The 144,179-nt window shown below is 37.6% G+C and overlaps 1 protein-coding gene across 2 annotated transcripts; it reads right to left on the bottom strand.

Moving 5' to 3' along the window:
- Positions 1–37,939: 37,939 nt before the first annotated feature.
- PRRG1 (proline rich and Gla domain 1) lies at positions 37,940–122,260 on the bottom strand. 2 transcript variants are annotated; one of them, XM_036017070.1, is made up of 5 exons: positions 105,136–105,146; positions 94,721–94,729; positions 87,146–87,196; positions 66,371–66,531; positions 37,940–42,127 (listed from the first exon to the last, which is right to left on the bottom strand). In XM_036017070.1, the coding sequence occupies exons 3-5, from the start codon at positions 87,153–87,155 to the stop codon at positions 41,642–41,644; spliced, it is 657 nt and encodes a 218-aa protein (XP_035872963.1). In that variant the 5' UTR covers positions 87,156–87,196; positions 94,721–94,729; positions 105,136–105,146; the 3' UTR covers positions 37,940–41,641. The 2 variants fall into 2 exon arrangements, with proteins under 2 accessions (XP_035872963.1, XP_028378855.1); XM_028523054.2 differs by lacking the exons at positions 94,721–94,729; positions 105,136–105,146 and adding an exon at positions 122,128–122,260.
- Positions 122,261–144,179: the final 21,919 nt, after the last annotated feature.

Genomic DNA, 144,179 nt, shown 5'->3' with positions numbered 1-144,179 from the left:
TTTTCCACATCTATTGATATGATCATGTGATTTTTGTCTTTCCTTTTGTTTATGTGATGTATTGCGTTTATTGATTTGTGAATGTTGTGCCATCCTCGGATCCCTGGCATGAATCCATGTGGTCATGGTGTATGATCTTTTTAATATATTGCTGGATGCAGTTTGCCAATATTTCATTGAGGATTTTAGAGTCTATGTTCATCAGCGATATTGGCCTGTCAGTTTCTTTCTTTGTTGCATTTTTATCTGGTTTTGGAATTAGGATGATGCTGGCTTCATTACAAAAGTTTGGGAGTCTTCGCTCTTCTTGGAGTTTTTGGAATAGCCTGAGAAGAATAGGGGATAGCTATTCCTTAAATGTTTTGTAAAATTGTCCTGTGTAACCATACAGTCCAGGGCTTTGTGTGCCAGGAGTTTTTGATTACTGCTCTTTGATTTCAACAGCTGTTATTGATCTTTTCAAGCTTTCTGCTTCTTCTTCATTCAGTTTTGAAAGATTATATTTCTAGAAATTTGTCCATTCCATCCTGGTTTTCAAATTTTGGGGGCATGTGGTTCTTTGTAGTAATTTCTTACAACCCTTTGTATCTCTGTGGTATCAATTGTAATCTCTCCTCTTTCATTTCTGACTTTGTATATTTGGGTCCTCTCTATTATTTTCTTTTTTTTTATTTTTTTAAATATTTTATTTATTTATTTTTAGAGAGGGAAGGGAGGGAGATAGAGAGAGAGAGAGAGAAACATCAATGTGCGGTTGCTGGGGGTTATGGCCTGCAACCCAGGAATGTACCCTGGCTGGGAATCGAACCTGGGACACTTTGGTCCCCAGCCCGCGCTCAATCCACTGAGCTACGCCAGCCAGGGCCTTATTTTCTTGATGAGTCTGCTTAAAGGCTTGTTGATTTTGTTTATCTTTTCAAAGAACCAGCTCCAGGATTTATTGATCCTTTGGATTGTTGTTTTATTCTCTATGTCATTTAATTCTGCTCTGATTTTGGTTATTTCTTTCCTTCTACTTGCTCTTGGCTGTCTTTGTTTTTTCTCTTCCAGTTCTTGTAGATGTAGGGTTATTTTTTTTTATTTGAAATGTTTCTATCTTTTCTAGGTAGGTCTGTATCACTATGAACTTCCCTCTCAGGACTGTATTCACTGTGTCCCATAAATTTTGGACTGTTGTGAGTTCATTTTCATTTTTTTCCAGAAACTTTTGGAATTTTTCCTTGATCTCACTCTTAACCCACTCATTGTTTAATAGCATGCTATTCAATCTCCATGAGTTTGAGTATTTTGGAGTTAGTTTCCTTGAGGTTGGTTTCTAGTTTCAATCCCCTGTGGTCTCAGAAAATGCTTGATATGATTTCAATTTTCTTGAATTTGTTGAGGCTTGTTTTGTGTCCTATCATGTGGTCTATCTTTGAAAATGTTCCATGTGCATTTGAAAAGAATGTGTATTTTGCTTCTTTGGGATGAAAGGTTCCATATATACCAGTTAAGTCCCTTTGATCTAGGACAATGTTCAATGCCACAATATCCTTGCTTATATTTTGTTGGGAATATCTACACACTTTTAATAGTGGGGTGTTAAAATCCCCTTCTGTAAATGTGTCGTTGTCAATATCTTTCTTGGAAGTCCTCCAAGATTTTCCTTATATACTTGGGTGCTCCTATGTTGGGTGCATATATGTTTACAATGTTTATGTCTTCTTGACAGATTCTTCCCTTGAGTATTATGAAGTGTCTTTCAGTGTCTCTTTTCATGGTTTTTGTTTTGAAGTCTATTTTGTCTGTTATAAGTATTGCTACCCCAGCTTTTTTCCCCTCTCCATTTGGTTGGAATACTTTTTTCCCAACCCTTCACTTTCAGTGTGTGTAGGTCTCTTTTTCTGAGGAGGGTCTTTTGTAGGCAGTATATGTGCAGATTATGTTTTCTTATCCATTCAGCTACCCTATGTCTTTTGACTGGAGCATTTAATCCATTAACATTTAAGGTTATTATTGATAGGTATTTATTCATTTTCTCTTTTTGTAGCTGTGTTCCTCTCTCTCTCCCTCCCTCTCTCTCTCTCTCTCTCTCTCTCTCTCTCTCTCTCTCTCTCTCTCTCTCTCTTTTTTTCCTTCCTCTTTTTATAGCAACACCTTTAGCATATCTTGCAGTGCAGGTTTGGTGGAGATGTATTCTTTCAGCTTTCTTTTGTCTGGGAAACTCCTTATTTCACCTTCCATTTTAATTGAGAGTCTCGATGGGTCGAGTAGCCTTGGTTGCAGGCCTTTGCTTTTCATTACTTGGAATATTTTTTGCCATTTTCTCCTGGACTGCAGTGTGTCTGTTGAGAAATCTGCTGCTATCCTTATTGGAGCTCCCTTGTGTGTTACTTCTGGTTTCTCCCTTGCTTCTTTTAAAATTCTCTCTTTGTCTTTAAAACTTGGCATTTTAATTATGATGTGTCTTGGACTTTGCCTCTTTGAGTTCATCTTGACTGGGACCCTCTGTGTTTCCTGAACTTGAGTGACTTTTCCCCTCTCCACATTTAGGAAGTTTACTGTCATTATTTTTTCAAACAGGGTTTCTATCCCTTGCTCCTTTTCTTCTCCTTCTGATATTCCTATGATTCAAATGTTGTTGCGTTTCATGTTGTCTTGGAGTTCCCTTAAGCTATCTTCATATTTTTTCAGTCTTTTTTTTTAATACAACTGCTCTACCTGGGTGTTTCTTTCCACCTTGTCTTCCAGTTCACTAATTTGGTCCTCTGCCTCATCCAGCCTGTTTATAATTCCTTCTAGTGTGTTTTTTATTTCAGAAATTGTATTCTTCATTTCTTCCTGTTTTTTTTTTATGGTTTCTACTTTCTTTTTCATACTTTTGTAGTTCCCACTCAGTTCCTTGTAGTTGTTTGTGAGTTCCTTGAGCATCCCTATCACCATTCTTTTGAATTCTATATCTGATAGTTTGCTTGCCTCCATTTCATTTAGCTCTTTTATTGGGGAGTATTCCATTCCTTTTGATTGCAGTTTTTTTCTTTTTCTCCCCATTTTAGGTGACTCTTTTTGTTTTTGTTTTGTTTTGTTTTGTTTTCTGTGATTCCTGATGCTCTGCTTTGCTAGCTGTCTTTGTAGGGTAAACTTCTGTGATAGGAGTTCTATAGGATTCAGTGGTGTGGTCTCTTTGATCTTCTTGTCTGGATGTTCTAGGGTTGCTCTTTCTTCTGTCTTCTGTCTTCTTTAGGTCTGCTGGCCTTCCTGTCTGGTGTGGGCAGAGGGGGGCTGGGCTTCATTTTTTTCCTTTCTTGTGGTTTTGAGAGGATGGAAGTGTTGGGGACTGCCCTGCCTGGTCTCAGGAAGCTGTAACTCCCCATAACTAAGGCTGAGTGAGAGACCTCCAGACCAGGAGCCACTAAGGAGATAAAACTTATTTCCCTGGCATGAACGCTGCCTGTTCTGTGCCTGACCTCCTAAGCTTGATCAGTTAGCCAATGACAGGTAAGATTTCCCATGGAGGGAATCGCCTAAGACAGGCATGATCATGAGGAGGCTTCTTGGAAGAGACTCAGAGCTGTGGAAATGAAGGGGTGATCGATATCAACCTCTGCCCCCTTGGCTTTGTCAAAGCCTGAGTCCTTGTTCTTAGAAATGAGAAATCCAAGTCTCCTGGCTGCCTTTGTCTCCTCTGTTGACTCAGGCCTGCGGAAATAGCAGGGGCAGTGCAGCCCAGACCAGAAATGGCGGAACCCCGGGGTAATCAGGCCTGGGACATAGAATATGCAAGATCCTGTGAGATCCATTTGCTAGAGGATGTTATTAAATTAGAATATGAAGGCACAGACAGGAAACCTAAACTAGCCCTTTGAGCCATATGTTAAGTCTCCAAGCTCTGCCCAGAATCACAACGGGGGTTCTGTCTGCACCTTTGTAAGTCACCTACTTCTTTTGATCTTTTCTGCCAGACTGTGAATCCACAAACTAAGTCTGTATTCTCAATAAAAATCTGCTTGGGAATGGAGACGGGGCGCTTCCCACTAGAGAGAATGGCCGTTCTGTTCCTACTTCCCCACAGGACCTGGTTGTCTCTTTGTATGTTTTTCTCATGTTTCAACAAGCCATCCGCAGCATTCTGTGCTCACTGCAGGCTGGTGAGCACGCATCACGGGAGCTAGGTCTGGGCTGCAATATTCATAGGTGCCCATCCTCCAGCCCAGGTCTTCAGAGTGCTGTTGGGCCCCCACTGTCCATCTGAGCCAGGTGGGTGCCTTTAATCCATCTCATTCTGCCTGTGAAGTGCCCTGACTAGGAACAACTCACATCCCACCTCCTCCCTCTTTGCTGGCCTGGGTGCTACTCACTCTCAAAGTCCCTTCAGGGTAATTTAGTTTCCCTGTTAAATTAAGTCTCTCTGGGAACTGCTATCCCTCTGAGCCCCTGCTGCCCCACTTTGGTCAGTCTGTGAGGCTTCCTGATTTGGAGCAAATCATGCCCCTCCTCCTCCCTCTTTGCTGGTCCAGCTGCTTCACAAGTGTTCCTTAAACAGGCTGAGAGCCTTTTTTTTTTTTAGTAAATTCCTATTGTTTGTGTCAGGTTCTTAACAAGTGCCTGGCTTTTCACCTAGCCTAACTCTTTGACCAGTCTGGAGACTATCTGGATCAGAATCCCTTGTGGCCCAAATCTCCCTTCTCCAGGTGTCACCTGGCTCCCAAGTTTCTCTGGTAATGTCCTAGCCAACAGCCACAGTCCCAGCAGGGGAACACTGCCTGTGTCCATCTCCCACTGCATCTTTATTCCCTGCAGGGACTTTAAACATCCAGGTCTCTCCTGGTGCAGAGCTGCCTTCCCTGCTCTAGTAGGGGAGGGAGCTGTGGAATTACAAATGCTGATCCAGCTCTCCTCCAAAGCTCCTGCAGCAGCCACTGAACCTGGTGGCAGGTGCCAGTCAGGGGACCATGGCAGCCTTTGTCCCTGTGCTGGTCTCAGGGATCTTACCATCCTTACCATCTGTTTTTCAACACCCTCTACAATTTTGGCCTCCAAACTTCATATAAGCTAGAGTCCATTGGCTGTTCACTCTGTTCTTTAGAAGATCAGCTAGGTGTTCCAGTTGGGTGCAAAGGCAAGTGGGTTCAGCTCCCACCTACCTTGCTGCCATCTTCTGACCAGACTTTTTGATGTTTATTTTTTATGAGGAGAAATTCTGGAGACTCATTTCAGAAATTGAGGGGGGTGAGTGAATGAAGACCAAAAAAAAAAAAAAAAAAAAAAAAAGGACCCTTTTCCTGCAATCTCTGGCCTCCTGGTATCAAGACACCAGGACAACATCAAAGCCTGTGAATGAGATTTTTGAAGTTGCTTGTTAGACAGATTTACTGTGGTAAAATTGCTTAAGATAATTCCCCCAAACCAATAGTTTCACATCTAGTTCCTTTACTAAGGTGGTTCCCCTGAATAGAATTGTAACATGGAATGACAGTAGCCAGAATTAGATTACTCTCAGTTATAAATAGATAATGACTTAGTCATTGCAAGGTGGTGTCTGGTAAAGTCAATTTTCATGTTCTAATTCATTTCAGTAAATACTTTACCAAAATTTTTGTCAAAGAAGAAGAGCTTACCTTTATGTAGTTTCCAAGGCTCTATTACCATGAAATCTAGTAAGCTACAAAGAGTAACATGACCCTGTATTATACATGCAAAGGAAAACCTACCTCTTAGGTACAAGTTATTTAGTTCTTTACAGGATATGTTAAATTAGTTTCTTTTATGAAGTAGCATGTAGTAGGCAGATTAAGGGCCCCCCAAAGATATCTACACCTAATCCCTGGAATTTGTGAATATGTTACCTTACATGACAAAAGGGATTTTTTCATATGTGATTGAATTAAAAGTTTTGCAATGGGGAGATTATTATGGGTTATATATGTGTGTCAAATCTAATCCTATGGGTCCTTAACAGGGGAGAAATTTTCCCAGTTATGGTCAGAGAAAGATGTGACTGTGGAAGAATAATTATAGAAATGGGGCACTGTTGACTTTGAACATTGAGGAAGAAGGCTAAGAGCCAAGGAATGTGGGAAGCCTCTAGAAACTAGAAAAGACAACCAATTTTATGCTGGAATCTCCAGAAGGAAGTAAATCCTGCCTACACCTTAATTTTAGTCCAGTGTATACCTGTGTTGGATTTATTACCTACAGAACTATAAGATAAATGTTCTTTTAAACCAGTAAGTTTGTGGTAATTTGTTACAGCAGCAATAAAAAACTAATCTCTAAAGGATAGTTTTAAGGGAATTAAGAATTCATTAAAACAAGAATGTCTTTTATAATTGAACAAGACAGAGGTTCAGCTGCCTGCTGCAGTGAAAGCCAAAATTGTCAGGCAGGTGCTGGTATGCCACGTGAGCAAATGTCTTGTGATATAGTCTTTCCTATAAATCGGCCCTTGATCCCCACTCAGGTTGTCTGACCTAAGCCTTAAGAACCAAAAGTACCAGGCCACCTATATGGCCACCAGCCAGAAGCTGACACTAGCACTAAGGAATAACAGTGAGTCAACACAGGTGACTTTGCTATTCACTCACCTTTTTTTAATGCAGATTCAACCCAAATCCATACTAACCTAATAACAATAATAATCACTCAGAAACAATCAGCAATAATATCACACAAGGGAATTAGGGAGTAACAAACCTGAGTCCCAACAGCCCAAGTCCCAAGAATCCAAATCTGGTCCAGGTCCAGAAAGCAACCAGGGGAGGTCAGCGTCTTGGAAGAGAGTCAGAGGGACAGGATCACAGTGGAGCTCTTTCTCCCACAGTGGAACATGCAGGATGTCTCAAGGTGACTTGCTCTCTGGATGTGGAATCCATGGTCTGAAGTCCTCTGCTTTTATGCTTCTTTTGGTTATAAAGTCACATTGTTTTTGTACAATCTCTTGTAAACATGTTTTTCTCAATTTCAATAAACACATTATTTTCCTCAGTCCCAATAGGCTCATGTTGTTTACATTGCTCTCTGAGAGGGGATAAGTACATATTGTTTACCATGCTGTACTCTGCATGCTGAGGGGTTGCATCATCCTTCTGAGTCATTGCTCTTATGCCCATGCCCTAAACATGGCTTCAGGTCCTGCTCTCCACGTAGTGCAAAATGAGAGAGATTTTATTCAAGTACCACATGACCTGGGAGAATGGTCTCTTGTCTCAAAGACCATCTCCCATTCCTGCTCAAGCCCACAGTTCTTATAGGGATAGGGAGGGGAGAGCTTTTTTCCTATCCAATTATTTTGCTAGCCTTTGGCAGGCTTGGGTTCCTATCCATTCATCTTTCTAGCTTTTGATGGTGCTCAGTGTGAGAACCTCCCCACCAGCATCTTGGCCAACAGGGGAGACTTCCCAGTACTCTGTGTATGGTGACACTTTTATCTTCAGATCTCTTTAGCATAGAAAATGGGTAAGTGAAACAAATCTTTATTGTGTTGATTGTTTTTATGTGGATTTTTTTCTTTTAAATATTTATAAAGTTTAAAAAATCACACTAGAAACATTTGTGAGTATATTTATGGTATCTGTCTCTGGACTTGAAGCTCAATTCTACAATTATAGTTGATCATGCTTTGTATGGATTTCATAATTCTGAATTTGCCTATTTGCTAAAATTTATTTGTAACCCTGAAATCACTACTTGTGTCACTTCTATTGTCATTCATATGCACGCACAGAGAGGCAAACAATTTGATTTGCTGAACATGCACATTCCCACTCTACCTTTTTGATTCAGCTCTAATACTGTAAACAAGTATTCTTTTCAGTCTATTTAGCATCACATTTTTGTTGTAATTTTGTGCTTTTTGTTGGTCAATTTCAGTGTTTAAAGTGGCCCCCTAGTGTAGTGATGAAGGGCTGTTTAGTGTTCCTAGGTGCAAGGAGTTTGTAATATGCCTTACAGAGAAAATACTGTATTTTACCATGTATAATGCACACAGTTTTGCCCAAATTTTTGAGGGAAAAATAATGATGTGCATTATACATGTGTAGTACCTGAAATATCTTGTATCTGTTCTTGTGTTTTGTAATTATTTGTTACATAAAATCTCTTGTACTACACTATGTTCAAAAATAAATGCTAAAATTCCTTCATAATACAAAAAACAAGTATCTAAATATAAATAAATAAGTAAATAATTGGATGAAAATATTGAAACAAAAGATTTTTTTCCTGAAAGTTTGGGCTAAGAACGTGGGTACACATTAAACATGGGAGCACATTATACACAGCAAAACATAGTGTATGTGTCAGATAAGCTTCCTTTAGGCATGAGTTATAGTATCATTGGCTGTGAGTTCAATGTTAATGAATCAATGGTATATATTAAGTAAGATGTCTTTAAACAGAAAGGCACAGAAAACAAGGATTTGTGTGGATCGGTTCATGAAAATATTCTAATCAGAGGCTCACAAACACCTAATACTGTGTTTTCCCATATAAGCAATGGTTGAATATTCACCTGTTCAGTGGTTTTGGTGACTTTACAAAACATTACTACAAATGACAAGAATAGACTGTACTTGGCTGAATGACCTTAACCCCTCGGTGTCTTCATTTCTATATAGTAAATTTGGGATTCTAATCTTGTTTTAGGCTCCCTTCTTCCTCCTGGATCCAAATTTTCCTTCCTTTTTTGTGGAAGTAAAACATGCATACAGAAAGGTACACAATATATTAAGCTCTCAAAGTGAAATGTTCCCAACAGCCCTGAAGCCCCTGCTTTGTTCTACTTCCCACTCATCATGATCTCAAAGAGTAATCATGTTGCAGCTCGGTTTCATGGGAAACAGACTCTGACGTGGTGAATTCTCACAGGAAGTTTACTAGCAGTGATTTTTATATCAACACTGATGGAGGAGTGAAAGAACAGGATCAGACAGCAGGGAGGAGCTGGGCTGCAATGCAGTCACAACAGAGGCTTCAGCTCACCCCACAAATTACTTTGAAACTGAGATGGCCCTTTAGAATTGTCCTGAATTGGGACAAGGGAACTGGACCTTAAAAGTCTCACAGAAAACATTATTAGGTGTGGACTAACAGAAGGAAAAGAGCATAATCTTCAGAAAAAAAGTCTGTAGATTCTAAGCGTGATTAACTCCTAGAGAGGGATGACAACTGAATGCAGACAGCCAACAGCCCTGCCAGCTCTGAGAAATAAGCTTTTTAGTCCCAGAGGGAAATATAAGTGGCTCAGCAGAGTTCCCACTACAAACCATTGTCCTTCTAACAGCATGGATTAGTATGTTTTTAAACTTCATGTAAATGAAATTATACATTATTTATTTTTTCTGTGTCTGAGTTCCTTAACTCAGCATTATGTTTGTGGAATTCATCTATGTTGTAGTATGTTGAAATAGTTTATTTTCATTAATTATTTTTTGAATGTGCCACAACTTATTTGCGGGGGGGAGTGTACGTAGATTTTACATCTTTGTTTCTTCAAAAACTGTTTTTCTTTACAGAACTTTAAAAAAAATTAAGTTTTAAAATACAAGTTGTATCTATTTAAGGTGTACAACACAATACATATAAATGGTGAAATGGTAACTTCAGTGAAGCTAATTAACATATCCATCTCCTAACATAGTTTTCTTGTTTGCATGTGCATGTGTATGTGTATATCTGTGTGTGGTGAGAGCACCTATACCTACTGTCTTAGCCCATTTCCAGTATACAAGATTTTCAGCTATAGTCATCATGCATGCTCTACATTAGATCTCTAGAACTTACTCTATATAACTGTAATTTTGTACCCTTTGACCAACATCTCACCATCTCCCCCACTTCCTCACCCCTGATAACTACTGTTCTACTCTGCTTCTCTGTATTCAACTTTTTCAGACTCCACATATAAATGAGATCATGCAGTAGTGGGGCTAAGATGGTACAAGGAAAAACACCATTTAGTGCCCTTGAGTACCATTTCACTCAGAATAATGTCCTCAAGGTCCATCCATGTTGTCAAAAACAGCAGGATCTCCCTTTTTAAAGCCGTGTATGTATGGGATATATGGAATAGTATATGTATATGTATATGTATATGTATGTGTATGTATATATTCACCTATCAACAGAAACTGATTTCTTGCACTGTTATTGATATTTAGGTTGATTCCAATTTGGGAATATTAAGAATAACATTGTTGTATATATTTTTTGATGAATATATTTATACATTTCTGTTGAGCATATTGGGTATATACTTAGGGTTAGAATGTCTGGGTCATAGGGCCATAAGTCAGGAAGTTTTACTAGTTCCTCAAGTGGTCATATCAATTTATACCCCACAAGCAGTGTAAAATTATTCCATTTTCTGTAAATCATTTCCAATATTTGGTATTGCCAATCTCAGTTATTTTTAAAATGCTAATATTTTTTTCAGCCAGGAATCCTACAGTTGAAAGTGATCTAAATATTTCTGGTTTAAACACAAAGTAGAAATTGATGGAAAGAAACTAAGGTATTTCATGTAAGCCTTGGGGATCACTGAATCCAATAAAAATGCCATCATAATCTTTGTTTCCTACTGAAAATTTTGTTTCTGTTTCTCCGTGCCTGAAAGCTGAAGTCTCTCTATATACTAGATTCTTCTTCATGGTAGGAAACATGGTTTCCAATATTTTATAGGCTCAAAGCTTCAACTCCAGAGAAAATAATTCTATTCAAAACTCTCTAATTTGAACAGTCCCATGTATTAGTGTTTTAGGGTACTAAAAACAAAAACAAAACAAAAACCCATGTGTATTCCCATCTGAATTTGAAACCAATCAATAGACATAGGACTCAGATGACTAAACACTAGATTTTACATTTATATCCAAGTAGATTTCTAATATTTTGCATTACCCCAAATTAGACACACTTACAGTAGCAGACACTATGTGTTCATCAAACCCTATTCCCTTTTTCTCTTGGTCACAAAACTGGGCCTTATTGCCCAGCTTCCACTGTAGTTAGGTCAAGCCATGTTCTGTGTTGTGGCAATGGAATATGGGAAAATATGATGTATGCCACAGTCAGGCCTAGTTATTAACAAAGCCCATGTGCTGAATGGAGAAGAGGAAAATATCCAAGATTATGACATATCTACAATATAGAAGGAACCTGGGTCTTTGAATGACATATGAATAATATCTATCACCTCCACCACCCATCTGTACTGGACTTTAATAACAAAAATAATATACTTAAGCCAAAGAGATTTATATTGTTTGTTATATCAGTTACGTTACTCTGTCTAACTACCCAGTCAAATGAAGTTCTGGACAACTATAGAACCTAGACCTATGTAGTTTTATAGCATTTCCTCTTGGTGAAAATGCAGATCAAAAAAAAAAAATCTAGATAGAGCTGAATCAGTATGCTGTATTTCTTTTGCTAAGTTCATCAGTAATATATACAGTCCTGCTCCTTTTCTCCCCTCATGGAGAATGGAATAAAGAAATCCTTGAAGGACATATGAGGAATGCTGAATAAGTTTTTCCATTTTCCTCACTTCTGGAGAACAAAATCATGCTGGTCATGAGGTATCTGACTTTAAACAAAAAAGAAAAAAAGAAGGTACAAGGGGCAGGGACATTTACTGGCTGTCCCCTGAGCCAGCCCATGATGGTGAGGGAGATGTGGGTCATGTAAGAACTAGGGGCCATTCACTGGACACACATAATTGGAGTATGTATTGGTGTGGGGTAGTTCCCCTGAAAATAAGGATGTTATTCCCGAACTGGTACTGGGACTAAAAGATGGTACAAGGGACAACACTATTTCATACCATTTAGTACCCCATAATTAGAATGAATCCCATATCTATTTGTCTCCTATATCACACAGCATGCCGGGCACTTAGCATGTAATTCCCTGAGCAGTCCTTCCCTTCGGAAAAGAATATAGGCCGCCCTGACTGCTGTGGCTCAGTGGATTGGGGATTGTCCTGCAAACCAAAAAATCACTGGTTCAATTCTATTCAGGGTAGAAGCCTGGGTTGCGGGCCAGGTCCCTGACTGAGAGCATCCAAGGGGCAACCAATCCATGTTTCTCTCACACAATGATGTTTCTTTCCTTGTCTTTCTCCCTGCCTTCCTCTCTCTCTAGAAATAAATTAATAAAAATCTTTTTTTTAAAGGAAAAGATTATAGGCAAAAAGGAACAACAAATGTGGGCTCTGGCTGGAAGATTCTGGGAAGATGCCATGTCTGTAGTAAGTGCTAAATGATATGTGACAATTCTATGATCTGTAAAAATAAAATTACATTATTTGGAGAACAGTAAAAAAAAAAAAAAGAGTGGTCTCTAGAAGCAGGGGAACAGCCTGTTTGTGACATCTGTGGGGAATGGAAAATGGCTTCAGCTCCCAAATACAGACACCAAATGCCATTAAGCAGAGTTGTCTGGCAAAGCTCTCTGTGAAGCCCAGGGCTCAGGAGCCCAGCCACAGTGAGACACAGGTAGTAAAGGTGACCAGGGAGCCAATCCCTGTTCTGTCACCAGATAATAAGTGAAAGGTTTAACGAGTCCTTACCAGACTGGATGATTCCTGTATGTTACTAACCCTCCTAATGCTGTGAAATAGCTGTTGTTTTCATCACCTCTCATTTGAGGAAACTGAAGTACAGAAGATAAACTACTTGCCCAAGGTGATAGGGAAGGTGGATTAAAGTCAGGTCTGACTCTCAACTATACCCCTAGTAACCTCAGTCCCCTCTTTGATGAGGTGGGGTACAAACAGGACACTGGGTCACATAATTCCTTGAGGCCTCTCCCAGATTTTAAGTAATGTGGGAACCAGAGGTGCAGACACAACAGCAAATAGCTGTGAGAATTCTGCAACAGCACAGTACCCACCTCCCCAGCTTTCCTGGCACAGTGCTCAATTTCAAGGCTAAGTTCCTCCTACTCGATGACATACAACAATCTGTCCTTGCTCACTGTCTACTCAGAAATGAGTTAAGTAAACTTAGTGATTTTAAAAAACCACCAAGGGCCACCATTTGAAATTGAACAAAACTTCTCCTGAGTGGGCTGACAAGCCTCTGAGCATGACTGGAATGAGGGAGTGTAGGTGCTGTGTCACTCTTCAGATGGGCTGGCTACCACACCCCTCCCTCCTCTGAGTTGTTTTTGATTTACATTTGCTGTCTTTTTATGGGTGACATTTCCCAATAAAGTTGTGGTCTCTTGTTTTTTATCAATGTGGGTAATCAATAGAACAGGTACTTGGATTGCCTTTCCTCATAGAATTAAAATAAGTTGGCCAGAAAGTTATTTAGCAGCTCTCTCTCCCCCAAACTATTGTTCCTGGGTCAGTTCTCAAGATAACTATTGATATTCCTCTATGCTTATTTCCTACCAAATTGTATTCTGTGAGGTCTTATAAAGATTATCTCCCTGTTCCATCTGTGAACATTTTGGTGCACAGAAGTCCTAAATAAGTGCTTGCTTATTATATAGACCTCTTTGTCTTAACTAAAACAATACTTCTCAAATGTGAACCCTAATTCTTCACACCAGAGTTTTGAATCTGGTATGAGGAGTGAGGTTGTATGTCAGATAATTTCGAGGGTTCATGGTCTGCATTCAGTGGCCAGCAATAGACTTACACCCATTTGCTGTACTAATACACAAAGAAATGCAGATCATCACCAGTCTTTAATGCTCTCCTGACCATTATTTTATAATTGAACATGTGGGGTTTAAAACTCCAGTACCTCATTATTCTAAAACTCCTAATTCTAGAACTCCTTATTCTAGAAGGAGTTCAAACAGTTCCTCTGTCACATGTGACCAGAGATTATGACTTTCTTGTGGAGACTTCTAGTCTAGCAGTGGCCTCAGAGACCACTTCTGCTTATCACATGATCAGTTTCACCCAATGAGGAGTGTAGGAGATCTGCTACAGTGGGCAGGTGAACAGCAGAATTCTTGGTGTGGGCTGCTCTACTGTTTTCTGTGGGTTTCAGCCTATTGATAATGATGCTATTGCCTAGAAATGCTTGGGACACTCACCGGGGCTATTACTACTTGCAGTGAGCCTCCACAGACATTTCCCCTTTCAGAGTCATTGTTGTGTCTGGACTGTCCCTTGTGGTTCTTGTTACGATAGCAAGATGGACTTCAGCAACAATTATCATGGAACTTTGAGGAAAAAAAAACAGTGTATTATCTCACTTCCTGGAGGGTGTGTGATATGCTTAAGGACACACAGCAAGATTGTGGGTGGGAGGGGAGAGAGAAAACAAGCAAGAGTGTGTGCATAGGTGCCTGGGGTTCTGCCCTTAGTGGGTTCTAGGGTGGGGTTCCTAGGATTTCATGGATTCGCTCTTTATTGGTGAATTTAAAACATAGGAATGGGAATTAAAATGCATGGAGGGAAACATAAGTGGTCAAATGGTCAGTTATCTAGATTAATCGGAAATCTTTAAAACAAAGGAAACTTCAGCTGTGGGGAAGTCTGACTCTTGATCTAATCTTGTAGCTGGTAGTATGTTTATTCAAGATAGCTCTCTTTGAAGTAAATTCCTTGGCAACCAAAAGCTTAATGCCAGACACTTGTACTACAGTAGAAAAAAAATCAGATGCTTACACTACAATTAACCCTGTGATGCTAATGGTGAGAATATTAACAGCTTGTAGTATTTGTAGGCAGGGGAGGTGTGGAGTTCTCAGGTGCACATTTTGGCCTGCTGCGATGGGGAAATATGACACAGTGCTGTCCTGTAGTTGGCAGGGGACAGGGTCACAGTCTGACAGGCCTCTTGGTATAGGATAAGAGTCAGCCTGGAAGCATCTGGCAAATTCTGCAATATAATATTCCATCAGGGTAGTATATTTAGTCCATTGTTCCCAGAAAGTATTAGTTACCATTATGGCATTCTACCAAGTGGGGAGTGAGGCTGTATGAGTGAGTGCTAAGGTCTTTGACATGGTGATATGTCCCTGGGGTATCATCTCTGGTGTAGGAGGTGTAGGCATCTCTCCAGTGGTAAACTGTTACACTGAGAAAATGTTGTCTGAGATGGTATCTTCCCCAGCTGTAGGCCCGCCTGACTCAGAGATGAGGTCCTCTGGAGTGGTGGATATCCAGGGGGCAGGTTACCCTCCCATGTTGCTATTCAGTTGTGGTATTGCTCACTGGCTGGGTGAAGGCCAGCCTGATATAACTTGGAGGCTTCCCTGAGGACTGAGCTGCATATGTGATGACTGCTGGTAGTGAAATTATTAAGTGCTCTCTGGGGTTATCAAGGGGCATATTTAGTGACAGAACAGGGAACTTACCTTTTATTCTCCAAGGAGCTCATCCAAGTACATAAAGATTCTGTACTCATTTGTATACCAGGCTAAGGGAGCACTTTTGGATACTATTTAGGCATTCCTGGGACTGACTGGTGAGAACAATGGGCAAATCATGGAAGTACAGTCCCTGTAACATATGTTTTATGTATGAGCAATCATAGGTCCAGGTAGCTTGTAATAATATTTCATGTACAGAAATTGGGAGTCACATGTCACTCAGACATCACTTTCAGAGTGACCTTCGAGTATAAGGGGATTTAATTGCTTTGCCATCCAGACTTGGTGGCATGCTGACCTAAGCACTTCTTACAAGGCTCTCCAACATCCCCCAGTTTTCCATGCTGTGGTGCAATTGCAGGCTGGAGCAGTATTGTCACAGCATTGTATCTGTGTGATGGTTACACCCAAGGGGTCTACCAGTAACCCGGGCTGTTCAAAACAGTAAGAATAGCCATAACCATATAGAACATTGACATTTGAATGAGCTTAAGTCTGGTCCTTCTGAGTGAGTTATTTGTATATTGATTAACGGCTGAATGGGGTTACTCTCCTCAACAAAGAAGTAGAGAAGAGGTTACTTCATCTAGCCTAGGGTAAGGCCATGAATTGTACTTTCTCATCATACTTGCATCTCCAAATATGTTTTGTGTCTAACGAGTGCAGAGTTGTTTCCCTCTTTCAGACACCCAAAGTGTGCCACTGGCTTGTCTTGGGGTGATAATTTCTACTCCCTGTAAATTAGGAGGGGAATTTAGTTTTATTAGCCAGCTCTTATAGCCACTATACTCAGGGAGGGCAGCCAGCATGAAGGTGGCTCCTTTTGGAGAGTCCTCACCATTGTCAGGCTTTCCAAAGAAATGATCTTACACTAACTTGGTGAGCTTTTTGGCCTGATGGTCACCCAATTATGAGGGGAGCATATTGGACTATCTATGATCAGGCCACCAGTCTGAAGCAGATGGTGAGATGGTTGAAAAATCACAGAGGCAGAGGTCAAAATAAAAAGGATATGGTCTTGGATGGTAAAAGCTTGAGTATTGCCAGAGATGACCAAAAGTGGAATTTTGGGGTGGTGTCTGATAATTGTTATGAAAGCCAATGGGGGAGTGAGAATTAAGCAAGATGAGGGATTGGAGCAAGAGTTATACCCATTTGGGGGATCACTCATCTAAAAATAGTGTCTCTTTAAGAAGGCTGTTATGATGCTCAGTGAGGCCAGCCACCTGGGGGCAATAACCTAGCTGGAAGGTCCCAAGAATACAGTAGTTCCCCTTATCTGCAGTTTTGCTTTCTGAGGGTTCAGTTACCTATGGTCAACCGAGGCTTGAATCTGTTATATGGAAAATTCCAGAAATAAATATTTAATAACATAAATTGCATGCCACTCTGAGTAGTGTGATGAAATCTTGCACTGTCCAGCTCTGCCCCTCTTAGATATGAATCATCCATTTGTCCTGCATATCTACACTGTATACACTGTCCACCTGTTAGTCACTTAGGAGCTCTCTTGGTTATCAGACCTTATCATATTGACTATTGTGATATCACAGGGCTTGTGTTCAAGTAAACCTTATTTTACTTAGTATTGCCACATTTACATAACTTTTCTTACAGTATATGTTACAATTGTTCTATTTTATGATTATTTTTGTTAGTCTCTTACTATGCCTAACTTATAAATTAAACTTGGTCACAGGTATTTATATATAGGAAAAAAACATAGTATATACAGGGTTTCTGTGGTCTCAGGTGTCCGTGAGAATCTTGGAATGTATCCACCTGCAGATATGGGGAACTAGTGTATTATGTTGGAGCACCCACTGTTTAGTCTCCTGAGAGGTAAAGTAGGGACCCTAGTCAGAGTCAGTAATGTCTGGTGATCTTAAGGGAACAATAATACATTTAGTAAGGAAAACAATTACCTGCTATGAGCAGGAATTCTGGGTGGGAATCACAAAGAGGAGTCCTGTGTAAATTTGATAATTGTGACAGCAATCTGGAAACCCCAGCAGAAGGGAGCAGTGAGCTTATAAAAGTCTATCTGCCAGTGAGAGTATGGTGTTTCTCCCAGGGAATATCTCCTCTCTTGAGCCCAAGTCATTAAGGCATGAATTCCCCAATGACCTGAGGCTGTAGAGGCCCATTTTGTCAGCTAGTAGAAAAGTTTGGTACTTTAAAGGGTCTGTACTGGACAGAGTGTGGGAGGGCTTAGTGAGGGAATCTATAATATTGTTGAAAATGGCTTTTTGTTCTTAATCCCATCACTTTTTCATCCAGCCTCCAACTTCCCTCCCTTCTGACAACTGTCACTCTGTTCCATGTAGCTATGAGTCTATTTCTATTTTGTTTGTTAAATTATTTTATTAGATTCCACAGATGAGTGAAATTATATGGTACTTGTCTTTCTCTGTTGGGCTCATTTCACTTAGCAGCATATTCTCTGGGTCTATCCATGCTTTTCCAAAATGCAAAATTTCATTTTGTCTTCTTTAAGGCTGAGTAATATTCCATTGTGTAAATGTACACACACAGACAGACCTGATTTGTCACAGTTGACTATTTAATGTGCATTTTAGGAAAATAAATAGAGGTTTATGTATTCCTTATGTATTCCGCCCTGAGCCCAAAGAAAGAAAATGGCTCCTGGTGTAGAGTGGTTAGTGTAAAGGGAAATGTAATGATGATAGGAACTGGGGACTCTGCTAATTCTTTCCATATCCGGGTGCCCCAGATGTGCTTGCCTTGTATGAGTAAATTGACCCTTAGCCATTGACCAGACCGAACCACAGGGCCATTAGCAATAGCCCAGGAATCTGTGAAAATGTGGGTCTGTGATAGGCCCTGTTTCATGGCCTCTTTAAGGGCTAGGATGTAAACAGCTGCAAGTTCTACCAGTTGGACTGGGCCAAGAGTGCAACCCTTGACTACAAATATGCCAAGGCTGGGTGGAACACTGTGGCCTTCCAGTGAGCAGCACTGTGTCCACTGCTATTGGTGAAGAACACAAACTCCCTCTCCATCTCAGACAGTTGGTCCCAAGAAATTCTTCATGTAGCAGAGGAGAGGAAATCAGGGGCACCACTATCAATTCCATAAGGCTCTTGGACCAGGGACTGAGTATGGAAAGGCTGTTGATGTCAGGTTTAGCTCTCTCTTGAAGCTACTATTTCCATTTTATGAAGGAGGCATTAGTGGCCATGCCAAACTTCTTTGGGAAGGCATATCTAACCCAGGGCACTATAGGAACTTGTACACAGAGTAGTAGTGGGTGGGTGCTGGTGAAGGCCTCAGTTTCTAAAGAGCTGAATAGGATGCCAAAAGTTTTTGCTTGAGGGGAGGATATTGGGCTTTCTTTTGGGGTTGGTTCTTAGTCCAAAACCCCTTAGGAAGTCAGATACTTATGTTTGATACAGAGACTCCAGGAGCCATAGTCATGTGTGGCCAAGGACTAGACTGAGAATGTCTGGAGGGGATTCTGGGAATCCAGAATTCTGGGAAGGAGCTGGGGGAACTAAGGGTAAGGCTTGTTAGACTGCCTGCTAGGCAGCTTCCCAAGCATGGCACACGTGATATGGCTGCATGTATATGGTAAAAAATTGATGAGAAATGAGTAATGTGTTGCCTTGAGAACAGATATAGTGTGTGTTTTGTCTGTCAGAGTGTATTGAGTGGTTTAATAGTGATTAATTGATATGTGACTGTTGGGGATATTTGTTGGCCCTTAGAAGACCAGATGATGCCCCAAAACTTGACAGATGAGGCAGGGTCTTGGATCTTATGGAGGGGAGTTGCCCAGCTGCACGGGTGTAAGTAGTCTTTCAGGGTGTGCAAAGGTGCCCATACTGTTTCCTCAGAGAGGCAGTTCAGTATGTCAATATAATGTCAAAAACAGCACATTTCCAATTATAATATTTAAATCCTGGTGGCAGAGGTTATGTGCAACTGAAGGGCTGTTGAAATATCCTATTGGGAGCCCCATGCATGTAAACTGAGCCCCTTCCAAAGGGAAAGCAAGTTGGATCTGAGGTTCCTCCACAATGGGAACCAAACAGAATATAACAGAATAGGCTAATGACTGTGAAGGATACTCCTTGGGCCCATTGTATCTCCTCAGTCAGTCCTAGTATTGGTAATTGGAGCCTTATTTGGAGAAACCTGAGCATTGAGGTTCCAGTAGTCAATGGTGAAGCACCATTCATTGGTGGTTGGCTCACCACCAGCCAAATTAGGGGACTGAAAGGGGAGACTGTGGGCTTAATGACTCTAGTTTCAAGCATATCTTCAGTGACAGGGGCTATGCTTTCAGCACCCTGTTTAAGTCCGTATTAGGGAATGTTTATTATCTCAACCAGGGAAGGAGAAGTCATGAGCATCCATTTGTCATGAGAGTTCCACCAGGAAGGCCAAGAATTTGGGCTTGTTCCATGTGTCATGGCATTGTGTCATTGCATCCATTACTATAACAGGGAAAGAAAGAGCCAGAGACACCACAACTAGAGAAAGATGTTTGAGGTGCAAGGTCCCAATAGTTACAACTGAGTGGGTTTGTACACCTCTGATTGTTTTACTGGCAATGCCCTTTAGGTAGAAGGATTCCCCTTTCAGGTATTTAGAAGGATTGACTGGAATGATGATGATTTGGAACTGATGTGTAATGGAGTCAGAAAGGCTGTGCATTTATATTGTCCCAATGGACCACTAGACTGGTATAGGCATGATTGTCCTTGGCAGGTGGGAGAAATCCTGGGTAACTGCCAGTTTTCTATGGTAGGGGCTTAGGTGGCCACCAGTCCAGGAAGTTAGAGAAGGGGACAGAGGGGGGAGTGGGGACTGGCTTTGGCAGGAGGGGTTACAAGGTGGCCATTGGGAAAGAAGATGGACTGCAGAAGGGGGCTGTAGCTGGGAGAATACTAGTTTCAGGGCCTGGACTTTAGAGACTGGCTTTCCAGAGATTAAGTGGTCAAAAACCCTGAGATTTCATAACTCTCTGTAGAGTTTGTCTGTGTATTCCCATAAGGAGCAAAATTAGATTAGGGGTTTATTATGGAGTGAGTGGGAAACTGTTTCTGTTGAGAAAAATTTGTTTAAGGGGGACCTTTCTGACACAGCAGGAGTGGAGGAACATGAGTCTAAAGTAACCGGGTGTCTAGTTAGGAATTTCCTCCATGTCAAGCAACCATGTCAATGCCTTCTGGTATCTTTTGGGTGGTTTTGGCAGTCCCAATAAAATGTAGTCCTGAAATTAGGGGCAATGCCATATAAGAAGAATTCTCTGGACTCAGGGCCAAATGGGGCATCTTCAGGGTTGGCAATGAAAAGGAGTCATTTGGGACTATGGTCATAGAAATAGCAGACATATTGGACTATGCCTATTTTGCACAGCAAGAGATGGGCCTTGTTTTAATGTTTTCCAATCACTGTGAGCCTTAGCAGGAATCAGTGTGATGCAAGGATGAGCACAACATTGGACAATAAATATCCACATGAGGAGGAGGAGGGCCTTGATATGAGTATTGGTGTATTGAGGAGCCTTGACTATCCCTTCTCCCTCTTCCTCCTCACTAGAGGCCTCAAGTAACCCTGTCAGCTTTTCCCTTGGTAGCAGGTATGCCTTGTGAGGTACATTTTTGGGTCCTGCCCCACTCAAAGGGAAGCTGAGGGGGCTCAGGATCTGTGGTATCTCAGAGCAAATGGGCAGATAGCTTTAATGGATCTTTAGGAAGGTTATGGATTTTAGGGTGTTTAGACAGAGATACTGGCCAATCGAAACATTTTCACAGGAGTGAGTAATAATTCAGAGCCTGTCCTAAAAACCCACAATAGATAATTAGCTCCACTTTCTCCTTCCTGTTCAATCATTAAGAAAGGTTTGAATTTCAGTTAAGGTATAGTTTCTGATCTGTTTCTACTTCCTCATTTTACTCCTATTACCTTAATCTTTTAGGTGTTGTTACTGGAAAATTTTGTGGATGATGTCACTGTGAGCCCTCTTCTTGGGTGGTTGCTTTACCTTTCCAGGCTGTCCCAATCAATCTCTTTGGGATTGGGATCTCCCTCCACTGGTGTGATACACACACGGTCATTGGGGGCAAGCTCCTATACCTCTGGAGCATAATACTGGAGTATTGGCATATGGATATGCTGTGGCCCTGAGAAATGCCCAGGAAGCTTCCATGGGTTATTTTGCACCTAACAGGGCACTGGTACACCTCCTCCAGAATCTTAGGAGGCACTGGTACCAGATGTTCAGGACTTTAATGATATTTGTCTGTTAGTACTTTTAGCAACATTTCCATCAGAGACTGGACCCATGGTATTCCATTGGGTCAGTGGATGAGTAATGACAGCAGCAAGTGAAGTGGATGAGAGTCCATAGGCCTCTGCTGCATTCCCCCTTTCATGGTACCATTGCTTTTCTGTTGCAAGATTTCCTTAACTGGGTTAGGACACATAATCCAGGCATGACCCACTGTCACAGCATTTGCAAAGGTCTCTTGTCCTCCTTACCTATGGGAATATCCTTCCGTTCTGCCCTTAACCCAGAACCTCTCTTTGAGTGGTGACAATAGCCTTGAGATCTAGTCTTCTGTCCTTAGCTTTCCTTGGCCTTGAGGTGGTGAGGACCCTCACATACATTAAGAGTCAAATAAGGCCTTTATAATCAGTGGTGTAATCATTTTGTTAGACCATATGGCCTTGATCATGCTGCTCTAGGGAGATCATTGAATTATTATGGCAGAAGTGACATTTTGGGTTGGGTACCTTAGGCAAAACACAACAGAGGCAATGTGTGAAAGCACACAGTAATATGACAGACCTCTGCCAAGTGGTGTTCCCTTCCCAGATGGGGTTACCCATTTCTTTTTTTAAAATATATTTTATTGATTATGCTATTACAGTTCTCCCATTTTCTCCTTTTATCCCCCTCTGCCCTGCACACCCCCTCCCACCTGTATTCCTCCCACCCTTTAGTTCATGTCCATGGGTCATATGTATAAGTTCTTTGGCTTCTACATTTCCTATACTATTCTTAACCTCCTCCTGTCTATTGTCTACTTACCATTTATGCTACTTATTGTGTGTACCTTTTCTCCTTCTCTCCCCTTCCCACTCCCCCCCTGATAATCCTCCATACAATCTCCATTTCTGTGATCCTGTTCCTGTTCTAGTTGTTTGCTTAGGGTGTTTTGTTTTGTTTTGGTTTTGGTTTTAGGTTTGGTTGTTAATAACTGTGAATTTGTTGTCATTTTACTGTTCATATTTTTGATATTCTTTTTCTTAGATAAGTTCCTTTAACATTTCATATAATAAGGGCTTGGTGATGATGAACTCCTTTAACTTGACCTTATCTGAGAAGCACTTTATCTGCCCTTCCATTCTAAATGATAGCTTTGCTGGATACAGTCATCTTGGATGTAGGTCCTTGCCTTTCATGACTTAGAATACTTCTTTCCAGCCCTGTCTTGCCTGCAAGATTTCTTTTGGGAAATCAGCTGACAGTCTGATGGGAACTCCTTTGTAAGTAACTGTCTCCTTTTCTCTTGCTGCTTCTAGGATTATCTCCTTCATTTTAATCTTGGATAATGTAATTATGATGAGCTTTGGGGTATTCCTCCTTGGGTCCAACTTCTTTGGGACTCTCTGAGCTTCTGGACTTCCTGGAAGTCTATTTCCTTTGCCAGGTTGGGGAAGTTCTCCTTTATTATTTGTTCAAATAAGATTTCAATTTGTTGCTCTTCCTCTTCTTCTTCTGGCATCCCTATGATTCCAATATTGGAATGTTAAAAATTGTCCCAAAGGTTCCTAATCCTCTCCTCATTTTTTTTTGCATTCTTTCTTCATTCTGTTCTGGTTGAATGTTTATTTCTTCCTTCTGCTCCAAACTGTTGATTTGAATTCCAGTTTCCTTCCCTTCACTGTTGGTTCCCTATACATTTTCCTTTATTTCACTTTTCATAGCCATCACTTTTTCCTCTATTTTGTGACCGTATTCAACCAATTTTATGAGCATCCTGATTACCAGTGTTTTGAACTGTGCATCTGATAGTTTGACTATCTCTTCATTGTTTAGTTGAATTTTTTTCTAGAGCTTTGATCTGTTTTTTCATTTGGGCCATTTTTTTTTTTGTCTGGGCATGACTGTACATAGTAAGGGGTGGAGCCTTAGGTTTTCACCAGGGCAGGGTAACCCATGTTGCTGCATTGTGGTGCTGTATGTGGGAGACTTCCCACCTCACTTTTACCTCTCATGTCTAAGAGGTAAAAGTGCCACTTCCTCTGCTCTGTGCCAGTTTTCAGTCACTTCCCCCACTACTCACAATCAAATTGGGTCCTTCTGGTGCTGATTCCGGGGTGAATGGGTTTGTGTAGTTCTAGGACCCTGTGGATCTCTCCAATGAGAGACTAGGAGTTTCTCCCACTGCCTCCTCAGCCCCAACAGGTACTTTCAGTCAGAGGTTTGAGGCTTTAGTTCCTGGTACTGTAACCCTGGGTTACGTGGTCTATCTCACTCCCCAGTTGTTTCTCCCCATTTTTCTGCATGCAAATGTGGACCACCCAATCTACAAGCTTCAGCCTTGCCCGGTCCATCAGCTGCTGCCTTGACACATGTCCTTTCCACCTGGCTCCCCATCTCCATCCCTCCTACCAGTCTGCATGAATGTTTCTTCTTTAACTCCTTGGTTGTTGGACTTCCATACAGTTTGATTTTCTGGCAGTTCTGGTTGTTTTTTGTTTTTAAATGTGTTGTTGTCCTTCTTTTGGTTGTGCAAGGAGGCACAGTGTGTCTACCTATGACTACATGTTGTCTGGAAGTGGGTTACCCATTTCTGGTTAACCAGTTAGTAAGCCAGTGGCAGCTAAAAGGCATTCCCCTCAGTTAACTGCAAGGGCAATCATGAGATCCTGCCAACTATGCCAAGCTCAGCCTACTGATAGAGAAACTATTGGATAGAAATGCCTGGGGAAACTCACCTGGGCCTGGAGCAAACCCTCACAGACATTTCCCCTTTCAGAGTCAATGTGACTGGATAAGCCCTTGTGGTTCTTACAATTATAAGATGCAACTCAACAGCAGCCATCAGGGACCTTTGGGGGAAAGAAACAAGAGTTATTACTCACAAACCCTGAAGGATATGTGGTATGCTGGGACCACACACACACACAGATGGAGATGGAGAAAGGGGTAGAGAGTAGAGCAGAGGTAGAGGGAAAACTGGGTTTCTGCCTTATTTTTATTGGGGCCTCAGGTGGGATGCCTCAGGCTTTGCAAATGTAAAAATAATTTCCATTACAATTGACGTTCAATATTATTTTATATTAACTTCATGTGTACAGCATTATAATCAGACATTTATATAATTTACAAAGTAATCCCCCCACCTGGCACCATACATAGTTATTATAATATTATTGACTATAATTAACTCTTCATTGGTGAATTTAAAAGATAAGTGCAGGAATTGAAGCTCAGGAAGGGAAAAATCAAGTGGGCAGTCAGTTATCTAAGTCAACTGCACACCTCTAAAATAAAGGAAACTCCGGGGATAGGGCAGCCTGGTGCTGTATCTAGTCAGGCAGCTGGCAATGTGCCCATGTGAGGTAAATGTCAGACACTTGCATTACAGTAAGAAACCAACTGTCAGGTACTTATACTACATCTACATAAAAATGCCACTACATCCTCTAAGGCAGAGATTGTCACAAAAATGGTTGAGGAAACGAATGGTGTCCTTCAAATGCATAACTGTGCTATGTGATTTTTTTTTTTCAGTTTTAGTGAGATAAAATTGACTTCCATCAGTGTATAAGTTTAAGATGTACAGTATCATCATTTGACTTACTTATATTGTGAAATGATCACCACAATGAGTTTAGTTAATGTGCATTCTTTCTTATAGATACAAAAAAAGAAAAAATATTTTTTCTTTGTGATGTGAACTCTTAGAGTTTTTTCCCTTAGCACCTTTCATATATATCATACAACAATGTTAATTATAGCCATCACTTGTACATTACATCCCTGCTACTTATTTATCTTATACCTGAGAGTTTGTACCTTTTAACAACCTCCATCCAATTCTCGCTTCCCCTACAAACCACCTCTTGTAACCATACAAATGGTTTGATTTTTAGATTCCACATATAAGAAAGATCATATGGTATGTGTCATCCTCTGTCTTATTTCTGTTAGCATTGCTTTTGGGGTCCATGCATGTTGTCACAAGTGACAGGATTTCCTCCTTTTTATGACTGAATAATGTTCCATTGCATACATATACTACAACTTGTTTATCCATTCATCTGTTGATGGAAACTTAGGTTGTTTCCATCCCTTGACTATTGGAAATAATGCTGCTATGAACATAGGGTTGCAGATATATTTTCAACACATTATTTTCATTTCTTTCCATTATATTTCCAGAAGTAGAATTGCTGGGTCATATGGTAGTTCTATTTTTAATTTTTTCAGGAACTTTCATACTATTTTCTATACAGGCTATACCAATTTACAATTCCACCAACAATGTATGAGGGTCTACTTTTCTCTTCATCCTCAATGTTTGTTTTATCTCTTGTCTTTTTGATGACAGCCATTCTAACGAGGTGAGGTGGTATCTCATGGTGGTTTTGATTTGCATTTCCCTAATGATTAGTGATGTTGAGCATCTTTTCATGTACCTGTTGGCCATTCTTATAATTTTTTTAAAATGTTTATTCAGGTCCTTTGTTAGTTTACAAGGTCTGTCCAGAAGATATGAAGCCACATAATATGAAAAATAGAGACACTTATTGAAGAAGATATAAGATGCAAGAAACACTGTACACAGGACAATGATGCCTCATTCCCCTTCAAAGTAGGCACCTCAAGACCTCACATAGTTCTCTCAATCGCCATCAGCTGCCCCATTATATTTTCCTGAATCTCAGTGATGGTCTGAAATCTCTTCCCTTTCAAAGGTGATTTTCATTTTGGGAAAAGCCAGAAGTCACAGGGTGCCAAATCTGGGCTGTAGGAGGGCTGAGTGACCTGAGTGATTTGATGTTTCACAAAAAAACTCGAGACGTGATGCATGAGCATGAGTGGATGTACTGCTGTGATCAAGCTGCCAATCACCAGTTGCCCATAGCTGCAGCCTTTTCCATCATCCCAATAATTTCTGTGGAGGAATGTTCAAACTGAATGCAAAATTTGATACAGATTCATTGCTCTACTCAGTCATTTTGAATGCGAGGGCCACACAGTACACATGCTCACTCAAAGGTGTCTACTACTCCCACTCACTAGTATAGTGAAGTCATCATTGTTCATACATGTTCATTCTACTCCACTCTCCTTGGCTGCCAGGTTACATCCATGTTGCACAAACCATTCTCACCATATTAACAATGACCTGACTTTTTCTGGACAAACCTCATATAATCTCGATCATTTGTTTTTTGCGATTGTGTTGCATGAGTTCATTATATGTTTTAAATGTTAACCCCTTATCAGGACATGTTATTTGCAAATATTTTTCCCCATTCCATAGGCTGTTTGTTTTCATTGTTTCTATGGATATTAAGAAGCTTTTTAGTTTGATATAATCCCAGTTGTTTATTTTATTTTATTTTTTTGGTCACTTGTGCTTCAGGTGTCACAGTGAAAAAAATCATTGCCAAGGCCCTTATTAAGAAGTTTTTTCCTATGAAAAAATGGCTTTATTTTTTATTTAAAAAACTGTTTTATTTATTTATTTTTAGACAGGGAAAGGGAGGGAGAAACAGAGGGAGAGAAACATCAATGTGTGGTTGCCTCTAGTGCTCCCCCTACTGGGGACATGGCCTGCAACCCAGGCATGTGCCCTGACTGGGAATCAAACTAGCGACACTTTGGTTCACAGGCACACACTCAATCACTGAGCTATACCAGCCAGGGTAATTTTTTAGGTTGTTATTGTAGTAGGTTCATGGTTTATAAGCTTTTCAGTCTTTAATCCATTTCTAATTAATTTTTATGAATGATATAAAATAGGGTTCTAATTTCATTCTTTTGCATGTGACTATCTAATTTTTCCAGCACCAAGTACTGAAGAGACTCTTTTTTTCATTAAGTATTCCTGACTCCTTGTCAAATATTAGTTAACCATATATGTTTGAGTTTATTTATGGGCTCTTGATTCTGTTCCATTGATCTATATGTCTGTTTCTATGGTAGTACCATACTGTTTTGATTACTATAGCTTGAAATCAGAAAGTAAGATGTCTCCTGTTTTGTTCTTTCTCAGGATTGTTTTGGCTATTTGGGGTCTTTTGTGTTTCCATCCATATTTTAGGATTTTTTTTCCAGTTCTGTAAAAATACTGCCACTGGAATCTTGTTAGAGATTGCACTGAATTTGTAGATGGCTTTGGGTAGTATGAACATTTTAGCGGTTTTCCAACCCATAAAAACAGGAAACCTTTCCATTTATTTGCTTCTTCAATTTCTTTGATCAATACCTTATACTTTTCAGTTTCAAAATATTTTCCTTGCTGGATTAAATTTATTCCTATTTTATTCTTTTTGATGTGATTGTAAATGGAATCATTTTATTTATTTCATTTTCAGGTAATTCATTGTTAGTGTACAGAAATACTACTGTACTTTTATATATTAATTTTGCATCCTCCAACTTTACTAAAATTTTTTATTAGATAGAACTGTTTTTTGGTGGAGTCCTTAGGATTTTTCCAGATACAAAATCATGTCATCTACAAACAGGAGCAATTTTATTTCTTCTTTTCCAATTCTGATGACTTTTATTATAATTTTTGTCTGATTACACTACTAGGACTTCCAGTACTATGTTGAATAGAAGTGGTGAGAGTGGGCACCCTGGTCTTGTTCCTGATCTTAGAGGAAAGACTTCGACCTTTCACCATTGGGTATGATGTTAGCTGTGGGCTTCTCATATATGGCCTTTATTATATTGAAGTACATTTTTTCTATACCTAGTTTTTCAAGAATTTTTATCATGAACGTTGTGACTTTGTCAAATGCATTTCTGTGTCTATTGACATGATTTTCTTCCATTCTTTTAATATGATGTGTCATATTGAGTGGTTTGTATATGTTGAACCATTTTTATATCCCAGAAATGAATTAATCCCACTTGGTCATGGTGAATGACCTTTTTGATTTGCTGCTGAATACTATTTGCCAGTATTTTATTGAGAATTTCACAATTTTTTATTGATATTGGCCTGTAATTTTCTTTTCTGCTAGTGGCCTGCTGATTTAGTATCAGGGTAATGATGGCCTTGTTAAAAGGAGTTTGGGAGTATTTGCTGCTCTTCAATTTTTTGGGAAAGTTTGGGAAATATTGGTGATAATTTTTCCTTAAATATTTGATAAAATTCAACTGTGAAGCCATATGGTTCTGGGCTTTTCTTCTTTGAGAGATTTTTGATTACTGATTCAATATCCTTACTAGTAATTGGTCTGTTCAGATTTGCTTTTCTTCCTGATTCAGTCATGGTAGGCTGTATGCTTTCAAGAATGTTTCCATTTCTTTTACGTCATCCAGCTTGTTGGCATAAAGTTATTGATAGTAGCCTCTTAATCATCCTTTATATTTTTGAGGTGTCAGTTGCAATGTCTCTGATTTTATTTATAATATTGTTGATTTAGGTCCTCTCTCTTTTTTCTTTGGTCAGTCTAGCTAAAGGTTTGTCCATTATTTTTGTCTTTTCAAAGAAACAACTCTTAGTTTAGTTAATTTTTTGTATTGTTTTCTTGTCACTTAATTTCATTTACTTCTGCTATAATCTTTTTTATTTCCTTCCTCTTCTTAACTTTAGGCTCTGTTTTTCTTCTTTTTCTAGTTCTTTAATGTAGAGTGGGTTATTTATTTGAGATCTTTCTGGTTTCTTAAGGTAATTGTGGTTTTTTTTGTTTGTTTGTTTTGTTTTTGTTGGTTTTTTTTTTTTTTTTTTTTTTTTTTTTCTATGAACTTCCCTCTTAGAACTGTTTTCCTGCATTCCTTAAGTTTTGGTATTCCTTAAATTTTGGTATGTTGTGTTTCCACTCTCTTTTGTTTCAAAATACTTATCTCCCCTTTAATTTCTTCTTCAATCCATTGGTTGTTGAGGAGAGTGTTTATTTCCATGCATTCAAATTTTCCAGTTTGCCTCCTGTTACTAATTTGTAGTTATATACCATTGTGGTCAGAGAAAATACTTGGTATAATCTCAGTCTTCTTAAATTTGTGAAGACTTCTTTTGCTAAGGTTTTGTGACCAACCATATGGTGTATACTACAAAATATTTTATGCATACTTGAGAAGAATGTTCACTCTGCTGTTGTTGCATAGAATGTTCTCTATATGTGTTAGCTTCATTTGGTTTATAGGGCTGTTCAAACCTGTTGTTTCCTTATTAATTATGTCTGGATGATATATCATTGTTGAGAGTTGGGTATTAAAGTTCCCAGCTATTATTATATTGCTGTTTATTTCTCCTTTTAGGTCTATTAGTTTTTGCTTTAAATAGTTGGTTGCTCCAGTGTTGGGTGCCTAAGTATTTACAGTTGTTATATCTTTTTGATGGATTGACATCTTTACCATTATAGAATGACCTTTTTGTCTCTTTTTACCATTTTTAGTTTAAAGTCTATTTGCTCAAATATATATAGCTACTTCTGTCTTTTTTCTTGTATACCATTTGCTTGAAATATCTTTTTCCATCCCGTTACTCTCAGTCTATATATGTCTTTAAGCTAAAGTGAGTCTCTTTTAAGCAGCCTATTATTGAACCTTGTTTTTTAATCCACTCAGCCATCTTATGTATTTTGATTGTAGAATTTAATTTATGTATGTTTAAAGTAATTATTGATAGACAAGGGCACACTACTGGCATTTTCTTAATTGTTTTCTGACTGTTGTGTAGATCCATTGTCCCTTTGTTCTTAACCTGCTGTCTTTTTTGTGTGTTTTTATGTCTTTTGGTAGCAGTGTGATTTGACTTTTTAAAATTATGTTCTTTTGTGTAATTACTATAGGTTTTCTCCCTTGTGGTTACCATGAGGCTTATGTAACATAAGTTAAAGTAGAAATACCCTTCCCTAGCTGGTGTGGCTCAGGGAATTGACCACCAGCTTGCAAAAAGAGAGGTTGCTGGTTTGATTCCCAGTCAGGGCACATGCCTGGATTGCAGGCCAGATCCCCATTTGGGGGCATGTAAAAGGCAACCAATAGATGTTTCTCTCACACATCCATGTTTCTTTCCCTCTCTTTCTCCCTCCCTTTCCCTTTCTCTAAAAATAAATAAAATATTTTTAAAAATTATAATACCCTATTTTAACCTAGTAACAACTTACCTTCAACAGGATTTCTAAATTTTATACTTTTACTTCTCCCCCTCACATTTTAGGTTATTGATATTACAGTTTATATATTCTTACATTGGGTAACTAGTAACAGATTATTGTAATTGTGGTTATTATTACTATATTTGTTTATTAAAGTTTACACTAGAGTTGTAACTGAATTACACACCACCATTACCATATTATAGGATCTAACCCTGACTATATACAGGGTCTGGCAGAAGTGACACCTGCTTGAGTGTGGTTGGTAGAGTAATACTATGGGTGTAATAATTTGCAGTTTTAATTTGAACATTTAACCTAAAATGTCCTATGGTGTGCTTGAGTGTGATATTGTTATATTCAAGAATGACATGCTTATGATTTTGTAATAAAAAAGGGGCATTATTTGTGTCAGACCCTGTATTTACAATTACCACTAAATTTTACGCTACTTTCTTATTTTTAAAATGATATTAGCATCCTTTTACTTCCACTCAAAGAACTCTTTTTAGCATTTCTTATAAGACAGATCTAGTGTTGATGAACTCTCTCAGCTTCTATTTGTTCAGGAAAGTTTTTATCCTTCCTTCATTTCTGAAGGACAGCTCTGCTGTGTATAGATTTCTCAGCTAGGTTATTTTTTCTTTCAACATTCTGAATACACCATCCCATTCATGCCTGGCTTGAAACACATAAATCTGCTCACAGTCTTATGGAGATTCTCTTGTATATAACTTTTCTCTTTTCTTTGTGCTTTCAAAATTCTTTCATCTTTGACATTTGACAATTTAATTATAACACATCTCAGTGAATAGGGTTGAACCCTATTCAGATTAAAAGTATTTGGGATTTTTTAGAACTCATGGATCTGGATAGCTATCTATTTTTCTCCCCTAGTTTGAGCCTTTTACAGCCATAATGCTTGAAATATACTTTCTGGCCCTTTGTCATTCTTGCCTCCTTCTGGAATTACCATAGTGAAGACATTGTTTCTTATGATTGTGTCCCATATGTCCTATAGGCTTTATTCACTTTTTCCTTCTGACTGGGTGATTTCAAATATCCTGTCTTCTAGGCCACTGATTCTTTCTTTGGCATATTCAGTCTCCTTTTGAAGCTGTGTGTTGAATTACTCAGTTAAGTTACTATATTTTTAGCTCTATGATTTGTTTTTAAAATTGTTTCTATTTTTTTTGTTTAACTTCTCATTTGTTTATGTATTATTTTCCTAATTTTGTAGTCTGTGTGTATAGTTCACTAATCTTTAAAAGGGTTATTCTAGGCCCTGGTTTGGTAGCTCAGTTGGTTAGAGTATCATCCTGTTACACCAAGGTTGGGGGTTCAAACACTGGTTAGGGCACATATAAGAAACAACCAATGAATATATGAATAAGTAGAATAACAAATTAATGTTTCTGTCTCTCTCCCCCTTCCTCTCTCTATAATCAATAAAAAATAATAAAATGATTATTTTGAATTCTCTGACAGTTCATGGATCTCCATTTCTTTAGGGTCAGTTATCACAGCTTTATTAGTGTCCTTTGGTGGTATCATATTTATCTGATTTTTCATGATCTTTCATTCTTTATGTTAGTGTTGGTGCATTTGAGTGAGTGGTATCTTCTAGACTTTACAGGTTCGTTTTGGTAGAGAAAGTTCTTTACCAGGCAGCTCAGTTTGGATATCTGGGTGTGTCTGCTGGTAATGTCTCTGGGCAGGTGGACTTCCTGTCAGGGTGTTTTGGGGTGAGTCCACTGCCTGAGCTGTGAGGTTGGGAGGTGTGTGCCACTGACTGAGTACAGTTGAATAAGACTGCTGGCACAGTTTCCTGCCTATGTGAAAGCTGTAGGATGGGCTCCATGGTTGCCTGGGTTCTGTGGTCAGCCTTCCTATATAGCCAGGGCTGGTACTAAACAGTAGGTGGGGTTATTTATTAATATTATAGAATGACAACTCTGCAAATCAGATTCTCCATTCTCAGGCTTTGTTTTTGCTACTTGTTCTAGTTGTTTGTTTTAGTGACTTTTTAACTCACTTTGTAGCTTGTATTCTTTGTTTTGTGTGGCTACTGAAGTGTTTCTGTTATTGGAGTGATCAGCTAGTGATCAGAGTTCCTAAAAGTGAAAACCATCCCCTCCCCCAAATGGCATCCTAGCTTTTGCAGATGGTTTCTGTGTTTGGGGAAAACTTTGAACTTCTAACCAGACAATATGCAACTCTACCCTAATGGGGAACCTGAAAGTCAGACAAAGGTGGGAGTTTTGAGTCTTCTTAGATTTTGTTAGAGCATGCACCCAGCTCTGGATATGTGCTAGGCCTTCTCAATTCCTAAGACCATGTGGGAGCTTTCCAAGGTTCTTATTCTCTGTATCCCCCAGCATTTCTTCCTAAGCTTTTCAATTTGTCTATTATTTACCTCAATTGTTATTAATGGATTTAAGTATTTTCGAAAACACTCCCCAAGTAGTTGCCTCCAACTTGGAAAAGTTCCAAGTAAGGCAAAATAAAGGCAAGCCCTTTGAGCTGATACTTCAGAAAGCTAAAATGTAGGACTAAGCCACCAACCTCAATTCTTGGAATAAAGTCCATTTTGCTCCAATACTTGGAATGTGGCCTGTTTTCCAAGATGCTACTAAAAAGGAAATGGGATAAGGACAGGGTAAGTTAAAGTTTTTTTCTCTTGTCTGGTTGCTATTAGCTTCAATTTTTAGAGTTCTGATGAAGTTGATTCTGACATTTTTTGTTAGTTTTGCCAGTGTAGGGTAAATGGAGGCAGTCTGGCTTCCTCATCCAGGTGTCTGGGTAACTAAGAGAAGCAATGTTCCACAGCCTTGAATGAGCCTGATAAGTAGTGTTCTCATAGCCTTGAGACTGAGTCCAATAAACTGTTCCCATAACATTAAGTGGGCTCACACGTGCAGAATTATGCTATGTTATATAACTTTCTGGCTTGAAACTGGCTTTGTTTGCCTCTAGTACTTAAGGCAGCAGGGGCTCCCTGCTGGGTGCCACACTGGGGAGCAAGGGCCATGACATGTGTCACATAGAGGGGACAGGTGACATGCAGTGTGCCATGCAGAGACATGCAGGGGGACACACAGCTTGCAGTTTGTGTGGATCACCCAGCCTTAAATAAAGGCATATCAAGCTTCCCTATAACTCTGTTCATTTTCTTCCGTCTTCCCGAATACTGTGAACGTGTCAGGCCCTGATCAGCTGCAACACAGCCAATTTGTTGCTTTTGTGAAAGAATATGCTTTTGGAATTCCCTATGCCACTCTATTTTCATTGACATCACTCTGCTTATTTTAAAATATGATTTATGATTATATTAAAGCCATTTTCTACAAATACAAAAGGGCTGAGTATTAAAAATATAGCAAGAGGTATGGTGATGACGGAAATTATGTAAACAAAGAATCAGAACCATTGACATTGCATGGTTCTCTCTTCAAACATAATTTTAATAATGTATGCTGGTGGCCAGTATGCTGTAATTGTGAGTTAGGAACATTGGACCAAAAAAAGCATTTTTATCCTGAAGCATTCTGTCAGTGGAGGAGATTCTGTAGATTTTATTTTTTTTTTTCTTGTGGGAAGATGAGGGACTATGAACTTGGACATCAGTAGATGTCACATTACAGTGGTCTTCCAAATATATTAATCAAATTTTAATGTTTGCAAGTGGTGACTTGGACTAAGAGGGAGTGACTTGAAAGGTCACAGATAGTGAGGTTCCAAGTTTCCCATGTCTGTAGTCAACCACCGTAGTCTCATCTGTTTAATATATGTATTAGGGATATATGAAATTTTTTTGAAAATCGATTTCCATCACTAAAAACTTATAAAAATCACAACATAAGGCTGATATACATGACCATGATCTGGAGTGGAATTAATGGTTACACTAAATTAGATTAGAAGGTTTTCCCCGACTTAATCTGATTGCAAAATCCCCAGGGATAAGGGCTGTAGGCACCATTGCTTTCTAATCCTCTTAGTGTCTTACTCAAGGTAAGTACTTTGTAAATATCTATCATCTCAGCTGTGGAAGAAAATATGATCAGATAAGTCTGTGGAACCAGATTATAGTGAGTTTTGAAATCTAAAGAGTTATTAAAATTACTGTGAACAAAATGTCACAAAACAAGCAAAATATAACCAAAGACACTGAAATTGAGAACAGGCTGACAGTGACCAGAGGGGAGAGGGGAGGGAATTTCAGGGGAAAAGAGGAAGGGTTTGCAGAAACAATTATAAAGGACACATGGACAATAACATGGGTGGGGGTGGAAATGGGAGGGCAGTGGGGAGGGCTGGGATGGGGGTAAAAGGCAGAAAACTACTTGAACAATTAAAATAAAATAAAATTTTTAAAAATGTGATCATACAAAAAAAAAGTTTAGGGAAATATCAGGTGGTAAGAATTATAGCAGAAGGCAAGCATTAAGAAGACCAGATACTAGAATGCTACTGATGTTTTGGTCAATTCCTAGTCTTTAAAAAGCCCTCACTTTTAGGTATTGGATCTATCTGGGGAAAGGAATTAAAAGGGTTAAATACAATTCTTGCCCTCAAAGAGTTTCAGGTATGTACAAAGGGCTTGGTTAGAGAGAATGAGTAGGTAACTTCAAGGAGGACCAAGACACAGAAGAGCAGTTCTGGACCTTCTATCTTGAACTTTTCTGAAATACCTGAAGACTTCAAAAAAGGGAAAGAGGCAAGTCCATACGGCCACAGCCAATTGTGAAATTGTAAAAACTGAGTTATTATAGTATATGTGACAATAGTGTTATCTCTAAGGAGGGGGAATGAGGGAGACTTCATGGGGTGCTGGGAATGTCTTGATCTAGGTGTTAGGTTTCGTGGCTGTATTAACAAATATGTAATTTATATATTTTAGAAATTGCTATATATTTTATTTATTTATTTATTTATTTATTTAAATCATTGTTCAAGTAGTTTTCCCCCTTTTACTCCCAATCCAGCCCACCCACCCAACCCTCCCCTCTTCCTTCCCATTACCACCCTCCCCCTAGTTTTTGTCCATGTGTCCTTTAAATTTGTTCCTGTAAACCCTTCCCATTGTCCCCTGAAATTCCCTCTTCTCTCCCCTGTGGACACTGTCAGCCTGTACTCTATTGCAGTGTCTTTGGTTATATTTTACTTCTTTCTTTGTTTTGTTGTTTAGGTTCCTATTAAAGGTGAGATCATATGGCATTTGTCTTTCACTGCCTGGTTTATTTCACTTAGCATAATGCTTTCCAGCTCCAGCCAAGCTGTTGCCAAGGTCCTTTTTTTTTTCCCGCTACATAGGATTCCATTGTGTAAATGTACCATAGTTTTTTGATCCATTCATTTACTGATGGGCATCTAGGTTGCTTCCAGCATCTAGCTATTGTAAATTGTGCTGCTATGAACATTGGGATGCATAGGTTCTTTGGGATTGGTGTTTTAGTATTCTTAGGATAGAGTCCCAGCAGTGGAATTGCTGGGTCAAAAGGCAGATCCATTTTTAGTTTTCTGTGGAAGTTCCATACTGCTTTCCATAGAGGTTGTACCAGTCTGCAGTACCACCAACAGTGCACTAGGGACCCCTTTTCTCCACAACCTCTCAAACACTTGTTGTTTGTTGCTTTGTTTAGGATGGCCATTCTGACTGGTGTCAAGTGGTATCTCATCGTGGTTTTAATTTGCATCTCTCTGATAGCTAGCAATATTGAACATCGTTTCATGTGTCTTTGGATTTTCTGTATGTCCTCCTTGGAGAAATGTCTGTTCAAGTCCTTTGCCCATTTTTTAACTGAGTTCCTTGTCTTCTTAGAGTGCGGTCGTGTAAGTTCTTTATATATTTTGCAGATTAAACCCTTGTCTGAGGTATCATTGGCAAATATGTTTTCCCATACATTTGGTTCTCTTTTTATTTTGATACTGTTTTCTTTAGCTGTGCAGAAGCTTTTAATTTTGATGAGGTCCCATTTGTTTATTCTTTCCTTTATGTCCCTTGCTCTAGGGGACAAGTCAGTAAAAAACTTTCTGTGTGAAATATCTGAGATTTCCCTACCTATGTTCTCCTCTAGGACTTTAATGGTGTCACATTTTACATTTAAGTCTTTTATCCACCTTAAATTTATTTTTGTATAAGGTGTAAGTTGGTGCTCGAGTTTCATTTTTTTGCACGTGGCTGTCCAGTTCCCCCAACACCATTTGTTGAAGAGGCTATTTTTACTCCATTTTATGTTGCTGCCTCCTTTGTCAAATATTAATTGACCATAGAGACTTGGGTTTATTTCTGGGCTCTCTGTTCTGTTCCATTGGTCCATGTGCCTGTTTTTATGCCAGTACCAGGCTGTTTTGATTACAGTGGCCTTGTAGTATAGTTTAGTGTCAGGTATTGTGATCCCTCCTACTTTACTCTTCTTTCTCAAAATTGCAGCAGCTATTTGGGGTCATTTATGATTCCATATAAATTTTTGAAGTGTTTGTTTTATGAGAAATTGCTATATATTTTTAAAAGCACCTTGTTACATTTGTAACAACACTCTGGGGCCTGATACTTACAAAATGGATACTTAGACTTATAATTTATATTTAAAATTCCTCCTTGAATATAATAATTTAAAATTTTTATACCATAAAAATCAACTCATATTTACATTTGCTTGGTTAGTGACATATCACATTAGCTTTTACTTTTTAGGTAACTATACTTAAGAAGCTTCCCTGTGGTTACCAATGTTTCCATCTTGTGATTTCCTTTCTCATCTTCTAAATGTCAAGTGCAAGCTATTCTGCTAAGGAGGGAAAAAACAGCTCCTTGATATCTGCAGACAAACTATTTCCAGTACTTGACAAACTACACTACTGTAGAGAGTTCAGTCTATCGCTTTGGAGCAAGTGTTCCCATTTTGTGTCATACTAGTATCATTCAAAAGTAGTACAGAAAGTTATTTCTTATTGATAACACCCTGAGGTTGTCACCAGATAATTTCTGATTTCTTTACTGAGCAATAGTCCCTACATTCATAAGAAAAAAGAAAATATAATTTACCTTGTTAAAAAGGCCATAATTTGCCCTGGCTGGTGTAGCTCAGTGGATTGAGCGCGGGCTGGGAACCAAAGTGTCCCAGGTTCGATTCCCAGCCAGGGTACATTCCTGGGTTGCAGGCCAGAACCCCCAGCAACCGCACACTGATGTTTCTCTCTCTCTCTCTCCCTCTCCCTCTCCCTCTCTCTCTCCCTCCATTCCCTCTCTAAAAATAAATAAAATCTTTTTAAAAAAGGCCATAATTAATAAGACTTTATGTAGCATGTTTATTAACTAGTCATAATAAAATTAAGACATAGTAGAAGAAATCTCTTGGGTTTAAAAATAGCTTTATTTAGCATACCAAAAACATAGAAACATAAGAAAAACCTTACCTAGTATAAACATAAAAATAGTTAAATACCATAATTTAATGTAAACCAGGTGTTTCAAAATGTGAAATATTATAATAAAATACATGCTATTTACACAGAACCAAGTTAAAGCAACCTCCAGATCATCAATCTTGAAGTCCTAATTAACAATGAATCAAACACAGTATCAATATTTGTATTATTCAGTAGAAAAAAGAAATCATTTAATTTATTTTAAATGGATATAATTCATTGTGGCATTCAAAACAGGGAGGCAGATAGTGCCAGTTCCATGATTCCAGACACCACCACTGCATGTGGAGATTTAGAAACCACTCCACTGGAAGACCTATCATTAAGCCCATTCTTTATTTAAATGCAAACTGGTTGATTCAATTTAGTTACTGCTTTTAAAAGGTACTAAATATATCTGCAAAAATAAACATTTATTGAAAATGACCAAAAGTGAATGTAATATCAATCAGGTAAGAAAGGCAAAAGCATAAAAATATATATTGTTCCAGATAAGCCCCTTTAATTATAACAAATGCTAAGAAATTCAGTTTATAAAACCAGATGGGGTGGCAAAGGGTTTTTAAAAATGTAAAACCCAAAGCAAAAGCAAAAGCAAACCAAACCAAACAAACAAAGCTAAGAGAATGCTTCTTGAAGAAAGTGGTATTTTGTTTATCTTGTCATCATGATGCCAATGCTGCCAGGAGATCTAGGGCTAATGCCAGTTATCACTATGGAGTAGAGTGCTTTCTTTGATTAACCATCTAAAAAGCTATGGTCATTGATCAGTTTAAGCATTTGGTTTTTGCTTCAAGGATCAACATTCATTCGTATACTGCAATTCAGGTATCTCTAAGTAGTAGAATCAAATCTATTATCAGGAGTTTAAAATGTAAAATAAAGTTGCAAAAATGCATACTTAGTGATGTTCTATTCTGCTCCTTTGTCTAATCTTGCAATTCTCAAACTTTTGGTCTCCAGACCTCCTTATACTCTTAAAATTTATTGGGGATCTGGATGCCAAAGAGCTTTTGTTTATGAAGCTGACATCTATCCATATTTGCCACATTAGAAAATGAAACTAAAAATTGATAAAGTATTTATACATTTAAAATTAAAAAGCCCATTGCATGCTAACATAAGTAACATTTTAAAGAAAATAGCTATATTTTGCAAAGCAGAAAAAAGATCTGTGGGAAGAGGGCATTGTTTTAATTTTCAAGAATTTTGAGAGAGAGCATTAGAGTGGACAAGACAAATAATGTCTGTGTTATTGTAAAAATAGTTGTGATATCACAGATGCCCTGAAATCAGGCTCTGAAGGACTCCCAGTAGCTCATAGGCCACTCTTTGGAAAACCGCTGGTTTAATCTAAGGCCTAATATGAATGACCTAAAAAAATCTACACAAAAGAAGCCTTTTCATTTTAAAATAAACAAAAATATTCATACATACACACAGATGTCACTGTAGCAAACACTTCGACTTTCAGCTTTCACTAGAAGCCAAGATCACCATGTACTCATGGCCAAATTCAAAACAATATTGTCATTTCTGTTGAGACCAGGTCAAGATGAATTCATTTTTAGCCCATGAAAGCTAAAAAACCTATTAACTACGTACACACATTTTAGATACCTTTCTGACATTTGCTTAATCCTGTTTGTGCTGAGCTGTCTATGGTCTTTAAGTTGGGACAGCTTTGGTATAGACCAGAGAATGACAGTTTAACTAATAGCCCTCACACTTAGATTAGGAATGTGTTAGCAATTTACAGAGCAGTCTGCTCTATTTATCACTATGTGAAAATTCTGACAAATTTTAGGGAAAGAGAGGGAGAAAGTTCTCCCTCAAGCACAGTAAGAACAATGCTATGATCTTACACTTAGATGACTCTTCACATCTCACAAATAACTTTCATGCACACCATCTCATTAGATCCTTTGAAGACACTGGAGAAGGACAGGACACAATATTTTACTGCAGTTTCAGAGTTAAGGAATTTGAGGACAGATAGGGGTGTTTCCCAAAGTACCATGGCAAGTATGTTGCAAAAAGGGATTAGAATTCGTCATTTCAGTAGTGGTTTAAGATTTTCCTCAGCATTCCCTCTTCCTTTGGTTCCACAGCAAGATTGAGGGAGGGGTCAGTGGGGATGGAGATGGAGGCAGCAGTATATGACACTTCTGAAACCTGCATTCCGTGGCCTCATCCACCATTTTACCCAACACTGAGGAGGCTTGGGAGTAGCAGACACATCTCCCTGACTGATAATGAATTTTCCACCAGTACATACATTATGGAATTTCATATGAAAACAACTGTCTTACTTTTTCTTTCTGAGCTAGTTTGTGTTGGCAGTTCATTCACAGCCTGTTCACTCTGCTCCAAGGGAAAAATAAAAATCTTGCAGTTTAAAAAAATCTGATGAAAATACAAAATGAAATAGCAACAACAATGAGAGCTCTATGAAGTTATTAGAATGAGATTTATTGTGCACCTGGCACAACACACTTAGCAACCTTCCTCCACCAACTGGAGAGCAATATAAAACTCACAGTTCTTAATTTAATGGGAAACTGCCTCAATCATCTTGAGGCAAAGACTTCAGTCTATACACAAACATTAAGAAAATAATTTCAATAATTTCAACTAAATTCTTAGGTGCTTAAAGATTCTGTGGTAGTATGAGAGGGAGTAGACAGTAGAGTAAAATGCAATGAAACAGCAAGAAGAAAATAATTAGTGTCACCAAAGAGTGAGGGAGAAGTCTTTATGTATTCACTGTCGTTAATACCTATATTTACTTTAGAAATTATGATGTTGGCAGGAAATCTTTTCCACCAAGATGTTATTTCAAATAGCATGAGACATTCAAAGGTAGTAAGCAAACACTGTTTAATTGGGGGTGGGACAGTCAACAACAACAAAAATCTCTCCTACCAAACTAGCCAAATGCCACTAATGACCAATCATTTTCTTGCTATACACTATAAGCAAGCTATTGTTTACTGTGCCTTCCCTCTGTCTTTCTGAGATGTTCTGAAAATCAAGATGGACTACATGCATTTTTTTCTTTTTAAGGTAGTTGAAGAAAAAAGTTAACAAAAGCCAGTAAGAATTAGAAAACATGCTGAGTTCATCTTATTTTCAAAATTTAACAGCATACTGCTATGTATTACACACACTGGTGACCCCCCAATTTTGGTGACTAATATTCTCTTTACAGGTGATTTAGACAAAAGTTAATAGCTTTTTAAGACAGTTGCACATGTGCTGGGCCAACAAACACATATGTATATATGTATATATACATGACACACATATATATGTAGAACTGATCACATCACATGAAGACCACTGTTTTTCCCTCTTCATGTATTTCCATTAGCTAAAATGAGCACACATAAGGATTTTATAGTAGGAAACAAAACTAATGAAAATCAAATCAGAAAATGTGAAGTGGTATGCTGTCAGAGTCCAATAAAATATTCAATGCACATTTATGTAGTGGTAAAGTGCTAGAAAGTTCTTTCATTAGTATTCTAAAAATGATTATAGTAAAAAGAAGTGTGCAGTTTCATTTGATGGTGGTGACCACAGGCACCATAGCAATAGCATTGGCTGAGTTGGCATTGATGATGTCCTCATACTCTGGGGGTGGGTCTAAATGGGGTTCTGTTCCACTCCTCTGAAGGTTCACCTGGCCAGTGGCTTCCTCATAGGTTGGTGGAGGATCGCAGTTGGACAGGCGAGTAGAGACAGAATCTGAACGCCCAACTACATATTCCAAAAAGCCTGGCGACATTCCACTGCTATCAAACACTTCATCTGGTGGGGGAGGTGGAGTAATAATATTAAGATGCTGAGGGAAAGGGATGTGAGTTTCGGTCACTGTCTGTCTGCGAGTTTTATTTCTTAGGAAGCATCTCCAGATTAGGAAAATGACAAGGAGGATAATAAAGAGGCCAAAGATTAATGGAAAGGTAAGATAAAATTGAAACCAGTCACTTCCTCTGTTACTCTCTCCTTGTTGCGCTTTTGTATAGGTGTTCCAAAACTCTTTCTGAAAATAAAAGACAAAATACATTGAAAATCAGTATGATCAAAACATAAGAAATATCAAATGAAAAAATTTCTTGGTTCTGTTAACATAATGAACAAAAACCCCAAACCAGATTTATTGGTTTAAATGACCTACAGCCTACATTTTTCATGACAAACAAATTACAAATAAATCATGGTGCTCACTCTAGATCCTTTCTAAAATAGCACATGAGTCTTTTCTAAGACTTGGAGTTATTTATATTTTCAGCTATGAAATTTTATTTTTTCACTTACAGAATTTTTAAAATCTTTCAATTACAGTTGACATATTTTATTAGTTTCAGGTGCACAAAAGAGTGATTAGAAAATTATATGATTTACAAAGTGATCACCCCAATAAGTCTAGTACTGATCTGATACCATATATAGTTATTACATTATTATTGGCTATACTCCCTAGGTTGTACTTTACATACCTGTAACTATTTTAATAACTGGCAGTTTGTACTTTTTAATCTCTTCACCTTTTTCACCCACCACCCCAACCCCCTCCCATCTGTCAATCATCAATTATTTCTCTGTATCCATGGGTGTATTTGTTTTGTTTGTTCAATTATTTTGTTTTATAGATTCCACATATTAGTGAGATCATGTGGTATTTGTCTTTATCTGACTTATTTCACTTAGCATAATATCTTCTACATCCATCCATACTATCATAAATGGCAGCATTTCTCTTTTTTTAAGGGCTGAGTAACAGTCCACTGTATATGTATACCAACTCTTCTTTATCCATTCATCCATCAATAGACATTTATGATGCTTCCATATCTTGGCTGTTGTAAATGATGGTGTAATGAACATAGGTGTGCAGATATCATTTTAAGTTAGTGTTTTGGATTTCTTCAGCTAAATATGCAGAAGTGGATTTGCTACACTATATGGTAGTTCCATTCTTAATTTACTGAGGATTCTCCATACTATTTTCCATAGTGGCTATAATAATTTACATTCCCATCATCAGTGTCCTGAGGGTCCCCTTTCCTGCACATCCTCTCCAACATTTGTTGTTTCTTGTCATTTTGATGGCAGCCATTCTAACAGGTGTGAGGCGATATCACATTGTGCTTTTCATCTGCACTTCCTAGTAACTGGTGATAGTGACTATTTTTACCTGCCTGTTAGCCATATGCATGTCTTCTTCTTTGTAAATATGCCTATTCAGACCCTTTGCTTGTTTTTCAGTTGTTGAAATGCATGAGTTTTTAAAATATTTTGGATATTAACCCTTATTGGATGTATGATTTGCAAATTATCTTTTCCCATTTGCTATATTGCCTTTTCATTTTATCGATGGTTTCCTTTGCTGTGCAGAAGATTTTTAGTTTTATGTAGTCCCATTTAGTTTTGCTTTTGTTTCCTTTGCTATAGGAGTAAAATCCCAAAAATATAGCTGACACCAATGTCAAAAAGCTTATTGACTATGCTTTCTTCTGTGTATTTTATGTTTTGGGTCTTCTGTTCAAGTCAACACTATGTATTAAGTTCCGGCCAAGATGGAGGCATAGGTAGAAACCCTTTGCTTCTTTGCACAACCAAAAGGAGGATAACAACCAGTCTAAAATCAATAAACAACCAGAAGTGCCAGAAAATCAAACTGCATAGGACTCCAACAACCAAGGAATTAAAGGAACAAAGAGAACAACCAGCCCTGTAAGAACCCATGGTGAGGTGGTGGTCCGCATCAGGGTGGGGGATGGCTGAAGGCAAAACTGAGACTCTAATTGACTGTGGACTACAGCTGGTGCTGCAGTGAGAGGAAACTCCCAGTCTCACATGAGAGTTCATTGAAAAGTAGGCTAGAGGCCAGCAGGTGAGCTGCATTGTTGCCTTTCTGGCCCCTCCCCTACAGGCAGCACTGCAGTGCAGCAAACAGGGTTGCCCTGCCCTGGTGAGTACACAAGGCCCCACCCCCCTTACAATTTATCAGGTGCGCCAAGACAAAGAAATATGGCCCAAGTTAAAGAACAGAGCAAATCCTCATAAAGAGAGCTAAATGATGAGGAGATAGCCAAACTATTAGATGGAGAATTTAAAGCCTTGGTAATCAAAATGCTCATAGATCTGATTGAGCTCGGCTGCAAAGTAAAAAAAAAAAAAAAAAAAAAAAATATATATATATATATATATATATATATATACCCAAAATAAAATAAAGCAAAATATTCAGGGATCCAACAGTGACAGGAAGGAAACCAGGACTCAAAGAAATGATTTGGAACAAAAAGAAAAAAATAAACATTCAACCAGAACAGAATGAGGAAACAAGAATTTAAAAAGGTGAAGAGAGACTTACAAACCTCTGGGAAAACCTGAAATGTTCCAATATTCGAATTATAGGGGTGCCAGAAGAAGAACAAGAGCAAGAAATTGAAAACTTATTTGAACAAATAATGAAGAAAAACTTTTCCAATCTGGTAAGGGAAATAGACTTCCAGGAAGTCCAGGAAGCTCAGAGAGTCCCAGAGAAGTTGGACTGGAAGAGGAACACACCAAGGCACATCATCAAGTTACCCAAGATTAAAGACAAAGAGATAATCTTAAAAGCAGCAAGAGGAAAGGAAAGAGTTATCTACAAAGGAGTTCCCATAAGACTATTAACTGATTTCTCTAAAGAAATCTTGCAGGCAAGAAGGGGCTGGAAAGAAGTATTCCAAGTCATGGAAGGCAAGAACCTGCATCCAAGATTACTCTATCCAGCAAAGCTATCACTTAGAATGGAAAGGCAGATAAAGTGCTTCCCAGATAAGGTAAAGTTAAAGGAGTTCATCATCACCCAGCCCTTATTATATGAAATGTTAGAGGGACTTATCTAAGAAAAAGAAGATAAAAAATATGAACAGTAAAATGACAATAAACTCACAACTATCAAAAAATGAATCTAAATGAAGAGAAAAACAATGAAAACAAAAACTAAGCAAACAACTAGAACAGGAACAGAATCAAATAAATGGGCATCACATAGAGGGATTTCAGTGGGGAGAGAGAAAGGAAAATAGAGGGGAAGGGAGGAATGGGGGGAAAGGTACAGGGAAGAAGCAGCATAATTAGTAGGCATAAAATAGATGGGGAGAGATAAAAAATGGTATAGGAAACAGAACTCAACTTATGTGTACAACCCGTGGACATGAACTAAGGTGGGTGGGAATGCTGGAGGGTTGGGGGGGTTCAGGGCGGAGGGGGGATAAAGGGGAAAAATTGGGAAAACTGTAATAGCATAATCAAAAAAGACACTAAAAAAAGATGTATTAAAGAGACTTTCCTTTCTCCATTGTATGTGCTTGACTACTTTATTGTAAATTGTCCATATAAGCGTGGGTTTATTTCTGGGTTCTCAATTCTGTTCCATTGTGATCATTGCATCTGTTTTTCTGTTAATACCACACTATTTTGGTTATTGTAGCTTTGTAGTATAGTTTGAAATTAGGGAGTGTGATACCTCTGACTTTGTTCTATTTTTCAATTGCTTTGGGTATTCAAGGTCTCTTATAGTTCCATAATATTTCAGGATTTTTAAAATTCTATTTCTGTGAAAAATGCCATTGGGGTTTTAATAGGGATTGCATTGAATTTGTAGATTATGGGCATTATGGACATTTTAACAATATTAATTCTTCCAATCTATGAACACTGGTCATCTTTCTATTTCTTTGTGTCTTTGTTAATTTCTTTCAACAATCTCTTATAGTTTTCAGTGTACAGGTGTTTCACCTCCTTGGTTAAATTTATTCCTAGGGTCCTGGCTGGTGTGCCTCAGTGGGCTGAGCACCAGCCTGCAAACCAAAGGGTCACTGGTTTGATTCCCAGCCAGGGCACATGCCCTGGTTGCAGGCCAGGTCCCCAGTAGGGGGTGTGCAAGAGGCAACCACACATTGATGTTTCTCTCTCTCCTGTCCCCTCTGTCTAAAAATAAACAAAATCTTTTAAAAAAGAAAAAATGTTTCTTTAAAAAATTATTCCCAGGTATTTTACTTTTTTTTGATGCAGTTGTAAATGGGTTTAACGTCTTTCTGATTTTTCACTTTAGTGTATAGAAACACATCAGATGTTTGTATACTGATTTACCATATTAGTTTATTATTTCTAATAGTTTTTTGGTGGAGTCTTTAGGGTTTTATATACTTAAAATCATGTCATCTGCAAATAGTGACAGCTTTACTTCTTCTTTTCTAATGTGGACGCTTTTGATTTCTCTTTCTTACCTGACTGCTCTATCTTTAACTTCCAATACTATGTTGAGTAATAATGGTGACAGTTTCTTTGTTCTGTGCCTGATATTAGATGAAGAACTTTGTTTTTCACTATTAAGTATGATACTAGCTGTAGGTTTGTCATATAGAGCATTTATTTTGTTTAGGTACTTTCCTGTACACCCATTTATTGAGAATTTGTATCATAAACTGATGTTGAATTGTTCAAATGCTTTTACTGCATCTACTAAGATGATCATCTGATTTTTATACTTCATTTTGTTAAAGTGGTGTGTCACATTGATTGGTTTGCAGATGTTAAGCCATCCTTGCATTCCTGAACTAAATTCCACAAGATATTTTGTTGAGATTTTTTACATATGTGTTCATCAGGGATATTGGCCTATAATTTCGTGTGCGTGTGTTCCTTGTCTGATTTTAGTGTCAGAGTAATGTTGTTCTCCTGAAATGAATTAGGAAGCATTCCCTCCTCTACAATTTTTTGGAAGAGTTTTAGAAGGATAGGTATTAAATCTTCTTTGAATGCCTGATAGAATTCACCATTGAAGCCATGTGGTCTTGGACTGTTGTTTTGGGGGAGTTTTTTGATTACTATTTCAACTGTCAAAAGTTGTAGGATTCTAAAAATTTATCCTTTTACTTTAGATTTAAAATTTGTTGGTGTACATCTGTTTATAATAATCTCTTATGATCCTTTCCATTTCTGTGATAGTTACTGTAACTTCTCTTTCATTTCTGATTTTAGTTACTTGAGCCTTCCCTTTTTTTTCATACTGAATCTAGTTAAAAGTTTATCAACCTTATTTTTTCAGAATCATTTATATTTTCTATTGTCTTTTTGGTGCCTATTTCATTTATTTCCACTCTGGTTTTTATTATTTCTTTCCTTCTACTGACTTTGAGCTTCATTTATTCTTTTTTCTAGTTTCTTAAGATGTAAGGTTATATTGTTTACTTGAGATTTTTCTTGTTTTCTTGAGGTAGGCCTATATCATTATTAGCTTCCCTCTTGGTACTGCTTTTCCTCCATCTCATACATTGGTATTTCATAATTTCATTTTCATTTGTCTCCATATATTTTTAAATTTTCTTCTTTGATTTTTTTGTTGACCCACTAAGTTGCTTAGTAGCATGTTCTTTAATCTCCACATATATTTTTTTATTTTTCCAGTTTTCTTCTCATAGTTCATTCCTAGCTACACACTATTATGGTCAGAAAACATGCTTGAGATAATTTCATTCTTTTTAAATTTGTTGAGACTTGTTTTGTGTCCTGATATCTGGTCTATCCTTGAGAAAGTTCTGTGTGCACTTGAGAATATTGTGTATTTTGTTGCTTTTAGAGGGAATATTCTGTATATATCTATTAGGTACCTCTGTTCTAATTGCGACTTAAGGCCACCATTTCTTTGTTGACTTTGTGTCTATCAGGGGTGTCCCACATTTTGGTGTATCTGCACCACACTGGAAGAAGAAGAGCTGTCTTGGGCCACACATTAAACACATTGCAACATGTAATCACACAAAAAAGTCTCATGTTTTAAGTAAATTTATGATTTTGTGTTGGGCCACAGGTTGGACACCCCTGAAGATGATCTACACACTGATTTAAGTGGGGTTTTAAAGTCCCCCTACTATTATTGTGTTGCTATGAATTTCTTCCTTTAGGTATGTTAATAGTTGCTTTACCTACTTTGGTGGTCCTATGTTAGGTATATACATAATGATAAATATTAGGTGCTATTGATGGATTGTCCCCTTTTATCATTATATAGTGCCCACCACTGGCTCTTGTTACCATTTTTGGCTGAAGTCTGTTGACTACTGTTTGCTTGGAGTATCACCTCCCATCCCTTTGTTTTCAACCTATGCTTGACTTTAGAGCTCAGGTGAGTCTCCTGAGGCAGAATGTAATAGGGTCTTATTTTTTAATCCATCTAGCCACTCTGTGACTTTGATTGGTGAGTTTGTTCAGCTTGCCTTGAGGGTAATTATTGATATATGAGGGCTTACTCCTGTCATTTTATCTTTTGTTTCATTTGCTCTATGTCTCCATTTTTTTTTTTTTCCTTGTGTTTCTTCCTGCCATTTCAGTGTGGTGATTTTCTATGATTTTTTTTCTGTTCCCCTCATTTTCATGGTTTTTTTTTGTCTCTTCTCTAGATCTTTGTTTTGTGGTTACCATGTGTTATATATAAAATCTCCCATAGATAAAATAGCCCTTGTTCTGCTGATAAGCATCTTATATTCATTTGCCTGTGCAGCTCTGTCCTTTTCTTCCACCCCTTTTATGTTTTTTTCTTATCGAATTGTTGTGAGTTCTTTAACAACTGAAATAGCTATAATTATTTTAATGTGTTTTTCCTTTAATCTTTATGTTAAACTTTAGTGATTAACATTGTATTCTGAAGGAGCTTTGCAGTTCTCTGATTCTCCCTATCAAAGTTTTGTGTACTTTTGCTTTCCATTTCAGGTACAAGAAGTACTTTCAACATTTCTTGCAAGGCAGGTCTGGTAGTAGTGTACTCCCTCAGCTTTTGTTTGTCATAGAAAGCCTTTATTTCTCCTTCATATCGGAAGGATAACTTTGTTGGATATTCTTAGCTGGTGGTTTTAAACTTTACACAGTTTGAATATGCCACCCCCTTTGTTCCTGCCCTATAAAGTTTCTGCTGAGAAATCTGCTGATAACCTAATGGGGGTACCTTTATAGGTTACTCAGTTTTTACCCTGGCTCCCTTTAAAATTCTTATCATTGACTTTTGACAATTTTAATATAATGTGTCTTGGAAGTCTTTTTACATTGAGGTAATTAGATGTTCTGTTAGCTATTATTTCTTTAAATAAGCTCTCTGCCCTCTTTCCCCCACTCCTTCTGGGATACCCATCTTCCTTATGTTGTTTTTCCTAATGGAATCGGATACTCCTTTTCGAGTTTCTTCATATTTTTAAGATGTTAGTTCTCTCTCCCCTTCTACCTGAATCATTTCTAGATTTCTAATTTTGAGTTCCCTTATTCCCATTGCTTTCTAATTCATTGTTCATCTCATTTCTTGAGTTCTTCAGCACCATAATTTCTGTTTGGTTCATTTTCAGAGTTTTAATCTATTTGGTAAAGTAATTATTGTGTTCATTAATTTTACTCCAGAGATCATTGAACTGTCTTCTGAATTTTTTGTAGTATGTTGAGTTTCTTTATGACAACTATTTTAAGTTATCTGTCAGATTGCAAATTCCTATGACTTTAAATTTATTTTCTGGAGGATTGTCAATTTCTTTTGGTCATACCATATCACTGTAGTTTTTCATGGTGCTTGATGAATTGTTCCTCTTCCAGCACATCTGAAGTAGTGAACAGCTTTCTGAGTTGATTCTAGCTACATTTTAGAGCTAGCACTTTCCACCCAACACTGCTTTTGCCATTGGCATTGACAATGCCCTCATTGCTGCTTGTGTCTCCAAGGTTGCTGATGCTTTGCTGCTGTTGGTGTTGCAGGGTTATATGTGCCACCATTGTTCCTGGAGCCTCAGGTCATAACCACAGTTGTTACTATGGGCACCAAGGTCTTGGTTGCAGCCCCTACTGCTTGGACAGTTGAGGTTACAGGCACTGCCACCATGGGGTGGTACCTGGGTTGTGGGCACTGCCATGATTCTTAGTACCTCAAGTCACAGGTACTGCTACTGCCAAGGCTTCCAGGTTCTTAGATGCAGCCCCTACTGCTAGGAAAGGCTGAGGTTGCAGTCACCACCACTGATTGAGGTGGGAATGGATCTTAGGTGCCACCGTGGTTCCTGGAGCCTCCAGTCATGGGCTCTGCCAATGCTGTTCCTCTGGTTCCATCCCCTTCATGAGGTCCAATCTGCCCACCTTCAGATATATGATCTCTCGGGCACTCTAGTGCAGAGAATCCTGTGTTAAGCTATGGATGTCCTACTGATTGTAAGTTAAAGGCAAGAAACAAAGGAAATGACTCACTTCTCCATGATACTGACATCACTCTGGGGAATAAAATTTTTAAACATATACTTATGGAGACCTACTCAATTTTCTTTTATCTGCAGAAGGAGATTTCTCCTATCACTTCCTAATCTTTTAGATCACCATCTGCTCCCCCCCCATTTAATCTCATCCAGGAAAACGAACAAGTATATTATTTCAAATAATTATATAATTCTAACCTTAGATGAACACATTAAAAAGTGGCTCTTTTATATTACCCATACCACCTTGGAATAATTAAACATCAATAATGCACATGAAAATGATTTTATTTTCGTGGTTGGCTGCATAATTAGATTTCTCTGGTTTTTTTGACATGCTGGAAATAAAAAATATACAGACTAAAAGAATATGACCAGATTTTTCTTTTGCATGTTTAAAAAGAAAGTCTAGACCAAAAGGAATTATAAAACCAGATTTTTACTTTACCTATAGTAAATCAATCCACACTCAGTAATGAAGGTATAATTACTATTTCCACTTGCAGATGAGGAAATGAAGGCCCAGAGATGTTACCTACTAATATACTCAAGGTCATTTAATACAAAAATGTTAGAGTTGGAATTTGAACCCGAGGCCTGGCATCCAAGCCAACTAAAAAGCAATCTACCTTAATGTATAAGACATTTTGAAGCTCTCTGGCTACTTTCCTAGAAAATTCAATCTGTCATGTTAAATTTTAGTCAAAAGTGAGCTGGCTCGGTTTATAAATTAAATATTTTCAATTAAAGTAACATTAATCTGAAAGAAAGGTACTTGCTGACAGATTTCTTTGGGAACTAGACTTATGTTGTTCTTTAGGTCAGAGAATCAGATGAAAATTCACTCGAAGTCAAGATTAATATAATTGTCATAAAAAAACTCAGCTTATATCTCCATAAGCTATTTAAAGAGTTCTTTATCTTACTTAAAGCAGGCAGGCAAAAGATACTCACGAAGAGCAAATGATTCCAAGACTTAATAAAGCAGTGTTTTAGATGGAATGAAAATTTGTGTAATGAAGAAAAAATCTCATTAAAAGTTCTCAGTAATTTTAGATCAGGCTAAAATTATACAAATAATAAATGTAATCTGAGTGTTCCAGAGAGGTCTGACAACCATTTGAGAGGGAAGAACTGCAAGAGGTAGATGTTCATCACAGTAGATGAGTTTTAGAACAAAATTCAGTATGTGCAGGATTCTATCACACAACATTAGTTGCTCTTTTATAAAATGTGTCTTTCTGTTTTGAATTTTCTCACTGCCATTTATTAGAATTTGAGTGACTCAAGGCCTGAAGGAGTACATTCAGAGTAGGGCTGAGAATGTTTTACAGTCTTTGATGAACTAGCTCAGAACCTACCCTGTGGAGTTTGGAAGTGGGTAATGTGTCAAGTTGTGCTGCTGAGGAGGGCCAGCAGCATTTATACCTAGTGCTCACATGGCTTCTCCCTTCCTTGAACAAGTATCACAGGAAAGGGAAGAAAAGGCTATCAGAAATGAGGGGAGAAATAAAACCACAATCCTAACTTGAAAAGTTGCCTAATTGAGAACAAGTTGGGGAATTCCAGCAAGAGGTTGTCCAAAAATTTTAAGATTCTTTAACAGGATGGAGTTCTGGGGAAAATGACTAGAGTGACACAAGTCACTTAACATCTTTGTGTTAACATACACAGAGTAGGAATGTATAGATATAACTTCTGAGTAAACAGAAAAATAAAACATTTGTAAATTACTATATAAGAAGGAAGGCATTATTTTGATAACTGCTACTAGGGTACAGACAAGTTGCTAAGAAACAATATTTATGCTAAGTATTGTGCCAATTCAATTTAGAAAGCTATATAGCTAGGGGATGAAGAAGAGGGTATGGTTTCATGTGTTTAAAAAATAATTATGGAGACTATTGCTTTGCAAGGTGGCACACAGCTTACATAAAGTAAAGCCTCTATAATGTAGCTATAATTATTTGGAAAATGTTAAGGTTTGAATTTAGTATACTTGAGTGGAGAATTGATAGCTGTACTGGCGTAAGAGGCAGCAGCAGGATTGTCAAATCCCAAAATATCCCTCATGACCACTATTAAAAAATTGACTGCTAAAAATTCATTCTTTTAGAGTTCTGGTATAAGACAGAAACCCTGAACCTAACTCTTCCCATGGACATACTGAATCTGCAGCTACATATGGAACAAATTCCTGTGGGAAAAAAACCAAGAATTACCTGAACAATTCCTACACATTGAGTGAAAGGAAAAAAAAAAAACACATTGAAGCAGGGAGGAGAGGCTGAGACAAGATCTTGCCATAAATCAAAACCCTGGTGCAGTGACCGCCAATCAGGAGGGAACTCAAAACCATGAGCTTCTCCCTGAGGAGCGAAGGATTTGAACCCCACATCAGGCACCGCAACTTTTAAGACCTGCCTAAGAGAGATGAGCCCCTAAAACATCTAGCCTTGAAAGCCAATGGGACTCATATCCAGGAGACCCATAAAGTTACAGCAAACTGAGAAATGGTTTTAAAGGGTTCATGTGAGCAGACTGTCCTAGCACTAGAAGCCAACTGAGAGGCACCCAGACTATGTGAAAGAGGTTTACTTGCTTACCTTCATATACCGGCCAGAGGGGAAGGCATTTAATTTAACACACATACTGAAATACTGAAATACTCCGAGGAATGGAGGACAGCAGCACCATCTTTGTACTCTCCCCCTGCTTTATTTCAGCTCATTGGTCTCTCCCAGATAGCAGCTTGTATCCTAGTCTTGCATCCTGATTTTTGCAGCTGTCACCCAGTGGTCACATGGTTCTGGTGGCCAGCAGGGCTTATGCTCATAGATCCTATAGGACTGTAACCAATGAGAGAAAATGTTCTTAACCAGCTACCACTCTCAGGGCACAGCAAGACTCTACAGCAGGGGAGTCAAACTCATTTTCACCAGGGGCCACATCAGCCTCGAGGTTGTCTTCAAAGGGCAGAATGTAATTTCAACTCCTTAACAGTTAAGGAGTAGTTATAGTTATACAGTCCTGAAATTATTAGTTTGACACCCCTGCTCTACGACTGAGGTGCTAAGTCTTTCTGTGAAAAAGGCCAATTAGCTTATCTTAATAGCTGCAGCCTGAGGAGCAGGCTTCTAATTAAACACACACCTAAGGGCTGCCTGTAATCAAGCAGAGGGCAGGACATTACAAAGAAAGGAGAATTCAGTAAAATAAAAAATATAAATAAAACCAAACATAGATTCTTTGAGATTAAAAAACAGTAAACCTCTAGACACTGATCAAGAAATAGAGAAAAGACACGAATTACCACTATCAGTAATCAGAGAGAAGACATTACAATAGATCATGAAAAGGGAACAATATTGCTATGACTGACTTAAACTAATTATGATTTACCTCTAGCAATTGGGTATATTAAAACTGGGCATATTACAACTGGGTATATTATTAGAAATTGGGATTCTTTTAGTGAGAGGAGGGTAAAATGGTTTTTAAATCAGTAACCAACAGTGTCTGCCACACTGCTCATCATTAGCAACTTAGAATATATTAATTCAGGCAATCACTTTCTTTTCTTCCCAAGAATACTGGTGGTAGGGCAATCCATAAACAAACTGCAATGAGCACAGGACTTCTAGGATAATGCAAGTAACACAATGTAGCATGGTCACTGTATGCTTTAGAGGGTTGTAGCATGGTCAAAGCAAAAGCAAATAGAATGGTGTATGCTGGAACAAAGTATCTTTTTGTGGTAAACTGAGGAATACTAAAATCTCTAGTAGGTAATTACTTATCTTTGTTTTGTCTAGAGTTTGCCCTAAATTTTAATATTTTAAAATAGAAAACAGCAAAGTGGAATGTAACAGTTTTAATGAAAAACTAATATAAATTCTAGGTTTATGGGGAGTTATTATTTTTATTAGCTTACCTCATTTTAGTTATTAGTATGCACCTGGATCCTTATAATATATAAAAATGTATCTCTGTAGAACTGAAAAGTTTCATGAACTTTTCACAGAACTAATCCTTTATCATCTCCTCTACCTCTTCAGACATTATTCTAGAATTATAATGAAACCTCATCAGTTTATTTAGCCTAAAGATAGTTCTCTTGAAAATGATTTCACCATCAAACCAAACAAAATTGTCTGAAGGTTCAAAATTGTCTAAAAGTTCAGGTTGTCACTTCTCTGATAACAAGAAATCTCAGCCTACCTCTATATTTCTTCTTCATTGGCTCAATTATATGGCAAGTTCTAATAAGTTTTCTTCTCTTCAAGACATCCTGCCATATCCAAGTGAGTCATCTACATGGTATGATGCTCTTGAGTACTAGATTAGGAATCAAAAGCCAGGAGTTCCAATTCCAGTTGGAAATAGGGCACATCATTGGCCCTTTTGACACTCACAATGTTTGCCTAAAGATGGAAAGAAAATTGCCTGCTTTGCTTGTCCCAATTTGTGTTGTACCAAAGCATTTTAAAACAGTAAAAATAATGCAGCTAAGTGTGGGTGAGTACCAGCACCCAATGTTTTTATTTCAATCATAACTGGGCTTGAATAAGTACACTGTGATGTGCCTTTATAATAACTAAATAATAACCAGCATAAGAAGTCTAGAAGGAAATCGTTCTATTGTACAAACCCTGGCATAACCATCACCAGTTAAATTAGGAGAGAACTATGTTCAATGCAGAGAAAGAGGAGGGAAGACATTGAATTAGGAGACTGGGTCCCATTTTGGGCTGCACCAATCAGTAACTTGCTATGGGAAAAATGTGCAAATCAACAACTTCTCTGGGGCTGTTGTTTGCGGAAAGAAGAGCTTGACCTATTTGGTTTTTATGGACACTATCAGTTAAAAGATGAGTGGGGCCTATCCTATCAGTCTTTCTTCAACAATGAAATGGAAAGAAAAATCAGCCTTTAGTCTATTCATGATGGGCAGTGATTGGTATCAAATATTAGTTTTGGGAATGAGATAATATCTTAACATTCAAATGATAATGCTATTTTAAGTTATGACATTAGAGCAACCCTCTAAAGCATACAATTCAAGAAAAGGCAGATGTTGGGAACCGCCCTGCCTAGTTTCAGAAGCTGTAATCCCCCCACGGCTAAGGCTGAGTGAGCAACATTTGGACCATAAGCCACTAAGGAGACAAAGCTTATTTCCTGGCAGGAGCGCTGCTTCTGCTCCTTTTACTTCACCCTGCCTGGCCCCCAATGTTTGATCAGTTAGCCAAGGATGGGTAAGATTCCCCAAGGGGGAATGATCTAAGACAGGCACGATCACAGGAAGGCCCCAGGGAAGGTCTTGGGGGGCTATAGCAAAAGGGGGTGATGGACCCTCACCCCTCGGCTTTGACATAGCCTGAGTCCTCATTCTGTCTGTGAGAAGTCTCTTAATCTCTTGTCTGCCTTACTTACCCTGCCTGACTGAAGCCTGAAACAATTACAGAGGGTGGTGCAGCCCTGTGCTGGAAAGGGTAGGTTTCACGGGGTGATCAGGCCTGAGAAAGAATACATAAACTCCTGTGAAACTTGCTTTGCTAAGAACGCTCTCAACTAAATTATAAGGGTCTGAGCAGGAAATGAGTTTGTTTCCCAAAGTTTTATAGCCCTTTAGCTAATAGACCCTGACTCAGAATAAGACCTCGTAGTTCTTTGTATACTATCTATGGTATGATCCTTACTGCCTGACAATGATTAATGAGCTTTACCTGCATTCCTGTGCAAATTGAAAGTCAATAAAAACCTGTCAAGGCAAGGGTCGAGGCACTCTCCTCTTGAGAGAGTGGCCAGGCCTCTCTGAGGTGGTCTCCCCTTGAGTGAGTAGCCGTGCCGTCCCTTTTCCTCCACAGGACTCGGTAGTCCCTGTGAATGTATCTCGTCTCATCCATAATGCTGTGGACACTGTGGGCTGGTGTCCACGTCAGACAGAGCCCTCTTTGCTCTGCTGGTTGCTGTATGTGTAGTGGGAGAATAAATCTATTTCAGCTCGATGGCACCTAAGACCTAGGGCTGACTATCATAAAGTTCTAATTTCCTTTGTCATTGATTTTATTGTACCTTCAAAGTGGCTAAACTGGATTGTATTTCTACAGTTACTGGTATTCCAACTATGAGAGCCACCCATGGTCAGAAGCCTTGCCCTGGAGGGACTATGCCCTTACACTGGGGGAAAGAACCAGTGGCAGTACCAGTATTAAAGGAATCAGCAGCTACCCACTGTAAAAGAAATTGATTTCAAGTAGTGGTCCCATCCAGATGGGAATCTCTGAGGAATAGACAGGAGTAGTGACTGGTTGCTGTATTTTATCAACTATACCATGGATTGAATAGCATACTGTTTCTATGTATTAAAAAAAAAAGAAGAAAAATATGCTTTCAACCAATCCATGACATGTCAGTGATTGTAAGCTGTACCTCAACTTCAGACAACTTAAAATGTGAATAAACGATCAGAAAATCGATGAAATATGGTGATACTTATTAGGTTTTGTCATCCACGTGCCTGAATATCAAAGTAGCTACTTTTTGCCCTGGCCTGTGTGGCTCAGTTGGTTGAAGCATCATCCCATAAACCAAAGGTTGCAGGTTTAATTCCCAGTCAGAGAACATGCCTGGGTTGTGGGTTTGGTCCCTGGTATAGGCATGTGTGAGAGGCAGCTGACTGATGTCTCCCTCACATTGATGTTTCTCTCCCTTCCTCTCTCCCTCCCTTCCTCTTTCTCTAAAATCAGTAAGCATGTCCTCAGGTGAGGATTTTTTAAAAACCAGCTACTTTTTTTTTTACTATTCCTATTTATATTTTTGGTAATTTATTTGTGGCCACAGCAGTCTATGGTATTATGTACATTGATAGGAAACATTAATAAAGAAAAAAATTGGCATTTTCTGTTGGATAGTGTGTCATTTAACAACACTCTAGGCTCATCCTAGAATGGGTGCTTTCTGATTTTTTTCTTTGTTTCTTTTCCTTTTTTGGAGACATGGGTTTAGTGTATTAGGGTAAGGAATGTAATTCCTTGGGTTAACAGGTCGACAAATCCCTGTTCTCTGAATTCACAGGTAACCCCTTCCTAGCATGTTATAGGAGGCATGTGACATATTTCAGAGAACAGGGATTTTTCAGAGAAAAATAGAGTCATTAAACATTTACCAAGCAAAGTTGCTGATCCAGGGTGATCCTCAAGTCCCAATTTGAATGTGAAGGTTTTATTCTCATCAATCCTACTGACCAACTACAGCTCACTGTTGGATAATATGAACCATTTCTAACAATGGCAGTACTGTCCATAAAGTAGTCAAGCATCCCAAAGCAGCAGCACGGTGGCTGACAGGGCCACCAGGATCACTAATGCACATGATAGGTTGGCTTGTCACACTTTCATAAATTCAAAGTTACTGTTTATCCCTAAGAGTCCAAACTACTGAGGGGAGCTCCAAGAAAGCCATTTGTAGGGTACTGCCTATTCATTCCCTGAGTAGACATCCACTTAGCTCCTGATCCCCCTCATGCCCACATAAAGGGCAGGGTACATTTGAAGAAAAGTAAGGTAGAGAGTGGTATCAACAATGGAGCAGATCCTTTCCAAGGATTAAAATGAGGTGTCCAAATTTCCCATAGGTTAGATGGATACTGTGGAAAACTTCAGTCGTGTTGCTGCTACTCTGCCCCAGAGGGCTGTTTACCAGGCAAAGAGCCCCAAAAACAAGGAAGTGAGGTTTGTGTATCAGAATAGGAGCCAGATGGGGAATAAGGGAAAAGAGGCCTACACAAGTCATAACTCTTATTCCTAGAACTGTGTTGTGAGGAGGCTTCTTCTAGGACCCCTTGAACATGGTGCACCTTCCAACCAACTTGTAATTAGACCCACCAAAGAATTAGTTTACAGCCATGAAGGGGCTATAGCGATACCAGTTAAGTAAGAGACATCTGTCCCCTTTCTGTTTTCTTTTCCCCAGTCCTCAAAATACCAGAGGAGAGAAAAAATGGGAGGGGGTAAGGGATAAAGAGCAGATCATGCCTCTTTCCTCACTACATGATCCTAAGGTCAAGCTTTAGCAGAAACTGGAGGAATGGAGGAGGAAAAGGTGAGCATAAAGTAAATCCAACACTAAAGTTTTGAATGGAAGAGAGTGTATAGGTGTTTTTATGCCCAAAATGCCTGGAAAGGTATGAGATTTGCCTATTTCTAAGGAATAGAAGTTTAAACTGTCAAAGCAGAGTGGCTACACAAGGCAAAGTCTTTTAGACACATGACTCATCATCTATGTGACCTTAAACTCTAGTGCGGTACTGCAGTGGAATCCTTGGGATTTGACCAGATCCATTAGAAGAACTCTGGAAAATTAATTCTAACAGGGAGCACTGGTGAAATCTGAAATTCTGCATGTGTCTTCAGTGCAATCATGGGTAAACAGCAGCATATTTGGGAGGTGAAACAGGGCTTCACTAACTAGACAATGCTGTCCACAATATGCAGAGTTATATCAAAGCTATGTTGCAAATGATTCTACAAGTGACAAAAAATGTGCCCGTCCATCCCACAGTACTCAGTCTCTGAGAACAGGTCTGAAAAAAGTAAACTGGCAGTGGGAGAGAAAAATGGATGAGGTAACTTCAGGTCAAGGTTCACAGAATGCTGGCATGAGCAGGATAGATCCACCTGGAGCCAAGTCTACTGCTTAGGGGAATACATAGGTTAAAACTCTCCAAGTTAAGTTACTATCATAACCTGAAAAGAATAACTGAGATTACATAGGATTTATAATATACAAAAGGGCCCAACTGCCACAGAATAAAGTTCACCACTAATTTAAAAACAGTATCAATATATAATCAATAAAAATTTACTTTAAATAATCACATAATGGACAAAGTGATGCCTGCCTGTAGAAGTCAGACCTTCCTCACGTCTTCGCAGCTCAGAATACCAATTGCATAAAATAACATACTTTGGCCCTGTTTAACTTATTGTCAAAAGATCCTAAAAAGAAATAGTGAGAAAGCCTGTGGGAGCCCCAGGAAACCACCTCTATATGGATGAAGGGAAACTTCATATTTGGCCCCTCCCCTAGGAGGGTCAGGGATGGGTCTAGGGAAGAGAAGGTATGGGAAGACTTGAATGGAAATGCATCGAGTATGGCTGGGAGGTGGCCACAGTGTTGCCCCATGTTTGCCCATCCCCGTATGTCTATGCTCAGACTCAGCTCCCACCTCCCTTCCTTCCTGAATTCCCTCATCCCTCAAAGGCCAAAGTTCTGAATCAGTGGCTAGAGTACTATCAATGGATCCTGAGAAGCTAAGTGAAATGGGAATTTCTCTAACAATGACAAAGAGTCTGAGTTTCTGCCTGCAAGAGCAATGAGTAATCTCTAGGAAATTAGTGACCAACTTTTAAATACCTCAGACTGTGAGCATCTCTTGAGCATCACTATCTCTACCCAAAAGCGTTGACATGCTAGTTCCTACCAAGGGCTCAGAACAGAGATTTTCAATGTAGCTTTTGTAACATGTCCTTGTATGAAGGGGCACTGCATATCTCTTTCAACAATTTCCACAATAAACAAATTTAAATGGCGACACTTTGGAACGAGAGGTATTATCTAAAAAGGAAATCTCAGGACTAGATCTAAAATGCTTGGATATTATTAATTCAGTTTCTAAAATGCAACAGCTTGGGGTGGAGTAGAGAATTGAGTGCAAAGGGAATAAGATAAAGACTAGGGATGATGCACTGAGACAGGAAAGCCATCCATAACCCCAGAAATAGCACCTACTGAAAAGCTTTTTGAGTATTCTAATGAAGCAGTTTTAGTTAAACCACTTGCTTTACAATGTAACAAAATGTTACCTGCTGATTACCTACATTAAAATCTCCAAGACTCATCAACAAAGCAGGTTCCCTGGCTCCATAGAGATCTGTGGACCCTGGAATGTGCATTTTTTAAAATAAACTTTTCTATTCTGGAATAAATTTAGATTTATAGCAAAATTGCAAAGATACTACAGAGCATTCCCCTGTTCCCCTCATCCAGTATCTTTTAATGTTAGCATCTTACACTGGGATGGTGCATTTGTTATAATTAATGAACCAATAGTGGTCCATTGCTATTAACAACAGATGTCACTAACTAGTGGCATCTAATTCCCACTAATGACCTTTTGTTCCAGAATCCAATCCCCATTGCATTTATGGGGATTAATCATCATGTCTCTTCAGTCTCCTCTGGTCTATGACAGTTTCTTAGTCTTTTCTTCTTTTCATGGCCTGGACAGTTCTGCGGAGTCAAGTATTTTGTAGAATGTCTCTCAATTTGGATGTCTCTGGTAATTTTCCCACGATCCCCCTGAGATCACGCTATGGGGTTTGGGGGAAAAATTGCCACAGAAGTGAACTACCTTCTTATTACATGCTATATATGACTTATCACTGATGATACCAACCTTAATCACCTAGTCAAGGCAGTGTTTGCCAGTTTTCTCCACTGTAAAATTATTTTCTCCCACTTTCTATACTATATTCCAAGGGTGTCAAACTCATTTTCACTGGGGCCCACATCAGCCTCGCAGTGGTCTTCAGAGGGCTGAATATACTTTTAGGACTGTGTAAATGTAACTACTCCTTAACTAGGGGCAAGGAGCTTAGCGCTGCCACTGGGTATAAACAAGGTGCTGGGCCGTATAAAACAAGGTGGAGGGACAGATTCGGCCCTCAGGCCTTGTGTTTGCCACCTGTGCTCTATTCTTCAGAAGATCATTAAATCCAAGCTTCACTCATAAGAAACAGAGAATTAAGCTGTGCCTCCTGAGGAGAGGAAAATTTACATACATAATTTAGAATGCTTATTTACTGTAGAATTGTCTCTTCTCTTCATTCATTCATTCATTCATTCATATTCTTAGGGGCTCCTGTATTTATTGTATGCTTTGGGTTATAATCCAACACTATAATATTATAATCCAATACTTAAATTTATATTCATAAATATTATAATCCAATACTCAAATATTATACTCAATACTCAAATCCAGCTTTGGCCATTGACCATTCTTCATTTCTTTGAGCACTTCCTTCCTTTTCTGGTACTACAATATTCTCTATTTCATCTTGTATTCTTCTTGTCCCAGGTCTAGAATCAGCCATTTTCCCAAAGACTTTCAGTTTCTTTTATTGTGGAATGGTATTAGAAACCCAGATCTGGGCACTGAATGGGACTACAAAGTTTTGATAAGCAGCAAACTGATTTTTATGCCCTCTAAATTTTGAGGACAGCCATTTTGGAGAGGCAAGCACAAATAAAGTAGAAATAATTTGTAAAGGAAAATTCTGAAATTGTTTCTAAACATTATGCTGTTTTCTTCATGTTAGTTCAACAGTAAAAGTTCCCAAATGCAAAGAATCCTCATGGACCCATAGAGAAGAGAGAAAACAATGGTAGAAATAAAAAAAAAAAACATTCCAAAATAAAGTGGCTCTAGTTCAGCACCTAAAAAACTAGAACAAAATATATGTATTGAATACTTTTTCTGCTTCAGGCACTAAGCTAAGTGCACAGCCCAAACCAAATGCTGTAGGTTATAATTTCTCCCTTTAAAAAGATGCAGAAATTGAGGGTCAGAAAGGTGAAAAGTTTCACAAACAATACAGTAGTCAGTAGGTGGCAGAGCTAAGACACCAAATCAAGTCCACTCGATTCTCAAAGCAGAGGATTTTGCCAAGGCATTCTGCTAACTATGGCTTATATAAGCTTTTGTGTGTATGTCTGCTGTCCCTACCAGATCTCAACTATTGCAGGCAAGTGTCAGCTTATTCATTGTTGTATGTCCTGTGTGTGCTACATAGTAGGCACTCAGCAGATGTCTGAAAGCTGACCAAATTTCTACAAGGTAAAAATGAGAACTGCAAAGTACAATACATTTTCTCCCACTGTATAACATAATTAAATTTTTGTTCCAAATTAGATAAAAGTTTACAAAAAAACTCCAACACATTATATTGAACACAAACTTCTAAATTCACACAGTCCAGATTTAGGGATGATGAACATACATATGTATGAGTACATCTCTGTGTGATAAATTTCAGTAAACCAAAGAAAAGTAAATAAGTAGTCTTAAGAGTTGAAAGAAAATCCCAAAAGCCAATCATTTTCTTCATTGCTGGGATTAATCAAGCATGAACTTCAAAGGTGAAACTTCATGGTTCAATGCTTAACACAGAACAAGATCCTTTTTAATGTATAACAAACACTATTCTGAACTAGTTGTTTTGAAGTAGATTAAGGATCAGAATGCCACTTCTTTTACACTTAGGAGACTAAAAGCCCTTGGGCGTACCTTATTGTCAATGGTATGGATTCAATGGCATAAAGCACACTCAGATGATAGGGTTTAAACCACAAATAAGAGAAGAAACAAATAATAAAAAAACTAAATTAACTCCACATCAGCTAACTTGAGAACAAGTTTTAAATGACTTCTAATGAATTGCATGTACTTTGTGATAGGCCAATCCATTTGATCATTCCTTCATTGCTTCATCAAATATTTACTAATTCCTATTATGTGCCAGCACTGTTTCATATACTGAATACCATAGCTATGAACAAAACAGACAAGAAATGATGCTGTCATAGAGTGAACAGTTCTGGGGGGAGAGCAACAATGAACAGATACAACAAACAGATAGATGTCAGATGGTGCTAAGTACTGGAAAGAAAAAGAATTCACAGGAGGGGCAAAGGTTGCCACTTAAAGTAGAACAAATGAAAGATGGTGGCTTCTAAAGTGTTAACAAGTAGGAAGACTGAGAAGTAGCCAGTTTCTAAATATATTTTCATGTTAGAATTAACACTATTGGCAGGTGGGGTATGGGATACAAAAAAGGGAAGAGTCAGGGATGACAACAAGATTTAGGGCTTAGCAAAAAGATGGATGGACAGTTGCCACTTATTGAGATCAGGCTGTGGTAGGAGCAGATTCTGGGGAAAGGGACCCAAATCTGTCTATGTTTAGTTTGAGAACCATATACAGTTCAAAGAGTAAATGCTTAGTAGTCAGTCATACAGCTCTGCAGTTCATGGTAGTTCTCCAGGATATAAATAAATTTGGGGGTTATTAGCATTTCAAGCCCTGAGAGTAAGAAAACTCACTGGGGAATGAGTAGAGAAAGAGCAGAGTATCAAGAAATGAGGTGGTTGCTGGAGCAAGGTGTGGTGAAGAGTTTTTTTTCCTAAAATGTATGAGGATAATGAAAATGAGTCTATAGAGAGGAAAAGATGATGCTGGAGAGTGCAGAGAACTGCCTGAGCAATTGCTGAAGGAGTAGTTTCAAAGACTGCTGAAGTGCAGCACCCAGTCTCTGCAGGCAAGAAAGGATACATAGAAGCATTGAGATGCATAAAGGCCAGAGAGGTAAGCATTGAAAATATTGTTCACCTTGAGAGTCAATGATAAAACTAACTCAAGCAATGAAAGAGGTCAGTAAGGTAATAAGATATACAATTAACACAAAACCAACAGCTTGCAAAACACATGTCTGAAAATGGATTTGCATATAAAGAACTCTCAAAACTCAATAATGAAATAAAATAAGCCAATTAGAAAATAATCAAGAGTGGCTGCCAGAGATGGGAGGTGGGGGATGGAATATATGATTCCATTTATATAACATTCCACAATGGCAGAATTATAGAGGTGAGTTAACAGATTAGTGATTATCAGAGGTTAGGGATAGTGGGTGGGGGAAAGGGTGTGTGGCTATTAAGGAAGGAACTAACTATATATATAGTGTCAAAACTTACCAAACTGTGTACATGAAATATATATGGTTGATGGTATGTCAATTATAATTCAATAAGATTTTTTAAAAATCAATAGTTTACACAAAAAATAACCGGTTAGAATATATCATGGAAAAGAACATCCCATTTACAATAACAACAGAGCAATACTTAACCAACCTAAGAAATGTACAAAACCTTGAGCTCTCAAACCTAGAACTCTTTCCTCTTACTCCTGGGTCCTTCTTTATCAATTAAGAGACCAAGCCCCCTTTCTTTAAAACTTCTGCAATAAAATATTATTTCTGTAATAAAATCTGATGGCCCCCTACCACATGTGACATCCCTTGTTTAGCATCTAGTATTATTTACATGGTGCATAGGAATGGATCTTCACATAATGGATACCTGTTAATGTAACTTACAGCTGCAGAGCAGTTCTATAGAAATTATACCTCTGGTGTGTGCTTTCCTATCCCTGTTCTCCTTAAATAGCATGCAGACTAGAGTAAAGAGAGGTGAAGAGGAATATTCTCACCTCTGAGTAGGAAGAGGTGGATGAGTAGGAAGAGGAGTTCAGGTATGTCTTTTCTTTGTAGGAGACATAAAATGTTTTAAAGTAGTGTCAGCATCTATTAGCTTACTTCATACTTTCTCTCTGATTAGGCAGAGTAAGGGAATGATGTTATCTATCACTTTCCCTGAACAAAGCTTCCTGTGAAATAAATGCTTCCCCTTGCTAAGATGACAAGTCTCAGTTCAGCAGAATCCTATGGAAAGGGGACCTGCAAGACAGACCAACCTATAGGGACATGAATCTAACCTTCTTACCCACACAGTATTTTTAGTTAGATGCCACTTTCAGAGTTCTTCACAAGGGAAATTTTTAATTGCTAGCAATGTACACCATTTGTGAATACAGATTTCAAACATACATCTAAAAGGTAGGTAAATCTGGGACAGTTCTATTTTTAGTTTTTGGAGGAAATTCCATACTGTTTTCCACAGTGGCTGCACCAGTCTGTATTCCCAGCAACAGTGCACTAGGGTTCCCTTTTCTCCACATCCTCTCAAATACCTGTTTGTTCATTTGTTTATGTTGGCCATTCTGACCTGTGTGAGGTGGTATCTCATTGTGGTTTTAATTTGCATCTCTCTACTGGCTAGTGATGCTGAAAATCCTTTCATATGTCTCTGGGCCCTCTGTTTGTCCTCCTTGGAGAAGTGTCTGTTCAGGTCCTTTGCCCAATTTTTAATTGGGTTGTTTGTCTTTCTGGAGTTGAGTCAGATGAGTTCTTTATATATTTTGGAGAACAAACCGTTGTCCGAGGTATCATTGGCAAATATGTTCTCCCATACAGTTGGTTCCCTTTTTATTTTGCTGATGTTTTCTTTAGCTGTAAAGAAGTTTTTTAATTTGATGTAGTTCCATTTGTTTATTCTTTCCTTTATGTCCCTTGCTCTAGAGGACATATCAGCAAAAATACTGCTGTGTGGAATATCTGAGATTTTCCTACCTATGTTTTCCTCTAGGACTTTTATGGTATTATGACTTACAGTTAAACTTTTATCCATTTTGAGTTTATTCTGGTGTATGGTGTAAGTTTTGCTGGGGATATACCCTAAGAATCCCGAATCACCAAATCAAAAGAACTTCTGCACCCCTATGTTCACAGCAGCGCTATTTACAATAGCCAAGTGCTGGAAACAGTGTAAGTGCCAATCAGAAACTGAGTGGATCACAAAACTGTGGTACATTTACACAGTGGAATTCTATGCAGCAGAAAGAAAGAAGGAGCTCCTACCTCTTGCAACAGCATGGATGGAACTGGAGACTATTATGCTAAATGAAATAAGCCAGTTGGTGAAAGACAAATACCATATGCTCTGACCTATAAGAGGAATCTAATGGACAAAATAAATAAATGAGCAAAATAGAACCAGAGGCATGGAAATATGGAACAGACTGACAGTGGCCAGAGGGGAGGGAAGAGAGTGATAATGGTGGAAAGAAGGGGAAGGGACTAGTAAAAGGACAAGTGTGAATGACCCATGGACATGACAACAGTGTGGGATTGACTGTGGTAGGGATGGACTGGGCAGAGGAAGACAAAAGGGGAAAAATTGGGACAAATGTAATAGAATAACAATTTTTTTAAAAAGTAGGTAAATACGTGAAAAATTTTAAAAATGCTTAGTATACTTACAGTTTTTTCATTATTTTCAAAAGCTTCTCTTGCTTCTTCGAATGTGCAGACTTCTTCTTTGCATTCACGTTCAATGTTGCCCTGTCTTATTTCTTCAAAAAGTCCATTTGCTCTTGGGTAGCGTTTTAGTACTGAATTGGCTTTTTCTCCAGTGACGAAAACTAAAAAGAAATATAATAATAAGCATAAAATTATAATAGAAAAACATGTGGAAAGTTAATATACAAGATGAAAACTGCTAGATGCTCTTTAGAAAACAGAGCCAACATCCTAAACCACTTTCTGTGAGTCAGCAATGAAGTAATATTTCCATTTAGCTCCAAACCACCACATCTGCCATCTTCCTCAACCTATGAGTATGTCCTTTCAGTAGCAGTTGCCCTGGGCAGGGACAGTGACATAATTAACTATGTTACATTCAGACTTCAGCAGATCCCTGCCAACATGGGTGTTTAAATATAGTAACAATGATAACCACCACTCATAACTATTAATAAGTAGATACCTCCAGGCACTCTGCTGTTACACAGCAGCAAGCAAATCAAAACCCAGTTTCTAGACCATCAGTCTTTGTCCCTAACTACAAACAAATGAAATTCCGATTGACCAGTAATATAAATCCAGAGGACCCTTACTTGTATGAAAATGAAGAGGTGACAAAACAATGTCAAGAAATTAAGATAAATTTGGTCATAATCCATTCCAAGGAACACTAATAATAATTTTGTTCTAAATTCACTTAAGTTAAATATATTGTGACCTTGAATATATTTCAACCCCATTTCACTGTCCTTCAGAAAAAGAAAATTCTGCATGACTTATGGAGGCATTTCATATAAACATTCAAAATGTACATTTATGATACCCAATAAAATAAAAATGTGAGAGCTATATGCACAGTTATGGGGAATTGCTTTTATTTTATATACAGATTCATTTAAAACTATAGTTCAATTACATTTTTCTAAAAGTGTCATGCTGGGGGCATGATGGGGTAAAAATGGAGACAAATGTACTTGAACAACAATTAAAAATAAAAAAAAATAAAAGTGTCATGCTTCTTTGCAGAGATAAATACAATGCTACTAGAAATTAATCTCCATTAATGCAAAGAAATTAGAAAATTCCCTAATCTGATAGTCTTCTGACACAGGCAAAGGCACATTACAGATCCTTCAATGTTTTAAAAACAGACTGACAGCTGCCGGATGGGAAAGGAAGGATGGGATGAAAGATGGTAAAGGGATTAACCAAACAATATTTCTGTACAACCCATGGACAGGGACAACAATATGGGGATTGACTTAGAGAGGGAGAAGGGTGGGGCTGGGTGGAGGTGGGGAAAGGGAGAAAAAGTTGGAACAACTGTTACAGCATAAACAATAAAAAATGTAAAAGAAAACACGTACTTTGCAAAGAACATCTTGAAGTAAATGAAAAACACTAAGTGCTCTTTTTAAAAGAGCAACAAATAAAATAGAAGTAAATTTAAGGTTTACCTCATTATAGAGATGTGCCTTTCACTTTATACAAGATATGGATTTATTACTGAGGATTCTTTAAGTTTAAAGTATCCACATTGGTACCAACTAGATGGCACCTATACTAGGTTAAAAGTTATGGCCTTCCATAAGTGTTGCCTTCCTTCTGTATCTCAGAAAGGTAACCATCTATCAAAATCAATCATAAGAATGATAAAATATCATTAGAAGAAATGTTAAAAATAAAAATTATGGTAAGTGCTATGAAGGAAACTAAAATGGTACTACTGAGCTGAAGAATACCAGTGGAATTATCTAGCAGTGCTTCTCTCAGTTTAGCAGTATCAGAATTCCCTAGAGGACTTATTATCACCAAGACTGCTGGGCCCACCACCCAGAGTTTCTAATTCCATAGGTCTGGGTGGGGCCAACAAGTTGCATTTCTAATAAGTCCCCAGGTAATGTTGATGCCACTGGTCCTACTGACCACAGTTTGAGAACTACTACCTAGGAGTCTGGCTGGGTAACTGGGTAGCTAAATTGGTTAGAGTGTTGTCCCAAAAGGCCAAGGTTGTGGGTTTGATCCCTGGTCAGGGTACATACAAGAATCAACTACTGAATACATAAATACACGGAACAACAAATTGACCTCTCTCTCTCATCAATTAAAAAAACAAACATGGAGAACCACTACCCAAATGTGAGTTCCTTAGGAAACTAGTTCTGAAGGAAGTATTTAGAGAATGCTGGGATTAACATATTTAAAAAGGTATTTTACTGTATGAGTTTTGAGGTCCATAATGTATATTTAATATATATTTATAAATCTCCAGAAAAGGAACATGACACATGCATTTGTCACATTTATTTGACTATAGCACCTTTTTTAAGGGACATTACACTGAATTAACAACTACCTAGCCATTGGTCTTATTTGTGCCCTCTAAAATGACAACTCTCTCTCTCTCATATATATATTTATCTATCTATCTATCTATCTATCTATATAAAATGAGGCCAACGAACACATAAAGACAGTAACTGATTTCCCTTGGTTCTTCTATTTTCCCGAATAAACATGTCTATTCCCTTCATTTATTGGTCATATAAAATGTATAGGAGTCTTTGTGTCAGCTTTATCTCATAAAATACAGTATCCTACACTGACTGCAGTACTCTAAGTGTGGTCTGACAAGTTCAAAACAGATCAGGACTATCTGCTTCCTTGTTATAAAACACAATAGATATGTCAATGCAGTCTAAGATATCCCTGGCTTTGGGGACAGTTTTCCTGAAGATAAACCAAATAATGTATTTTGTGCTTTTAAGACAAAAAAAAAAAAAACTATCCTAAGAGAAAATAATGTTCTTATATGCTATCTACATGGAAAAAGAGAATCAAGGAATGTAGCTAACTCTTGTAACCAGAAAGCAGGCTAATTCAGGTTAAGCCACTAAAAAGTAATGTAGCAGGACACAGACCTTCTAAATCCCAGCCTATTGAAATTACCAAGGCCATCCTACAAACACCTTTGGTGTATTTCTTATACTGGGAGGCAAGATAATATATTAGTGAGAACTCTCATTAGAATAAGCTGGCAAGTAGATTTTATCTCACTTGCCAAATCTGGTCAATTAGAAGACACCACCTGGAGTAAGAATTTGAGTAATAGGAAAGATACTGTTATAGATTAGTTATGTCTGCCATATAATATGGAACAGGAAGTTCTGGCTAGTATTCACCAATCCTCATCGAAGTAATACATAAATCTAATGGATGACAACAGAATTAGGGTATTTTTAATGTGGACACAAAATAAAGGGGGAAGTAGCAGCTTGGACCTATAGGATATGATTACATTATCTATTTCTAAAACATGAGGCAATTTCCATGATGCAAGGCTTGTGTTTGGGCTTCTAAAATTAAACCAGTGATGTTTGAAACTAAAGTTCATCACTTTCCTCTGCTTCCTCCCCATCAAATTGTATCAGCCCACACAAGGTAGCTCTTTGTCCACTACACCCACCGTCTGGAACCATGTGTATGCCTTCATCAGAGATTACATGATGTGACAAGTAGTATACAAAATGTGAATGTACTTTGAAAACACAACACTGAATGTTATTCAAAATATGTACATGTATTTTTCTCATTAAAGAAAATAAAAACAAACTTAACTGTTTTTTTTTTAGACACAGTTAGGGAACATCCTTAGTAAATATGTAAAATCTAAAAGTGATACACACAGACACACCCATGAGATAAATATATTTATTCAAAAATACTACTTTTTCAAAATTTCAAAATAAATAACTGCCACCTATACTTTCTCTTCAAAACAAAAGAATAAAGATAAAATAAGATAGTTTCTCAAGGAACTCCTTAAAAATAACTGCCTTAAACCAAACTATGCAGTTGTATAATATACTTTTTAATGAGTGACAGGATACTAAAACTCCTATTTTATTGACAAAAATCTTTAGCCAAGTGAAATAATGTCCATATATTTACTGAAAAACATCAGATGATAAGGTCTAAAAATTAACAGCTGACTTGGAAAAATCTCTACTCCAATTATCTAAACAGTTTTCTCACCTTGAGTCTTATTTCAAAAAGGAGTCACTTTAAAATTGCAGATGTTTACATTTTTATTTTAAGTGAAAGAAAAATTATATTTCTTAAGACATATTTACTGAGCACAGACTATGTACAATGAGATTATGACAAGTCACAAAAATGAATAGCAGATGGCCTCTGCCCTCAAGGTTCTTCCGTGCAAGAGATAATGAACTTAAAGATAACAAAGAGCTCCACTGCAACACTGAACATGGTGTGTGCTTTTTGAGGTCAAAGGGCAGGCATATTTCTACTGGCTAAGTGTGTTTGGGGTTGAGGGAGGGACCTGGAGAAGGACCCCTAAAAAGTGTATTTGAGCTGGCCTTTTAAAGATTGGCAGGAATAGGACGAGGAAAGACATTCTAGGAAACAAAACAGTAAGAAGGCTTGAAATTGAATAAAGCAAAGGGCATAAATGAGGAACAGGGGGCTGGTCAGTAGAGCCAGAGTATAAGATTCAAAATAGAAAGAGTAGGAAATTAAACTGGAAACAGGTCAATAGGCATGTCACGGAGGCACTCAATGTTAGGGTAAGATATTTAAACTACTTGATAACATTCAAGATTCTAGACCAATTTCTCAGGTAGAATAACCCAGAAAACTATTTTATATATTGATATATAGTTTTTACCTGGCCTTTAGCCTTTCCTCCTACATTTTCTTCTCATCCTACCCCAAAACGGAGGAGGAAAGGCCAGGTAAAAGACTACTTACAATAGCTCAGGCTAAATGAAATTGGGTTCTGCCCAAGATGGAGGCATAGGTAGAAGTAGAAACCCTTTGCTTCTTCGCACAACCAAAAGGAAGATAACAACCAATCTAAAATAAATAAACAACCAGAAGTGCCAGAAAATCAAACTGCATGGAACTCCGACAACCATGGAATTAAAGCAACAGTCAAACAGAACAACCAGACCAGTAAGGCAGCAGACAAAGAGAAACCATGGCAAGGCACAGACTGTGTGGGCAGGGCTGACTTAAGGGGAAACTGAATCTTAGAGCTGGCTATGGACTATAGTGGTTGCTGTGGTGGAAGAAACTCCCAGGCTCGCACAAGAGTTTGTTGAAAAGTGGGCTAGAGACCAGCAGGTAAGCTGCATTGTTCCCTCTCTGGCCCCTCCCCCACAGCACAGCAAGGAGGGTTGCCAGCCTGAGTGAATACCTAAGGCCCAGCCCCCTTACAACCTAACAGCAACCTCAAACAAAGAAATAGGGCCAAAACAAAAGAACAGAGCAAAACCTCAGAAAGATAGCTAAGCGATGAGGAGATAGCCAACCTATCTGATGGGGAATTTAAAGCCTTGGTAATCAAAATGCTCACAGATCTGATTGAGCTTGGTCAAAAAATGAAAGAACAAATGAAAGATACCCAAAATAAAATAAAACAAAATACTCAGGGAACCAACAGTGACAGGAAGGAAACCAGGACTCAAAGCAACGATTTGGAACAAAAGGGAAAAATAAACACCCAACCAGAACAGAATGAAGAAACAAGAATTCAAAAAAATGAAGAGAAACTTTTGAACCTCTGGGACAACTTGACAAGTTTCAATATCTGAATTATAGGGGTGCCAGAAAGAGAAGAACACAATACCTTAATTATAGGGGTGCCAGAAGGAGAAAAACAACAGCAAGAAATTGAAAACTTATTTGAACAAATAATGAAGGAAAACTCTAATCTGGCAAAGGAAATAGACTTCCAGGAAGCCCAGAGAGTCCCAAAGAAGTTGGACCCAAAGAGGAAAACACTAAGGCACATCATCATTAAGTTACCCATGATTAAAGATAAAGAGAGAATCCTAAAAGCAGCAAGAGGAAAGGAGAGAGTTACCTACAAAAGAGTGCCCATCAGACTGTCAGCTGATTTCTCAAGAGAAACGTTGCAGGCAAGAAGGGGCTAGAAAGAAGTATTTGAAGTCATGAAAGGCAAGGACCTGCATCCAAGATTACTCTATCCAGCAAAGCTATCACTTAGAATGGAAGGGCAGATAAAGTGCTTCTCAGATAAGGTCAAGCTAAAAGAGTTCATCATCACCAAGCCCTTATTATATGAAATGTTAAAGGGACTTACCTAAGAAATTGAAAAAGATCAAAAATATGAACAGTAAAATGACAACAAACTCACAACTATCAACAAATGAACCTAAAAAAGTAAAAGAAAGAAAAACAATGAAAACAAAAACTAAGCAAACAACTAGAACAGGAACAGAATCAGAGAAATGGACATCACATGGAGGGTTTTTGGGGGGAGGAGGAGAGAAGAAATAGTGGGGAAAAGATACAGGGAAGAAGCAGCATAATTGGTAGGCATTACATAAGATGGAGAGAGGTCACAAATGGTATAGGAAACAGAGAACTCAAAGAACTTACATGTACAACCCATGGGCATGAACTAAGGGAGGGATGCTGGAAGCTTGAGGGTGCAGGGCAGAGAGGGGATAAAGGGGAAAAATTGGGAAAACTGTAATAGCATACTCAATAAAATATACTTAAAAAAGAAATAATAAGATCATGCATTAGAATGGTGGCAACAATAATGGAAAGAAAGGAGCAAACATGAATGATGCAGATATTGGGTGATTTCTTTGGCCACTACACCCACCATGCAACTTATTTCTCAGTGCAACCAAATCTTACCATTCTCCAGACAGGCTCTTTAATGCCCCCATAGTTTTGTACTTAATATTTCCTCTGCCTAGTGAACTCTTATTCCATTCAGATGTAACACCCTCTAAAACACCTTCCCTTCATTAGAGCTGCTATAGGCTGTCAGTGTTTACATATGCTTAAATTAGAGCAATTAATTAAACTCTATTATGATTTTTTGGTATGCCTATCTAGTTTCCCATCAAGGCTAAGTGTCTTGAAGGCAGGGCCCATGTTTTACTAATATTTTTATCCAATCTCTGTCTTTCATAACAACTAGTAAAGAACTTGGTACAGAACAGGATTCAAGAAGTACGGTATAAGTGAAAAGACAGAACGGGAGAAACTTGAAGACTGAGTGACTAGAAGCTGGGAAGCCAAGGATCATGCCTCTAATTATGAAACAGAACCATAAACCTACTATGTGATTGTGAAATAAATATGTTGCCAGCTGAGTTTCTAGTGAGAAAGCACTTGAATATCTTATTTTTAGAAAAAGAAAATATCTTTTGAAATTTGTAGAATACTTCTACTTGTGCTACCCTTAGAGCAGATATTTTTTATTCTGTAAGAGTTATTTGATTTCCCCTAATACTTGTATAGAGATAGACTAGCTGAATAGCTACTGTTTTGGGAAAAGGACATAGCCAGATGCTTTTTAGTTTGGCAAGGAACTAGCACCTTGATCCCCAAAGTGTATACCAAGCCCCCTTTCCACCAGGGTGCTGTAGCAAATTAACAGAGAATGAGCAGGATATTTCACATTTTGAAGGAAATGCACTGATGTTCAATATCTGTTGGATAACATACAAACTACTAACTTAAGATCGCTCACAGTGTGGAAGAAAAACAGCAAAATGGAGTTGGTACTGTTAAGAGAGCAATCTAAAATGGAGCCAAGAGGTCTCTGGGAAACTAAGTTAACTCACCCCCTTTTCCAGTGAAACTGAACTTTTAAACTGTGCTATACCACAGCTATATCCTGATACAGTTCCTAAAACTGGCTTTGCCTCACAGAACTCTATTAAAAAATAAAATTTTCACCTAGTAATAGACATAAGGAATTAATCATGTATAGCATAGTGTAAGTCTGCTTCCTGGTACCAATCACAGCTCTTTCAAAGCAACTTACATAATCCTTTTGAAATCACCCCTTTTCCTGCCTTTATAAACTCTGTCTCCTTCCTTCTCAGAACATTTGGGGTTTCTACCCAAAATTGTGTTTCCTGGATTGCAGTTCCTTAAAGAGACCCACAAATAAAGCTTTTGTTTGCCTTTCAATTCTTGGTCAAAATTGATGGACAAGTTTCATCATTAGATAATTCTACATTCATTTCCTTTGTGAAACTGGATTCTGTGATCTAAAAAAAAAAGTGCTGCGTGAAAAATCAATGTGGATTAGGAAATGAAGGTGGTGTCCTTTGTATCCAACATCTTCCACTGTCCAACCTGATCCCAAAGTTTGGGAAGTTGTATGGTGCCCCTCAGGCACATACATCCTTTTAGTAAGTAACTGAATGGCTATTTAAGATTGAAATAAAAATATTGTTTTCTTGAAATTTATGTAATATTATTTTTCAAATGGCTACTAAGCTATCAGGATATAAATGCTTATTGTTTGGACCTACCGTATTTTTCAGACTATAAAGATGCACATTCCCCCCCCCCAAACTTTGGGAGGAATATGGTTGTTGATGCTGTTGAGTTCTGTTTACATTTACATTGGTGAAATATTATGTTATTTATATTATTAAATATTTTACATTTTTTGCTTCAAAAATTTTTTTTCCTATTTTCCTCCTCTAAGACCTAGGTGCATCTTATGATCCGAAAAATATAGTAACTACTTAATAAATAAAACTATTAAATATTTCTTTTGGCCTATAACTGATATTAAAAAAAATCACTATGACAACTAAGAGTACTATAAACTCAGAAGATTTGAGAACCTCTGACCTAGGGATTCTGGAGACAGATGTAGTCTTGCCACTCTCTACCAAATGCATTTGGCATACCAAGCTTGAATGAACTTGGAAGTTCCTTCTTTGAGAAAGGATACTAAAATCCCTTTTGAAAGTTCAAAGTTACCAAAACCTGTCAGGTGGGTTATTTCTGTCCTGATAAGAGTTATAAATAACAGGAAAAGGGCACACTTCAGTCCTCTACACTATCACATTATATTACTCAGTTGTTGTTTACCCTCAATTAGCTACTCTGATTCCAGGAGCTTAGGGAAGAGGAGAGGAATATAAAAATGGAACAGTACCACCAAAAGCTGAAACACTTGGGAATTGGGCCTACTGTATTATGGAGTGAGCACAGGTGGGTGAAATGCTAGGTAGAAAGATGCCCTCCTCTTTTCCAAGCCCAGCTGGGGCAACCCATGCCTCAGTTATTGTAGTGATTCCTTTAGTATCTTTGGAACTGTTCTGGGTATCAAAAAGCCTGCTTTGGGCTCTCTGGTTTTGATATAAGACTATATATCAGCAACAGTGGCAAGAATATCAAGAGCAAGAGAAAATGGGGAATTTCTAGAAATGAACCTAGCATTTCATAATTTTTTCTGTAATGTGAGATTCAGGGCCTGCTCCCCTCGACTTAATATGCAGCCCTAGAGTTCTTATATTTCTCATAGAAACAGTGTTGGTCAGGGAATTCTTGTATTACCAAGGGCTGTGGTCATTCAATTTGACTAACAGATGTGATGTCTTTGATATCCCAATCTTATTAAGGGGTGCACATTAGTTATACATTTTGAAAGTGAGAAAAAGAGTTGTTAGAGCAAATAGCTATGTGAGGAAAGCAAAAACCCTAAGCTTCCCTTCTTCATCTGTAATGTTGGAATAACAGCACCAATCTCATAGTTATAAATGAGGTAATGTACACAAAGCACTTTGCTCAGGGCTTGGCAAAGAATGGATGCTTAATAAATAGACTTGTTGCCACTGTCATAATGATAGTTATTCCATGAAAGAAAAACCAGGAGATCTACCAAGCTGATGATAATAATGCACTTAGAAAATACAGAATAAAGGAGTAAGGATAAGGTTAATTTGCACTGAGCCTGTATGCTTAACTCCAAGAATGCCTGGGAGTGTGGTCCCCTTGGTCAAGTTTGAGATAAAATGTGGTAGAGCTCTACAAAGTGCTATTTAGGTCTGAAACTCCCTTAGAGACACTGTACTAGCTTGTCTATACTGTTTACTGAAAATGTATAGATTGTGGTTTGTATCTGATTTAATTGAGTATGTAGCCTACTTTCAGCTACATGATGAATGGGGTATCAAAGATTCTCAGTAAACCAGTGCCTTGCCTCCCTTGAAACCAAGGTTATCTTGCACATACCTTTGTGGTTTACAATTAGAAGACAAAGCATGTCCTCTATGACTAAAAATGGCCTTAGGAGCCATCTTTCTCCTGCTGCACTGGACCTTCAGCCATTATTAAAGACTTATGAGAGCCTCATAGGTCTTTTCAATGATCTAACATCATGCAGTAGCTACAATATACTTTGATGATTTGTAAATGTTTTGGGCATATCGTGAGATTTTAAAATTTCAGAAGTTCTTCAGAATGTAAATTAAAGCCTATTTCTGGTTCACAGTTATAAGGACTTGATACTGGTCATGTACTCCAAGGAAGCATATACTTCCATAACATATGCTTACTTTCATTAGATTCAGTTTTGGTCAGATGAATGTTAATAGGCTATCATCATTAGAATTTTAGCAATAGACTGCCAAGAAGCTGTTAAGAAGCAGGTTAAGAAATGAAATTACATATATGATAGATATATATGTTTAAAGAAGCATGAGTAGCTACAACAAAGTACACTACATAATCATTTTCTATTGATTTTTAGATTATTTGATAGTTCAGGTAGCTGTTGACAATATTTTTCATAATCACTGTAGCTATTAATGACAGTAATACATCATGCAGAAGTCAATTACTTGAATGACTTCTAAATTCATGAAATGCGAGATGACCAAAGTCATGCATTATAACTTACCTTATGTTTTACCTACAGGGGAGCCCCACCTCCCTTAGACCAATCAAGGATCAATTTATTCAACCTGCATCCACAGGCCAGGCTATGAGACTTGGAAGCTTCACTGCACATTATTGCTGAAAAGTAGAAGGGCAGGGATAGGCTGAAGTAGATCAACACATTGAGAGCAACAAGAAATGAAAGATGATTAATGGGAAGGCAAGGGAAGAGAGAAAGAGGCCCTTTGAGGGTTATTTAGAGTAGGCTTTAGCCGGCCTTACCTCCCAAAACTGAAGGCATCAATGATTATGTTCAGAATGGTGAATCAGATTCACCAAGAAAGAACAATATGATGTTCAGGATTTTGTGTAGGAAGGCAGTAAATTATATGATCTATTTTAGAACTATTCCCATAAAAATAGTTTTTAAAAAGCTCTTAAACATTTATTAAAAAGATGAGTATGAACACTGCAAAATATATTTATTCAAATGGAAAGTCTGACCCTAGACATTGTTGTATAAATGCTGGTATATCAGACCATTTATAACGAGTCCACAAGCTAACCAGGAAACTGTTTTTCCCCCCTAATGAATAAATCCCTAATATCTTTTTTAGTTGTGAATTTCTCAAAGACTGCAGAACATGCTAAGCTATCCACTTAATTGAGCCTTCTGTTTGTCACATGAAAACTGCCTTTTGAGACTGTCTTGTGGAAGTGTAAAAAAGCCAATATCCATTAACCACCTTCACCAACCCTGTATTGAGACAAATGAAATTGCAGGAAAAGAGAAGAGTGTGGTAATGGTGAAAAGGTCCTGAATTTGTACTCAGAATATGCAGATTCCTGTTCCAGCTCTGGCACTAAACTGTCTGTAGGATTCTGCATTTGTTGCTTAATTTATCTAGGCCTATGTCCTAATTTGTGAAGCTAAGGAGTTGTATATGATTTCTTAGGTCCTTTCAGTTGTAACTGTGAAGAGTTTTATAATTGCAAATATGTTTGTTCAGTGGAAGTAGTGCATCATACCAAATTCTTTTGGGATATGAATACACTATTTTCCAGGCCAAGCTACCATCATCCCCCAAACCAATAACAACAAAAAATAAACAAAAGAAAATCAATAAGGCACACTCCCCATCCAACCCAGTGCTCAGATTTATACAAAAAAAATGTTATGAAGTGTCATACTCATGATTCCTTGTTTTCTTGCTTCTAAGCCATTTTGATACTATTATTTACTCAGTTGTGCATGCATACAATGCCTTCAGGAGGTTTTTACTGAAATAAGTATAAAATAGGTACTTCTTATCACAGATTGATGGAAATAACTTTCCCTAAACAATAAAACCTCATATTCTAAAGCAACATTTCCCTTATGGAAAAAAAAAAGATGTTATTTGGATCATTCTCCTATTAGTTAGGAAGATGGGGAGAAAAAGAATATTTACCAATTGTATTTCACCACTGTAACCTATTTATGAAAAATAAAGGTTAAATTTTTTTCATAGCAGGTAGATTTATAATTCAGAATTTGTTATATGGTGGTGCTCATGTACATTACCAGGTTGTCACAAACTTATAGCTTAGTTAGAATGGCATGTAGTATGTGTTCACAGCAATTTAGGAGCTGAAACCCATTCAAGAATTCATATATTTAAAAAATATTTAAAGTTACAGGATTGAGCTAGTTGAGAAGTCTCAGGGTGTGGGAGAAGAAATAATTGTTATTAATATCTCTAACATCTTGAACCTGCTTCTTAAGGACAATCTGGTGGTTATGAACCCTACCTAAGTCTTCTTAAAAAGGATATCTTTATGCCACCGGAGGTAATGCAATGAAATGTCAGATGGTAACAGGCAGGTTTCCGGGAATAAGTGTGGAGAAAATGCCAGAAATGGATTTCTATACAAGAGAAGACAAAAGAGGTAATGTACAAAGTCAATATTCTTTTAAAAAAATAAAAACAAACCTGTCCCCCCAGGATGAGTCTTACTAACTCAATATGGTTTTTCTTAAAAGCTAAATTTTGGATCATATATTTAGATGCCTCTTGTCTAATGATTTTATGCTCTATGTAGAATAATGAGATACAGAAAGATGGTCTAATAGTTTCTCCCACAAAGAAAGATAAAAGGCCAAATTTTCTTTGACAGAGCTTTACAATTTATAACTCCTTCTTATCAAAAATAATTCTCCATGAATTGGTAGATGATGACAATCAAGTTGCTAGCAATGGCAACAACTGATTTAAATGGATGGTACTCTGATATTTGATTTATGGACTAGGGGCCATGCCTTAGCCACAAGAAACCAACAAATATGGAATTAGCAAATGGTCTGATTTGCACAAAGTTAAGCATATAATCAGGTGGAATCATGAAAAAAGAAAAATTCCAAAGATGCATATTTCTCCTGTCATTATTGCCTGAATGATATCAGCAACAATATCATTAGTCTTTGTGTTTACAGTCGTTACAGCTATAAAAATTTCTCTTTAGTTTATGGATCTTATCTACACTGATTACACCCCTGTCTGGAAATAACTATAACTAATAATCACCATTTAATGGGGGAGGAAAGCAGATAGAGAAGTCACCAAAATGAAATATAGTTTTAAATACATAATTCTATGTTATAATGAATGCTTTACAACTTGTCAACATAGATACTATGATATTATCTATGTGATAGTTAACTATAATCTAGACTGTAGGAGTGGATAATTATCTTGATAGAGAGCATACTACATTTAATAAAAAAACTACACTCCAGAAGTGGCTATTAAGATAGCATGCAAAGATAGCATTCCACTTTCTCTCCTGCCCCCAAAAGCAGAGAATATAATGGATATGAGAAATGGGAGTCTCACTGACAAATTAGTGTCTTTTAAAATTTGCATCCAAATTTCAGAAATGACTTTTCACAGGCTAGTGAAATCAATGATATTTATACATGGATTTGCTCTAGAAGTGATAGCAGAATTCAAGCTTTTGCTTGCTCTGTCTGGAGGAGAGTTGCAACGTACCAGGAGCACTTCACTTTTCCTTCCCTTGAGGTAGCTGCCTTCAGAAAAGCTAGGGATTCACTGGGTACACTGATCCATTTCAACTGCTTTGTTTCACTGACAAGACAACTGAAATCCAGAGGTTATGTTACTAATCCAAGAACACAGCTTCTTGATTATATGGTTTTCTAGAACCATATAATGCTCTTTAGACTCAACTTACTTCTATTAAAACATTGTAATATGTGAATGCCAGCTTATCTCTAAAAACTTCCCTTCTTTTATTCTAAATCAGAAGTTCTCAACCTTGGGTGATTTTGCACTCCAGGGAACACTTGGTAGTGTCTAGATACATTTTTGGTTGTCACAACTTGGAGGGGCAGGTGTGACTGGCATCTACTATGAAGAAGTCAAGGATGCTGTCAAACATCTTACAATACACAGGACCTCCCCTCATAATGAAGAATTATATGGCCCAAAATATCAACATTCACTCCTAGGTATATATACCCCCCCCAAATTGAAGAGGTATACAAACAAAAACTAGTACATCAGTGTTCGTAGCAGCACTATGTACAATAGCCACAGGGTAGAAATAATCTAAATGTCTATTAACTGATGAATGGATAATCAAAATGTGGTATATTCATACAATAGGTTATTTTTCAGCCATTAAAAGGAATAAGGTACTAACACAACATCGGTAAACCTAAAAAATATATGCTAAGTGAATAAAGACAGACACAGAAGGTCACATATTGTATTATTGCATTTATATGAAATTCAGAATAGGTAAATTCATGGAGATAGAAAGCAGACTACAGGCTGTCAGGGCCTCGAGAGAGGAAGGAATAGTGACTAACTGCTTAATAAGTATAGGATCTCCTCTAGAGGTGTTAAAAATGGTTTAGAATTAAATGAGATGCTTGCACAACATTGTGAATGTACTAAATGCTACTGAATTGTACACTTTAACACAGTTCTGTTATGTGACTTTTGCCTCAATTTAAAAAACATCAATAGCATTGAGGTAGAGAAACCATTCAAAACATATGTACTAAAGCTTATTTTGGTTTCAAATAGCTAAAAATCAGGGAAGATTGCAATCAAAGACAAAAAAAAACATCAAGTACTATAATGAGTTTTTTTTTAAGTAGCTTGACCCTTAAATAGTTCATTTCTTTTTTTCTGGTGGGAAAGACTTGCCAGGAAAAGATAATGGCTGTTGTCAGCCCCAAGCAGATTTGATATTACTGCTATAAAATTATGAAGATAAGCATATGATAAATTGGTGACATCATCTCAGCTGCAAAGGCATGAATATGTTACTGTAATAAAGATTCTCAGATTTAACACAGTCCAGAAAATGAAATAATTGTCTTTAAATGTGTGTCCGTACTTGAACGATAAATCAGGGAACTGTCAAAATTAGGTGCTATGTTATGAGATAGTCACTTTACAAGGCTTATCAGTGTGAACATCCATTATGTTTGAAAATATGGAGCTGTATACTCAGAGTTAAAGTTCAGGATTGGTCTCAACCAAATGGTAGTTTGGCAGTGAATCAAAGAGCTTAGAGATTTACTGTGGTAGCTATAAACCATTTTTCTTCCCACAAAGTCCTGATAAGTGGGGGAACATGTTTGGGTTCCTGGACTAAAGGAGCCAGGCACATTGAGGGACCCAAAGGAATTGTGCTGCTATGTTTTAATTTAAAAAACAAATAAAAAAAAAAAAGACTGTGCCTGGCAGCACTGCTACTGTTTCTCTACAGCATGGCAATATGTTAATGCATACTAGACCATCAAGGGCATGTCACCATTAAGCATGGAAAATGACGATGGAAACTGATATTTTGGATTAAGGTTTTTATAGCACTAGGATTTTTTCCTAGTCTAGGTAAAGTTATTTCCAAAGACTAAATTCTGGAAGAAGAAAAACAGAAAAAGTGCTAAGTTATCTTCATACTTTCATTTTAATTATTCTCCACAAATACATCAGCTTGCTATCATTCAGCTATTCCAGATATTATTTTCTATACAACAAAGTAAAATTAATCCTTTTGAAGATTCATGGCTAAATATCATTCCCATTTTGTAAGGAAGGAGTAGGAACATCATGTTGTTAGTTATGATTGAAACAGTATGATGAATTTCTTCCAGAAGCTGTTTTCTTAAGTTAAAGATAGTGAAATGAGCCATCAATAACTTCATTTTAAACTAGTAAATACCACAAATTGCTGATATAGAACTTAGACCATGCAATAAGAAAAATGTGTCCTGACATAGAAAAATATTCAGATGGAAAACAGGTATGTTTTAAAAATCAAATTATATTCAAACACTGAAACAAGAACAATAACCCCCAATTTTTTAGCAAGAAAACTCCCAAGAAATTGCTTTGTGGATTACTGCAACTTTTGTCATGAATATACCAGCTGCTTGGCATGGGGAGTGGGGAAATGAAAAGTTAGGCTAAAGTTTTAAATTCTCTCTGAAGATGATTAAAGATAAATACTCAAGTATATACATACACACCTGTGAAATCCTCACATTATCATCTTTGTGAAAATGTTAATTCTCTACTAAAATCTTACACATAATTTTATCTATGTATGCTGTGCTTTTTTTTTTTTTTGTAACAGCATCTCCACTTGTCATCTCATACTATTCTAGTGTTCTATGATGTATTAAACTCTTTATGTTTGTTGGGAACCACCCCATCTGGTTTCAGAGGCTGTAACCCCCCCCCCCGCCCCGCCCATGGCTAAGGCTGAGTGAGAAACATTTGGACCATAAGCCACTAAGGAGACAAAGCTTATCTCCCTGGCAGGAGTGCTGCTTCTGCTCCTTTTTCCATAACTGGCCCCCAATGCTTGATCAGTTAGCCAATGACAGGTAAGATTTCCCAAGGGGGGAATGACCTAAGACAGGCATGATCACGTGGGAGGCCCCAGGGAAGGACTTGGGGGGATGGAGAAAGGGGGTGATAGACCCTCACCCCTCAGCTTTGACAAAGCCTGAGTACTCATCCTGCCTGCGAGAAATCTCCTAATTTCTTGGCTATCTTGCCTCCTCTGCCTTACTTAATCCTGAAACAATGACAAAGGGTGGTGCAGCCATGTGCTGGAAAGGGCAGGCTCCCTGGGTGATGAGGCCTCAGAAAGAATACATAAACTCCTGTGAAACCTGCTTTGCTAAGAATGGTCTCAATTAAATGACAAAGGTCTGAGCAGGAAATGAGTTTGTTTCACAAAGTTTGGTAGCCCCTTAGCTAACAGACCCTGACTCACAATAAGCCCTCGTAGTTCTTTGTATGCTATCTATTGTATGATCCTTACTGCCTGACAATGATTAATGAACTTTACCTGTATTCCTGTGCAAATTAAGAGCCAATAAAAAACCAGGGAAGGCAAGGATCAGAGCGCTCTCCCCTAGAGAGAGTGTCCAGGCCACCCTGAGGCACCTTCCCCTTGAGAGGGTAGCCATGCTGTCCCTTTTCCTCCACAGGACTTGGTAGTCCATGTGAATGTATCTGGTCTCATCCATAATGCCTCGAACACTGCTGGCCGGTGTCTGCATCAATGTTAAGAAAAACCACAAAGGTAAAAACCTATTGATGAAGGGCAACTTTCACCTGGTAAGTGTCTTAGGCCCCTTACTTTAGGGCACCTTCCACTATGGGTTGTGTACAGCAAGCTTCTGAATTGAATTATCTTGTTATTTGCCTTGGCGACTGCCAATCTGTGCTACTGCCTTTGCAGCCAGGGACCCCCACTGCTCTGAGGATTTTGATATTCGAGGTATCTGCTACACATGTGTTTTAGCTGTTACCATAAATGGTGATGAAAATTGAGCCATTTCTCTTTGCCTACCTGCCCAGTCCCCCATGCTATGAGAAATATATAAACATCATCATAGAGCTCAGAAAATATTTTCTTCCACACCTTTCACAGCAACCTAAGTTTTGTTTTTTACATCAATGTGAGACAGAAACATCAATCAGTTGACTCCTGTATGTGCCCTGACCAGAGATTAAACCTGCAACCTAGGTATGTGCCCAGACTGGGAACTGAACCCACAACCGTTTTTGAGATATGGGATTGACACTCCAACCAACTGAGCTACCTGGCCAAAGCATAGTTCCTAAGTTTTTAATCTATTTTTATATACTACTGATGACTAGAATATTCAAAACATGGTTTATTGGAAGAAAATAAAAAGTAGTTATGACAATGGAAGAAAATAAGAAACTAGTTATGATTATGTCTGTCTTTGGCTCTCCATTCTGCCTTTGGCTATGGACTTTACACAAGACTTTCCTCTCACAACCCTCTGTTTTGTAATAAATAAAATGAAGACAATAATCTCTATTTATATCACATGGTCATCTTACAACTCAAATAAAATAATGCAGGAGAAAGATCTGTGAGTTATAAAGTGCTGTGCTTGTTAATATCAAAATAATTCTATATTTTTGATAGTGTACATTTTAATATTATCAAAATAAAATCCATATTAAATATATAATGGGATACATAAATTATATTTAGAAATTTAGATACTAACTAGTTTCATGAGCTGTAAGTGAAGCTCTTCTTACTTTCTACCTGGTGTTATTTATTTTTTTTCCACATGTTTTACTGTTGTTCAAGTACAGTTGTCTCAATTATCCCTCAACCACTCTCCCTCATCCCCACTTCCCACCCTTGATCCTAAAAAATAATTATATATTCTTAAGAATCCTAAATCCTAGCTCAGAACTCATATGTAGTAAATGGATTTCAATGCCACATACAATGGACACTGATGGTGGTCTAATAAGAAATTAAATACACAAGTCTGTTCTCATCCCAACCCCCACCATTTTTAAGACTGTCTATAATTTTTTTCATGTTAAATAAATGATTCTTCTAACACATATTTATGATTTCTTCATCCAATATCAAAGAACAAAAAAAGAAATTCACTTCAATTTTAATTTTTCACCTACACTGTATAGTTTTCCAGCTTTGTTACTTTTGTGGTCCCTTAATGAGACTAGTGCCATACCTTTGTGATATTTTCCTCTGTTGTCCCTTTGTATGACACATTGAGCTGTTTGTTAGAAGCTTTACCAAATCCAGTAAAAACTTCACTGTACATTGCCAGAAAAGAAAGAAATGAGCACACGGTAACATTTATTTTTTCACTAATAGTGTCAGCAATTAACAAGTATAATCAGGCAAACTAAGTCAAGCTTGGAGAGGAAAGGACAGAGCCTTTGAGATTCAAGATGTTAAGGGTGTTTTTAAAGTTGGTGACCACTTTATAAGCTTCTCTGTGTTTATAAAAGTAGCACTGTTTGAAGCACTTCCCTTATCTCATCTCCATGTTGGAAGCATGTCCATCTTGCAGATTACATTACCAGGCCCTGTCCTTTAGCATGGACTTTGTTAATTGTCTGACCATTTAAACAAACACGTGTTGAGGCACCTTTTAAAGTAGGCACCTAGTGATCTCCTTGCTAATGACTGATGACCATTGTAAAAATTAAGAGAAGAAATAAGAAGAATGTGTTGTCCTGTATCAGTGTACCTCTCTTCTCCAAATCCACCCCAAGCTTCAGATTAGGTGAGAACTAAACCATGATGACTTACTCTGGAAGCTTCTGTTGACAACTGACTTAGGGTTAGGACATGGCATGGATTAGTCACAAAATTTTCACAAGATTTTTTAAATTTTTAAATTTTTAAAATTTTCTAAACTATCAGATATTGGTATCTTTTCTGAAGTCTGGGAAAGAAGCACAATCCCTGGGGATAATCAGTCTTCAAGGAAAGTTCTGGCAAGAAAAAAAAAAAAAACAGGCAAAATCTGACTCAACGGTTTCAGGAAGATATTTTCCATGATTAATTCATGGCCCACCAGGGCCCATACTACAATTGGACAAAATGGCTAGAACCCAAAATACAAAAAGGCACTTTCTGTCACTTGTACAACCCTAGTCAGCCCTGCTGATCAAATAACTTCATTTTAACTATTAAAAGACAACCAATGAAGATATATTTATTCAATAAGGACAGCAATGCGCAGATACCACTGCTCATTGGTATCTGGATACCAATGGATATAAAGTATAATGGATACCACCTTCATTATACTTTATAGAGTTTTCAACACACTTTTCATGTGGATTATCACATTATGTCAACCTCACCTTCCTAGGGCTAGAAGTGCAGAATGTATTGATCCCACCTCAGATATGAACAAACAAGTTTAGGGGAGATCTAGGATTTGGTTAAGGTAGTTAAGGTAGTAGAGGCAGTAGAGGTAGAGGCCTGCAATTCTTCATGTCCATACTATTTTCACTATACTACATAACACCAAGTCTCCCTGTGAGGTCCTTTATAGCATCTGATTTTATAGTGTATATTGATTAGGATTATTTATGCAGTCACTACTGGCTGTTTTATATTAACTTTACAATGAAATGAGCTTAAATTTGTCTATTAACCACTAATCATAAATAGCCTTATGAGAAAGGAAAAACAAACAAAAGGAATTCATCTAATGGTTCTTAATGCCAGGCTTTAACATTTTAGGGGAAATCAAAACCATTTATAAATCAACCTCAAAGACAATTTTTTAATCCTGTCATTGGCTGCATGGTAGAATCATTTTGTTGTTGTTTATGTTATTATCAACAAGGCTTAGAAACCATTGGAAGCATATGGGCAACTTTGGTAAAAGTTATAAAGAAGCTGGGATTAGCACAGGTCTATTAGTATCAAGTTTGAGCCTTCTCTCCTTGTACTGGGAAATGTCCAGAAAAGAGCAGAAGAAAAAAAGACCCTTGCCAATGAACAACATGTGGTCTGTTGTTCTTTCTCTGCAAAGCTCTGCTTCAGACAAAAACTTTCTAACACTAACCAGAAATATAATTTAGGTGTCAAAAAAAAAAAACCCACCTTGGAGTTACAAATCTAATTTCCTGGATATAGTGGCTTAATGTGGAAAATTTCTAAATTATTTAAAAGTGAAGAGAAACTTACTCCTCCCCATGTTTTCTTGTGGTCCTCAGGAGATTCCTAGATGATGATTCCCTGTTAAAACACAGCACATACACACAGTCAGATTCACAGAGGCTGAGTCACTATACTACATCAAATAAGTTCTATTAAAGTTGATGAGGTCAACATTAGCATTTCATTTCAGTACATTCTAATCTTGCCCCTTTACAAAAATGTTTTCTCCATCACAAACAGATATTTAACTTCAAAGGACAGAAACACAGTATTCTGGAAGCATGAGGTTTATATGAACTTACAATGACCTTGTTTGTCTGGCATTAATTTCTACCCTTGCCAAATGAAATTCATCAAATTAGTCACATGCTTATCTGTTAGGAGAAGGCAGTGATATCAATAAAAGTTGGTGGACAAATAATGCCAAAAGGCCCAAGTTTAATAACTAGGCTACTGTGTTATTAGTTTGCCTATACCCGGCTTCTCTTCAATGTCATCCTGTGACAAATCCAATACCCTTTATAGTGTAACACTTTCCTGGTGTTAAACAGCAGTACCTCAAATCAAATTATCACTGAGGCAGAGCAGCACACAGAGTTATTACCCATAAACAGTATGAATCAATAACCATGAACTGCTGACAACAAAAACTTTGGAGAAAAAACAAACCACATATTATAAAAGCAAGCATACATGGAGGAACAGCAATATTGTTTTTAAAAGATGAAGATGCATGCACAGAAGCTATTTCATACCACAATGCTTCATTCTTACAGGTTTCAATCATAGCATGATCACACATTTATTGTTTACCTGCTAAATTCCCAATATGGAGCTAAACACCAGAAAGGCAAAATTATAAGATATAATCTATCAATCCATTCAGGAATGCATAATCTACTTAAAGCTAAACACATAGGGGAGAGTAATATCATCAAGATGGCCACATAGGTCTCCTTCATAGGCCAACTTCAGTCCCTCTCACAGGAAGACCACCAGCAACTATCCATAGAAAAGACACCACTGTGAAAATCCCACATTAGAAGGGTAAGAGGACTACATACACTCTGACCTCACTGCTCCTCCTCCACACTGACACAGTGCCACACCAAGAGGGCACCCCAAGCCTGTGATTTCTACAGTGGGGAAAAGAGAGCCTGAGGTGTACCAGTTTCCCCAGCATGTGAAACGCTTCCCAGGAGGCTCACTCAGGTCTTGCCTCATGTGAGTCACTAGAGGAATCCTCAGGGCTTTGGTAGAGGTGGATAAGGGGTGTGGAGGTTACAGCAAATACTACTCAGGTCTTGGCAGACAGCATTCCTGCTTGCAGCAGTGACTGAGCAGAGATCACAGCCAGATCTCTGTCTATCTGCAGAGCTGAGCCAGTGACCCCTCTGGCTAGGAAGTTCTGTTGGCAGTTCTGCCTGATTTGGATCCCTATCAGTGGGCTATATGGGCAGTAAAGCCTGTTCTACCACCCCGCCCAAGAAAGGAAGCAAATTCTCAGCTCCACCCAAGTGCTCAGCATAGCCTCCAGTTCTGCCCACCCAGGAGGCCTGGCCAGAGAACTAAAAGAGCCCACAGTTCCAAATGCCTCAGTGAAATCTATACCTGGATACTGTGCCACTACCTGAATCATCAGGGAATCTAAAACCATTTTTTTTCCCATCACATAGTGGCTTCCCCTCTAAATTCCATAATTATGTTAATTATATTTTCATTATCTCATTCAACCCAAATGTTATGGGATGGATGATATTTTTAAATATTTAAAGGTTTTTTTCTCCCAAGAGCTCACTTTTTTGCCTTCTTTCTTATTCATTACCTACCACCTCTCCCCAAAGTAACTAAGCCATTCTGTGCTTATTGCTTCAAATGAAAGATAAGCTTGGACAAAGAGAAAAAAAGGTTTTTAAGATAAAGAAAAAATAGTTTCTTAACTTTGCCTTCCAAGGTACTTGGGGGTAAACAAGAGGTCTTCTAGCAGAGACAATATGATTGAAGAAAATACTGAGAGCAAGGGTTCTACCTCCAATCTCACCTGCTCATTCCTCCTTCCTTGGCTAGGAAGGCTCTTCTGGGTTAAAGGGAGGAGAGAAGCTCAGTGAGGCCTAGGATAGAAGGTCCAGACATGAAGGGACCAAATTCATTCAATACAATGGGCCATTTTCACTGAGGAACATTGTTTGGATTCCCAGGAATCCCTTAGGAGTTAATTTAACATCAACAGACCTTAAGAGCAAGAATATGAACAGAACCTCTCCTGGTAGTACATAGTGAAGACTTCTCTTGGACAGTAGTCATCCTTTGCTGATGACCACCCTGCTATTAGGATGCTTATCCATGCCTGTGGCTTTATTTGGTCCCTATCCAATTTGCTCCATGTAGGTAATCCTCTTTGCAACTTCCCTGGACCGTAAGCACTGAAGAACAACAGAGCTCTGGACATTCCATGGGGGTGATGATGATGAAGGCAAGCCCTGTACTTGCAATTAGCAAGATGAGGAAAGGGGAGATAGGTACCAGTGACCACTAGCCTGATTTCCTACACCATAATGACTTTTGCATGTTTTTTTGATTTTCATACAAGTGGACGTAGTATATAATCTTGGAGCTAGCTTCTGTGGCTCAACTTCATGTCTGTGAACTTCACCTATAAGTGTTCTATGTGGTTGTAGTACATTCATTCTCACTACTAACTGTCTATTAGACATATTTTCCTATCTATTTATTCATTCTACCACTGATGGGCATTTGAGTTGTTTCCAGTTTAGGGAAAATAGTAAAATACACACCCACTACATGTATTTAGCAGCATCCTTAGTCAGTAAAACCTACTCACTCTTCCTTTGCTGTATCTGTAATACTGGGATTTTCATACTCACCGCTACGAAATCTAATCAGATTTCTTCAAGTTGATAGTAAGCTTCCCAAGGACAGGAACTATTTCAATTCTTTTGTTCTTTCATAGGATATACACTTCGTATGTATTCAAGGAATAGTTATTGTACATGTATAATCACTACTATCAAAGTGATCACTAATAGCTTTCAATGTAGAAATCCAAGTGGTACTCTGACATCTTGACTTAGAAGGTCTTGTTTTTTTTTAAGCATCCTATTTTAGGTATCTCTCAGCATATAAAATGTCCCTAAGGTATTATCCAAATAATATAGAGCCTAGCATTTAAAGCATACCTTTCCTCACCTTTAGCAAGGAGCTCAGAAGGAAGTGATACAAAAGTAGGAGTGAAAGGAAGAGGTAAGTGCTGGTAGGACATTTGAAAGCAGGGCTGTATCAACTCATAGCTTTAATATTATCAGGAGAGACTGAGAACCTAGGTTTTTAGCATAAGAACCCAGGATAATAACAACAGCAGACAATAACATGGTGCTTTCATATGTATATTAATTCCTTTAATCTTTTCAATTTTGAACTAGGTATAGGACTATCATTAGTATTAGAGGTACAGATAAATTTCACTCATAGGTGGAATCTAATGAACAAACTGAACTAGCACACAAAATAGAGACAGACTCATAGGGACAGACTCATAGAGAGCAGGATGACAGCTAAGTAGGGGTGGGGATGGTAGGGGGTGGAGGGATCAAGCAAAAAGGAAAAAGAAACCATGGAAAACAGTGTGGTGATTGCAGGGCAGGGAGGAGGGAAGTATAAGGGGACTAAATGGTAATATAAAAAATACAATGAAAAATTAAGAGAAAAGAATCTGATGCAGAGTAGTTAAGCAATTTACTCAAGATCCTACAGTTTGTAGATGGCAGAACTAAGATTCTAACCCTGGCAATCTGGTTTGCATATTCTTGACTGAGGGGAGGTGGGAGGGGGTGGGGTCTTATTCTTCTAAATGGGGTAAGAGTTCTATAATGTAAACAAAAAATGAGATTGAGTTATCTATCAGTACATGTAAGAACTTTAAAGATACTTTATATGTAAATAAAGCTTTTCAGCCATTAAAAAGGATGAGAGGAGGGATTATTATAAAGGGATAGGAGGAAACTTTTCGGACTGATAGACTACTTGTTATCTTGATTGTGATGACAATTTCATGGATGTATACATACATAAAAGTCTCTCCAACTGTACACTTTAAATATGTGCAGCATGTCAATTGTATGTCAAGTATTCCTCAATAAAGCTATATGCAAAGAAGATTAAATAGATAAAAACTCATGTAAACACACACACACACATTCATGAGGTCTCTCTGGACGAGTCCAGCCATTGTTAATATAATAAGATTGGTTTATGCAACATCAGTGTAACCTGGCAGCCAAGGAGAGTGGACTAGATGGAATTCACATGCATGAAGAATGATGACTTCACGGTACTAGCAAGTGGGGGTGGTAGATGCCATTGAGTGAGCATGTGTACTGTGTGGCCCTCACATTCAAAATGACTAAGTGAGCAGAGCAACAAATCTGTGTCAGAGTTTGCATTAGGTTTGAACATTCCTCTGTGGAAACTATTTGGATGACGCAGAAAGCCACAACTATGGGCAACTGGTGATTGGCAGGCTCATCATGATAACATACCTGCTCACGCGTCACATCTAATGCAGTTTTTGGTGAAACATCAAATCACCCAGATGACTCAACCCCACTAAAGCCCAGATTTGATGCCCTGTGACTTCTGGACTTTCCCAAAACTAAAATCAACTTTGAGAGGGAAGAGATTTCAGACTGCTGATGAAATTCAGGAAAATATGACGGGGCAGCTGATGGAGACTGGCAGAACTGTGTGAGGTCCCAAGGTACCTACTTTGAAGAGGACTAAGGTGTCATTGTCCTATGTACAATGCTTCTTGTATCTTGTATCTTCTTCAATAAATGTCTGTATTTTTCATATTACATGGCTGGAAACCTTCTCAACAGACCTTGTACAATATGTTATCTGTGGGCATTGTTTGTTTCGTTTTCTTGCTTGTGCTAATACAAGGAGCTTTCACTGAGGCTTCTGTCAACAAATAGGTGACAGAGCCACCTTGAAGCAGATCCTGCAGTCCCATTCAATGCTTCACATAATTGCAGGCTTCAGCTAACATCTTGATAGCAACCTAATGAGACCCTGAGCCAAAAGCACCCACCTTAGCTGCCCCTGGATTGCTGACTCTCAGAAACTGTGTGAAATAATAAACATTTCTTATTTTAAGTTGCTAGGTTTGGGGGTACTCTTATTTAGGAGTAGACAGATAACATAACACTTATTACATTTTTATATAATACACTAAAATACACCATACACACAGAAAAGTACACCAATCATAAGTACATACTTTGTGATTTTCATGAAGTGAGCAGACCCATGTAACAAGTACCTAGATCAAGACACTGAACATAACATTACCAGCATCCCCGAAGCTCCCCTTATGCCCCTTATTCAGTCACTACCTACCAACAAGGGTAGTCACTAGCCTGATTTCTTTCTTTTGGTTTTTTTGTTTTTTAGATTTTATTTATTATTTTAGACAGAGTGGAAGGGAGGGAGAAAGAAAGGGAGAGAAACATCAATGTATTGTTGCCTCTCACATGCCCTCCACCGGGGACCTGGCCTGCAACCCAGGCATGTGCCTTGGCTGGGAATCAAACCAGCAACCCCTTGATTTGCAGGCTGCCACTCAATCTACTGAGCCACATTTCTTAAAGCATAAATGGGTTTTGTGTGTTTTTGAACTTTATATAAATGGAATCATAGTGTATACTCATTTGGATCTAGCTTCTTTTGCTCAACATCATGCTTGTAAGACTCATCCATATTGTTGTATATAGTTCATTCATTCTTAATACTGATTCCATGTTAGGTATATACCCTCATTAATGTATTCATTTTATTTCTGATGGACATCTGGGTTGTCTCAAGTTTAGGTTTATTACAAACAGTGCTATGAACATTCCTGTACATGTCTTTTTATGAACCCATATACCTTATTTCTATTGCATATGTGCTTAGAAGTGCAATTATTGGGACATAGGCATGCCTATATTCAGCTCTACTCATTATTTGATAAATAGTTTTCCAATTTTGTTGCACCAGTATACACTCTGAGCAGCTGTATAGGGGAGTTCCAGTTGCTCCACATTCTTGCAGACTCTCGGTAATGACTTTTTTTATCTTTACTATTCTGGTAAGCAGTAGAGCATGGCATTGTACAGTTCCCTGAGTTTTCTATGTTAATTGGCCTTTTGGACATCTTTTGTAATGTGCCTATTTCAAGTCTTTTGTTCATTTAAACAAATATTACTTTTGATATTTTAAAATTAATTTTACTTTTTCTAAACTGTGGTACTGTGAAAGCAGTCACAGCAGAAGAGAGTCATGGGAAAAATATGTAACTAATAGTAGGAATATTGTTAGGTGCCTCTTCTAAATCTAGAACTGTTTTGAGAAGAGAAACAAGAAAAGCAGTGAGGCAGAAAGAACCCTCAATGTAGAAATGAGACAAAAAGGGAGAGTCTATTATGAATATGATGTATGTGGGTAGGATCTGCTTCCTTTTGATGAATGGGAAGTATACCACATACAGGACATAGCTCAAGAATCATGATAGCTACAGTGACTGTCCAGAAAAGTTTTTCTGGAGAAAATAAGGGACACAGGTGGGCTTTAAGCCTATTATATAGTGTTATATAATTCAAGGCAGTTCAGTGCTTACAGGAAAAATAGTAAATATTCTGTAAATGAAAATGTATATCACTTATACGTATGTTACCATTACATCACACTTCTCAAGAGAGGAAATATGGTAATTTATAGATACCCTAGAATAACCAATAAATATACACTTACCTTCATTTAACCTCACAAGCCTACATTAGGCTTTCTTTTTTTCTGTTATGAGTTACCAGAATGCACTATGACATTAGCTGCTTATTTTTAGTTTACTGATTAAATTTTAATGAGATTTTTCAGATAGCAGAACAATCTGTTAAAGAAAGTTAATATTGCTGGACAAGATCAATGCAAAATGGACACCATGTATGAGAGAAAAAGTAGAAGAATAAACAATGTGGCTTTGGTTGTATTATATTAGGCATACCACAGCACATAATTTTAGTTTCAAATGTAACAAACTACCAGTACTTTAAATGTGGTCATATAAAAAGTTCATGTATTATATAGTTTTAATTAAATGAGGTCAGATATACTAAATAACTTCAAGAGCTCAACACTTAAAAATCAACTACAAAAAAAATAGGTTCTCAAATTTTTAAGACTCCCATTGTCCTATTGTGTATATACATCAGAAATGCAGAAATCCTCACAAATAATATAAAGAACAAAGCTGATATACCTCTCAAGCTTTAGAAGGAAGAGTTCTATGACATGTAATAATGTTGCATCACTAACACAGCATATCACTGAAGTGAACATGTTTCAAAGATATTACAGTAAAGCTACTGGGAGAAACAAAATTTCATGGTATGACACAGACAGTTAAAAACATTAACCTCAATTGTAAAGAAGACACATTTTTCAGGATGAAGTTCTTCTTCTTCTTTTTTCTTTTTTTTATTGTTGTTGCTCAAGTACAGTTTTCTGCCTTTTCCCCCTACCCCTCCCCACCACCCCAGCCCTCCCCACCTCCTTCCTCTGTTTCCAACCACCTTGTTATTATCCATGTGTCCTTTATAATTGTTCCTATAATGGGGGGAAAGGGTGAAGAGTTTAAAGAATGAAGTCCTTAAATAAACATTTATACCTTCTTCAAAAAAACCTATTTATGAGTTTAGGTCCATTTCCTCTAAGTATCATTCAAATTTGTAAAGAAAATTTGTTTCAAGAACAAAATTAAGTTGATAACACTACACAACAATAAGATTGCATTCTATAAAAGCATAAGTATAGGTTTTACTGTAAGGTAAAATAAAAAGGTCCATGAAGAAATGCTTTTTTCCTTTGCAAACAGGTATCTTCTCCTGCAGAAGCAGTCCAGAAAAAAATCACTAGAATGGATTCCTAGGAGAAGCTATTATACTGATGTCATAGGGTAACACTGACCACATAGGTTAAAAAAAATCTAAAGATGATAGGGAACACTAGGTTTGAGTTGTCTGTTGCTACTGTTTTTAAACTCTACAGATCAATCTAATTGAACTGGAGAGCTATACATTCTCAGACAAAAAGCAGACGAGAAATGAAAACAAGATCCTGAAGAGTCCACGAACTAGAAAATTAGCTTAATCACATCAGACTGGAAATCATCAATCCCCAAAGGAGATTTAATTTCATAATGATGTCCTATATTTTTAATGCTGGCACGGATCATGCATATCTTATTTGATGCTGCCATGTCCTCAAACTTATCACTATACTTGACCCATAGTAGACATGAGAAATTTATTAAATAAAAGTTTATGAATATTGCATTTTAACAAGTTGAGCTCCTATGATATTCCATTTTGTGTCTGACTTTTTTTCATTCAGACACTGTAATAATCTTCCTGTGAAATTAAGTATTTCAAAAACATGATTCTTAATGGCTGAATTATATTCATGTATTATAATTTAACCATTCCCTAAATGTTCAATCATTCAGAAATAAACTTTTTGTTATATCCATACAATAAAAAATTGAGCCATTAAGAATTGATTCTATTTTTTGTTGTTATAAATAATATAGCAGTATAATATTTTTAAAATATAAAGTGTTATTCTCATGTCTGATTATTTCCTTGGGACAGATAAATAGGAGACCTGGATTTAGACATCTAGAGATAGCGCATTCTTATCTTTTGGAGATACAAGTATATATTACTGGGAAAATCAGAGGGCGTTATCAGCTCTTCACACATGTGTAAATTAATTTAATCAGCTTGCTTCCTTCATACCTAGCTAAAATAAACTAAAAAAAAACCTGTTGTCTTCCTAAGTTGAGATGGTATGACAGTGAAAGGGTTGGATCCTATAGGATTAGTGTGGAAAAATTGATCTTGACCAGGGAATGTGCACTGGGCTAGTCCTTCATTCCATTACTTCAACAGTTATAAGATATTTCTGGGCCTCTCTTTCCTTGCTGTCCTATGAAAGGCTTCCTGGTGAAACAAACTGAGGCTCAAAGAAGCTTGAGAGTAAAGAGCCAAGATATAACTTGTGCACGCCTTGAGGTATTCATTGCAGGGGTTATTGCAGGCATATGATCACTTGTTGCCTTACCTCTCATGTTATCTTATCTAAAAGTTCAATTGTTATATACTTCTGGATATCACCTAATTTGACACCATAATCATCACCAAATCATAATAAACAAACAAAAAAAGTAAAATGGATACCAATTCAACACATTAAGCTTAACATTTCAGTATAAAATTAATTTTATTTACTCATATCTTACCTAGTTCTGGAAATAAATAAAGATAATTTATATAAAATCAGATAAAATATAAAATTAAATTAAAAAGCAAAAAGCATTTGAGGAAAATGTGACACATGAAAAATCAAGAATAGAAAAGTTTCAAGATAATATAGCCGGAATAGAGATGACTCAGATTTGTATACAAAAAAAACTTGCTGAAAGGTTTTGTTTCTTTGTTAAAGGAACAGATAAACCTCCTTATAGTCAATGCTAAAAGAAAAACACAATTAGTTACAAGAGCCACAGTGTCCCTAAGATAAAAACAAACCAGTTGCCCAGAAGCCTAATCACTTATGATTTTCAGATTAGAGAGAAAAATTATCCCTAGTGTCCTGAAAAGAAGAAATGTAATGAACAATATCTTTAATAATCCACAGAGTAAGTACAAGAAGGCATTTTATAGCACAATTTCTTATAGCTTCTTTGTTATAAGTAGGCCAATGACAAGACAGCACAGAAACAATGTGCCCTATATTTGTATAATATATTTAGAAATTGACTCACTAAAATGGCTTCCTAAAACTGCTCAAATACAATTGAAAAGACACCAGGCCCAGTGGAATGTCTGTGCCAAAGGAAACTCATTGCACCTGGTTGATCCAGACAAATATCCTGATGGCCACTCTGTAAACAAAACATAAAAGATCTGACTCATTCTGTTGGCCCTTCTCCAAAAAAAAAAAAAAAAAAAAAAAAAAAAGCAGCCCTGAAAGAAATGCTGATAAGCAATCCCATGGGCCAAGAGAATTCAGAATATCATTCCATTCTAAATAGTTAAGGATGAGGGACTATAGGGTACCTGGGGGGTAGCCTTAGGTCCTTAAGGATTACTACTCCCTGGAAGTACATTCTGGAAAGCTTGCCAAGGTAATTTACCAAATCAGTATAGCCCAGGGATCAATCAACCAAAACAAAACAGGATGTTTGTTATCATGTAGTGATGGCTAAAAAGTAACCCCAAAGCTTTATCTTGGAGTCTAGCTGTCTGGAGACATAGCACTAAAGATTCTGGTACTGAGGGGCAGGGCACATTTCTTGAGTCTTTTCACTTCAGTACTTACTTTTCACGTGGGTTCAAATTTCTCTATAAATCCTTCATTTCCCCTAGTTACATACCTTTACTTCAAAGTTGAGGTAAGGGAGCTGAGGGTACATAGGGGGTTTTATCTAAAGATTTATTTTTTCTCAAGCACTGCATCAAAAAGAATGTTTGCTCTCACCTATAAGAGGAATCTAATGAACAAAATAAACTAACAAACAATATAGAACCAGAGGCATGGAAAAATGGGACAGACTGACAGTGACCAGAAGGGAAGGAGGGGGGATGGTGAAAAAAAAGGGAAGGAACTAGTTAAAAAGCATGTATGAATGACCCATGGATATGAGGAACAGTGTAGGAACTGACTGTGGGAGTAGGGATGGGGTGGGATGGACGGAGGAGGGCAAAGGGGGAAAATTGGGACAATGTAATAGAATAACAATTAAAAAATCTTTAAAAAAACAAATGTTTGCGTCATTTTGCTTGATCTTCACATTAAAAATCTGGTGGAACCAGAAAGGTGAATAATATACTTGTCTCGCAGATGAGGAAACCAAGGCTTTTATTTGGTTACAGAGAGGCTATTTTGGTAGAAACTCTTAGCACATTCTAGGTGTGAGTCTCACTCTTACACTATCCCCACTATAGTACTGAACCAACAATGGCAAATTTTCAGCTCTTAGCTTAATTTCCTGTCCTATAGTGGATTTTCTAACACTAAAATGGCAAATTTTTTGCGACTTGCAATTAAAAGCAATAAATACAACTACATGCAAACCTGAATCAGAGGTCCTAAAACAAGGTTGACACTCTGGGCTGTGTTCTGGCCCCTTTTATTTGCTTTTCCACTCCAACAGGAATACTATAAATCAAGCGAAGGTCTCTACAAATGCTATATACTTTCCCACTTCCAAGAATTTGTTCGCACCATTCATTTTAATTTAAATACTGTATTTTGCCACATATAGTGTGCATCCTTATTTTTCCCTCAAAAATTTGGGCAAAAAGTGCACATTATACATGGCACAGTATGGTATTACATCCCTTACTTTTGACTTCTTTGAATCCTAATGCCATTGTTAATGACAACATAATTCCCCACATCCTTAAAAATACATGTCTATCAGCCCAGGAGGACATAACTTCTCTGTCCTCCAGATTTCTATAGCATTCAAATGTATAGCATTCATTTGTAAAATATTGTTTTCTCTTGTGTGCTCACTAATTTTCCAACTGTGTTTATATTATCTCCCCAAGACTGCAAGCTGGTTGAAGGATGAAACCATCACCTAGCCTTTCTGTACTGATGACAGCATCCAGTGGACACAAAGAAAACATTCTGATGGCTAAGACATCAAGTCCCCTGAACAATTTAAACAAACCAGCTGCCTGCCTCACTTTCTTTCACTATAATGTCAACTGATATTTTACCATCCCATTTTCCCTTTACCCTTCTTTTTCTATTTTAGGTGTTCATAACACAACACTAAGTTATGTTTTAACATTGGACTGGCTACAGATTCTTGCATGACACCTATGGGAAATATTTTCCCACTAAACTGATATGTACTTAAGGCAGACAACTTGGAGCATGCATAAATGTTCACTGCTACTTCATAATCCATTATATAAATATTTACCATTTATTTAACCACTCCTCTATTGGTGTTAAATTACAATGTTTCCATTTTTTATTTCATTTATTTATTTTTAGAGAGAAGGGAAGAAAAGGAGAAAGACAGGGACAGAAACATTAATGTGTGGTTGCCTCTCACATGCCCTTTACTGGAAACCTGGCCCACAATCTAGGAATGTGCCCTGACTGGGAATTGAACCAGTGACCCTTTGATTCACAAGCCCAAGCGCAATCCACTGAGCTACACAAGCCAGGGCTCCATTTCTTTATTTAAAATAATGCTGATAAATGTAACCACCAAAAATTTTATGCACATCTCATTATTTTCTGACATTAAATTCCTAGGGTTGAGAAAGTCTGAAGCAGTTTCATGTTCACCACCAGTGTACAAAAGAGCTTACTTACAGAGAGGTTGCCTCAGGTTGGCTTTAGGGGGATCGACAGTGAAGGAGGAGAGAAGGAAAAAGGGAACCAGATAGGGAGGATCAGGTCTTTAAAAAAGATGAGACTTAAATTAATAACAAACTTTTAAAAACTGTCTACTGTACATACTCATCAGTGAGCACAGCATTTTTTCAAATTTGTGAATCTGATAAATTAAAAATAGTATTTCTTTGCTTTAGTCTACAATTCCTTGATCACGCGTCAGGTTGAATAGATAATATGTAATGTTTGTATGAGCTAAGCTGTATTTCTTCTTTTATGAACCTATATAATTTTTGGTTAAAATGTTGTGCCCTCTGTTCTTTATCCATGTGTGCATTCTGTTTTTAATTTCAGAAGCATGCATAATGAACATTTGCTCTCAAAAATAAAACTCCTACCCTAAAGAACTATCCTCTAAGTAACATCTTTACATGTGTGGTCCTTATTTGATCTCTTCCTCCTTATACATGTGGCCCTCAAAGGGAAAAGTTTCTCCACTACCAAATTGGACATAAATTTCCTAGAAGCAATAAAAAAATGGAGAGGCCTTTAGAAAAGATCCTGCCTTTCCTAGAACAATTGAATGGAAGGCCTGTGGAATAAAGCTTGGTTCCTGAAGAAAGGAAATCATCTAATAGATATGACTATAGTTTTTTCCTATTGCTGTGGTAAGAAAAACATTTATGGCTGAAAACAAATGCTCTCTATTCAGATAAAGAGACATTAAAATTCATCACTATCTAGAGAATGCAGTAAGGGACACATGTAAACTCATAAATCACAGGAAGAAGTACCCTAAGAAGTCAATAAATTTTAAGAGCAAGGGGGCGCAGTCAAGATTAGAGGATCCTAAAGGTTCCCAGCTGCCCTCAGTTTCATTCCATCTGGCTTAAAGAAGAGGACACCCAGGAACTTTTTGTTGATATGGAAATTAAATAAACTCATACTACAAATACAGAAACACATTAAGTGCTGAAGTACCTGACTATCAAATGCAATTCACAAAAGGAAGAGGAATTAAATGCTGAAGGATATTTAGAAATCACAGAACCCTAGGAAGCAGAGTTTGTGGAGCCTATCACTCAGAGTCAATGGTTTCCATCCTGCTGGGACCAAGTTCTCTTGTACCACTGTGTATTTCCATCTCTGACCATATGTTACATCTTAAATATGATCAATGTAAGTTTAATTTGAAACCATGAACTAGACCACACTTTTAAAATAGATACAAAAACTCTGAATAAATAGCAAATAAACAGATGTTGCCCTTGATACTTAAAATGGTAAACCTACTGCTAAAATATGTTCAATATGTGACATAATTAACTGTACATGTTCCAGGGCATTTTTGAGTGAGACCCCAATCATGAACATGACACTAAAATGCCATACACAATGCTCTGCCCCCTGCTTTCTATAGGAGAAGGGCTAGAAAAGTTCTCAGACTTCCTTGCAACTAAGGGTGGCCATGTGACCCAGTTCTAGCCAATGTGATGAAAGAGGGAAGTCTTTTTACCAAGAATATACTTCCAGCAAACCCTTCTGCCATTTTCCCCCTTTCTTCTTGAATGGAAAACAGATGTGAGGTATGGAGTTGTACCATCATGAAAATGAAAACCACATACTAAGCTTGGTGAATTGGAAAAACAGAAAGATAAGTGTTCTTGAAGATATCCACTCTAAGTTGCCTACCAATAAACTTATTTTATGAGATAACTACACCCTTGTCTAAGCCTCTATTAATTGCATTTCCTGCTACTTGCAGCCAATCTCATTCCTACTAAGATGCCAGAGTGGACAGACAAATAGAAATTAAACTCTCCACTGTGGTAGAAAGAGACAGAGACACATTAAAAATGCAATAAAAATGTCATAGATGCTATAACAGAAGTAAAGGATACATTATAGGAAGAGGGCTTAGGTCAATGGTACTCAAAAAAGATATGAAGTCTTCACAGACAAGGTAACACTTGAGAGTTTAGAATTATAAAGACTTGTTTGCCAGGAGCAGAAGGGAAAGACTATCCTGTCCTGCTCTCTCTCCAATACTGTTACCTCTATTGTAAAACAAGTAAAGAAACCTAGGACATAGCAATACAGCATAATTCCCATTCTTTCAACAAACTGTACCAGAACTCAATGATTACTAAAATGACATAAAACCTGCCCTCATATTACCTACAGTATTGTCAACATTTTCAAGGCTATCTCAGTGAAACAAATAGTTACAACTCAGTGGCTACATAACTGTACCTTAAATATACTGCTGTGTTTGGCCTATAAAAAGTCTGATATTCCAAACTAAAACACACTTTTGTTTTATATCATCAAGAATCACCTCTCTCCTAGAATAAAGGAAAGGACATCGTGTTGTCATTTGTGATCACTAAAAATCTCAGTTTAATTACGAACCTGGCAAAGATCCCAGGAGATCAAATCAGTCTATTTTGTAACTCACAGCTTCAAAGTCTTCGAGGACAATCAGGACCCAAGTACTTAAGAAAATTACATCACCATCTATTCACCTCCTTGGAAGATGCTTCTGAAATGCCTAGCTATAGCTTTAGCTATCAAGAAAGTCAATTTTAGGGAAGACCCATGCCATATACCAATTTGGTTACTATTTGAGGAGAAAATCCCCTTTGAAAAGCATTTCACCAAATTTCTTATATGCAGCAGTCCCCAACCTTTTTGGCACCAGGGACCAGTTTTGTGGAAGACTGGGGGATCCCAGGGGGTGGGGGATAGGGGGTGCAGTTCAGCTGAGCTGAGCTCACTTGCCTGCTATTGGGTAGTCTGCGGTTTGGGGAGCCCTGCTTTATTAGGATTTTAATTTCTCATGCAGCTTATTCTAACAGTTTCTCCCTTTCTTTTTTATTGCACAGACACTGTGAAACATGAAAAAGGTATCTTGAAAATACAGTTCCTTACCTCCCATTCAAGTGAAGTATTTATCTACCTCAGAGATGTGAGAGTAAGGCAAAGGATAGTAATTGATGTGGTCTGGTATAGAACCAACACAAATGCATCTGGGTGCTCAGAAGAATCAGACATGAATTTGTTAAATTATAAATTAATATTTCAGAATCAACTGGAAATATCCTGAATCCTACTAGCAACATGCATGAATATCCATGAAAACATTTTTTCTTACTTTGCCTTGTTATTCTGGTCTTTGATGGTTTTCACATTTTTTAGTGCTCACTCAGGCAATTAAGGCCTCAAAGCAGCTTCAGGGCACTGGATTTCAGTCCACATTACCTGAATAAGAAAGAGGCTGCATACAAGGGTATTCATAGTTACAGGTCAATAGAGCCAACAGCAAATAGGTACCACAGCCCCTTAGAAGTCCTGAGCCTTTTCAAGGTTCACCAGTCTGCCTGCAGCACTGAGTAAATGGAGACTTAGGGCAGAGAACTAAAGGGGGTTTCTTAGTTATGATGCTGAATACTTGGATTAATCATAGGATATAATTCTATACTATATCTGTTTTACAAGTCAATGCCAATCTATAACTTTAGTGACATCATGGCTGCTTTGATCTCATCCCATTCAGTAGTGAGTAGCACCTATAGTAAAGCCTGTGATTTACCATAATGATATCAGGACCCCATGTAACCACTTACATGTGAATTAACAAGTGGATAAAAGCCAAAAGTGCTGCAAGCTCTATTTTGAGGAATTTTATGTTTTGTGTATAGACATACTCTCCACAGCACTTTAACACCAATTTAAAGAAACTTTCATTCTTTGCTATTCTGTAGCCTAAATTCCTTGATGATTTCTATAAACCTCCTAATTACTATATACATTCTTAAAGTGTTCAAGTTAATAATCTAACTTACTCTGGTTATCATGAGGTAGAAACTATGAAATAAACTTTATTTAATTACCTAGCTTACTATTCCCTATAGTCCTTCAACAAATGAGTTAGGAAGAAGTAAGAAATAACCATTACAAGACTTCCCCTCAAACAATCCATTTATATAGCACTATATAACAAAGTATATCATGAACAAATTAATCTTTTGTTTAAAATGGCTTGACTGTATTAGCTGTGTATCTACATGAGTTCAAGAAAAATATACAAATAATTTTCTTTAATCATCTATTTCTGAGAAAATCAAAATGTTCACTCATCTAATTTATTAATGATAAGTAATAATAAATTACTTATGGTGAATAAGTAATATTGTAAAATATATGGTGAATCCATATAAGTAATTATATAAGTAATAATAAGTTACTTATGGTGAATAAATAATACTGTAAAATATATGGTGAATCCATAATTAATGGATTCAAATATTTACTGAATACCTATGACGGGCAACATACTAAGCAAAGTAGAACCTAGCATTTGGTTCAAATCAGCCACAGATAAGTTTTTTAAAATTTCTGGGCTTGGAGAAAAGTTATTCTATTGTCAACACAACTTAGTGAGGTGGGATCATATAGGTTGCTCATAGCCCCCAAAAGATCCTGCTTATAACTAAATGTCTCCCTCTCCTACTCCCTTTTGTATGGGAAACAAGAAGCTAGGACATCACAAGATTTTACTTTACCAACATACACATGGTCTTGTTTTCTAACATGTTATTCAGTAAAGCAAACTAGGGTTTGTTATTCTCATGGAAATATTCCTCAAGACTTTCCATTTCTGGGTATGATAAACTCAGAACCTATAGCACTCTCTCTCCTCCACACATATACACATACACACAGAAAACAACTACAAAACCTGGATAAAAGAGAAAGGGAAATGGACTTAAGGTACTGGATGGTGAACAAAAGCATACAAACTTTCACAGGAAACTCAAAATTGCTAGGAGAAATAGAGACAGGGAACTACACAAACTGGTTTTCATCACCATGTCTTTTACCCTGGAGCTAAGTGAAGCACTTGTAGTAAACAGTAACTAGTAGAGGAGTGGGCACACATGGAAAAAGAAAACCATAATTTCTCTGGCCTAGGAAATCAGAAAAGTTGAGTTGGTAAAATGCTGAAGGAAGGTGGGGACTCCCAGAAGGAAGAGAGCCAGAGAGGGAATCCCCAAACATAGTCTACCCACATCTCTAGCTGAACCCTGAACCAAGCTGGTGTAGAAGAAGAAATACAAAGCAAAAGAACAAATTCTGAATTAAGACTATATCTCCCCCCCAAAGAAGGTGTTGGTGAGTGAAGAAAAGCAGATAGACATTGGCAGAGAGTGTATGCTCACTTGGAGGATGGGCGATGGTGTGACTTTTAATCTGGGACTAAGTGCAGTCCAAGTGCTCACAGCAAAGTGAGCACACATGACAAACCCGGTCATTCAGGCCTGGAAAAACAGATATAAAGAATCCAGGAAATCATGAGCATTTAAGAGAAAGAGCCAAAGAGCAGATGTATAAGCCCTGATTACCCACATCTCTGACTAAACTCTGAACAATGCTTGCACAGACTAGATTCTTAGCAGAGCATCCAAAAACAACAGATCTGAACAAAGACAAGAAGCTACTGCACAAGAAAGAGTTAGCTGTTCAAGACCAGCTATGAAAACCAGCTGCTAAAACAAAGGAAATAATACTTATTGGATAAAAATAACCTAGTTCACAATCTCAATTTAACATTCATAATATCCAAGATATAATCAAACAGTGCCCAACATACAAAGAATCAAGAAAATGTAATGCATTATCAGAAGAAAAAAAAGTCATTCTAGTTCAGCTCCAAGATGAACCAGATATTGGAAGTAATAGATGAGAATGTTTAAGTGGCTATCCTCAATGAAACACAAGAAGGCATGTTTTCAATTCATATAAACATGACTTCTGGTTCCTGGTTTGGCATACAAGGACCTTGGAAGTCATCATTCCCATTCTTACAATAAGAAAAAAGAGAAACTGAAAATTAACAGTTCTCCCCAGATCCAGCAGAGGATTAAGCACACAGGACAAACTGCTGCCCCCCAAAATACAGAGATAACAGGTGGATACAGAAAATCCAAATTACCAAAGCAGAAGCCCAGTAACAGAAAACTCCAGAATCAGTACCAGGGTAGGAAAACCTAAACTGTCATTCATTCCTGGAGGCACAGTGTGACCAAGTCTGAGAGTTAAAAACTCCAGGGGAGCCCAATCTTAAGAGGACCTTCACACTTTGGTGAGTTTTACCTCTAGGAGCCCTACCAGGTTCCCACAGTGAAGATCAAAGAAAAATTCCCTTACTTTCAGCAGGGGAAGGGAAAAGGAGGCATTTCGTAATATGCCCAGAACAGTCTCTTCTTCACAAGGCCTGTCCTCAAGAGAAATTACTAGATCCTAACCTTGAGGTAGTGAAATACCCAAATTGGCTTAAAATACCCAAATACCCAGTTCACTCCAAACCCCTGTAGCACTTGACATGGGGTAAACACCCAATTCCACCCCCCTTTTGGCCTCCCTGCCTCACCTAAGAGGGAAACACAAAACAAAATTAGAAGCAGTTATGATAGTCACAGCCCAGGGACACAGGCTCACTGAGACTCAATCATAGGATCATAGAACACTTCTTTCCCCATACCTTACTACCATATCAATAGAACTCCTGTATGGTAACAGGGAAATACAACTGAAAAAAACTGTACATCTCTGACTTTATTTAAGAACAAATCCCTGGGAGAACCTAAAGGTAACAGGAAAGTCAAAAACAAAGACACCAGAGGAAATTTTATTCTCTGACACCTACAGCTACAGAAAACAATAAACACATCCTAACCTCTAGCCAAACATAAAACCTCACACTAAAAGCTAATTTTCCTCAATTCATTTTACCCAGCATATCACGTCCAGCCTTCAACAAATAATATCAAGGCAAAATAATGTACCCCCATAAAACAGTGATGAGACAGAGAAAGCACTAGAACCAGACTCAGTTATGGCAGAGATGTTAGAATAATCAATTCATGAAAATCTCAGCAGAGAAATTAGAAGTCTCAGCAGAGAACTAGAAACAATAAAAACTATTGGAATAATTTCTGAAAAAAAAATAATTACACTGCCTTAACAGCCAAGTGAACATGACAGAGGAATGAATAAGCAAACTTACAAAACAAATCAATGGAAAGTGTAGAAGGTGAAGAATAGAAAAATTGAAACAAAATGAACAAAAGCTCAGAGACCTGTTAGGTGACATCAAACAGTCATACATAAGTGTAATTAGAATACCAGATGAAGAAGACAGAAAATATTTGAAAAAATAATGGATGAAAACTTCCCCCAAATTGATGAAATTTCACAAACAAAAAACACTAAATGAATACAAAGCAGAATAAATACAGAGAAGCCCAGCTAAAGGACATAATAAACCATTTCAAGCCAAAGATAAAAATCAAACTTTGAAATCAACAAGAGAAAACAATACATTACAGTCAGGAAAACAATGATCTACTGGTTAACTTCTCATGAGAAACCATGTAGGACAGAAAGACTGGAACAACATCTTTAAAGCCTTAGGAAAAAAAAGAAATGTTAACCCAGAATTCTATATCCAGCAAAAATATCACTGAAAAGTGAAAACAATATAAAGATATTTTCAGATAAAAGAAAACTCAAAGCATTAGTCACTGGCAGACCTGCACTATAGGTGCATTTGTTGGCAGCAGACTTGAACTTTAAGAAATGGTAGAAGTTATTTAGATGGAAGAGAAATGATACCAGAAATGGTAAATGGCTGAGTGTTTTTGCAAAAGACTTTTTTGCTTTGTTCCTCTAAATTTCATTATAAACCAATAATTGTTTAAAACTAAAATAATAACAATGTCTCATGCTGCATGTACTTATAACAAGTATTTTAAAAAGATAGACATGTGGGCCTATAAGTTTGTAAGATTTTCATGTTTTACTTGAGGTAGTACATTAACTAATATATTAAGTGGTACATTATTAACTAATTATGCACACTGTGATAAGTTTGGTTTCTATAGTTATCCCAAGTGCAGCCATTATGAAAATAGTAAAAAGAAAGAATAACTAAAATAATAGAAAAAATAAAATAATGAAAATATATTCAAATACTCTAAAAACAAGGTAGAAAGAGGAAGAGAAGAAGGAAAAACAGAGATGTACAAAAAATAAAAAATAAAATATTAGGCCTAAGCTCAATCATGTCAGTAAATACATTAATGATTATTGGACTAAACACTCACATTTAGAAGCAGAGATTGTGAGAAGGTAAAAATAAAACACACATACAAGTATACACTGTTGAAAAGATACCCACTTTTACACAGAAATATACAGACAGGTTACAAGTAAATAGATGAAAAATATATACCTTAAAAAGAGTAAGCAAAAGGTTGGTATGGCTTTTAATATCACAAGACAAATTTCAAAACCAAATGCATTATCAGAGATAAAAACAGGGCTCTTCATAATGATAAAAGGGTCAATTCAACAAGAAAGCATTATCCCAAATGTGTATGTATCCCATACCAGAGTTTCAAAATATATGGAACAAGAATTAACAAAATTGAAGGGAGAAAGAGAGAATTCCCCAATCACAGCTGGGGAATTAAATGCTCCTGCCTCAGCAATGGACTGAACGGAGGTGGGGGGTGGGGAGGAATCTACATAGACATAGAAGATCTGAACATTATCAGCTACTTTACCTAATTGATATTTATAGAATGATATTCCCAATAATGGCAGAAAGCACATTCCTTTCAGGTTTACATGGTACATTTGGCAGGAGAGACAACATTCTAGATTATAAAACAAGTCTCAATAATTTTTTAAGAAAAACTGAAATCATAGAGTATGTTCTCTGACCACAATAGAAGTAAATTAGAATACAGTTTCAGGGCACACAGGACCACCGTCAAGTTTGTGATTCACCAGAAGGACTCAATAGTAGTTATTCTCATGGCTAAGATTCATTTATTACAGCAAAGTGTACAGAGTAAAAGCAGCAGAAAAAAGATATGCATCGGGTAGAGTTCAGACAGATCAAACACAGGATTCTTATACACATGCTTTCTGTCTAGTAGCAAAATACAGGGACATGTACAGAATACCTCTGCCCAGGTTAGAGCAAAAAGAATTTTTGTATTTCAGTGGTCATGGCTCCAGGGCTGGTTATGTAGGTATATCCTGCTATGCAACCAGCTACAGTAACTAAAAGCTCAGGACCCCAACAATGAAACCAAGTACACATCATCAATCTGGATGTTTGTACAAGGCAATTCTGACAAACATGTACAGCATGGTCTATTGCTCTTGGTGTACAAAACAAAATCAATCATTAACATAAAAACATTCAAAGGGCTACATTCCAAGGGGCTGGCCAAGAATCAATCATGTTTCTATGTCCCCTGAGAGAAATGAAGCAGTTTGCAACCAGACCTGCTATGTTAACATTTTCCCCACCAATATGGAAACCAATATGGAAGCCAGAAAAAAACCACACATATTTGGAAAATAAGCAATAAAATTCTAAATATTAATCACTGAATAAAAATAAACTACAAGAAAAATTAGACAATATTTTGAATTAAATGGTAACAAAAATACATTAATATCTGTGAAATGTAGTTAAAGTAGTGCTTAGAGGAAAATTTATACCCTTAAATGTCTAAATTTAGAGGTCATAATGTAAAATCAACAAGTACTGTAAAAATTTGTTCAAAAATATATAAGTAGAAATTACCTTCCACATTGTCTTCTATTTTTCCCAGATCTAATAACAGAATAGGAATGTTTTATAGATGCTTGTATGGTGAAACATTACTTTTCTTCGGAAATCAAAATATCACAAGACTGAAGAGACCACAGGATGAGCAGGAGGCAACCACCTCCTGAGTAGGAATGCCCTACTTAAAGTATACCATTCTGAGTGGGCCCAAATACTGTGATTATGTATTACTTCCTACTACACTTAGGTGTGTGTGTATGTAATGGAGAGCTTCAGATTCTGTGTGGTTTTTCTAGTTGTATGAGTAAGATTTTCCAATGGACAGGGTTTGGTATTTTCCCTGGGCTTGCAATGTGAGAAAAGGATAATTCCAATAGAAAGCACTGACTTCTGACCACCTGCAAACTGGAGGCCCCATTCTGCCCAGAGACAAGTAAAGGGTTCAAAGAGCATTTCCATGATACATGATAGCAGCTCAGTGTTTGGCCAGTGAAATCCCCACTGTCACAGAGCCAAACATTCCCAAAGCAGAAACACAGTGGCTAAAAGGGCCACAAGTATTACTACTACAACTTACCTCAGTGTGGTTGGCTTACCACACTTCCATAGTTTTTGGCTGATAAGGAGAAAATGAGCTCAAATGGATTTAGACAAAATAGACGGCAAAAGCAAAATCAGCATGGTGTCAGTGCACCAAGTCGCTAGTTCCAAATGATGACATCAAATAGAAGGAACCAGGTAACAGATGGTCCAAGGGATGTGGCATGCTGCTGTCAAAGATACACCTCTAAAGTAAACTGAAGCAGTTGTATAGACTTACAGATACCTAAAGTTGTACCCCACAGGGTACCAGGTGGAAAGTCCTGCACTCAACTGAAACCAGGAGATGGATCAGAAATGGTTATATGGCAGTTTCCCACAAGGTATGTTATAAGAAACTGACTTATGGTAGCTCCTCACCAGATTGCTTATCTCCCCTTGCCTTATCTAAGACAGGAGTCCCCAAGCCCAGGTACCAATCTGGGCCCTGTTAGGAACAGGGGCAGTGAGAGAAGTTTGCCTGAGCTGCATATCCTGTCCCCTGTTGCCCACCCTTCATGGACAGCAGGTGAGGGAGCAAAGCTCACTTGAGCTCCAGAGACTCAGAGCTCCACCCCCTGTGCCCTCCCCCTTCTTCCATGAAACCCAAAACCAGTCCCTGGTGCCAAAAAGGTTGGGGACCACTGCTCTTAGAGGGATCACAGGGCATTTTCTCAAGACTTGAGTCAGACTACAGTCAAGTACTGCTGGGTGATGTGAATGAAGATGAGCAAGGTTGCCAGGGTGCTGCCTAGAGTTTTTCTACTATATGCTGAACTTACTTACTTCTCTGTAAACCAGAATTACTGGAATGATATTCAATGCCAAGATTTTTGAAACACTTAGTAGGAGGTGACCTACTGAGCATTTCAGCTGGGCCCTGAATTAATTAGAGGAATGTGATGCTGGAGTAGCATAAGTGTAAAGTTTTTAACAGAATATCCTCTGCTGTCTACCATACAGGCTAATGGAATTAACCACTGCAAATACAGGCACCCATGAAGCAGGGGTCTAATGTGTGGGAAACATGCATAGTGCACAATGAAGGAAGCACTGCACCAGCTGTATAACTTCCCTAACCACTCACCTGTGGTCTTACAGAAGGGTATGCTAATAACCCCTGGAATTAATGCTGCTGCTTTTGGTCAAATAAAGTGAGGTCAGGTCAAAGGCTATGGTTCTAAAACAACCAGTGCACTATAATCAGAAACATCTACCCCAGACAGCAGTAGAACCTTAGGCTGTAAACAAACCCCTATCAGAGCTCTCTGAGGTGGTCTGCCTTAGTCCTGGCTAGCTGGAGAACCTACAACAAAGTGAATTTGGACTCTATTTCTAGGAGAGAAATAGAGTTCAAAGAGAAGAAATAGAGTTCTTCTGATGGAAGAAATACTGATAAAGAGACAATGAATGATAATACAGCAACTAACATTTACCTATGAAAAATGGAGACTAGAAGTGTATTAACTTTGGGTCATCTTAATAGATTCCATCAGTGCTACATCAGGAGTTATAGAAAACATTTTTGGAATAAAAAGAATGAAATACTAGTTATGCATTTCTCTTTAATATGATTAAATGTAGGAAAAGAACATTTAAGATTTTTTTTGCCAGAATTATACAGAGACAACATCTAGCTTAAAGCTGTTTGAAGACACTGTTTTAGACCAATAGATCTTACACAGTGTGTGATGAAGGAAAAAAGAAGAAAAACAACATACCACTGTAGTAATTAATAGGAAAAAACATAACACTATCAGTTGAAGTCCAGTAACTATAGCACAAAAAGGGGAAACCGTGGATAGGTCCCAAAAGTAAGTAAGAGTCAACTACACAGTATCACTGGGCAAGCCCTCTGTGAGGACTGGAAGTAACAGATAAAAATAACTCACAAAACAACTTATGGTCTATTCTCCAACTAGGAAAGAAACAGAGCATGGAGGGGTCCACAAAACCTTGAGAGAGTTCTACAGATGTGAAACTGCAATGAAAATTCAAGATAATATAAACTGTTTTCACTAAGAGCTGAAGAGCTTATCCCACAAAGGGATAAGCTAACCTTATAACATAAACTCTCAAAGTAATTTACTGTTTTATGATTATGATAACTAATTAAGTGTTATATGAAAAGATTTTAATCCCAAGATTTGTATTTTAGATAAGATTTAGAATGAGACTTGTTATAAATGATAATCAGAATATATTCTGTCATACATGATGCTTGAGAAAAAGAGGTAATGAGAAGGGAGGCTCTGTCCCCTGCCATCCCCTGCTTGCATCAGTAAGTAGTAGAAAGTCAGCTGACACAGAAAAAGCACTGGAAGACAAAAACTCCTTTGGAGAGGGTGATGCAGACTGCTGTAAACTTCTAAATTTAGGGGCTTTAATCTCTAAGATGAGGACAGAGTTCTCAAACAAAGTGGTTAAGGGAACCCCATATGGTCAAATTCATACTTATATTCAGGCTGCTTTTTATCCCCACGGTCTTCATTTTGAATAGAGACTTCCCTTCCCATTTAACAATATGAGACATAAAGCAGCAGCAGATACACACACACACACAGTAGTGGGCAGAGAGAGAAGTCCTGTTTAAGACATTTTAGTTTAAGGTGGACAGTCATTTATAGGACCCTGGGTCTTCAAGGAAAAAATATGACTGGATAGAGCTATGGGAATTGTCAGTGTGCAGAATGAAACTGAAGTCATGAAAAGGAATGGCATTATCCAGGGAAAGGGCAGAAGTCAAGGCAGGTGTTTTAGGGAGTGAATAAGTAAAAGCTCCACTAAGAAGAAGTGGGTAAATGAAGCCTTCTTCTGGAAGTACAGATCATCATATGATATCAATTATTCTTTGGAGGAATCCAAAGGAAAAAGTATCTACTAAAACCTAGCTTTTCATCACTACATGACTAGATCTATGACTCAAATACTTATGTTCATCATCATCTGTTTTAATAGAGGAGCACAGTGGATAATCTAATTCAATGACATTTGAATGCATAATCTCATTAATTCATCAGATATTTTTGAGCACCTACCATATGCCTACCACTGCGTTAAGTACAGAGAGATTACCTTTTCTAAGTAACTTATATGGTATCCTCTCATTCATTCATTCATTAAGTACTTAATGCTTGCTAGACCATATGTGATGCTTGAAATGCACACATAGTAAGTGTTCCATATACACTTTACCTTCCAAACCTCCCAGAGTTGCACTGTGTGTTTACTGTGTAAAATGGACAATGGGGAAGGGCAGCCCAAATGTGTAAAATGGAGAATGGGGAGAGGCCTCATGTGACAAGGCCTCCTAAAAACAGCTCCATGATAGTGTCACAAAGACCTAGATTAGAATTCCAGCTCCACCACATACCCCAAAGTGATCTGGGCACTTAGCCTCTCTGAAGTGTTCTCCCTATGCAGTGGGGATAAATGTCATGTACCATAGAGTAATAAAAATAATAAAGGAAAATATCTGGTACAATTTAGAAGGGTCATTGTCATTGTTGTTGTTGTTATTATTACTATTATTAAGGAAGATAATCTGTGTTGCACTTTCATTTTTTAAAAGATTTTATTTATTCACTTTTAGAGAGAGGAGAAGACAAGGAGAAAGACAGGGAGAGAAACACCAATGTGCGAGAGAAACATAGATCAATTGCTTCTTGCATGCCCCCTACTAGGGACCTGTCCTGTAACTCAGGCAGGTGTCCTGACTGGGAGTCAAACCGAGTACTTTCAGTTTGCGGGAAGACACCCAACCTACTGAGTCACACCAGTCAGGGCATGTGTTGTAGTTTCTTGAGAGAAGAGAAGAAAAAATAATTTAGGCAATCTTCTGAATAAGGAACTCTAAGTACACTCCTATGAAGGACAAAGCTGCCAAGAGTAAATTTGGATTTCAGAAAAAAAAAAACAAACAGAACCACATTCTACAGAGGATTTTCCACATTCCCCTCCCTGATCTTCTAAGGGCCCTGCTATCTTCTTGTTACCAGCACTGATAAAGTAGACTAAAGTCCACCCACTCTAGTGACAAGGAGTCCACGAATATTCACCAATTCCTGGCGCTGGGAACCAGGCAGAGGCCAAGTAAATAAAGATAATGTAGATGCTCTAATTCCTGTCTAGTAAGGCAGAGAATCTTGCAGAGAGCTAGCCCCATTAAACCGTTAAGAACTGCAATGCAAATGAGGAACACAAACAGGAAAAGTGGAAGCCATCTCAGAAGGGTTAGGCATATACAACCTTTGGGAAAGTGATTAGGTCTGTATAGGTGGATGGGGCCTTCTAGAAGCACTATGAAGGGTAGTGCCTACAAATTAGAGGATTTCAGTATCTGTGGATGAACAGATTTGTTTTAGGGACTGGTAATAAATGACCAGAGAGACCAGTAAAAAGGACGTGATTAGAGTGTGAGGAAACAAGTAATAAACCCTGAACTTAGTTAGACAAGAGCAGTGGGGATGGACTATTAAAAACTTTGCAAAGGTCAATTCTATAAAATGGGTGAATATTTGTAGTTTAGAGAAAGAAATATAAATAAATGCTAATAATAAATATTAATGTCTACATTTTCATTTAAAAGAAACTTTAAAATTCAAACAACACAATGATTTTTGTAATATAATTCCTATTAATACAACAAAAACATTTGCATTTTCAGACTGCTTATGAGCCTAAAGAAATAATTATTTTTACTTTTGTATGTAATGATATTTTTGTGATAAATCCTAAGGAAAAAATAAGTGAGATACTGAAGTTATGATAAAATTACATAGGAAAGTAAATTATGCTTGCCAAAATCATTATTCTGGTCCCATGAGTAACACCAACACAAAAAAAATCCCTAGGAATATATCCCATTAACTTTCTTCTTGCAGTGACAGCAAATTTTAAAACTAGTCATGTGTTTCTAACTTTGCCAGTTTTCTCCATGAAGCAAACATGTCAGAGAGGATTACTGTGGCAAGTTAGTCATATGGATTTTTTTTTTACAAAATTGGAATGCATAACATCAGAATCCAAACCACAAAGAAAAGGCACAATGGAGACAGACTGGAGCAGATACACAGAACATACAGTGCTTTGAATAACAAGGCTTTGTCACTCAAATGGAGGAGTTTGGTTACCCAGCACTCCAGAAAATAACACATATCTCCTAAAGACACAGTTTTAAAAGAAGGAAACAACAAAAAAATAGAACACAAGGAACTTAGTCCAAGTCAGGAATGTAAAATACAATAGATTTTCCTGATGAAATACTAAGTTCTAAATTCTGAGGTAACTGCAAAATGTACTTAAGAAAATCAAATCCTTATTCAAATTCTGGCCCGTTTAATTGCCAAACCTTTCAAGAAGATAATAAAAAATTCATCAACACCTGAAATCAGTACAAAATAAAATTGAAAGTGAACTGTAAAAGTTTGTTTTTGAGAATGTTGTTATTCTAAGTGACCCCAGAGTGAGCACTTTGTAAGGTATATAAATGGTTAATCACTTATGTGTACACTTGAAACTAATATTATATGTCAACTGTAATTGAAAAATCAATTTAAAAAGATAAAAATTCTTCATTAGTATGTAAATGAGGTTGAAAATAAGTATACATCAGTTACTACTCCTCAATAATGGAGAAAGTAAAGCAACCACTGAGCAATTTAAAGGGCTCTGATTATCCCTGCCTTGTGGCACTTGGACTCTCACTTCATTGTGCTTAATAACATTCTTGACAAATATCTGTTTCTACTTTAAAAAAGGTAAAGCTAGTACACACACCACTTACACAGCAAAGGTGTTTAATGAATGCTGAGTTAAATAAAGCTTGACATGTATTGTATTAAGCCATTTCCATAGGAGACTGTAAAAGTCAACTTGCACTGACAATATTATTTCTTTGGTCCCCCAGATTTTCAGGATAACCAAATAAATCACTTTGCCATTGTGGAAAAGGTGTTGCAATAGCAAGAGGTTGTCTCATAAGCACTGTGAATAGTGGAAAAATCTAAATCAAACACTGCATTTATTTCCTGTTAAAAGCCCTAAAAGAAAGCTTCATATCTTGTCTATTACTCCTATACATATCTAGGTGAGCACATACATACACGGATTTGTCCTTTTAAATTTTGCCTTACCTAAAATTTAGCTGTACAGAATAGAGTTGACAAAACCTCATCTACAACTAAAGATGCAATGCGAGAAATTTTATAGAACTATATTGCTAATATTTTATTTAGATGCTATCTTCAAGTTACTGTATTGATGACAATATCCATTTAAAATATGAAATAACTTGTTTCCTCCTACCTCCCAATTCTGGAAAATGATACCCAACAGAGAATTAAAGGACTGTTTTCTATATTTTTCCTCTTCCAGGAGAAAACTCATACAATAAATTTCCTGACTTATTCAAAGCATATTAAGCAGTTCAAAATGGAATGAACTAATGCCTTATTATCACTCCAAGTACTGTCCATGGAAGGGGAACATCAGCATCATATTGGAGCTTGTTAGAAAGGCAGACTCTCAGGCTCCACCTCAGACCTCCTAAATTAGGATCCCCAGGGGATGTACATGCACATCAATGTTTGAGAAGTATCAAACTAGTGGATTTATCCCACAGATGTAATGATGAGCAAAGGAAGTATGTATATATGGATGATCCCATTTATATAAACTTCAAAGCTGGCAAAAATAACATTTTTAGGGACAGTTAGGTGGTAAAGTCTCAAGAAAAGCAATGGGGGACTTCAGGTTTCCAATCTGGCATGTAAGGAGCTTAGAAGTCGCAACTCTCACCTAACAGGTAAGGAGCTGACCAAACTGATAAAACAACTCATCTTAAATCTGTTAGAGAAGTGAAATCACTGGGTGAACCCTGCCCCTCAAACTGGAAACAAGACATGCAGATACAGAGAATCACAACTTGACCAAGCAGAAGCCCGTGAGCAGAAATCTCTGAGAGAACCAGTGTCAAGGCAGGAAAATTTGAATTGTAATTGATTAATTGCTGAGGCACAGTCAAGACAAGTCAGAAAGTTAAACTCTTCAGCCGGACCCAGGTACAGGAGGCTCACATTTCTGTGAGATTTACATTCAGGAGGTGGACCTAGTTCTCACATTAAATATTAAAGAAAAATCCCAGCTGTTTCTGGTGGGAGAAGAAGGAATGAACCATTTTGAAATATACCAAAACATTCTGTTGTTCTTAACAAGGACTGCTGTCAGGAGAACCTATTTTTACCAGAGCATAACAGGTTAGGATACTATCATAGCCTTAACCTACCTTGGAAAAGTGAAATAATAAACTCCAGCCCCCTCTAGCCATCCTGTACCACTTGGGGATGGTACTGAGAAGCAGTAATCAAGTTCACAGTCCAGGGGCACAGGTCCACCAAACACTAAGACCAAACCACAGGACTACAGAATGCGTCCCCTAGCTCCACATCTTACAACAACATTACTGAAGGCCTACTTATTGCAGATCCTTTTACCCAGTATGTCATATTCACTATTCAACAAAAAATTGCAAGGCACACAAAAAGTCAAAAAACACAATTTGACAGACTGAACCAGAACCAGAGTCCTATATGGCAGGAACGTTGAAATTATCAGATCAAGAATGTAAAAATACTAGGTTTAGTATGCTATTGGCTTTAATGGAAAAAATAAACAACAAGCAAGAACAGATGGATAATATAAGCAGAGAAGTGAAAATTGTAAAAATGAATTTAAAAAATGTTATAATAGCCCTGGCTGGTGTAGCTCAGTGGATTGAGTGTGGACCTATGAATCAAAAGGTCGTTGGTTCAATTCCCAGTCAGGGCACATGCTTGGGTTGCAGGGCTAGGTCCCCAGAAGGGGACATGTGAGAGGCAACCACATATTGATGTTTCTCTTTCTCCTTCCCTTCCCCTCTCTAAAAATAAATAAAATCTTTTTAAAATGCTATAATAAATAAATGTCTTTTGAAGGGATCATTAGTAGATTGGGTGTGGCTGAGGAGATTCTGAAGACATGACGCTAGAAACTTCCAAAACTGAAAAGGCAAAATAGAATATCCATGAATTGTGGGCCAACTACAAAAGGTATAATGCATGCATAATGAGCATTTCCCCTAATAAATGTCAGGTAACATACTATAGATCCAGGAAGCTCAGAGAAAACCAAACAGAATAAATGCTTAAAAAAAAAAAAAACAACCACCTATATCTAGATATGTCAAAGTTAATCTTCAGAAAATCAAAAGATAAAAAATCTTGAAAGAATCTGGGGGTAGGGGGTAGGGAACACCTTTATCTCTACAGAAGTAAAGATGAATTACATTTGACTTCCCTAAGGGGGTCAATTCTTCAAGAAGACATAACAGTCCTTAATGTGTATGTACATAATAACCAAGCCTCAAAATATATATATGAGGCAAAAACTGATAGAAGTACAAGGAGTAAAACATGAATCACCTATTACAGTTGTCGACTTTAACACACTTCTAATAGAAATGGACAGATCCAGCAGGCATAAATTCAGTAAGTACATAGTTGAACTCAACAGCATCATCAATCAATTGATTATAATTGACATCTATAGACTACTCTATCCAACAAGAGCAGAATTCTTATTTTTCTCTACCTAAATTGAACTTGCACAAAGACAGACCACATTCTGGGACATTAAACACACCTTAACAAATAGAAATCATGCAATGTTTGGAGCAGGCAACAATGGAATTAAACTAGAAATCAATAACACAGTACAATAATTGAAAAATCCCAAAATGCATGGTAATAAACAATTCACTTCTAAATAACACTTGAGTCAAAGAACTCTCAAGAGAATTTTAAAAATATTTTGAACTAAATGAAAATACAATATATCAAATACTGAGGGATGCAGTGAAAGCAATGCTTAGAGGGAAATTTATAGCATTGAATCTTATATGAAAAGAAGGAAAATCTAAAATCACCAATCTAAGCTTTCACATTAGAAAGCTAGAAAAAGAACAAATTTAATTCAAAGTAATCAAAAGAAAATAAAAATTAAAGTAAATAGCAAAGAAATTGAAAACATTAAATATTACATTAAATAATTAATTAATAATTAATTTAATTAATATTAAATTGATTAGAGAAAGAATTTTAATAGGTTGCCTCCAAATTCCATGCCCTTAACCACCATATTATTGTCTCTTGCATAAAGTGGGAAAGTCTCAGACACAACCCTAAGAAGACTGAGTGGAAATGACTGAGGCTGACTGGTCAAATAATTAGAGGAAAACCTAGAAATATGAGGAGGAAGTCTAGGTAAGGAAACTTTTAACGTAATCAAAGAAAACCAACAAAACCAAATCCTGATTATTTGAAAAGCTCTATAAAATCAATAACCCTGTAGCCAGGCTACGCAAAAAAAATAGAAGACATAAACTAATAATTTCTTTTGTCTGAGTCCACTGCCTGGCCACCATTGCTAAAGAAGTGGTTCTTAACCAGGATCCTCATCAAAATGTCCTGGAACTTTTTCATGCCTAGGTTCTACACTCTGAAATTCAGGTTTAATGGGTTTATATTAGGGGGAGGGACACTAAATATAACTGTGTTGGTGAAAACAGCTCCCTAAGAAAGTCTAATGCACACCCCAGATTAAGAATCATTATCTCAAATACCTGTCATATGTTTTTCTGATCATAATAATGATAATGTCCTACCAAACAGGGTGTATAATTAAATAAACAAACAGGCCCCTGGTCACCAAATCCAACTTTGTCTTCTTAAACCTATCCTTTCCAAATTTTACACGATATCTGATACAATTAGGCTTAAGCACACTCCTCTCTTTGATAAATTTTTGGTCTTTTGGTGTCTTCTCCCTTTATTCCTGCCAACATGTCTGAATGCCATTTGATCAGTGACACTGCGATCCAAGAGCGAGCAGCTATCATTTGGAAACTTGTTAGAAATGAAAATTCTCAGGCCTCATCCCAGACATCAGAAATTCTGAGGGATGGAAGCCAGAAATCTGCACATTTTTGTGATTATTGTGCATACGGAGGTCTGAAGACCACTGTGCTTGTTGACACTACTTGTTGAGGATATATGGGTGGAATCTAAACATATAGGACTGGAGTTTGAACAGGGTAGGAGATATTAATACATCCACATTTTGAAGTTAATTGCTACTGAAATTGTTTCTTATAAGAAAGACAGCAAATAAAAATAGCTACCATTTTTAGGTATTAGGACAATATATTTAGATACCATGGAGAGCTGTTAATATACCTTAACTCAGTTATCAGGTATTATAATTACCATTTTATAGATGAAGAAATTAATTAGAGAAAGAATTTTAATAGGTTGCCTCCAAATTCCATGCCCTTAACCACCATATTATTGTCTCTTGCATAAAGTGGGAAAGTCTCAGACACAACCCTAAGAAGACTGAGTGGAAATGACTGAGGCTGACTGGTCAAATAATTAGAGGAAAACCTAGAAATATGAGGAGGAAGTCTAGGTAAGGAAACTTTTAAAAAGGAAGTATAATCGTAGTGGTTTAGAATTTGTTTCTTCAGTAAGTGAGTCTAAAGATCACAGAGAATGAGAACTTTAATTAAAAAGTAACATGAGGCCCTGGCTGCCGTAGTTCAGTGGATTGAGCGCAGGCTGTGAACCAAAGTGTCGCAGGTTCGATTCCCAGCCAGGTTACATGCCTGGGTTGCAGGCCATGGCCCCCAGCAACCACACATTGATGTTTCTCTCTCTATCTCCCTCCCTTCCCTCTCTAAAAATAAATAAATAAAATCTTAAAAAAAAGTTACATGAAGAAAAAGTGATTTTATATTTAGTTGGAGAAGGGGTAAAATTAAATGAGGGATAAAAAATAGAAGTTAGTAACAGCCAGATATGTTCTCTGCTTTGAAGGCACAGAAACCTGTTCACTTCATGCTTGGGTTGGGGGGAATTGTGCCTTTAAATACACTTCGGATCTGAAAGTAAATGTTTATAAAACAGAATTCACAATCAAGGGAAAAGGGTGGAGGAGGAGGAAGTTCAGTTTTTGTTGTATTAAGTTAAACAAATGAGTATAAAAGCAACATCTATGATTGAGAACACATATATTGTTTTTCATAGAGATCTAAGTTTGAAAATGAAAGCCATGGAACTTTATCAAATATTGCAATATTTGTCCTATATTCCCAGTATCATTCTTAAGGGTTCTAAAGTGAGTCTGCCAAAAACTTGCCACCATCTACACACACATATCCAATAATCCACTCTTGACTGAAACAATCAACAGCACCCTAATCAACGTTTCACTTAGCCTGACTTCAGCACCTTCACATCCTTCAAAGTCTGGCTTTATTTATAGTATAACTATCACAAGGATTAAGTTAGCTCTTAGTTTTGACACTCCACCTCTTCACCCTTTCGTTCAATTATTTCCTCTTAAATATCATTAGTTTCGCACTTCTCCTGAAGGGACATTTAAAGAAGACATAAACAGCCCGATCACAAAACCAATGGCTGCAGCCAAAGTCTGAGCACACAGATTTCCAATCATATCCCTCTTAAGGCTGTTCCGACAACTGATCAACATGAGCGGATGAGGAAGAAAGAAAAAAACTGAGGCAAGAATGTCGTTCCCTTCCTTCCACTTTCCCCATGCCAGCCTCCTTGGCTCCCCGCCCCCTAAGGCCACACAACGGCCTCGTAGGACCCCCTCCACCGATCCGCCCCCGCTGTCACTCGCCACAGCTTAGAAAACAGTCGTCGCCTTTGTTAAAATGTCCATGAGCACAATGGACCAGAAGAAGATGGGACACATTCCCTGGGGCTGGGTGAAGGAAAGTCACTCGAACACCACACCCTCCTTGGCGCTAGCCTGGGGCAATAGACCACGTCCCCTAAATTCTCTTCCCCGCCAAGAGGAACGTTATTGGCAACTCTGCACTCTGTGACGGCAGCACGGGGGAAGGGATGGCCTGGGACGCCTCTCAGGGGCACCAAGCGGGGGTACTGAACTTGAAGCTGGGACACCCTCCAGTGCACTTGCCAAGCATCGCCATCCTGCCAAGCCTGAGTATGGACTTTCAGCCTCTGGAGCCCTTTCCTTCAATTTTTCCTCTTACACTTACCCTCACCCACTCCTGCCACCACGCACTCTGCTTCCCACGCGGCGGGAGCCGCCAGACACTGTCAAGCAGCACGGCCAACCCCTTTGCTTCCCGTCCAGCCGCTTTCTTCTTACAGACCGAAAGCTCCCGGGACAGCTACCCGCACACACCCCAAGCCCTCTTGTGACGCTCGGGCCGAACCTCGTTCCTCAGCTGCGAACCCCGCGCGGCCACCTCACCGCGCGCCCCGCGCCTCTACTCCGCTCACGGCCAGCCGCGCCTGCGCGCTCCCACTGCCACGGAGCCCAGTAGGTGCCGGGAGCCCGGAGCCGTTTGGTAGGGCGGTGGGACGCGGTGGAGGCGGGGCAAGGGCGGAGTTCAGAGAGGGGCGGGGCCAGGCTGGGTGGGAAAGGGAGGGACGGGGCCTCCACCGCCCGGGTCCGGAAGACCGAGCGTTCAGAGCAGTAGGCAAGAGCTTTCTACACTTGGGGTCTATTTATAGCAACACTGGAAGAGAAGTGGTCGAGGTCTCTCGGTGCACCTCCACACTCACTGTCGAGAAAGTCCGGCTTTGCTTGGCCAAGCTAGCCAGACCCCGGGGCACCACACCTTTCCCTGGAGCCACCTTGGATCCTCACTAGCCTTTCATTCTTTTACATGCCTGTCTCCCCAGACCGTATCCACTCCAGGGCATTTCTCCTTAACGTGTACAGCCCTCAGCCCTCCAAAGGTGAGGGGCATGTAGACTTTCCACCCAAAGACCGCCTGTACAGGGCATGCTAGTTAATGTGTCTCTTTGCTGTGTGCAAGCCCAGAATAATGGTTGGTGACTATGCAACCACAGCCAACAGTTACAACTCAGCCCTAACCCTGAGAACAAACTCTATTACTGCTGTTTCTGGACTTTGGGTGACAACGATCTGCTCTTTTCTTAAAAAGAGTCTTGAGCAAACATATACGAATATCTTGGGAAGAAGAACATGGTTTGTCAAATAAGATCCATCTTTGACTCTGCTTTTTAGGTAGCCACCTTAGAATTTGAGCCTTCTAAAAGCCCCTCTGAGAAACAGAATACTCCACTTGTGTTGTGTGGAATTTGCCCTAATGGTTTCAGGTTTTCCGGCATTTGGCATTTTAAGAAGCCTAACTTGATTATTATTCTATCTGCATGCATGCTTAGTTTTAAGTTCTATGCTTTTCTGTTTAGAATCTGGTCAGCTGTGAGAATCTCACATGCCTTCAGATCAGCTATTAAAAGAAATACACCTGAGTGAATCCAAAGTGAATTGGCCTGTGGGCCTGAGTGCAAATTATTTTCCCTTCTTTTTACTTTAGTTATTATGGAATTGAGAAACATTTGGCTTGTTAAGAATAAAGGAATTGCCACAGGGCCAACCAGTAGTCCTTCCAAGCAAGTATTTTGACTGGGATAGGAGCATTTTGAGGGGAGAGCCTGTTAAAGACCTGAATATCTTGAAATTCTTTATTAAACCTCTGTGGTCCTTCCATTTGTTTATTTTATGAACCAGACTTTCTTAAACTTATTTCTAATTCTCACTTGTCAAATAAGCGTAGGGGGATTGTAGTGAGGACATATTACAAGAGGGTATGTGTATTGGTAAATGTAGGCACAGACTCTGAAGGATAGTGAATAAATGCCAGTAACTAGGGCCTTGTCCTATTCATTTCACTAATAAAATGTTTCACATACAGAAGGTGCTAAAAATATATATTGGGTTAATAAAGGATATGTTTGCATTCTTAATAGATGTGTGTATATGTTTGTTAACTTTCATTTGATTACTGAGTTTATTTTCTTATTTTATGTCTGAATTTGTCAGGATAAATTGTTTGAAGTGATCAAAAGTAAAATAAGTGGCTCAGGCAAAAAGAGAAAGTTACTGTGTAACCCAAGTTGCAAAGGCCAAGTCTATGACTGGCCTTAGGAATAAACTGAACCAGTAACAGCAATGCTTCAAATTCCAGGTTAGGCTTTCAACCCAGCCTCTCCCAGCAGGGTCATGCTTTTAGAACCTCTGAAAGTCATGTTCTGTAGGCTTAAAACCATGGCCTCTGACATATTATGAGCTCACACCTACCAAATTGTTACCTGACAGAATGTGCCTCTCTACTTTCAGTTCCAATTTCTATACTATCAGATAAAGAGCATGATTGGGTGAGACTGGGTAACAACCATTCTTGGAGAAAAAGTGCATGTGTGACATAACAATTTTACCCCCACAGAACCACATAGTGGAGAAAAAAAGTGAAGGAAACTTCCTAAATGAAAACCAAGTTAGGGGGAGATGCTTTTCCAGAAGAAGAGAAAAGTGCTAGACAGGAAAAAAAATGTTTGCTATGGAACATGTATATTTAAGGAATACGGTCTTGGAACTACCTTTTTCTATTCTATTATTCTATACCTTTTCCTCTCTCTTATTCTATTAGCCAGTCTTCTTAATAATATCTCTATATTTGTTTTCTGTGGCTGCTGTAAAAAATTTACCACAAACTTAATGTCTTAATACAACACAAATTTATTATAGCTCTAGAGGTCAGAAGTCTGAAAAGAGTCACACTGAGCTAAAATCAAGGTGTCAGCAGAGTTGAATCCCTTTATGGAGACTTTAAAAGAGAATCCTTTTCCTTGACTGCCCCATATTCTAGAGGTCATCCACTTTCCTTGGTTCATTGTCCCCTTCCATCTTCAAAGCCAGTAATTAACTTGGACACACCTCTTCCACATTTAGGGACCCTTGGAATTACATTGGGTTTATTCAGATAATACAAAATAATCTCCCTGTTTTAAGGTCAGCTGATTACCAACCTTCAGTCCTGATTACCATCTGTAACTTTAATTCTCCTTTGCTATGTACTATAAAACTTCCATAGGTTTTGGTATTAGCACATGGTCATAGGGGTGGGGACATATTATTATCCCTGCCACCGTCTTTTTTTTTTTTTTTTTTTTTTTCAGAAAAACAACAGAGTGTAAGTCATTGGTTCCCAAACTGGAACACTTGTAAAAATACTGGTATCTGGATACCACCCCCATATATTATTATTTAATTGGCCTGGAGTCCCTTGGCCCTCTAAACACACACACACACACACACACACACACACACACGATTAGATCAGGATGGAGCATCTCACCCATGCTGGGCCAGTCAGAGAATCTCCCTGGGGATGTAATAGAATAAGAAGGGGGAATTAGTAAAACTGGATGTCTGGAGCTATAATATCTCAATTTGGGAGCTTATGCCATCAGGAGAAGTAAGAGAAAAAAACAAGTCTGGAGAGGAAGAGACAAAGAGAGGCAGACAGAGTGGAACTGAGCCTAGATCCTCAATGGTTGTCTGCCTCCTGTTTAAGTAGCATTTTTACCCCAGGTTTCTATGAGGTACCACTGCATTCTTAAAAAGTCTCCTGTTTTACTGAAGCTATCTCAAATTGTTCTCTCTTGCATAAACCCCAAAATGTTCTAATTAATATATAATGTGAGCTTAATTTTCTCCCAATTACTGTTTTATGATATGCTTCTTGTTTGAGAAATAAGGTAAGTTTAAGAACCAAACTGTCAAAATTGGTATTCCAACTACGTCTAATTCACTAGCACTGTGTCTCCTGGTTATCCCATAGTCTTTCACTCATCCTCCTCTTAATAGTTACTCAAAGGCCCAGAAGGAGCCTCACAAATCATCTTAGCCTAATCTTCATTCAATAGTCCAGTCTCCCCAAGACACACATGTTGGGAGTAGATCCAGTTCTCTGCTTGACTGATGTCAAGTAAATATGAATAACCTGCAAATCAAATCTCTAGCCCTCACCTTTCTCCTTATCTTTAGATCTATAGTTGTAGATAACTAATGGATCATTTCTCCTCAATTCATAAGAAGCAAAACTCAATTTTTCTTCCAAACTCTGCCTTTCCTCCTGCATTTTCTTTCCTTCTTAATGAAACCATTATAGACCAGATGACATACTAGAAATGGTAAAATCACTGATGAGCTCTTTTTTTTGATCCTCAGTTGCTGATTAATTCTACCCTGAACATGTCTTACATGTTAATTACTCTTCCCAGGATCACTTCAGATTCATAACCAATCACCTGACATATAACATGATCTCCCAACTAGTTTCCCTGTCATTAGTTTCTCCCAAATACAGCCCTTCTCAAATCTGCCAGATGTCTTTATAAACAGAAATATGATTAAGCCACTGGACTTCTTTAAAACTTTTCATGGCTCACAGCCATTTTAATATAAAATACAAACTCCTAAGCACAAATTTTCTAATTATCTGGCTTTAGTGCATCTTTGCAAACTCATTCCCCTACCCATCACATGCGTCCTAAGCTACTCTCTGTATTTGCCTTATACTTTCAACCTGCTAGGACTTTTCTATTTTCTCTATATGACAGACACATTTTTGAAGACCCAGTTCAAAAGATACCACTGTGTAAAGTCTTCCCAGTTCCACTTCACACAAAGCAAATTAGTTATTGCTACTCCCCTTGCTATTCTAGTACTTATATCCTTCTTATTATTTTTTTCTCTTTTTATTGAATTTATTGGGGTGACACTAGTAAACAAAATTATACAGGTTTCCAATGCACAATTCTACAACACATCATCTGTACACTGTATTGTGTGTTCACTACCTTAAGTCAAGTCTCTGTCCATCACCATTTATCCCCCCCCAATAGCCTCCGTTACATTCCTCTAACCCCCTCCTCTGGCAATCACTGTTGTCCCTGTCCATGAGTTTTTCTCTTTTTTTCTTTGTTGCTCAATCACTCCACCTTCTCACCCAGCCCCACCCCGACCCTGACAGGTATCAGCCTGCTCTCTATCTATGAGCCTGTCACTATTTTGCCTTTTAATTCATTCAGATTCCACATATGAATGAAATCATATGGTACTTGTTGTTCTCTGACTGGCTTATTTCACTTAGCATAATGCTCTTCAGGTGCATTCATGCTGTGGCAAAGGATAAAATCTCCTTTTTTTTTTTTTTTACAACTGAGTAGTATTCCATTGTGTAAATGTACCACAGCTTTTTATCTACTCATCTGCTGATGGAAAAAATTCTTGTGGAAAAAAAGGAAGAAGGAGATTTCATGCTGTCTTTTGCTCATGATTTGCCTGATCACCTTGTGTTAAAAATCATTTCACTTATTAGTTCTCCAACTTCCAATCCAATAGTTTATGCCAAACACTTGTTTCAAGAACTGGTTCAAACACTCAGGCTCAGAAAGAGTTTAGGGGTACATGCCCTGATTGACTCTGTACTCTGACAAATACTTTCCTGTAGGAATTTTTATCACCTATGTGTTTAATCCATACTGATGATATCATTTTAGTTTATCCTGACTTTCTCATATTGTTCCATATGTTTACATTTTTAATCCTATGTGGTTGGTAAAGTGCAAGGAAGAAGGGTTTACTTTTTGTATTTCTTTTGTAGCTTCTCAGAAAATCTTGATAAACATATAAGTAGCATGATAGATCACATGATGGGCTATTAAACAAGGATCATTTAACTTAAAAGAATTCAAATCCTGTGCTCTAATGACAATAAAATTAAATTAGAAATAAATATATCTATACAAAATCAATATATATGGAAATTAAATAATTTAAGAATAAGATGTTTTATATGTTAGCACATAATTGGAAAATAAGAATTTAAAAACACTTTAACAATCACTTCAGAAAGTATAAAATTATTAGAAAAAGTTAAGAAAAGATATGCAATACCTCTTTATTATAAACTACAAAACATTGCTCATTAGAAATTCAGGAAGAACTAACTAAATGGAAAGATATACCATGTTCATGGATTGGAAGACTCAATAGTGTTAAGATATTCTGCCAAAATTTGATTTTAAGGCCAACGCACTCCCAATAACAATCCCAGCATACTTTTAAAAATTAGTCAAATGATTGTGAAATGCATATAGAAAAATAAAGGCATATGGAAATACAAAGGAATAACCTAGATTATCCAAAGCAATTTTGAAAATATCCAAAAGCAAACTTAGAGGACTTATGATAATGAACTTTTAAGACCTAGTATAATGTCATAGTAATCAAGACAGTTTGGCATAAAGATCAATAAAAGTATCAAAGGAATTGAATAGAGAACCCAGAAATGCCCCCTCTTATATGGTCATTTAATATTTTATAAAAAAGCCAAGGCAATCCATTGGGGACAAAACAGGCTTTTCCTTGAATAGTGCTGGAACTACTGGATATTCACATGCAAAAAAAATGAAGCTTGATTCCTACCTCACAGAATAAACAAAAATTAATTTAAGATGGAACATAGACCTAAATGTAAAGAGTAAAACTCTAAATGTTTTATTTGAAAACAGAGTATCTTTGTGAATTGGAGATAGGCAAGGATTTCTAACACAGAACAAAAAAAAAACCCAATAACTATAAATGAAAACAATGGTAAATTAGACTGCAGAAAAAATTTAAACCTTTGTTCACCAAGAGATATTTAGAAAATTCATGAACAATCTTCAGGCTGGAAAATTTACAAAATATATATGTCATAAAATAATGATATCAGTATACATACAGAATTCTAGAACTCAATGATAAAAGGAAAAGAGCTATTTGAAAATGGACCAAAAATTTGAGTAGAACCCTCACAATGGATGAGATACAAATGTCCAATGGGCACATGGCAATGTGTCCAACATCATTAGTCATTAGGGAAATGCAAAATATAACCACAATTAGCTAAAAAAGCACACTCACCAGTTTGGCCAAAACTGAAAAGACTTACACCACCAAATGTTAGTGAAGATATGAAGCCAACGGAACATTCATACGTTGTTGGTGGGAGTGAAACCTCACAATTCCCTTTATCAGTATTTACTCAAGAGAAATGGAATCAAATATATACCAAAAAAGGACTAGTACAAGAAGTGTCATGGCAACCTGAAATTGGAAACACAGGTGTCCATCAGTAAGACAATGAGTAACAAACAGAGGTATCTTCATAGAATGAGATATTCCTCAGCAATAAAAAGGAATGAACCACTGAAACAAGTAGCAATGTGCATGGATTTGAAAAAATTATGCTGAGTAAAGAAAACCATACATGGAAAAGTATATATAATTCTATTCACATGAATTTCTAGAACAGGCAAACATCATCAATGGTGGGTGGGGGGAAGAGAATGGTATTTTCCTGTGGAGTGTTGGGAGATTGAGAAGTGGGAGGGGGGCACAAGATAACTTTATGAAGTGTTAACATTCTGAATTCTGGTTGTACAGATGTGTGTATTTGTGGAAACTCCTTAAGTGGTACACTCAAGACATTTGCATTATAAAGAAATTTTACCTCAAAAAATATAACCCAATATTAAACCTAATTAATTCTAGTGTATGTTAGGGGAAATATACTGATGTATACAATCTACTTTCAAATGCATTAAAATAATTTGAACTGATACAAGGATAGAGAAATGGATAGTTGGATATATAAATATGATAAAGCAAGTAAAATTAAATATTATTTGTAGAATCTAGGCGGTGAGTGTTCACTATAAAATTCTCCCTATTTTTCTGTATGGTTGAAAATTGTTACAGTAAAATGTTAGAAAATTACTCAGTAAAGTGTGGCATTATTTATGGAGATGTTAACTGAATTTTTTTTTTGCTATTCATAGTTTTGGCTGCAGAATACCAGAGTTAGTTACATGATAATTATGACTGCCTTTTTATGTGAAGATTAACTTATTTAAATCTTTAGATTATCCATAGAACCACTATTCATATTTTTAAAAATATCTTAAGATGGACTTGAAATTCCTGTATATATCTGCAGAATTCAGTCTGTCTGTTCATATATCTGTATAAAAATATACTTGAGATAATATCATCTGATCATGATGAATAGAGTGTGGCTTTATATTTCTAATGTCCATGACTTGTTTTGATTACAACTTTCATTATATCACAGAGTAATTAAAAAACATTGTTATCACCCTCCTGAATTCAGTAAAAAAGATATGTAGAAAATATTTCATTTTAAATGTATGCTTTATATAGTTCACTGATGTAAAAGTTATATTTTAAATAATCCATCACATTCAGGAAATGTGAGGTGTTTCATCAGTCATTACAACTGGGTTGTACAGAGCCTCTTGGAATATACTTTGCAACAGGGATAAAATGCTAATCCTCAAAGAAAGTGAAAACTAATAGAGAATACTGCTTTGGTATCTTAATACATGCTTGCAATAATACAAATATGACTTCAAAAGTATGAGTTTTAAGTTAATGCAAAATATGAGTGAAATTTTATGGTTAGGTACCTCAGCAATTTTAGTGCCAATTTTATTGTTATATTTGGGAACATAGGAATGAATATTTATGTAATTGTCTCTAAAAATAATGTAAATCAATTTTTCAATATCTATATTTTTAAAATCCTTTGCTATAATCATAATTTGTTATTAAAAATTAACAACTGAAGAATTTGGTAATATACAGGGTCTGGCAGAAGTAACACCTGCTTGAGTGTGGTTGGTAGGGTAATAATATGGGTGTAATAATTTATGGTTTCATTTTGAACATTTCCCCTAAAGTGTCATATGGTGTGCTTGAGTGTGATATTATTATGTTACAGAATTACATGCTTGTGACTTTGTAATAAAAAGATTTTATAATAAAAAGGGGTATAATTTCTGCCAGTCCCTGGATATTCAATAAAAGATATAAAAGCTTTCAATGATAAAAAAAATTAAATTATGTAAGGGCCTGAAAAATCAGAAAAATTCTTATTCTAATAAAACATATTGGGGGAATGTATATTATCCTAGCTCTCTTTGATAGCCATTCAGGTGCATCTCTCATATCTTCCTTGAAGGAAAAAAAATTGTTTTCCAGCTACAAGGAGTAGAGTTAGCTAGCAGCTTCCAGCTATACCACCTTCAAGATACAGCTCAACTTGGGGAAGGGGAGCAATGCATGATTCCCAGGAAACTCCCAACCAAGTGATTGAGTATGGTGGGGCACTGGCACCTGACCACTCCTACTCAATGTTGGACTCCTTTAAGGAACAATCTTGGCTCTGGAGCTCCCTCTTGGGTTGTCTGATATTTTATCAGATCTGCATTTTGGTCTGAAGCTTTCCTTGACCTGCTTCTTCCCCACTTTCCTTTCAAAAATGTCAAGTAGCATCTCAAGCTCAATGTTCTCTTTTCCCAACCTTGCTCTCTCCCCAACTTGCCTTTCACTAATATTACTTCTCCCTTTCTGGAAACGTCTTGTAATCCTGATTGCCTCAGAGTCTGCTTCCTGGAGGACCCACACAGGTACTCTCTAAGCCCTAACCTCATCACATTTGGATAATCTCCTTGGTGGCTAAACATTTCTCAATTGTCAGGGAAAAATCATCAATATTTGTACCATATTTCTAATATTAAAATAAAAGATAGAGTTCCAGCCAAGATGGAAGCGTAGGTAGAAACACTTCACTTCCTCACACAACTGAAAGGATACCAACCAATCTAAAACAAAAAACAACCAGAACTGCCAGAAAATCAATCTGCATGGAACTCCAATAACCAAGGAGTTGAAGAAACATTCACCCAGACTAGTAGGAGGGGCAGATATGGGCAGCCAAGCAGAGAGGACTAATAGCAAAGCAGCGGACCTCACAGGCAAGGTGGTTCTGCCTGAGAGGATGCTGTAAGGCTGCAGACTACATAGGCAAGGCAGGGCTGGCTGAATGGGAAAAGAAAGACTCAAAGCTGGCTGTAAACTACCACAGGGTTGCCACGGGTAGGAGAAGCTCTCAGTCTCACATGAGGGAGTTTGTTGGAAAGCGGGGCTTGAGTGGAGCAAGGGAGCCACGTTGTTCTCTCTCTGACCCCTTCCCCACAGACAGCACCACAACGCAGCAAAGAGGATTGCCTCACCTGGGTGAATACCTAAGGCCCCACTGCCTTACAACATAACAGGTGCACTGAGACACAAAAATATGGCCCAAATGAAAGAACAGATCACAACTCCAGAAAAAGAGCTAAATGATTAGGAGAGCGCCAACCTATCTGATGGAGAGTTCAAAACGCTGGTAATTAGGATGCTCACAGAACTGATGGTGCTTGGTTGCAAAATGAAGGAACAAATGAAGGCTACCCAAAGTGAAATAAAGCAAAATATTCAGGGAACCAACAATGACAAAAAGAAAACCAGGACTCAAATTAACAATTTGGAACAAAAGAAAGAAATAAACACCCAACCAGAACAGAATGAAGAAACAAGAATTCAAAAAAGTGTAGAGAGTCTTACAAACCTCTGGGACAACCTGAAATGTTCCAATATCCAAATTATACGGGTGCTGGAACGAAAAGAACAACAGCAAGAAATTGAAAACTTATTTGAATAATGAAGGAAAACTTCCTCAATCTGGAGAAGGAAATAGACTTCCAGGAAGTCCAGGAAGCCCAGAGAGTCCCAAAGAAGTTGGACCCAAAGAGGAACACATCAAGGCACATAATCATTAAGTTACCCAAGATTAAAGATACAGAGAGAATACTAAAAGAAGCAGGAAAAAGAGGAGACAGTTACCTACAAAGGAGTTCCCATAAGGCTATCAGCTGATTTCTCAAAAGAAATCTTGCAGGCAAGAAGGGGCTGGAAAGAAGTACTTGAAGTCATGAAAGGCAAGGATTACTCTATCCAGCAAACCTATCATTTAAAATGAAAAGGCAGATAGAGTGCTTCACAGATAAGGTCAAGTTAAAGAAGTTCATCATCACCAAGCCCTTATTATATGAAATGTTAAAGGGATTTATCTAAGAAAAAGATCAAAACTATGAACATTCAAACAACAACATACTCACAGCAATCAACAAATGAACCTAAAAGAAACAAGAAACAGCGAAAACAAAAACTAAGCAAACAACTAGAATAGAAACAGAATCAGAGAAATGGACATCACATGGAGGGATTTCAGTGGGGAGAAGGGAGGAAGGAATGGGGAGGAAGGTACAGGGAAAAAGAAGCATAATTAGTAGACATAAAATAGATGGGGAGAAAAAAATTGTATAGGAAACAGGGGACTCAAAGGACCTATATGTACAACCCATGGACATGAACTTGGGGGGATGCTGGAGGTTTGGGGGGCAGGGCAGTGGGGGATAAAGGGGGAAAATTGGGAAAATTAATACCATAATCAATAAAAATACTTAAAAAACTAATTAAGCAGTAATTTTACTTTTAAAAGCCATTTAAGAACCTTGGTAGTGGAGATTTTCAAAATTGAATTTGGGAAGTTATAGTATGCATGGCTCATTCCTTAAAAAAAATGTATTTAAAGCTTAAAAAAAAATCTTGTGCCTTGCCCAGTGTGGCTCAGTTGGTTGGAGTGTTATCTGAAAGGTTACGGATTCGATGCTGGATCAGGGTACATGCCTAGGTTACAGATTTGGTCCCAGCAGGGGCACATTCAAGAGGCAACTGATTGATGTTTCTCTCTTACACTGACGTTTCTCTCTCTCTCTCTCTCCTTCCCTTCCCTTCTCTCTAAAATCAATAACTATGTCCTTGGATGAGTATGAAAAAAAAGAAAGAAAAGAAAGAAGAAAAAGCTTGCCTCCCACCTGGCTTCTGTCTTTCCCTCCTTTGCTCTTCTCTTCTTTATAATCTTTTCCCTTTCTTCTCTCAGTTATGCTTCTCTATAAATTATTCAAAGATTCTATATAAGTTCTTGAGTTTTATGGTCATTTCTTATTCAGTTTTGAACTCAGTAATAAATAAAACCCCTGCTTGAATGATCATTTTTTCTGTTATCAATTGTAAATGGAAGGGCAGTACTTATTTGGAAAAAAATGCTAAATTTACATATAAAATGTATGATGAAAATAAATATAAACAGAATAATTTATTTTTCTTGTATGTAGTAGAGGAATTTGCCAGATTGCTCTCTCTCAACATGGGCCACAAAATTAGATTAATTAGTTTTACCTCATGCTGTTGATTTCCACCTCTAAGAACACTCAAAGCACTGGCTACTCCCCCACAGGTCTCTTAGGGCTAATGTTATTAGTCTTTGGGGTAACATCAGATTTTCTGTATTGGGGGCTTACGAGCTATCTCTCAATTTTTTCTATCAAGGAACTAGTAGTATGAGAGGTTTTTCTTTTAAAAAATATTTTATTTATTTATTTATTTTTTTTTTTATTTTAATTATTGTTCAACTACAGTTTTCTGTCTTTTACTCCCATCCCAGCCCACTCCTCAAGCCCTCTCCATCTCCCCCTGCCTGTTTCCACCACCCTCCTTGTTTTTGTTCATGTGTCCTTTATACTTGCTCCTGCAAATGCTCCCCATTTTCCCCTGAAATTTCCTTCCCTCTCTCCTCTGGTCACTGTCAGCCTATTCTCTATTTCAGTGTCTTTGGTTACATTTTGCTTGTTTGTTTGTTTTGTTGATTAAGTTCCTGTTAAAGGTGAGATCATATGGTCTTTGTCTTTCACTACCTGGATTATTTTGCTTAGCATAAAGCTTTCCAGCTCCATCCATGCTATAGCAAAGCGCAGGAGCTCCTTCTTTCTTTCTGCTGCGTAGAATTCTATTGTGTAAATGTAACATAGTTTTTTGATCCATTCATTTACTGATGGGCACCTGGGTTGCTTCCAGCACTTGGCTGTTGTAAATTGTGCTGCTATGAACATTGGGGTGCATAGGTTCTTTTGGATTGGTGTTTCAGGGTCCTTAGGATATAATCCCAGCAGTGGAATTGCTGGGTAAAGAGGCAGATATATTTTTAGTTTTCTGAGATTTTTCTTGATCTAAGAGATTTTGCTTGTAGTTTATCACTTTCTTTCCTTCCCCCTAAAAAATGTTAGAACTACATACTGTTATAATATTTTTAGTTCTTTTCATTCATTTAGTTGCTCCATGCTCTTCTAATGTCAATGTATCAAATCTTCCATTCTCTCTATTTCTACAGACTGATTCCTCAGGTAGCCAGCTGTTCATGACTGTAGTGCATTTGTTGTCTATCTGCTTTCAAACATCATTAGGTATTTAGTGTAAAAGTTTTCTAGTAAACAGCAATAGAATGATGGGACTGAGTGTTTTTTTTTTAAATTTAGGGGTATTTTTCATATACTTTTTCTTGTATAAATTCCAGAAAAAATATATATAATTTAGAATACATTAATTTAATTAACTTATATTATAATGTATTATATATTATATAATATATAATTCTAGAAAATATTATATAGTACATTAAAAATATTTTTTTGCATGTAGCAACATTATCATTGATGTGTCCCCTATAGAAAGGGACATAAAAGAAAGAATAAACAAATGGAACCTCATCAAACTAAAAAGCTTCTGCATGGCTAAAGAAAACAGCATTAAAATGAGAAGAGAACCAACTATATGGGAAAACGTATTTGCCAATGATACTTCAGACAAGGGTTTGATCTCCAAAATACATAAAGAACTCACAGGACTCCACTGTAGGAAGACTAAAAACCCAATTAAAAAATGGGCCAAAGACTTTAACAGACACTTCTCAACAAGGACATACAGAGAGCCCAGAGACATGTGAGAAGATGCTCAGCGTCACTAGCCACCAGAGACATGCAAATTAAAACCACAATGAGATACCACTTTACACCAGTCAGAATGGCCATCATAAACAAATCAACAAACAAGTGTTTGAGAGGATGTGGAGAAAAGGGAACCCTAGTGCACTGTGGTGGAAATGCGTGCTGTTGTAGCCACTGTGGAAAACAGTATGGAATTTCCCCAGAGAATGAAAAATGGAACTGCTTTTTGACCCAGCAATTCCACTGCCAGGATTATATACTAAGAACCGTGAAACACCAATCCAAAAGAACCTATGAACCCCAATGTTCATAGCAGCACAATTTACAACAGCCAAGTGCTGGAAGCAACCTCAGTGCCCATCAGTAAATGAGTGGATCAAGAAACTATGGTACATTTACACAATGGAATACTACGTAGCAGAGAGAAAAAAGGAGTTCCTACCCTTTGCAACAGCATGGATGGAACTGGAGAGCATTATACCAAGTGAATTAAGCCAGGTTCTGAGGTACAAATATCATACAATCTCGCCTTTGACTGGAACATAATCAACAAAAGAAAAAAGCAAACAATATCTAATCAGAGACATTGAAATTAAGAACAATCTAACAATAGCCAGAGGGGAGGGTTTGGGGACGGTGTGGGGAAGGGTTTTCAGGAACTACTATAAGGGTCACATGGTCAAAACCAAGGGGGAGAGTGGAAGCAAGGGAGGGAAGTGAGTTTGGCTGGAGTGGTGGGGTGTGGTGGGGGGAAAATGCAGACAGTTGTAATTGAGCAACAATAAAATAATTTTTAAAAAATGAAAAAAAATATTTTTTGCACCCTGTTTCGTGTGGTTCAGTGGATTGAGAGCTGGCCTGTGAACCATAGGGTCATCAGTTTGATTACCAGTGAGGGCACATGCCTGGGTTGGTAAATCTCATAGACCTATAAAGTTTTGCTATTAGTATAGCAAAGTGGTGCTACATGAGTGAACTCTGCTATACAAAGCAATTGAAGATTCTGAAAAAATACTCCAAATAACACAAAACAGTGACTGAGAGGCATAGGAGAATAAACAATATGAACAACAACAAAAAGGTGGATGCTAGAGGGAATTTGAAACTTGGAAGAAGGAACAGGGCACAGTGCCAGTTTTCCATCTTTTAGCCTGGGGCCAGAATAAAGATATCTCTACATGGAGTGGCTAAAACTGATGGAAAATCTGTAGTATTTCCAGCCTGAGGGACCTGAGAAAGAAGTCCAGGGAAACCGCAGCCACTGGAAAGTAAGGAGTGACATTGGAAAAGAGACAGAAGAGGAGTACACTAATTTTTGTCCACAAACTTCTCTCGATTCTGTGACTGACCCCTGAACCACACATGGGCTGTGGTAGGCTTAAATTAATACAGCTAATTCTAAAAGAACTGAAATTTGAGATGTTATGATCTCAGGAGATTCAGACCATGAAGATTGAAACCAACCAAATAATACACCTGATTTTAAAACATACAAACAAAATATAAAAATCAACTCCAGAAGACTATAACAGAATCTGGAGTCTTCATGACATAACATTCACAATATCCAGGGTAAAATCCAAAATTACACAACAAAACATGAAAATGTGGGCCAATTTTTACAAGAAAATACAATCAGCAAAGACTAACCCTAAGATAACCCAATTGTCTAAATTATTAGATAAGGATATTAAAGAAGCTATTTTTCATATATATATATATATATATATATATATATATATATATATATGGAGAGAGAGAGACAGAGAGAGAATGAGAGAGGCTGATTAAAGGAGATTTTTAAAAATTATTTAAATATAAATAAATTTAAATAGAGATTAAAGCAGGTATTTTATTTTATTTTTATACTTTTTTATTGTAATTGTTGTCCCAGTACAGTTTTCTGTCTTTTACTCCAATCCCAGCTCACTCCTCAGTGCTCCCCACCTCCCTCCCATTTCTACCCCCCACTAGTTTTTGTCGACGTGTCCTTTATACTTAAAGCAGCTATTTTAATTATGCTCAGGGAAGTAAGTAAAAATACCCTCACAATGACTGACAGAAGTCTCAGTACATAGGGAGAAAAATCTAAGTAAAGAGTAATTGATTCACGTTCCTTCCTTAAAGGAGTTTAAAGTCTTACTAGGAAGTATTTTTAAATCTGCTCACATTTATCATGAAAAATGTAACACAAATAAAAATGTTTTTATTACAAATGATTTCTATATTGTAAGATGAGAGTATTGGGAAATATAATTTTATGACAATATTAAAATTCTTTGATAGGCATAATTATTTGTCATATCATGTCTGTTTTAATGATATAATTTCAACAGGCTTACACATTACAGTTAGAGTAACTCCATGCCAGTGATAAACATCTATTGTCCTCAAACTATTTATCACTCTCACTACTTTTCTTTTTTGTTTCCTCAGTTTTTTGTGTCATTTTTTTCCATTACCATTTAGCCCCCTTATACCCAACCCCTACCCCCAGCAGTCACCATCCTATCCTCTTGCAAATTTCTCTCAAAACCTATTTTCCTTAAGGGCAGTCTTTTCACTTCTCTCCCTTTAAGAAGCCATTTAGTTTGTATGGGAAAAATAAAGTTAATTATAAAGCAGTAAGTGAGTAGCAAGGGGAAAAACAAGGAGGCAGTTACTAAGGATACATAAATGTCACAGGAATCTTAGAGAAAGGAAAAGAGTTTTGAGCCATCCACTAAACAGATTAAATCTCTTTCTTAAATGATTATTCATTTTCTGGAAACAGTCTGTGAAATTCTATAAAATGTGTCAACCACTGCCATAACACTGCACTTTATGCATACTGAAAAGTTACATTGCTTTAAAGGATGAGAAAAAATTACAGTGGTGCTAAGAAGATGTACACTGCATTTTTGTTTTCCAACATTTTGTATTGGGCTACAGTAGCTCTTCATAACCTATTTATTATGGGATTGGCACTTTAATCCTATATGATGTCAGGCATCTTTCCTTTTTAACCAGATAATTCAATGAACACTCTAATTTTTGTTTTGTTTTCAATTCCATTTCAAAACTTACTGTGTGAATATTTTTCCTTCCTTTGTTCACACATATTCAACCATCCTCCAAAACCTAAAAAGAAAACTAGACAAAACACATAGTGATATCGTAGTGAACATCACTATGCTATTGTAGTTTTAAAAGGAGACATTTATTAATAACATGATCCTTCTCTATCTCTGCCCACTTTCTCCCTTGGCTATTGTTTTTTGAAATCCACAGGAGATTTTCCTATGGCTTCTTAGATATTTTTTTTCCTCACAATTCTCAGAACAATGAACAATTGTGTCCAAGGCTAAAGGAACAATGACACCTCTGCTTATTTTTCTGTTGTGTGATTCACTGCCTTCCTGATTCCCTTCCAGAGGCTTTTACTGTGTGAAAAGTTTGTTGCAAGCAGATGTACTAAAGTCACAGATTGCAAATATATTTGTAGTTTTATTTAGTTTGTCAGAACAGGGGTGAGACACCAAGTCTTTCCATAACGTTTTGATGAAACATGTTAACCCATTTCTGCTTTTTAAATTAAAGCCTGTGGAGGTGAAATGCCCATGGAGAGTGTCTGGGCTGTGAGTCTCCAAGGCCACCCCCACATTTGAAGACTCACTAGAAGGGTGCATGGGACTTAGCATATCCTTGTACACAGGGCTAAGATTTCTTACAATGATATAATATGGATAGACAGCCAGATCAAAATGGGAAAAGCCAGAAGCAGAACCTGAAAGAATCCATGTGTGCTTCCTTTTGCACTCTTCCTCCCATGAGAGGTTACTCAGAGCACAGACTTCCTCCAGCAACAAAAATGAAGCAACATATATGTGATGTTTCTGCCCAGGGAAGCCCATTAGAAACTCGGCATCTGGGCTTTTTACTGGGGGCTGGTCACTTAGATTCACTCTGCCAATGAAAAGCAAAATTCTACACTACCAAGAGGAGTTCAGCATAAACCAATTGTTTTTGTAAACAGTTTAGACACAGTTGAGCCATCTTTATCAGTTCTGGAAATGATTTGAACCCTCCTGAAACCTCCTTAAGTCATTCCATGACTACCCGTAAGTCAGAGTGAGCTCTAAGTGCAAACATTAAATTGTACAGCTGGCATTACCAATGTTAAGGTTATCAATGCTTACAGCCTGGTAAACATGGTAGACTTTCTCAAAAATATACTTCCTAGTCAAAGTACATTTTAAGGGGTTACTTCAGATTAAAGCAATTCAAATACATACATGCACACATTTAACACCAAGGAAAAAACACATCACAAATAAATGTACTTGAGTAGTTATATATCTATGAATTTGGAATAATACAAACTCAAAAAAAATCCATTTATCTCTCTATTATCCTGAAGTAGGAATGAGACTGATCTTTTCATGCAGCTCTTACTTAGACATTTGAAATGTTTGAAAAGCATATCATTATGCTTGCAGTTATGTTTTGGAAGAGTATACTAATTATATAAACATTAAAGACTAAGAAAATTGAACTTTTATAGTTTGCAATTATAGCTGAGATGATTAATTTCATGTTGATTTGTGTTTCTATACTTTTAAATATTAAATATTTGAAATTATTTATTTTGAAGCAATGGCTTATGTTTATAGTTTTTAGACTATGGCTTCAAAGATTTAATGTACCTTATTGAAGTATAGGCATCTGACTTACTTTAGCCAAAGGAATGTGAATAGAAGTGACTCTTTTCTGGGCTACAGCTTTAATAGCCAGCATGTGATTTGCCTGTGTCATTTTTTATATGCCATGGTAACTACAGCAACTCTCCAGATACTGGTTGCTCCATCAGCCTAAATCAGCCAGGAAAGAGAGCTATGGAGTAGGGACCTAGTCTCCCCACAACAGACATATTATACAAAAAATAAGGCCTAATTGTTGTTATATGTTGCTACAATGCTGGGCTTCTTCCGTTGCATGTTGCACACACCCAGACTGGGACAGAAACTACAACCCAGGTGCATCCCCTGACCGGGAATTAAACCCATGACCTTTCCATTTACAGGACAAAGCTTCAACCAACTTACCCATCCTGTCTAGGATAATGCTGGGCTTCTTTTTTTTTTATAGCACAAGACTTTGCCTATCCTGACTGATACAGTCTGTATATTATGTTGGAATGATTTAAAATTTGTTTTTGCTGGTTTCTACATTTTGCTTTTCTAAATGCTTAAAGGCCACATTTCCAGGTCATTAAAGTAACTCTTTGCTATTCTTTACTGCCAGGGTCCAGCCTCAGCGGGGTCTCAGGGTCCCCAAAGGATGCACGGCTCAAGCAAAGTGAATGGAGCGAGACTCCAGGTGCGGTGCCACAGGACAGTCAGGCTTTTGGGCCCGACTGACTCACCGAGAAGAATCAATCTTTATTTTTATAGGGGAAGTTATACAACATTCAATGCATAGTGTGATTATTAAAACAGAAACGGTTACCATAGAAATAACGTCAAAAAGTACAGAAGGTTTTACAGATCAATCATGTTAAACAAAGAAATAACCAAAAAGTACAGGAGGTCCCACAGATCAACTATATTAAACAAAGGTTATTTTGACCAAGAGGGTTATTAACCAGACAGTCAACGAAGCTATACGGACACAAACTTTCAGGTGCCAATTAGTAACTAGGTGTCTGTTATGATTCTAGGGATTGGTCTAAATTAAAAGGGTGCAAGTGGTGATTTATAGGTTATATAGAAATTACCTATTGTCCACTGAGGTTTGATTTGTCTAGGTTAGGTAACTGGTTTCCTGCCTAGGTCTTTTGATTTATACATCTTGGGGGGGGGATATGTTTTGTATTTGTTTACATGTATTGGGATTATTATTTTCAACTAGAACTCCTTGCTTCTTTACATTCCTGTCCAGGGTATGGGAAGGGGAGTGGCTCTAGTAAATCTTAAGCTTTTAAGTGGTGACTCCTTAAGAAACATTCCTAGCAACAGCTTCCTTCAGCGTTCTGGCAGTTGGTCTGCCCATAGTTTAATTTTGTCCTTAACATCCCAGGTGGGGGAAGTAGGCAGCATTAGGTTGTTAGGGACTTCTGGTCTGTGGTCAACAAATTATTTTGGGCAGAATCAGAGGCATCATGCTGATTTTTTGTTATAACGCACAGGTATCCAAAAATCCCACCACCTATTGCTAGCAGGGACAGGCATACAAGAAGAGATAGACAGGAGATCCGGCCACAGTCGCCTCTGCTGTGCAAATGTGTCTCATCCTACCTGACAGTGTCAAGGGTCAGCTGTTGGTCAGTTCCCGGTATTTTACTTTCCAGGTGTTTTGTTAATGAACCCAGAACCGGTGAGAGAAGATAGAGAACACTAGGCATACAGATGGAGCATGGCATTTTGGGAAATCTCAATGTTTATTTCACCTTCAATCAATAGCTTCTCTCTTCTCCCCTTGGTTATGTTTACCAGGCATGTGGTACATATTGGGTGAGGGATGGAAAGTGTGCTAAAAAGAAAACCACAGGCCCCAAAATGGCATCACTCACGATGAAAGCCCATGATACCAAACCTAGATTTAGTACCTGATCTAACTGCACTTTCCACCCCTCTTAAATAAACACAACCTTAACTCACCAGACTGGAATTTTCTGGCTAAGCACCAGTAAAATAATCTGTCACATGAGCCCTCTCCATCCTCCATAGACAGAAGAGGCAATCTGCATGATAAAGCCTTTCCCCCAAAGAAGATGCCCCCCACCAAATTCTTTCTTTTGTCAATAACTCCTTTGACCCACCCTTCTTTATATGAAAATATTCCCTTTTGTACAAACCCTCAGAGCACCCTTCTAGTGGTTAGATGGGATGCTGCCCAATTCATAAATTGCTTAATAAAACTAGTTAAATCTTCAAATTTACTTGGTTGAATTTGGTTTTTAACAAGTGAAATATGCAGGTCAAGGAACACAACTATGACAGCAATAATAATTTTTATTTGTTGTGTGCCTATCCTATGCAGGGCATAATTGCAACTGCTTGACATTTATGAACTTGATTAATCTTTAAAATTATCCAATGTAGTAAGAACTATTATATCTACATGTCATAGATGAGGCACTGAGATGTTAAGTGACTTGCCTAAGCTTACAGAGTTTGGAAATGGCAGAGCTGGAGTGCAAGCAGCTGTGAGGAGACATGTTTCAAGAGTTGCTACTTAGGTATATGAAAATGTAAATGTATAAACATCAAGAAAAGCCATTCTTTTTTTTTTTGCACCAAACAAAATAGTTTATTGCAGTCAAAATAACCATCTTCTATCACAAATTTGTACACATCTCTCTCATTTTTGGATTTCAGATGTAGAAAATCTAAGCGTCACCTGAGTACTAGCTGTGTGTCCTTTGGAATGTGACTAGTTTCCCTAACCCTAAGTTTCCTCAAGTGGAAAAATAGAATTACTTCTGCCCTCCCTACTTATCTCTGAGTACTGTATGAATGGACGAAGATAATATCTCTGAATGTTCAATACATACATGTGATCACACCATTTTCTCTTATCAGAAAGATCACATTTCTCAGACCCCTGAAACTAAGGGGATAGTTTGACTAATTCTTACCAATAGAGTACTAGTGAAAGTGATATCACTTCCAGCCCCAAGCAGTTCAGGCGGAGCACTCGCTCCACAAATCATCTATCTGTGTCCTTGTGTAGCAACCTAGAGGCCATATGTTGCACACGGCCTCACTACAAAGAGGAAAAAGGCTGTTCAATGAGGATTGGTCTTGGTGCAAGCAAGAAATAAATGTTTATTTTATTGTCACTGAGATTTTAGCATGTGTGTGTTACTGAAGCATGCATAAGGAAAAGCCATTCTTTTGGTTAGAGCTTCCAGATCAACCAACAAACTAAACAAAGCAGAACAAAAAACAAAAGCATATAGTCTCATTGAAAGGGGAGTCAAACATTATTTAGCAAGTAGAGATAACGATGACAGCTTTGATTCCTTTAAATAAGGTTTACTGCTCTCTATTTAGAGGCCGGGATGATATATGAATTCAACCACGCCCTTGACCTTTTCTGCTCCTTCTGCCTTCTGTATTCACTCACAATAAATTTGTTCACTCTCTGATGTACTGGGCAGCTTGCCATCCTCACATCCAAGTTCAGCAGGAGGAGAAACTCACTGTGCAGAGAGACAGGGCTCACTGTTGCTGTTTAGGCCTCCAACTTTTATTCATCACTACTTATTTAGCAGCCAAATTGGTAATACTGCCCTCTACACCCTGGGTCATCAGTGAAACATTGGCAGATCTGAAGGACTTCACTTGAATGATTTAAGAATATAATCAATTCAGGTTGAAAATTTGGGTGGAATGCTAACGTCCAACCTCTTTCCTTGGTGGCATTCACCAAGAGGAGGGAAAAGATGAAATTATCAAAATCCCTTGGGGAATATTTTTCAAAATTTAAATATTTCTGCCTCAGGACACTAAGTATAACCCTATATTATTATAGATTGAAAATATCCCCAGAGGTTCTGGGGAATGAAAACTTCTTTTATAGAGGAAATGTTCAAATTTGGTGTTAGGAAACTGTGTCTAGTTTATAAACTTCTAGAGGAAATAATTCTATATCCACATCCCCTTAAAAAATC

The sequence above is a fragment of the Phyllostomus discolor genome, chromosome X (genome assembly GCF_004126475.2).
Source record: "Phyllostomus discolor isolate MPI-MPIP mPhyDis1 chromosome X, mPhyDis1.pri.v3, whole genome shotgun sequence".
Classification (NCBI taxonomy): Eukaryota; Metazoa; Chordata; class Mammalia; order Chiroptera; family Phyllostomidae; genus Phyllostomus; species Phyllostomus discolor.
This window is presented reverse-complemented; position numbering and strand designations above follow the sequence as displayed.

Coding starts and splice junctions, on each gene's coding strand:
- PRRG1 (XM_028523054.2), bottom strand. Junction 42,128..66,370: donor TTGAAAATAATGAAAAAACT/GTAAGTATACTA, acceptor TTTTATTTTCAG/AAAGAGTTTTGGAACACCTA.